Source organism: Brachyistius frenatus, unplaced genomic scaffold (genome assembly GCF_029030835.1).
Source record: "Brachyistius frenatus isolate BFR_SWC_R1_liver_20210118 unplaced genomic scaffold, ASM2903083v1 Contig_100, whole genome shotgun sequence".
Lineage (NCBI taxonomy): Eukaryota > Metazoa > Chordata > Actinopteri > Embiotocidae > Brachyistius > Brachyistius frenatus.
The window spans coordinates 519,076-663,254 of NW_027210699.1; the positions used below are offsets into that span (position 1 = coordinate 519,076).

Genomic DNA, 144,179 nt, shown 5'->3' on the forward strand with positions numbered 1-144,179 from the left:
ATTGGATGGTGGTGATCTTCGGGCCCTCAGGCACCACTGCATTAAAAACACACTATTCTGGAGTGGAAATCACTGCATGGGCTCAGGAACACTTGTGAAAACCATCGTCTGTGAACACAGTTCATCGCTGCGTCCACAAATGATGTTAAAACTCTCCAAAGAAGAAACCAGATAGAAACATGATCCAGAAACACCGCCGCCTTCTCTGGACCGAGATCATTGAAGATGGACTGAGGTGAAGTGGACAACTGTCCTGAGGTCTGATGGATCACAATCTGAGATTCTGTTTGGATAATCATGGACGCTGCATCCTCCAGGTTAAAGAGGAGAGGGACCATCCAGCTTGTTATCAGCTCAGTTCTAAAGCCAGCATCTGTGATGGTACAGGATGCATTAGTGCACATGGCATGGGTAGCTTGAACATCTGGAAGGAAGCATTAATGCTGAATGATATATTCAGGTTTTGGAGCAACACATGCTGCCATCCAGACAACGTCTCTTTCAGGGAAGGTCTTGTTTATTTCAGCAGAACAACGTCCAACCACATTCTGCACGTATTCCAACAGCATGGCTTCAAAACATACAACAAAGGAGACTGTTGATTAGCTGGAATCCTCTACCAGACAAGAATGAGACAACATTTTTACTTTCTAAACTCCAGAAACTGGTCTCCTCAGTTCCTGAACGTTTACAGAGTGTTGTTAAAAGAAGAGCTGATGCAACACAACATGACCCTGTCCCAAGTTTTTTGAGATGTGTTTCTGGAATAAAATTCAAAGCATATATTTTCATTAAACAATACATGATTTTCTGTTTCAAGAATTGATATGTTGTCTTTGGTCTATTTACAATTAAATATAGGTTTATATGATTTGCATTTCCATATTCTAAAATAAATGAGCATTTACAACAGCTCTTAATAGAATTTGATGATAATAAATTAGACCTTGATGAGTTTAAGATCTATAAAACCTATTTTTGCCAACTATAAAACCTAATTTTCAAACTTGTCCTAGACCGTTGGGTCAGTTGTGCCAAAACATGGCCAAAATGATCTTCGTCTTTAACTTCAATCTTACAAAAATGCTCATAAATCAAAATTGGCTTAACCAATTGGAACCAGACTTGGTGCAGGTGTTTGCATGCTCGGTCCGAGCTTTGCTGAGCTGTCCTGACTTGTTTTTCTGCTAGTGGGCGTTACAATTCTGAAAAGTTTATATCTCATAATCGGCTGCATGGATTTGTCTCAGTTGATGCCTAAAATTTGGTAATGATTGATTAAAGTGGGCGTGGCAAATCTAAATGTTGAGCAGTTCAACATTTCAAACTTCCAAAAATGACAACCAATCATCCGAACTTCCTACAGAGCTGAAATGTTTTAAGGACATCCTTTGCATTGTGTCAAAACTTTGGCTCACTGCAACCTATTGTCAAATCAGAAATCCATCACTCTATGTTTTTTAAAATATCCAAAATCAATTAACATCTATAACTTCACCAATCTTTGCTCAAATTGGTACCAAAATTAACACACACATTCATGTAATATTAGATATCACATGTTTTCAAAGGGTTTCTGTTTGGTCAAACAGTGAGTTTGCAATGATTAAAAAAATGTTGCAGCCTTCTTTCAAATTTAGTCATGCGGTACCTATTAATTATACTGCAATGCAAATTAAAAAATCTTCCCTCACTTTGCTCTGTATTTTGCTTTTCCTCCAGCCTCTGCATTAAACAGCGACTATCTGACATCCTCCGTCTCCCTTTCATCTGAAGCAGGCCTGTGGGTGCCGTCACCCATTTCTCCCATTCTATGTGGGTCAGTGGGTCCAGTACACTCACCAGTGAAGTCACTGCAGCACATGTAGGAAGATAATGAGCGGCAATTAACAGAGCTGTCTTATCAGTTGCTTTCTAATAGATGTGCACTCTAACCCACCCTGACAGAGCGAGCCCCGGGGTGCTGCAGTGTTTACCTATACTGCTGTCTGCCTCCCCTATTGAATGCTTGTGTGTCGTCAGTGCTGCACTGTACGTTGCAGCATCATGCGTCGTGCAGTCAGACAGAGCAGGAGGGTTAAACTGAGGTCACAGTGAAGACAGCCGAGTGGAGTCAATATGGTTTGAATGAAAGCCGGGAGAATAGTTTTATACACATCTTTGCCAATAATTTCTATGAGGATTCGTGTCCTGAATGTTTGAACCACACCTGTCTGGCGCTGGTCCACTGCTCTGGGATGTGTGCTTCATTCCTGCTCTGAAGAGCTGCGGATGTGTGTGTGTGTGTGTGTGTGTGTGTGTGTGTGTGTGTGTGTGTGTGTGTGTGTGTGTGTGTGTGTGTGTGTGTGTGTGTGTGTGTGTGTGTGTGTGTGTGTGTGTGTGTGTGTGTGTGTGTGTGTGTGTGTGTGTGTGTGAGAGAGAGAGAGTGTCTTTCATTCATGATGGGTGTCAGATATTTGTTTAATCTTGCTGCCAGAGAGCAATCAGACCAGCAGGACATGACATTAATAATAATACTGCATTAAATTAGACCAGGATAATCTTACAGTTTTAGAGCTATGTTCATTGTGTGATGTTGTAATATGAGTGTATCCATGTTCCATTCACAACTCACATGTATTACATACATATAATACATATATTCATGTCAATACGACAATAAATGAGAGTTGAAGTGAAAGAGACAGCAGAAAGAGAGACCCCGCCCAAGAAACGTCTCCAGCACAAGACTGCTGCAGTAAGACAAAAAACACACAAACTCTCACACATACCCGTGCACACACGTCCACGAACACACACTCATAGAGGAGACAGAGCAGGGAGAGTGGGAGAGGGTCCCCACCCCTGTCTGTCTACATTGCAGCAGTACTGCAGTCAGACAAAGGGGAACAAAGGTTTCATAATAGGGCGGCAGCTGGTGTTACGGCGCCCCCTAGTGGTCCGACATCAAGACTATTGGTTCAGAACAACAACAACGACAGGGAGGAAACATTAGCTCATCATGTGGGTATTTGATTGGATCATAATGATGAGAAGAAACACAATCAAAAAAACAAAGGGCAACATGGGTAATCCGACTGGTGCTGTAGGGAGACCGCGGGGCTCGAAGGGATCCGTTCAATCAAGAAAGACATCCGAAGCAGTCGTGGTATAAACAGATATGTTTAGTGATGCAATAAAAATAAATGTCTTTATTTGATATTTGTATGACAGCAGCCTCTTTAGGAAAAAACATTCTAAAAGACTGACTGATGTTGAGAACTTTTCAAGGACAATACGTTCATAACTGGACCAGAGTGAATACAGACATATTGTGTGCAGTGTATTATATTATTATATTATGTTCCAATAACAGGTTCCCCATTTACAATAACACATTAACATGGTCTGGTCCAGGATTTGAGGAGCCCCATTTGAAAAGATTACACAATGTAACAGCAGCTCTTTGACCAAAACTCTCTGCAAGTGCTCCTCTGACAAAGTAACATGATATGAAAGTTCAATCTTGAAAAAGAAGCCATTTGTGATTGTATTTCCATAATTTTAAAACATGTAAGATTTCTTGTGGAAATGTCAAAACAAAAAAACAATAAAGAGAAAAAAATGTGCTTGTAAAAGCCACAATGAGCATTAAAGATCCATATTTAACAGAATCACCATATTGGATGCTTCAGAAAAATCTCAGGAAACTATCAAGTAACGGTACAAGTGTTAATAAGTAAGTGAGTGGCGGCCACAGACTGGATATAAAACTACAGACTGTTTATAAAATTATTCGTAGCTTCAGGTCTGTAAAATGGTCCTGATGCAGAAGTGTCTTCAGCTGCAATACCAGCGAGTGCCACTAGAGGTCGGCTCCAAAAAGCCTCCGGCTCCATAGACTCCCATTCAACTTCTCTCATCAAATCCAAAGTGAATAAAATGTGTCCATCAGTTATCTCGGTGTTGTTAGCTAAAGTCACTCCTTCTTATTAGTTTTCTGGAGGTCCATCTGAAAATAATCCCTCATTCATTAGAAAAGAAGATTCAAGAAGACCTGTTTTTGGGGGCGTGTCTGTTTGATTGACAGGCCTGCGGTGCAGTCAGGTTACAGCTATCGGTGGGCGGGACGTAGTGTCATCAGGTTTCCGATCAGATCGGTCAGATCCACCGCTGGCTCCTCCCCCAGCTCGTCCAAATATGGTCACTTCCTGCTCCAAACCGCTCCGAACTAGCAAAGATGGTGACGGACAGAATCTGAACTGGAGGATTCATAATGTTCATAAACCAACGATGACATCACTGATGGTTGATGGCATCACTGATGGTTGCTGCTTGGTTTGAACATATTCCCTAATTTCTTCAGAACTGTCACATCCTCTTTCTACCACTGCTGCTAAATTTATTATATCATGCTTGTCTGAGGATGTTTCTGATTGTTTGGACTGTTTTTGTGTGTTTCCAATCCCAGATTGAACACCCCAGTGACCCCAGTGACCCTCCAGCGGTGACCCTGCCCCTCTTTCATGCTGCCATCCAGTCACGCATTTATGTGCACCAGCTAAAGCCTGGTCGCTCCTCCCTCACCAACCCACCACCTCCCTCCACTCCCCTCAGCCCTCAGTCAGACACTTGACCCGGCCAGGACACCCTGTTATGCATATCTGGATAATAAGACACATCAGTCTTTGTTATTCTTCACTCCTCCCTCTGACCAAAGGATGTCAAGTCTTTAACACACACACACACACACACACTTGATCACACAAACACAAGTACACATAAGGAATCCCATGTGTTTGAATGGGACTCCGCCGCTGTTTTAATTTGAAGCATTTGCTTATGGCTCCCAGATCCTAACTCATTGGTGTGTGTGCGTGTGCGTGCGTGTGTGTGTGTGTGTGTGTGTGTGTGTGTGTGTGTGTGTGTGTGTGTGTGTGTGTGTGTGTGTGTGTGTGTGTGTGTGTGTGTGTGTGTGTGTGTTCTCCAAGTTATCTAGCAACATACGATTATTTTAAAACAGCTGCCAAAGAAAAGTTTGGCAACAAACGGTTCATCAAACATCCCCTGATTGGTACCGGGATTAGAACCGGCTGCCGTGTGTGCTCCTGCGTTTCCACCAGAATTTAATCAGCAGATGCTGCACTGAGAAACAATAACTTAACTTAAAAGTAGACACAGATCCACGACAACACTTACTATTAAAAGAAGAATTCATCAGTTTGAAGCATAAATAGTTTACTAGTCTGGGTTAGTGATTCCTCGGCCTGGTAAAACAGAAAACCTCAGTGTTGAGTAAGAAAGACGATGAATGTTCAGCCAGACGGAGGACAGAAGCTCTCAGGTGAACACATGGGAACTATATTAACCACCTATATTAAGGACTAAAAGTTAAATATCTGAGCCTGTAATGATTTCAGCCATTCTTTGTAAAAGGCAGGCATATAATATAGAGTTTGTAGCATGTATTAATTTTTTGGCTGTTAGAGCTCACAGTGCCCTGCACATTATACCTGAAATAATAAAGCATAATAAAGCAAAGCTGTACATCGTGCTGCCGTCCCAGTGGACAGAACTGTAGGTGGTAAAAAGGTAAATCAATGCAATACAGCACATAGAAACACTAAACTGCTCAGTGTAGTTGGAACAAAGATATCTGATGAACAAAGATATCTGAAGAACAAAGATATCTGATGAACAAAGATATCTGATGAACAAAGATATCTGGTGAACAAAGATATCCATGTTCTCATGTGTTTTTAACATTTTACCACCGTGTCATGTGTTCAAACCAAACCGGTCCAGCTAGCCTCCTCTAGGACTGTAAGTGCGTGACTATCCGTGGTGTTACGGTACGGGTGCTCGGAGCGACCAAAAAGGACCAAAAGAGACCCGACTTCACCAAATGGGTCATTTAATAGAACTATAACAAGTAGAAACTACATTATATTACATAGTATATGAAACTATTCTAATTCTATTTTCCCATTGAGGAGGTGGAGTGATATTTCTAGTGATGAACAGGATGTGATGTCATGATGATTTGTTCCAGATGTTCAGTTGACCAATCAGATCTCTGGGTCGGAACTACTTGTTGCAAAATTACAGTATTAATCCCCCAAATTCATATATCATTCTGAAATCAAACCAGTGTTACTCCCTGTGTGGCATCAGGCAGACTCCATGTACATGGAGAACAGAACAGATATCTTTATGAATGCCACAAAGTCTCATTAAACACATATGCTGCTTAGAAACAAATCTTTTTGACATTATACTGTTGATTTGGAGGAAAACTACCAACGTATTATTCAAGTTAGATATTGGGTCATTGTGAAAAGTAGAAAAAGGCTGCAGTGAAACCAAACTGCATCCAAGTATTGTAAATCTTTGAGAAGAATGGATCAGTTATGCTGACCATTTATAAAACAGTGAAGAAGAGTGCTGAACAGGATTGTGTTTGTGTGGATGCAGCTGAAAACAAATGCTACTCTTCCCTTTCATCTGATTCTGCCACATCCACTGTAAAAAAAAAGAAAGAAAAAGAAACCCAAATCTGCAGGGGATTGATAATATTCAGTGTTAGCTTTGAGGTGTTTAATGAGATTAGGTGGCATTAATCACGGAGCCGGTACCTCACTCATCACCCTAATTTAGGAAGATCGTCATTTTGAAAGGATGAACCTTCTGCTCGAGCAGATATATTTTGGCTGCGGGGCTTTGACTTTAAGCTCGTCATGCTGGAACAGCAGAGCCTCGGCGACTGGCACACACTCTTTCAGGGCCTTAATCCACATTACAGTTGGCTCGCGTTCTCCTTTCCACCCCGCATCTCCTGCCTCATGTTCACACTGCATGACCGACACAAACACAGAGAAGAGACTTATGTTCGTCCACGAGTCTTTAAAGTGGAGGAAAGAAAAGAGAGAGGAGTGCTGCTACTTATGGGTTTACAAACAAAATGTTTCTATTCAACATTTATATACATAAAGTAATTTTATTATTTGTATTATTGAGCGGGTAAATTAAATGAAACCTGGACGCATAAAAAGGTTTTAGGGAGCACTACAAAAGACTGACCCAATATTTAGTTACGATACATTTATGACTAAAAATCCTCTCATTAACTTTAAAAAAAGGTATCATGGATCTGTTTTTATTATTTGTGTCCGTGAGCTGTTACAAAGAGAACATTATTTGCTGCATGAATCCTTCAAATACGTGCAAGTTCAATGCATTATATCCAAGCAGCATCCATCAGTGATGTCATCATCCATCAGTGATGTCATCATCCATCAGTGATGTCATCGTTGGTTTGTGAACATTATGAATCCTCCAGTTCAGATTCTGTCCGTCACCATCTTTGCTAGTTCGGAGCGGTTTGGAGCAGGAAGTGACCATATTTGGACGAGCTGGGGGAGGAGCCAGCGGTGGATCTGACCGATCTGATCGGAAACCTGATGATACTACGTCCCGCCCACCGATAGCTGTAACCTGACTGCACCACAGGCCTGTCAATCAAACAGACACGCCCCCAAAAACAGGTCTTCTTGAATCTTCTTTTCTAATGAATGAGGGATTATTTTCAGATGGACCTCCAGAAAACTAAGAAGAAGGAGTGACTTTAGCTAACAACACCGAGATAACTGATGGACACATTTTATTCACTTTGGATTTGATGAGAGAAGTTGAATGGGAGTCTATGGAGCCGGAGGCTTTTTGGAGCCGACCTCTAGTGGCACTCGCTGGTATCGCAGCTTAAGGCGCTTCTGCATCGGTCGACGATTGATACTACTGAACCAAAAGTAGACATCGGCATCGATCAGAGGATCATCTTGCACTCTTGGGACACGGACCAGTTTTGGTTTTCAATGTCAACTTTTCTCTTTCTCCATCGTTCTCTCTTCAAACTAAGTGGCGAACTACGGTAACAAATCCTCAAGTTTCAGCACTTCCACCATTGCTATCTTGTTTTTTTTTGGAGACAGATGTGACCATATTTGGACGAGCTGGAGGAGGAGCCAACAAACCAATCAAACCACACACTCATACTTGTCTGAGACCTTATATCTCATTAATAATATAATTATTTTCAATAAGATTGCCGACAACTAATCAGAAGGAGCAAAATTAATGAATAACACCATTATGACTTGTGCAAAAAATTTACTGACTTTGTATTTCATGACAGAAGTTGAATGGGAGTCAATGGAGCAGAGCTGTTTTTGGAGCCAGCCCCCAGTGGCACTCAGAGGTATTGCACTTTAAAGGCACTTCAGCTGCATCCACTTTTATATGCAGTCTATGTTTTAAACTAATATGTGCTTAACTGTGCAGCCAATTTGTTTTATATTTATATTTATTTAATGTATTTACTCTCTTTGTATTGGCTCATTTCTGTGTTGTTTATGTAATGTATCATATAATTTTATATTTTGTTCGGTCTCACTCTTATACAGTTGTTTTTCATGCTCTAGTTGTTAAATTACAAAAAATGGTGCAGAAAAAGCTTGTTTGCCAACCTGGTTTGGTGTGATAAATCAATCAGTCACAATTCAAAGAGTTAAAATGTGTGTTACCTCAGACCTCCTCCTCCCACTCGGTGTTGTGTCGTTCCTTCAGAAAGCTGTGAAAAGATGAGAGAGTTCACAGCAAGTTCACTGGCACTCGCCTCTGACTCCCTTCAACTCTTTTTCATGTGTTCGCAGTGAGGCGGCTCCAGTAAATGCAGTCTGTTTGAACACGCCGGGCTCCTCTGTCTCTGTAATGAGCTTTTCATGCTGACTTCTCTCGCTGTATTTGAATAAATATTCAATTACAAAAGTCTGAGTGGATGATTAACACATCCAAACACATCCAGTCAGTCTCTCTTTATCAGCCGGTTGTTGCTCAAGCAATGCTGTCGAGTTCTTGACAATAGAGCAATAATGTAGTTTTTCCAAACTTTTCTGATTTTTTTCAATAAATACAAATTGACTCAAAAGGCAAAAATAAATCATTTGCGTGTGTAGACATGGTGAGGTTAGAAAAGTAGTCAACCATGCAGAGTACATGAGCCATAGTAAGCCCTCTGCTGTCCCCTAGTGGTGCTGAGGGGAAGGAACTGTGTTTTACTGTCAGTGAATGCAGATTATTTTTTAATCTGGCTTTCTAATGATGTTTATCATCCTGATTTTGAATTTTGATGATTGTTTTTATATTTGGTGTTTTTCTTTAATTTCCTGAATTATAATTATTGTTTCTTATAACATTGTTTTTATTGTTGCAATTTTTATTTATTAATTTTATTGAACCTATATTTTTATGAGTTTTACGTTATTTCTTATCTTATTGTTCTGTTTTGTGTGCCTGTCGATTTGTTTAGATCTTTGCTTTTTATGTGTGTATGTTGCTCTGATGTGAAGCACTTTGGGCTACAGGTTTGTTTGAAAAGTGCTTTATAAATAAAGTTGAATTTAGATGTTGCACAATGTGCAGAAAAAGTTAACAGTAGATTTCTTCAACTAAAATGAGAGGACTAAAACAATAGAATAAATATCCTAAATAGAAGTTGGTCCACTTTATGGCTCAAACATGTAGCTTTTTCTAAATAAAATTCCCGCAGTGGAAATAAAACATAAAAAAAATTGTACATCTCAGCAGAGGCTGAAGGATTCTTATATTTAGCCCCAGCACAATGTGTCTGCAGAAGACCGTTCGTGTCTTTTAAATTCTGACTATACCTTCAATTTGTTTCTGTAAGAAGTTTTTAACTCCCACAAATAATTTACAGAAACATGGGTTTATTTAACAGTGTACATTTTGTGTAAATATTTGTATTACATTAGTCTGGCAATGTAATGTAATTTAAAATAATAATTAATAATTTCCAGTTATAATCGTCTAACACAAAAAATATTTTTAGTCAAATGAATCACTACATTTATTAATGTTGTCTAAAACATCTGTTATATATTGTCATGTTACAAATAAAATATCACCAGATGGTTGCTCTAAACAGAAGTGAGCTGCACCGTCACCAGATGGAGGAACACAAAGGAGGAGGAACATTTTTTTTGTTGTCATTGATGTTCAGACACTCACGCAGAAACATCATGAAGTGACACAGCTGGTTGACATCACAGACCTAAAAGTGTTCGTAGCTTCTGGCTTTGAAAAATGGTTCAGATGCAGAAGTGTCTTCAGCTGCAATACCAGCGAGTGCCACTAGAGGTCGGCTCCAGAAAGCCTCCGGCTCCATAGACTCCCATTCAACTTCTCTCATCAAATCCAAAGTGAATCAAATGTGTCCATCAGTTATCTCGGTGTTGTTAGCTAAAGTCACTCCTTCTTATTAGTTTTCTGGAGGTCCATCTGAAAATAATCCCTCATTCATTAGAAAAGAAGATTCAAGAAGACCTGTTTTTGGGGGCGTGTCTGTTTGATTGACAGGCCTGTGGTGCAGTCAGGTTACAGCTATCGGTGGGCGGGACGTAGTATCGTCAGGTTTTCAATCAGATCAGTCAGATCCACCTCTCCATGGTTCATTTCCTCACAGCGCTTTGTGATTTATGTTTAAAGGGACATCAATGATCAGGTGGTTAGTTTTCATGTGAACATCACATAATAATATGATAAATCCACAATGACACCGTACATGAAGCTTAGTTTGTTTTTCTTTTCGGTGCTCACCGAAAACAAGGGAATAAATGTCTGTCAAGAAAGTAAATTAACTTCTGGATTAAAATCTCTCCATTACAGATGGATTTTGTTGCACCTACAAACATTACTGTTATGTCTCCAATAAATTATAACTTCAAGTTTTACTCTGCGATGTGAATAATTGTCCTCTTTTGTCTTTAAAAGTATTGTATTCACTTCAGTTTGATAAATTTGCTGCAGTAATATATGCAGACCACACACACTCTCTGCCATCAGAGTTATTAGTCCTTTCAGAAGCTCTCAGCACGGTTTGATGCAGCAGAGCCGGACTGAGTCGGACTTCCCTGCTGTTCTGTGTCTACTGTGTTTGGTTAATTCTTTTACAACCAATTTATCTTCATTTCAGTCGGCCTGCAGCACGGGCCCGACGCCTCCGGCTCGGCGTGGTTGGACTCCGGTCTGGATAACGAAGCCTTCCCAACAAGAGAGCAGCAGAGACTCAGCTGGAGTTACACAATGCAGAACGGTCTCCGCGCTACTGATGTTAGTGTCTGGTAGCGCTAAATAAAACGCATGCATCCCGACGGAGTCTGTGCGAGGGTAAAGTAGCAGCACTCGGTTGGCAACAAATTCCCATGAGCAAGGCACTGAGGGTGCACGTTCATTTTGTACTGTTTCACTCCCTCCACCCACCAGAGGGCCCCGTCTCTGTCTCTCTCTCCATGCCCAGTCTGCCCCCCCCCCAGCCACTCTGCAATCAGCCAGTATATGTCAGTATATATACCCTCAGTCAGCAAAAAATTTCCCCTCGGGGATTAATAAAGTATATACCTACCTACCTATATATACCCCCAGTCAGTATTTATACTCCCACTGTCAGTCAGTATATATACTCCTAGTCAGTATTTATACTTCCAGTATATATACTCCCAGTTAGTATATATACTCCTAGTCAGTCTATATACTCCCAATCAGTATATACTGTATACTCCCGGTCAGTATTTATACATATACTTTATATCATTAGTTGCCGGTTCTTAAAGCCATAGTTGCTCAGATTGTTGACGCAGTTCTATTTTTGTCAACTTTGCACCCTCTTAGACTTTCGACTGTTGTCTTCAACCTTCCTCTGAATCGTTGATTTGGGTCCTTCTTCCCGTTGAGTGACAGCTCGGCTCTCAGCTCCTATCAGAGTCTTCTTCACAGACTGAATCCAGTACAATCCAGATTTTAATGAATTAACATTTTGGATCATATTTACACACGGTTCAGATGGCATCTTCAGTCAGATCAGCAGGAAGTGAGAATCCGCTAGAAATGAGTTTCATTCATTCAGCAGATTAATTACATCATTTCGGTCTTGAGGTTTTGCTAGTGTAGAAAATTGGGGGCTCATTTACAACGTGCGCACAAAACGGGGCTTTTATAAAAACAAACATGACTGGAGAATTTGCGCACCTGTACACAAACTCTGACCACAGACTGGATATGAAAATCCAATACCACCGAGTGCCACTAGAGGTTGGCTCCAAAAAGCCTGAGAAGATCGCCCATGTACCAGCAGGTCCTCCATCCACCGGCTGCGTACTTCCTGCTCGGGGATGGAGGATACCCGTGGCCATCATGACATCATACCGCAAGCCAAACACACACACTTACACCAAATAGTTACTCTGGTGATGTTGAAATACATCATATATTCTCTATGTGAATTTTGATAAACGGGCCAAGTTGAGGCGAAGTACAACAGGCACCATGCGAGGTCTCTGTTCGAAGCCTTCATCAACACGGGTATTGACACAATTACTCAGATGATACTCGTACTTGTCAAAGGTACATTATCTCTATCGGATACTTGGTTCAGCAGAGTACGCATCTCATCCCTGGTAGATATCTCTGCATCGCACTCATCACACCGCCAAGGGAGCCGGTCAGAAGGGCAGTGGAAGCAGATTCAACCAGCCCTGGAGCTGCATCCTGCTTCTGCAGTGAAGGTGATTGCTTGTTGGGCCATTTTGCACAACTTCTGCTTGAAAAACATGGATCCTGTGGAGGAGGCGCTGGGACCTGATGGAGATGGTCAACGTCAGCCAGACCTGCAGGGTGGAGGACAGCTAGTTGGGCTTGTGTCTCAGCACCAACCAGGACTCCTCCGGCTCTTCAAGATCCAACTCCCTGGCCCGAATGGTGTCTGAATCTCTTGCCGGGGCTGCGGTGGTGGAGAGTGTTGTGGTGGCTGCTGGGGTTAGAGAGTCTGTAGTGGTGGCTGCTGGGGTTAGAGAGTCTGTAGTGGTGGCTGCCGGGGTTAGAGAGTCTGTAGTGGTGGCTGCCTGTAGTGGTGGCTGCTGGGGTTAGAGAGAGAGTCTGTAGTGGTGGCTGCCGGGGTTAGAGAGTCTGTAGTGGTGGCTGCTGGGGTTAGAGAGTCTGTAGTGGTGGCTGCTGGTGGCTGTAGTGGTGGCTGCCGGGGTTAGAGAGTCTGTAGTGGTGGCTGCCGGGGTTAGAGAATCTGTAGTGGTGGCTGCTGGGGTTAGAGAGTCTGTAGTGGTGGCTGCTGGGGTTAGAGAGTCTGTAGTGGTGGCTGCTGGGGTTAGAGAGTCTGTAGTGGTGGCTGCCGGGGTTAGAGAGTCTGTAGTGGTGGCTGCCGGGGTTAGAGAGTCTGTAGTGGTGGCTGCTGGGGTTAGAGATCTGAGTGGTGGCTGCTGTAGTGGTGGCTGCCGGGGGGGTTAGAGAGTCTGTAGTGGTGGCTGCCGGGGTTAGAGAGTTTGTAGTGGTGGTTGCTGGGGTTAGAGAGTTTGTAGTGGTGGCTGCTGGGGTTAGAGAGTTTGTAGTGGTGGCTGCTGGGGTTAGAGAGTCTGTAGTGGTGGCTGCTGGGGTTAGAGAGTCTGTAGTGGTGGCTGCCGGGGTTAGAGAGTCTGTAGTGGTGGCTGCTGGGGTTAGAGAGTCTGTAGTGGTGGCTGCTGGGGTTAGAGAGTCTGTAGTGGTGGCTGCCGGGGTTAGAGAGTCTGTAGTGGTGGCTGCCGGGGTTAGAGAGTTTGTAGTGGTGGCTGCTGGGGTTAGAGAGTTTGTAGTGGTGGCTGCTGGGGTTAGAGAGTTTGTAGTGGTGGCTGCTGGGGTTAGAGAGTTTGTAGTGGTGGCTGCTGGGGTTAGAGAGTTTGTAGTGGTGGCTGCTGGGGTTAGAGAGAGTGGTGGCTGCTGGGGTTGTAGTGGTGGCTGCCGGGGTTAGAGAGTTTGTAGTGGTGGCTGCCGGGGTTAGAGAGTCTGTAGTGGTGGCTGCTGGGGTTAGAGAGTTTGTAGTGGTGGTGCTGCTGGGGTTAGAGAGTTTGTAGTGGTGGCGGGTTCCCTCAAACCGTGTCCTGGGAACGGGTGAGCTCCGGTGGGCCTGGCTGGCCCAATAATTGTACCTGCTGATAATCTGGAGACCCGAGTCTGTGGCCGCTGGGTCCATAGCTGGTCGGTCCATTCTGTTATGAGGCGAGGTGTAAACAGACCCAAACGCAGGCACACAGACTCGGGTAACAGTCAAGGTAAAAAACTGTCTTTATTGTTTGTACAGGGGTGGTACCAAAAGTCTCTGTCTTTCCTCCCGAGTCGGGAAGGAAACTCCACCGACTCTCACCGGAGACGAAGCCAGCTTTTGTCGTGGCTTGCGAGCCGGTCATGACAACAATCATCGTTATTTTCATGTTACCTTACGTTGGACATATTTTGTTTGATTTTCAGTAACTTTTAGTATTTTTGTGTTGATAAACGGCATGTGGACTTCAGGATGTGTTTGTTGAAGTGCGTCAGACACGAGCTTCACTCGGCCTCTTTTTGTCCACCTTTACTGTAAATAACAGTTCAAGAACACAACTTGTGCTCAGTGGCCAGAAGAGGGGACTAATCATTTCAAAGTACATTTTCCTTGTGAAAGTGATGTGATTGGAGCTCACAGTGCTGTTTGTAGCTGTTTTTGACCACCCTGGATGTCTAAAATAGAGCGGCAGCATCAAATCGACCGATGGAAATGAGATCGAGTCTGCTGCTCTCACGTCAGCCTCGTCTTGCGTGATCTGAAAGACCTTGTTTCTGTAATATACAGTAATATTGTGTATGTCAACATTAGTACTATCACGGTATTTTTAACTATGGTCCTCGTGTAACGCTGTCAGTATAGATACAAATCAAAATGTCCTTAATTCTGTTGCTAATATTTACTCCATCTAAATTATATTAGTTTTCTGTAACAACAGCCCAGTTCGCTCAAAGAGTTCATTTAATTCGTCCATAATGTGTTTTATTGTTTGTGTACATACATTCATAGATTGTGGGTTTGCGTGCTGTAAGAAGGACAGTGAGTCACTTTCCCAGGTAGTGAGGTAAAAAGTCACAGAAATCCAGACGAGCATGGCTGAAAGCTGCTGTAGGTTTTCAGCTTGGTTTGAGAGTTTAATTGTCGGTTGTGTTGTTTCTCCTCTGTGGGCTTCATGAAGGGAAGCTCTGCTCCCGATCCGTGGAGCTCAACATATACGCAGCAAAAGAGTGGCTCAGGTTCACGATTCGACTTATGTTACGACTGAGAGCTGATCATTAGGGACGAGTGAGTGCACCATTATCTGTATCTGTTAAGCCAACTAAATTATCTGTATCCTTATCCATGCTTGGAGGGGGCGGTGCCTAATCCTGAAGTGGGCGGTACTTCTAACCATAAAATTTACAATAGCGCCTGAAGTTGACATAAAAAATTGCTGTACTAATTATTTATTAGAAAACTATTTACAGAACAGCTGCAGAATTGAGCTTCAGAGCAATGCTTTTATCACAAGAGTAATAGAACTAGTAACATTTTTTTATATCAAAGTTGCTATATTTATTGTTATTGTTATTGCGAGGAAAAATTGTCATATAAAATTAAAAATAATACTTTTCTTTGTATTTTGTTCAGCAAATGATGTGTGTGTGTGTGGGGGGGGTGGAGGTTGGTTGCGTTAGACTGGTTTTTATTATTTTATTAAATAAACTGACAGTGTGAAGCTGGGTGATTTATGCAGACAGTCCACATTGAAATAAGCATTCAGCCTCACACTATATTCTCACTGACAGCGCTCAGCTTATTAAAGATATTTTAACGAGGTCAGAGCGTGCTGAAGGAAAACAAATCGGCAGACTGACGAGCTGTAACTTGCATCTCATCCGGTAAGAACAAATTTAACTAGTAACGAGTAACTCAGCTGATGATATTTCATACAAACTTCGTCACAAGTGCATTATTCGTACCGGATGCTTATTTCAGCTGAGTACTCGTCTCATCTCTACTACTCATGTTTAGTAATATTTATTAATGTCGCAACTCCACCTGAATAAGTCCTGTAAGACACCGTCTGCATATTCAGGTCAATTCAAACAGCTGAGTGAAGCACATAAACTTTAACAGCGTCGAGCTGATAGTGAGAGCAGAACAACAAGCAGCGAGCTAATTTTAATAAAAACAAGCCGTCCTCAGAGCTGAACAGAGAACTCAGGTCTGTTCGTAAAACCAGCTGGAAGTGAAGGAAACTATAAACTGACACACCGAAGAAAAGAAAAATATATAATAACTTGAGCCTTATTCGGTGCAGTGTCACACATTAATGATCTCTTCTTGGTAATAATACAATATTTAGTTTGGAAAAATAGTTATGCATAATTTTAAAGGATTTGTGGGGAGCAAAAAAATATTCAATACCTTCAGTCTTTTCCAGTGTGCTGTCACTAAAATGACTTCACATATCATTGAGCTCCTGTTTTGTTTTTTAATCAAGATTCCTCAAAATTATGCAACAGACGTTTTTTTTTAACTAAGTTGAGGAAAACCAACAGCAGACCATCGATGTGTGAAGTGATGAAAGTTAATGGAGGATAAAAGACCGTTCAGAATGATGAACTGTGATTGACAGCTGATGGATGTATATGGGTCAAACATAAAACTTATTGTCGAATTGCACTAGAATTTTCTGATTTTACTGTACGTGGCTGGTTGTGGATAGATATTTTTTATTCAATAGTTTTGAGTGCACATAATCTGTTAAGGCACATGAGTTAACTTTGACTGAGTTTAGTTGTCTGTGTGCTTGTGTTATACATTATAGTAGAAAACTGAATTGAGCCATTTTTTTAACTTTCTTCACCGACAGGAGGTGCAAGTCGGTGTCCAACTCGTTTGGTGAACACAAACACAGCTCTGGCATGGCCTGGTGAAGTCGAAGGAATTCATATTTACAACACAACCAAATTCCATCATGGCCAATCAAATCAGCTCGAGGACTGACATACTTGTCCGGAAGGTTCAGAGTTATAATCACCAATTTTATGGTACTGAGACCAAACCTACACTCTTGATTTCTGTTACAAATATTTAAAATATATTTGTATGCGCCTCAGAAATGCATTAGTAAATTTTACTTTTATATTGCGTAAATTCTTTTGATTTTGATTTGATTTTATACACTTTATTAATCCCCGAGGGGAAATGTCTTCACTACAGCAGGGGGGCTCTCAGGGGGGAGCTGCTGCAGCAGGCTGCCACTAGCGCGGCGCCAGGTAACCTGACCTGAGGTGCATGTTTTTGGATGATGGGAGGAAGCCGGAGAACCCGGAGAGAACCCACGCAAGCACAGGGAGAACATGCAAACTCCGCACTTGTGTGTGCATTTAGTCATTAAGGTAAAATAAGACTATTAATCCTGTTACAATTAACAGCTTGAGAATACAAGTAGGAAAAGGATAAATACACAGGGAGACAAAATTACAAATATGCATGCAATAAAAAACTATTTATTAAAACATAATAACCAATGTTTAAATATACTAGTTATATACACAAAATAAATAAATACACCTTAAATATGTACAGAGAAATGTAAAGAATAACAATTATTGCATGTAGGTGATAGATTTCCATGATATATTGTAATTGCAGATATTGCGCATCAGTGATATGGATAACTTTATGTAACATGCATAGGGTATATAAATTATGCAGTGTAGTATAAATGTACAGAAAAAGTGTTCGTATAAATTGTATGAGGTATATATTAATATATATACAGTACAGTACAGTACAGTATATATACAGTACCAGTCAAATGTCCAAATTTGAGATTTTTGGTTCCACCCACCGTGTCTTTGAAGACACAGAAAAGCTGAGCGGATGGTTTCTACATGTGGTTCCCACCATGAAGCATGGAGGAGGAGGTGTGATGGTGTGAGGGGGGGGGGGGCTTTACTGGTGACACTGTTGGTGATTTATTCAGAATTCAAGTCATACTTAACCAGCATGGCTCCCACAGCATTCTGCAGCGACATGCCATCCCATCTGGTTTGAGCTTAGTGGGACCAGCATTTGTATTTCAACAGGACAACGACCCCAAACACACCTCCAGGCTGTGGAAGGGCTGTTTGACCAAGAAGGAGAGTGATGAGTGCTGCGTCAGATGACCTGGCCTCCACCATCACCGACCTAAACCCAATGAGACGCTCTGGGATGAGTTGGACCGCAGAGTGAAGGCAAAGCAGCCAACAAGAGCTCAGCACCTCTGGGAACTCCTTCAAGACTGTTGGAAAACCATTCCAGGTGAACACCTCATGGAGCTGATTGAAAGAGTCCCAAGAGTGTGCAAAGCTGTCATCAAAGCAAAAGGTGGCTACTTTGAAGAATATAAAATATAAAACATATTCTGGTTTGTTTAACACTTTTTTTGTTTAACACATAACTCCATGCGTTACTTCACAGTTTGGATGTCTTCAATATTAATCTGCAATGTAAAAAGAAATAAAAATAAAGCAAAACCATTGAATGAGAAGGTGTGTCCAAACTTTTGACTGGTAATGTATATATTAATACGTAGTAAAAATATTCTATTAAATGTGATATAACATATAGTATTATGTGATATAATATATATTATAAATACCTGAATGAGACTGATCTCCCTCCAGACAGAAGAGTCAGCATTGATTCACACTACAGTTGAACCATCAGTGAGCCACGAGAGAGCGCCATAAAGCTGCATCCAACACATCCTGAAATTTAGTGCCTGTTATCACAAACCAGAGGCAGCAGCATTATGCTTTAAAGCCTCACTGATTAATCGCCCCCGTGAAATGATATGCACATATTCGAATGCTCGCTGGTACATTTTATTGATTTGTTTTTAGAAGCAGATGCCTTTGCACAGCTCGACAATAATGCACCCTCCATCGTTTCCTAGCTGTGTTTTTTATTGAGATTGAGGTTCCTCCTTTAAATGCAGCATGTTTACCTCACACATAAAAGATGCATTAGTGGAAAGCTAATGAATATTTATACTTCTTCCCAGAGTGATTCTTCTTTAGACCCGAGTTGAAATTGTTTTCAAGCACACTGTTTTTGTAATTTTTTTTATTTTGAACCTTATTGAAACACGATAACGAAGTGAGCATCTTGCTGTGATATAGTGCTGTCATCGAAATATAAGATAATGTTGGTGGAAAAGCGCTGGACATTATTTTTTAACCCTTCAACCATTGAATGCTTTTAGAAATGTTCACCATAAAAAACAACTCCACAGTTTTAAGGCCAAAATGAAGAACCTGGAGCTCACTGGCTAACAGACGCTCGACAAACATAGCTACTTCTGCCTGTCAAAACTAAACCGGTTCAAATGAGCCTCTTTAAGGCTTTTGTCAGTGCAGTTAACCTGTTTTATAGGACTGAGTGATGAGAAATATGTTCAGATGCAAAATCAAACCTTCCACACTTGCCTGTAAGGAAGCCTGTTTCCGTACCAGAGTCGAGGTCAACAATGCAATCAAAAAGGATTTCCTGATTAGTACTCGGTTTATTTCAGAGTCGAGTGTGCCAACGTACAACATCCGTCCAATCACTTTCTGACACCAACTAATATTTATTGACGGGCTACTGAACCAACATATGAGGGAGGATTAGTGAGTTCAGAGACTGCTCCTGTTGCTTGTGAGCGATGTGCAGCACCGTTACGTCCTGAGGCATCTGAAAAACATTCAGTGCAAATGTAATTTAACCCTCTGCTGCACACATGTTGATGGGAAATGATACAAAAATACTCCACATCATTTCTTTGTTCATTTTGGGACATTTTATTGATAAAACTTGGACCCCCCCATTCCAAAATATTATTTTGTTGTTTAAGGGCAACATTGCACAATAATGGTTCCAAAATCATAAAGAAATTTATGAATTCATAGATCATAATATAATATTCAGAGAATAGGTTGTTGTGACATAGTTAGGTTGTTATGACGTAGACAGGCTGTTGTGACGTAGATAGGTTGTTGTGGCGTAGATAGGTTGTTGTGGCGTAGATAGGTTGTTGTGACGTAGATAGGTTGTTGTGACGTAGATAGGTTGTTGTGACGTAGATAGGTTGTTGTGGCGTAGATAGGTTGTTGTGACGTAGATAGGTTGTTGTGGCATAGATAGGTTGTTGTGGCGTAGATAGGTTGTTGTGGCGTAGATAGGTTGTTGTGGCGTAGATAGGTTGTTGTGGCGTAGATAGGTTGTTGTGGCGTAGATAGGTTGTTGTGGCGTAGATAGGTTGTTGTGACGTAGATAGGTTGTTGTGACGTAGTTAGGTTGTTGTGGCGTAGATAGGTTGTTGTGACGTAGATAGGTTGTTGTGGCGTAGATAGGTTGTTGTGACGTAGATAGGTTGTTGTGGCGTAGATAGGTTAGGTTTTAGCTCCGCCTAAAAAAAACCTGAGCTGAAGACGGGTGAGACACTGTTTAATGGTCCAACTCTACATTTCAGTGAGACAAAGTTTTCTATCTTTGCAGAAGCTTTCAGCGACTCATTTCACACTTATATAATGTACTGAGAAGCAAATCTTGGAATTTGCTTTACAGCATCTTTAATTAAGATTACAAAGGATATACTCTTATCTTCTCCGTGTGCTCCTGTAACCATGTGTCAGAAAAGGAAGTCCCGACCTCGAATGATGCTTCGTCGTGACTCCTACACCGTATTGGAAGATTCTTTAATACTTATTTGACCATTCTGTTGCAATCATTTAAAAAAAAAACAACAAAAAAAAACATGTACTGGACATGGGGCCTAAGAAAACTTTCCATTGCTAAGGGCAACACTGAGCAGTAGAGGGTTAAATCTGAAAAGGTCATTTTACATTTAAAATAATCAGTGGTGGATTGTGATCGTGAAGATCCTCCACATCGTCCACGGCCTCCAGTTCGTGGTCCTCCTCTACGTTTCTTTATGGAGCATATTGGTGAGCTTCACGATGTTTCCAACCAGACCTCTTGCTTCTGTTTCTCCACCTTCAGCTTCTCTTTTTTACATCTCGTGGTCAAACTCTTCACAGACGTCCTCTGTTACGTTGAAGTGCACGAGGTTTTCAGCCTCTGCCTCGTCCCTTAGGTCCCTTTCGTCTTTGGATTTTGCTCTGGGTCCTGGATCTCAAAACGAAGTTCATCCTCTTTTGTTTTTAATCTGAGCTGAGCTGACGGCTCAGTCGAGACCTTCGGCATATCTTTCAGTGTGTTGAAAACAATCTCTGCAGCCTCCTGTTTTTCAGCCTCAGTTTGGACCCTCAATGTTTTCTCTCTCTGGAGAGCTTTGTTGAGATCTTCCAGGTCCCGTTCTGTAACATTGCGCTTGGTGGTAAGCGCCTCCTTCTCAGCCAGGTGCTTCCTGTTTACCTCCTCCAGTTCTTGGAGAAGTTCCTCCACTGTGGTCCATCCCTCATCTGGTGCAACATCAAAGCTCTCTGCAGCTCCGTCTGCAGCTCCTTGATTTCCAGCAGCATAGCCTCTTGTTCATTCCTCTGAGCTCAGACCAGAGCTTCAAAGTGCAGTTTCAGCTCCTGGTTCTCCAGCTGAATGTCTCCGTGATCTTATGGCACAGTAGTGATGTGCGATACCACAGATTTCTGATCCGATCCGATAACAATACTTTTTTACAAAAGATTAATGTGTACAGAAAAAGGAAATAATAAAATATGTATGCAGCCTCTCAAAATACACCGCAGAAGAGGAATTGACAGGTTGTTATGTTGACATGAAACTAAATCTATAAATGCCATAATAAATATATAAATCAGGAAATACATTTTGAAATAATCAATTTTGAAATAAACATCATTGACTGCTCGGGTACATTTAGTCGGTAAGGTTTTTTGCTTATAGAATAAAAAGCAAATTTAATATTAAAATCTACAGAGTTATTGGCAATAAAATAGCTGTTTTAGCAATAGGCTTATTTTTTTAAGTCTCATACCCTTAGCTTTATATACATATATATAGCCTTTTTATTTAATCTACAGTACATACTTCATAACCACATTTATTTATTTAGCTGGCATTTATTTGAACCAGTTTGAATGAAATTGCACCGAATGGTTTTAAGACTGCGGGGAATTCCCGTTATTTGAACAAACCACAGACTGGATATAAAAGTGTTCGTACCTTCTGGGTCTGAAAGATGAGGCAGAAGTGTCTTAAGTTGCAATGCCAGCAGGCCGAGGTTGACATGTTTGGGGTTGTTTTGTTATCGCTTTTTTTTTTTTTTTTTCAATTATTAATATCAAATGTGTTGCGTGTCCAAATCGCACCAAACACGCCACGGCACAATCTCGGGTGCCCACCAACACACACACACAGTTTGAAGCAGATCGGATCAACGGTTCTCAAGTTAGCCAAACAACAAACACTCCTACATAAATACAGAGATGACTTAAATAGTGATAGATACCGAAAGCTACTTCGACCCACCTCCTAAAAATACAAATTTGGGATACATGATTCAAAACAGAACAGTATTATGTGCACACAGTAATCAATATAATAATATTACGAGCACCACACTGAAGGAATAAAGAAATGCATATAAATATTGGCAATAGAAAAAAGGTTGAATCAGTAATATTATACTGTAATTATATAGCAAATCTATACGCTTGCATTGTCAAATATATAATTTATAGTTTGTTTTCATGTATACATGTATTGGCCACATTTCCTCTAAGATCCCACAACAAATATGATGCAGCTGTTCTGTTTTAGAAATTCAGATGGAACAAACAGCCTCAAACTGAGAGAAGCTCTCGTCGTATCACTTTCACCGGGAAAATACACTTTGAAACGATCGGGCTCGTCTCAGAGGGAATGAGCGCAGGTTGTATCGGCACACTGTGTGGTTTACTGTAAAGGTGGTTAATTATCAATGTTAACTGTAAAAGCTGATGTTCTTTTCTCAGGTGAGCACAAAACATGTCATGTGACTGAGATATAAATAGAGGAAATGCAGACTGTGGTGCCAAATACAACAATAAGCAACGTTCACATCATTTACAGCTGATGGGACTCGTGAGCGTGATTGGTTGGACGACCTCTAATTCTCAGCAAGGTCAGAGATGTTAGTGTCTTCAGGTCAGTGCTCAGAGCTGTACAAAGACAGATGTGCTCATTTGTACCGCAGGGCTCAGCTTACATGTGGTCCAGACCGTAACTCTGAGAAAGCATCAAGCAAAGCAAAACTGAATCATGAAGCTGTGACAAATGCAGCTGGAAGTCTCCTTCTTGAAATTCAACGCAGCTTATGTACTGCACTGTTGGTCGCACACAAGACGGGACTGTTTGCAATCACTCACATTAATATTCTTTTTTTTTTTATCAAAGCAGGGAAATCAAAACTTTTTATGGAGCCGAGGGCGATTTTATTGAAAAGAAACATAATGGGGCTGCAAGTTTAGTAAATATTGCTTTTAAAATAAGCTTCTCATATCTGTTATTCCTCTGAAAAGCCTTACGTTAATGCACAAGAGTGGAGTTGACCGAAACAAATGTCTGATGTCTGATAACTTTCAGGAGTTTCTGACTGAAACGAGACTTCTCTGAATCGCGACTTTGAGCTGTTTATGAAACACTGAAACATCAGTGATGTCATCAACCATCAGTGATGTCATCGTTGGTTTGTGAACGTTATGAATCCTCCAGTTCAGATTCTGTCCGTCACCATCTTTGCTAGTTCGGAGCGGTTTGGAGCAGGAAGTGACCATATTTGGACGAGCTGGGGGAGGAGCCAGTGCTGGATCTGACCGATCTGATTGGAAACCTGACGATACTACGTCCCGCCCACCGATAGCTGTAACCTGACTGCACCACAGACCTGTCAATCAAACAGACATGCCCCCAAAAACAGGTCTTCTTGAATCTTCTTTTCTAATGAATGAGGGATTATTTTCAGATGGACCTCCAGAAAACTAATAAGAAGGAGTGAATTCAGCAAATGACATACAGAAAACGTTAAAAAAAAAAAAAGATACGACTGAGAATCTCCTGAGAAAAGTTGAATAGGAGTTTATGGTAAACGGCGCTATTTGAAGTCAACCTCTGGTGGCACTTGGTGGATTTAAAATTTAAGGCACTTTTGCATTGGCCTAATTTTTCGGAGCCAGAAGCTACAAACACTTTTATATCCGGTCTGTGGGCGTGACTTGGTTATGATTAATGTTAGGGAAGGTTTTGGGTAATGATGTCCAAAATGAATGGAAGTGAATGTAATGTTCGAAGAAGGAAAGCAGCAGAAACTTGACTCCTTCGACTCGATGCTTCCAGAGTCTCGGGGGCCCGGCTGGTTTTAGACTGGCTTCTGGAACAAGATAAAAAAAAAAAAAACTAAGTACTAAGAGGTCAAAGACATAGCGAGGAGCCTGGCACGCCATCGGATGTTAAACTCAGCAATAAAACAAAGAGGTCCAACGTAAAACGGTTGAAACAGCGACGTGGCCACAGCTGAGTTCTGGTTAAAAGACCGGCAGTGGACCTGTGGACAGTCTGTAAGTGATAAAACAAGGTGCTGTATCAGTTCTCACTGGGATGTTTAACAACCTTTGTGCTTTCTGTCGCTACTGAATTATTCAAGGTTCTGTCTGAGTTGAACATCCAGGGTTTTTCTATACGATGTGACTGGTCCTCAGGGTGATTAATTGTTCAAAAATACTCCACAGAGTCACGTTATAGAGCCTCCAATTAAATAAGAGACATCTGTTCAGCCTTCGAGGTCCCATTCAGCTCTACGATCTGTCTGTCAGGAGCCAACCAAACATAAGGCTCGTCCCACCGTTAACGTAGGAACAATGACTTCATGTAGAATTATAATGGATCAAAAAAGTGTCAAAATGAATCCAGAGTTTTATTTAGAAAAAGGTTTATTTTAAATTAAGTATCCCATCTTCATGACATTAAAAACAATAAAAACCTCCTCCACAAAACGAACCGTGAGGATGGCTTAACGGTTTTATATCAGAATTTAAAGTTATATCTGATGTGTCTTTGGCACATGTACTGTATGTAGCATGACCTGGTTAACTATTTTAATTATTTTGATTTTCTCTTGAAAATAGAAGAGGCTTTCTGCTGAGTCATTCGATTTTGAAAATGGAAAATGAGAAAGTGGTCAAAGTCTCAAGTCCTTTGTTTTATTTATAATCATATATATTGTTGTTATTGTCATGGCGATGTGGGGTAGTTCATAGATTTCTGTACCTTATGAGTCATTGCTTTGGTGATGCGACAGGAGCTGCATCAAAGATACATGATTTAAAAAACAAAACAAAAAACAGGGTTTCATGTAAAAAAACAACAACAACCTATCTTTTGAAAAAAACTAATTCTAGCATAGTATTTAAGATGTACAGCCTATATAATTAATTTATGAGTATATATTTGATATATAGTAAAATGGCTTACATAATGTAACTCGTTTATAACTTTGGAAGAATTTAATTTAAACAAAATTTAAAATATATATATATGTGTGTGTGTGTGTGTGTCCCTTTAAGCAGTCAGTGCAGGCTGTGATTGGCCTGATGTGTGTGTGTGTGTGTGTGTGTGTGTGTGTGTGTGTGTGTGTGTGTGTGTGTGTGTGTGTGTGTGTGTGTGTGTGTGTGTGTGTGTGTGTGTGTGTGTGTGTGTGTGTGTGTGTGTGTGAGCAGCAGTGTGTCTTCAGATGCTCAGGTAGCTCCAGCTCAGATGCAGCCAGAGTGTGTGTGTGTGTGTGTGTGTGTGTGTGTGTGTGTGTGTGTGTGTGTGTGTGTGTGTGTGTGTGTGTGTGTGTGTGTGTGTGTGTGTGTGTGTGTGTGTGTGTGTGTGTGTGTGTGTGTGTGTGTGTGCGCTCACACGCTGACCTGCACACACACTGATCCTTCACAGAGTCATGCACACACTGTGTGAGCAGAGCCAGCATGAGTACGGTGTCGGATCCTCTGGTGGGGAGCAGCAGGTCGCTGTCTGCAGCCAAGAGGCACAAGAGTGTGAGGAAGACCTCCAGGAGGATTTATTCTGCCTTCCAGGACCACCAGCAGGGGTGAGTCAGCTCCGTCAGCATCCTGCACGTTATACAAGTATTCATTCACTAAATCAAATCATAAGGGAGCTTCCTGTGCTGTTTTACTTCCATCAGGGACGTTCTGTCCTGCTGCTTGTCTGATTTATTTTGTTTGAGCTCATTATTCACACATGCTTGTCAAGGAGTTTCAATAAAGCTAAAAATGAATTGGAAACTTATATATACTTGTTAAACCATTGTTTTTGTTTTGATAACGACTTGCATTGTGATGTATTTTAATTGTGGCATAATAATGACATAAATACAGACACATAAAATCACTGGTGTTTCTTGTTTATTATTTAGACATTAAGACAAAAATATAACCCGTCTTTTTTCCTAACATTCATTTAGATATCCACAAACTAGAAATCCAACCAGCTTTATTTAAAGGTCTCCAAAATGTTTTCCCAAAACTTTATTGTTTACAGTTGAAAATTTAAATACCATTTATTACAAACAAATGTATATTTATGGATGATTTAGTGGAATAATTTCTGTCTGCAGAGGATAACAGTGTTGTCTCTGCATCAGCTGATCAGGTGTGAAATAAATCTATTTTCAAACTCCTTCCTTTGTGCACAACCTCAATCCTGATCCTATAAAATGGGACACGGTGTATTGTTGTACGTATAGTGTACATTTACAGGTACAAGTTTCACATTTTGAAGTCAAATGAGGAAAATATGAAGGAATATATTTAAGATAAGGAGTGATTTCAGAAACAGTGACGATTGTTCAGGTGCATCAACAAGGCTACAAGTAGAACTTATACAGATTAAATTGACATAATGTTAAACCTGATACATACAGTCATGTAGTTCATCTAATTAACGAATTGGTGAAATGAAATGAAACATGTTGGCTGTGTCTAATATCAGATTTCTAAAGGATCAGTAGCACCATCATAATGTTTCATTTAATGTAATTTAATTTGCCTTATTTTTAGAAAGTGAGTAACCCAGATAACTTGAATACATTTCCTATTAATCTTCATGGATTTTCTTATTATTATCTTTTTGTTATTGTATTGGACAGTCATTAGTGAAACAAACAGGAATCATGGGGTGGTGGACTCGAGTACGACGTGCACCACAGCTCATCCCAGAACAGTTGTGTTGTGGTTATGTTTCATATTTAAGTCGGAAGAATCACTGAAGTGCCAATAATGACGTTAAAACACCGTCCAGTGTAACTTTGTGATTATACAACAAGTTATCAACGAAATAAAACGTGTAATTAAATGTGTTCATGTTGTGTAGCAGTTCACTCTCAAAATATACAACTTTTTGTTTGTGTGATCTCTGTTTCCATGGCAACACATGAGGTAGGACTAACAGCTGAAAAACAATCACTAACGTCAGTGGACTCCTGTGTAATGTTTACTACTCCAGAAAGTAGTCGGACCCTTAGCAACCACCTAGCAATAGAGAGGACTTCTAGTCTCCAACTGAATAAATACAGAACATAGAAACACTAAACTGATCAGCTAGTTCAGTCTGGATGGAACAAAGATATCTGATGAACAAAGATATCTGATGAACAAAGATATCTGATGAACACAGATATCTGATGAACACAGATATCTGATGAACACAGATATCTGATGAACAAAGATATCTGATGAACTAAGATATGTGATGAACAAAGATATCTGATGAACAAAGATATCCGATGAACAAAGATATCTGATGAACAAAGATATCTGATGAACAAAGATATCTGATGAACAAAGATATCTGATGAACAAAGATATCTGATGAACAAAGATATCGATGAACAAAGATATCCGATGAAAAGATATCTGATGAACAAAGATATCCGATGAACAAAGATATCTGATGAACAAAGATATGTGATGAACAAAGATATCTGATAAACAAAGATATCTGATGAACAAAGATATCTGATGAACAAAGATATCCGATGAACAAAGATATCTGATGAACTAAGATATCTGATGAACAAAGATATCCGATGAACAAAGATATCTGATGAACAAAGATATGTGATGAACAAAGATATTTGATGAACAAAGATATGTGATGAACAAAGATATCCATGTTCTCATGTGTTTTTAACATTTTAGCTCCGTGTCATGTGTTCAAACCAAACCGGTCCAGTTAGCCTCCTCTAGGACTGTAAGTGCGTGACTATCCGTGGTGTTACGGTACGGGTGCTCAGAGCGACCAAAAAGGACCAAAAGAGACCCGACTTCACCAAATGGGTCATTTAATAGAACTAGAACAAGTAGAAACTACATTATATTACTTATTAGATGAAACTCTATTCTAATTCTATTTTCCCATTGAGGAGGTGGAGTGATATTTGTAGTGATGAGCACGGTGTGATGTCATGATGATTTGTTCCAGATGTTCAGTTGACCAATCAGATCTCTGAGTCTGAACCACTTGTTGTATAATCTGTAAACATTTTGCCACCGAGCTCCACCATTTATTTGTTTTCTTTCTGTGTCTCGTTCTGCAGCTCTTCAGACGATGAAGATAAAGAGGATGAGCGGGTGGACAGCAACGACCCGGAGGAGATGTTTCAGAACATCCAGTACCAGAAGGAGATTATCGCCAACATCCGGACCCGGCCCTGGCCAATGAGACGCAAGCTAAAAGTCCTAAAGTACCCCTCTGTTTGATTGTTACCTTCCTGTGTGTGTTGTTTTTCTTCTTCTCTTAAACACACACATAAACATGCACTCTGTATGTCTGAGACCAGCTAATTATCTATTTGTAAATAAATGCTGCATCATTGAAATACATCCATAGATTTACAAAAAAGTATTTTAATGCAAAAATTGGAATAATAAGAAACTAAGTATTAACCGAAATACTACCTGCCCTGCAGTAATATTTACTATTTAAGTTTTTTGCACCATATCTTCTTTATTTCTGAAACATATTTTAAGCCCTTTGCGTGGTCTATTTCACTGCTTGTGAGATTCAGTCACAAAATGCGGCATTGTGGCAGCAAGCATCAACCATCAGTGATGTCATCACCCAGCAGTGATGTCATCAACCATCAGTGATGTCATCGTTGGTTTGTGAACATTATGAATCCTCCAGTTCAGATTCTGTCCGTCACCATCTTTGCTAGTTCGGAGCGGTTTGGAGCAGGAAGTGACCATATTTGGACGAGCAGGGGGAGGAGCCAGAGGTGGATCTGACCGATCTGATCGGAAACCTGACGATACTACGTCCCGCCCACCGATAGCTGTAACCTGACTGCACCACAGGCCTGTCAATCAAACAGACACGCCCCCAAAAACAGGTCTTCTTGAATCTTCTTTTCTAATGAATGAGGGATTATTTTCAGATGGACCTCCAGAAAACTAATAAGAAGGAGTGACTTTAGCTAACAACACCGAGATAACTGATGGACACATTTGATTCACTTTGGATTTGATGAGAGAAGTTGAATGGGAGTCTATGGAGCCGGAGGCTTTTTGGAGCCGACCTCTAGTGGCACTCGCTGGTATTGCAGCTGAAGACACTTCTGCATCTGAACCATTTTACAGACCTGAAGCTACGAACTTTTTTAAATACCGTCTGTGGGCAGCATTTAGAGTCCAAAATCACTGTTGTAACGCCTGTAACACAAAAGACAACAAGTCTAAAATTACATTTGAGGGCACATTTACTTGCGTATTGCACAAATGACACCAGCTGTTGCATGGCCTGTAGGGACAGCTGGAGTTATTACAATAGGAGTGTATTTGTTCCATTCAAAACACATCTGAATGTATGAATGTTGTACAGAAAGTCAATTCATACATGGTGTGGCGCTGCCATTGTGCCAGGTGTCCCGAGCACCACTAAAGCTTTGACTAAATGTAATTACACTAGAAGATAGAGACCCAGCCGAGCCACCGAGAGCTGGAGGAGATGGAGAGCTTCTAAGATGTGCTGAGTATGTGCCATGGATAACAGGTTTTATATGGACGGTTTGTTATTACCGCGGAGGTTTTATTACCATCATCAAGGACAGGATGCAAGTCTGCGTTTTTACACCCTCTTTAATCTCAGGCTGAATGTCTGCGATTACTCCAACTGCAACGACTGCTTATATTTCACATCACAAATCAGTGATTTTTACCAACATTTCCTGACAAGTTATTCTTCAAATGTGGACTCTGACCCTCGGCTCTGGAAATAAAACTGTTTCTTCCACGGATATTAAGGCTGCGGTCGCTTTCCGGGGTTGATAGTGCGGGAAGTCTGTTCCTCATAGTTAAAACTTGGTTCGCAGCGCCGTGACGGGACGAGCTGGTTTTAACTTTCATCTTACGGACTGTAAAGCAGAAGAATCTCTTCAGAGCATTTATTTAATGGGACGAGCACACCGTGACTGGTTTCAGAAGGATCAGGGGAATAGTACCGGTTTGCGCTTTGATTTAAAAATGTTAAGGGCCATATTGTTCAGCGTGATGACATTATTAGAGAGTACACACTGTGGAGCGCTCAAATTAGGCCCCATAAAACTTTAAACCACAGAACCAACACTCACAAACCCAGTCCAACGATTTACATCCATCATTTTCTACACGCCTGTATCAAATGATAGCATCTATTACATAAAATATTATAGCTGTAAAAACACCTGAATGGTAAGAATACGAGTGCTGCTAAAGCAAGTAAAAAAATAAAAACATAAATGACACGTAGTAAAAAGAGTCGAGGCAGAAATATGACTCTAAAGGTGTTTTAAAGTGGTTTCACGAAAGGAATAATTGGGAGATTTGTTTGTGTTTTTTCTCATGAAAAGATCCAAATTCATTGAATTGATTTGTAACAAATTTGAACTCAAACTTTCATCATATTTTCAAAGTCAGAATAATACTTCTGTACATTTTATTTTGCCCTATGAGATCAGTCTTCTAATCTCAGTCCGATAAAAACAGTCACGTGAAAAAGTGAGTACATCTCATGGAAATTGACGGCTTTTGAATACACAAACATTTGATCCTCTTTGAAGCAGTGGCCACAAGGGAAGTTAGCTTTCCAATTATTTATTCAACAAAAATGTCAATAGAGCTTGTTTTGCATAATTTCCCACAATGACATTTAATTTCCATGAAATGTACTTCATTTTTCTCACGATTTTATTTCTCAAAATATTGAAGTTTAAAAAAAAATGGATGCAGACCTGAGATATGCTTGGTTGGTTATTTTATCTAATTTCAATAAAAGTTGTGTCTTGAGGTATTTCTGTATTTCGTGGTTGGAATATTATCATCCTTTACTTAAGTAAAAATGACAGTAACCAAATAATAAGTACTCCATGACAATTCAATTGTTGTATTTCTACTTTATGAAACGTTTACAGGCAGAAATAGATCCCAACAAAAAATAACAACCTCGTTCACAATGTTTATGTGAGTGTCTTTTGTCTGTTTGTTTGCCAGGCAGGCCAGAGAGATTGTTCTGAAGTACGAAGGCCGACTGACCAGAACCAGAGGCTACCAGACCGCCGGAGCGGATGTACGTACACAACAACTATTCAGCCTCTTTTACACACTGAAGTTTCCTTCAACATGCACACAGTCCCACTTTAAAAATAGACATCGTAACTTTTGCTGTGCAGCAACAACAGCGCCGTCTGTGGACACAGAAATAAGGATTACTGAACGTAACTACAGTTCTATGAGTACGTGTGATGCCCGTTAGAGGGGAAAGTACATATGAATGCATAAATTAATGTTAATCAGCTGAATTAACCCAAAGAGCCAAAACAGCTGAACAGCAGCAGACGCAGTCGTTGGTGGTTTGTGACGTACTAACAGATCAGGAGTGTTAGTGGCGTAAAGTTTTACACACTTTTTGCGTGGTATTGTGTCAGATTTGCAAACGCAATAATTAAAGCAAATTTCAAGCAAACTCCATAATATTTGTGAGATCTTGCAATTCTTTTAAATTCATGCGATTTTTCTGCAAAAAATGTGGTCGTCAGAATCTGTGCTGAAAGTATTAACAATATAAAGTAAATCTTTTCAAACAAAACTCACTTTATTGACAAAATTATCAGACAGGCTGTGCTCCTGTTTACTCATCATCAAATAAAACTCAAGCAGAAAAACAGGAAAGTTGGCTTTCACAATAAAAGTTTAAAATGAAATGTTTGTGATCAAAGGAAGTGATTCCATATCATGATGTGATGTTAAATGAGTTTTCTCCACACGTCCAGTTGTCAGAGACGTCTCTTTGTTTGTTTCATCCAGCAGGTCTATGTGTTGAATGAACATGAATTAAACAGCATCTAAAGCTCTTATTTTGAAAGGCTGATGTAGTCCTTGTTACTATATTCCAGTCACAGACCCTCTGTTCTTTAAAGCTACTGCACTTTCATGATTTTTTTTTTAACTTTTAACCCCATAGTTTTTCAATAAATCAATTTGAATAAATAAATTTAAAAAATATTAGAACTAAAATATGTATGTGATGTGCAGCATGATTATTACCAAAGCAAGTGATTACATATTTATTACTTTATCATGTAGTGCTTCAAAAAAAAAATCCAACTTTTCTTCCTTGACTTGCAATTTGTTAGAAGTTTCAAACAGAAAAAAAAAATCACTTAAAACTCCACAAATTACATCGACATTCACGAGAAAATCTGCCTCAAAATTTTGGATCACAACAATCACAAAAACAGTGCAAGAGACTCCATTAACTCTCGCTGTTATTGGTTTTATTCTATTTTCCAAATGTTCAGCAGCACAGAGACAGTTTGACAATTTAATTTTATAGTGAAATCACAGATCTTCTCCAAAACACTCAAATAAGTATATCAGTGGTGCAGAAAAGTCAAAAGTAAAACAACAAATATCTCTCCGCCGTGGCTTCCTTGAAAACTTTTTTTACCGTATCTGAACTATAAGCTGCCACAACTCCGTTGATTCTGTGTGAATGTATGCTGACCGGAGCGTCTCCATGTTATTCCGCTGCACTGCAGCCGTTTGATGATAAACCAGAATAATAAAACATGCTGGATTTCCTTTTTACAGGCTGCTGAGTTCTGACTTTACGCAGCTCCTCTCCTGCTGAGTGCTGGACACACACATGGATAATCTCCTCTGCTTTATCCGTCTGTGTTACATTCGCACATCTTCAAAGAGGAAGATGGACAGAGAGGAAGATAGCTATGCTGCAGAATCACAGCCGCACGGCTGAATTTATAGCCTGTTGTTATAGCTACGTTTAATTAAAATGTTCCGGCTGCTTCAGACCCATTACAATAAATTGACTTTCAGTGAGCAGTCTGATGATGAGTTATTAATTCTACAGTTCGGCTCCTAGTTAATTGAAAATCACAATCATTGGCCCAGCTGACCTTATTTTGATTAATAATTATCAGCTCAGTTCTGATTTGAACTTTCATCACATCATAAGATGAGATAAGCTGCAGAGTCACATCGCATCAGCGGACAATGTGGATACATGAGCTTCATAATTACATCCTGAATGATGCAAAATCATTTTGTCACAGTTTGTGAGCAATGTAGTAACTGAAATGATATTATTCACCCGGCAGCCGTCGGCTTGGACCCACAGGGCAAACATTTTATTCCTTTTAAAAAAAAAAAACAGAACAAAACATCCATTCTTGAGAATAACATTGTGACAACAGCAAAACCTGTCATATGTTTTTGCATCAACTCGCTAATGTTATGACGCAAATAGATTAATCAGGGTTTTATGGTGGTGTTGTGATGGTGACATGTTGATGAATCTCTCTCGTCCTCGCGCACTCACTCGGTGTGAAGACCAACATGCTTCAGTGTAACCTCGTTTTGATTGGCAAATAAAAACAACTACCACATGACACATCACAAATGACAGGGATGGAAAAATAATAGCATTTCCCAGCATGCCTTCTTCCCTAACTGTTGAAAATAAGCAAGTGATTGATAGATATAATATTTATTTTTACATGCCGTTATAAAGACATATATACATGTCATAGGTGAAGGGAAATGTGATATAATAATAATAATATATATGTATATATGTATATAATAAACCTATAACAGTGACACAAACCTGTTTAACATCAATTGTTTAGATACATCATTGAAATAGTTATAAAACAAAAGGACTTCTGATAGTTCAAACCACACATACTATTGTCTAATATATTATATTGTATATTATCTGTACTTGTGTGTTTGATGGAATTTACGTGCAAAAGTTAGATTATAATTTGATGGACATTTCTTGCCATGCCTACTGTGTCTGCTGGTGCTGTTGCTTTCTAAAGGACTCTTGTGAGCATGCAAATTATATTTCAGAATTCAGGAGGAAATGAAGAAGTACTTGTGCATGTTCTTGTTTCTTTTGACACCTCCTGCAGCTGCTGAAGAAAATGTCCCGTGTGCTGTACAACATCGTGGTTCTGTTCATTCCCTGGGAAGTGAGGATCAAGAAAATTGAAAGTGAGTTGTCTGTTTTCTCTACTTCAAAGACATGCTACTATTAACATGGCCCACAGTGATATTATTTATTTGTTTTATTTATTTTAATGCCTGTAAAGTAATGTCAAATACTGTTTTAAAAACTAGAATTACTCCCGCTGCATCAGTGTGTGTCGGTCGGTCTCAGCCAGATGTTCTCTGCTCCGTCAGGTCACTTCGGGTCGGGTGTGGCCTCCTACTTTATCTTCCTGCGCTGGTTGTTTGGGATCAACATCGTCCTCACCATCATGACTGGAGCCTTCATCGTCCTGCCGGAGGTCAGCAAGTCTATGATACTGTATCCTATTAATACCAATGCTCATGTATAATAATAGTATATATGATACTGCACTTTATATGTAAATAATAAGTTAGTCCTCCAGTTTCTTTGCATTGTTGCGATCAACAATGTTTGATTTTGCAGTGGATTTTCTGAATAGTTGTGATGTAATTTGCAAGGTTTTACTTGATTTTTGCAGAAAATGTTGGGAATTCGAAAAGATTGTAGGTTGAGAAAGAAAAATTTGATTTATTTTAAGCAATACCTGATACATAAATCTGTAATCACTTCCTGTGATAATAATCATGCTGCACATTACAGAAATATTTTAGTTCTGATCTTTTTTTTATGAACTTAGAGAACCGTGGAGACAAAAGCTCCTAAAAGGTCCTAAAAGGTCCTAAAAGCTGCGTATGTCTCCAGAACAGACCGTCTGTGACTGGAATATAGAAACAAGGACGACATCAGCTGTCAAAATAAGAGCTTTAGATGCTGTTTAATTCATGTTCATTCAACACATAGACCTGCTGGATGAAACAAACAGAGAGACGTCTCTGACAACTGGACGTGTGGAGAAAACTCATTTAACATCCAGTAATATGGAATCACTTCCTTTGATCACAAACATTTAATCACATCATTTTAATGTGAAGAACACAATTTCCGCAAACCTCACCACTTCTGATTTTTCTGCTTGTTGGATATTGCGGTGTTTGCTTGAATTTGCGTTAAACCAGAGGGACTGATTAATAAATTATGGCTCGCGATTTGGTGGTTTGTGATATCCTGCAAGACAAATCAGATTTTTTTTTTTTCTTTTTAAATTGATTCAGATTCTACTCGTGTGAACATTTAACTTTGTGAAAAAGCACACCGTTCTCCGACTCGTTAATGTTTCTTTGGATCTCTACGACAGTTTTGTTCACAATTAATAACTAGTAGATTAAATCGTAAAGAATTGAAGATAGTACATATTCATATATAAAATAAATCCTATTATAGCCACTGACTGAAGGAGGAGTTCGAGGCTTTAACATGTCAATTATAACTGAAGAAGCCTTTTGGATGAGATTTACAACGTCGAGCAAGGCCAGTTTCCTTCAGGTCACACTTGGATTAGCTTTAAGGATTAATTTTCTGGTGAATTTCTTCCAGGGTGATACTAAAACCACTTAGGGTTGTATTATATATCCAATTAATGTATTATTTTCTGACTCTGCACTGACACGATTGCTTTGCTGCTATTAACTGTCAAAGATGCCTCATCATTGGCAACTAAATTTTGATACCGAGGCTCATTTTAAAAGCATAAATATAGGAGTCAGTGTCAGTGAGCCACAGCGTGTGTCATACGTAGGCTCTGTTTCATAAAATCACTCAGTTTGAACTTCGACGAGCAAACCGTACCTTCAGACTAATTTTTGCCCACATGCCTCTCTGAGCTGCAGTAACTGCACAACGTGTGATGTGTTCAGGGAACATTGGTCAATTGGATTAGGGGACATCTGTAAATTGCAGCTACAGAAAATAACCTGGGTTACATTCTACCCCTTTAAAACTGCATGAAAATTGTGTAATGTAATTTCTTTCTGTTAAAATTGAATTTTTAAACTTGGTTTTAAAAAAGTATCGCTCAGGGACTGGTACTGATATTTCAACAATACCCGGCCCTCATAAATGTTTTTGTTCAAATGATCAGAACACTTAAGAGGATCCATTACAAACAAGCACAACCTGCAGACAGATATCCTGCAGGATTTATGTTCGTCTCTCACATGCAGACACAAGCAATTTCCCTCGACATGACTTATCCAGTCATTCCTACGGCCGGATCTCATTTCTTCCACATATCTCTCCTCCCCTCCACGGTTTGTTGGGACTGACCTTCCGCTGCCTCCTCTCAGACGTCCTATCTTTATCGCACCTCTGCTTAGTCAGTAATATCATCCACCATCAAACATCATGGATGTTCTGTCACATTTTATGTCTTTGTTTTTACTCGGTGAATTATATGACCAAAGATGGAACGTAGGGTCAGTCCACCTCAGTTATTACTCACTTTAAAAAAAAATATTGTGCAGGGAAACTCTATAGATACATTATCCTCCATGATTTAATCTGTTCATTATGTTGGACACGTTGCAAAATAGGTTTCAGGCCTGGTCACACCAGCTTCTATAATATTTTGCATGACATGCAGTTCATGTGCCTGCAATCACTGTGATTCCTTCGACTTCTAAAACATGTGGGACGTTTTGTGAAATGTAAATAAAAACAGAATTTGAGAATTTGCAAATCATTGTAAACCTACATTTAATTGAAAATAGGACAAAGATAACATATCAAATGTTGAAACTAAGATATTGTATTGTTTTATGAAAAATATTTGATGCCAGCTAAAGTTGGGACAGGGGCAAAAAAAGACTAGTAAAGTTGTGTAATGCTAAAAGAAACACCTGGTGGACCATCTCACAACTAATTAGATTAATTTCCTGATTAATTTTTACTGCCATTATTCCTCCAAAGATCTTAGCACATATTTTTCCTGACGAACCTTCTACCCAAAGTGCAAAAAAACCCAAAAAAACAGAGCCCTGAAACTTACCATGACACTAAGCTTTTTTTGATCAATTTATGAGCCCCACATACCTTGGGATCCCCTTAATGGCTCTCGCCCTAAGCCTCCCGTGAATTCTTTACCCCAAACCCACCCCTTGGTGACTTAACAATCGTTTATTAACCCTTCAAGGCTGATTTATTAATCGCTTCACTCAACAAATATTCCTACCTATTAATTTAAGGGGGCACAAATGAGCCACCCTCTTAACTTCCCTTATACTTTTCCTAATTACCCTTAATATGCTTGGCCTCCTCCCCTATACCTTCACACCTACCACGCAACTTTCCCTTAATATAGCCTTTGCTGTACCCTTATGACTCGCTACCGTTATTATTGGAATACGAAACCAGCCAACACCTGCCCTAGGACACCTTATCCCCGAAGGAACCCCTACACTTCTGATCCCCGTTTTAATTATTATCGAAACAATTAGCCTTTTTATTCGACCCCTCGCCCTTGGATCAGTAACATGATTGAGTACAAAAAGATCATCCCAGAGAGGCAGAGTCTCTCAGCAGTGAAGATGGGGAGAGGTTCACCACTCTGTGAAAGACTTTGGGAAAATAGTTCAACAATCTAAGAATAATGTTCCTCAACGTAAAACTACAAAGAATTAGTGGATTTCATCGTCTACGGTTCATAATATCATTAAAAGATTCAGAGAATCTGGAGAAATCTCTGAACACAAGGGACAAGGCTGGAAACCAATATTGGATGGTGGTGATCTTCAGGCCCTCAGGCAGCACTGCATTAAAAACACACTATTCTGGAGTGGAAATCACTGCATGGGCTCAGGAACACTTGTGAAAACCATCGTCTGCGAACACAGTTCATCGCTGCGTCCACAAATGATGTTAAAACTCTCCAAAGAAGAAACCAGATAGAAACATGATCCAGAAACACCGCCGCCTTCTCTGGACCGAGATCATTGAAGATGGACTGAGGTGAAGTGGACAACTGTCCTGAGGTCTGATGGATCACAATCTGAGATTCTGTTTGGAAATCATGGACGCTGCATCCTCCAGGTTAAAGAGGAGAGGGACCATCCAGCTTGTTATCAGTGCTCAGTTAAAAAGCCAGCATCTGTGATGGCATTATTTGATATGAAAAATACAACAAAGGAGACTCTGAACTGTTGAGGAGCTGAAATCCTCTACCAGGCAAGAGTGGGACCACATTTGACTTTAAAAACTCCAGCTGCTGGTCTCCTCAGTTCCCCAACATTTCCAGAGTGTTGGTAAAAGAAGAGGTGATGCAGCTCAGTGGTGAACATGATCCTGGAACAACTTTATAGAGACGTGTCGCTGCCATCAAATTCAAAATGAGCAGATATTTCTCATAAAACAACAACATTTCTCAGTTTCAATATTTGACATGGTGTCTTTGATAGAATTGCAATTAAATATGGGTTTATGTGATTTATGAATCATCACATTCTGGTTTTATTTACATTTTACACAACGTCCCAACTGTTTTGGAAACAGGGTTTTAAGGTCAATTATCATCAATTGATCCCCTAAAGACAAACCATTGACCATCAGCAAACCATCATGGGTTGACCATGAATTCATGTTGTGAAGGAGTGACAGCTGTTGTTTCCCAACAGTAACCAAGTGATTATTGTTATTGTAACCGTGATGGCAAAAAAAAACATTTACAGAATATGTACTGAGTTTTATTGTGCCTAAATCTAGCAACACTAACCATGACGCATGGACAGAAAATGTATTTGTTGTAATATTGACACTTCTCTGATGCGTTTGTGTGAACTAGCTGCTGGCTGGAGCTCCATTTGGAACAACGAGGAGTAAAACTATCCCAAAGGAGCATCTGGCCTCCGCCCAGGACCTGGACACCATCTGGTCTCTCGGGGCAAGCCTTTCTTTCCTTTTACTGCTCTGTCAACAGCACATTACTTACAGACACAATGGACCATTATTGAAACATTACTTTACTGCCTCCCTGACCTCTACTGCAGTTTAAACATCACTTTCACAAGTTACATAAGTTTAGACTATTGTAAAGACGTTCTTACGTCTCTATATTTCAGAGGCAATAATGAACTATATTCTAGGCGAAGTTGATTTTCTTTATCATGACATCCTCGTCTTGTGTCTCTTTGTGTTTATTGTGAACATGTGTTGTGTTTAACTCTCCACAGGGCTACCTGCAGTACTCTGTGTTATTCTACGGGTACTATGGCAGGGTGAGGAAAATTGGCAGTGCAGGCTACCGACTGCCTCTTGCCTACTTCCTGGTTGGGATGGCTGTCTTTGCCTACAGTTTCATCATTCTGTTACGAAAGTAAATCTTTATGCTCTTTACTACTTATTCTGATATGATTTGATGAATTCCGTTTTAGGTAACTTTTACATATGCGTTTCAATCGTTGACTGAAAGCAGCCCTGTGACTGGTGACCTGTCGAGGGTAAGCTGGGATAGCTTTCACTCAATGCTGCTCTGATATTTTATGGACTCCACAAAAAAGCCATTCAGTGTGGTATCCATAGTTACAAGACAGGAGTCATATGTACCGGTAGCGTGTTCACAGCTAGCATGTGTGTATGCAACACCGTCTGACCACGCGTAAACAGTCTAGATCCACTCTAGTGTCACCTAGAGGCAACGATGTTCATTACATGCCACAACATAGCTAAGAATGATGGGAATTTATTGGGATTCAGAAGTAGTGCATTTGAAGCAGTCACCAAATGAGCCAAAGAGGTTCTGGGTCTCACTTTCGTACCGGCACAAATCTGGTGTTATTACAGATCCAGGCACCTTTTCCTGTTGGTGCAGCACAAGGGGCTTTTTTTCTGTGCTAAGCCACGTTGCAGTTTTCGTGTCGCTAGAGATGCGCTCATTCAGTGGAATTTCGGGGTAAATTTTGAGGTGATGTACGTATTTTATCATACTTACAAAAATAATTCAAACACGATTTTTTTGAATGCAACTTTTTGATTCAGCTAATCATATAATAAGGTAAGATGACTCTTGTCTGTTGAATTCAGTGTGAATCAGACGGTTGTCATCACGCAACAGCCGATCTCGACCATAAAATGGCAAAACCACTTCGGTTAACTACAAATGAATTGCAATTTAAATTACATATTAAGGGTTAACAATTGAGTTATTTTCACCTGCTGATCTGGTTTAATAATCTACCAGCTGATTGACGCTGTGTCATTTACAGACGAAGGATTCGGGTAATTAACGCTCGGAAGCTTCGGTTATTTAAATAATGATTGAAAAGTAAACAATTCACACCGACAGTTCCTGATGCAGTTTATTTATTAACACGACAACATCAGTGATGTTTTTGCCATTTTGAGACATTTCGTTCCTGGACGAGTACATCAGATTCCTCCTGTGTAAAGTTTGGCTGAAACGTAATGCTCCTGCAGGATGGCCAAGAACTCCCGTCTGAGCCTGGCCAGCGCCTCCGATGAGAACTTTACCTTCTGCTGGAGAGTTTTCTGCGCGTGGGATTACCTGATCGGAAACCTGGAGGCCGCCGAGAGCAAAGGAGCCGCCATCGTCAACAACATCAGGGTCAGAGACACACAAGGACACACACACCAGAGACAGAGCTAGTCTGGAATTATATATCCCCAACACTTCAATCATGCTGAATGTTTTTCTGCACAGGAAGCCATTGTTGAGGAGCAGGAAAAGAAGAAGGATACCAGCCTGTAGGTGTCAGTCATCCATGCGTCTTGTTCTTCTATGTTTTCCCTTTTAATGATGCTCAAACCAGCTGATTTACAGCAGCCAGCATGGAAATATTCAACAGTTTCTATACACTGACGTGAACTCATTGTGATATAGAAACTGAGTTTCTATAACACAATGAGTGATTTTAGTAAAGGACATCTCAGAATATACAGGTGGATGTGAGGGTGGAGGCGGGATTTTTAAAAGTTCATTTCAACAATACGCAGCCGCTCCACAAATAAGAAATCGTGATCGCAATAATGAATGTGAATTCAAGCAAATTCTTTTTTTTAATTCACATGATTTTTCCGCAAAAAACGTCATCAACAGAATCTGAGCTGAAAGTAATAAAACATAAAGTAAATATTTTTTAACAAAACTGACTTTATTAACAAAAGTAATTCCTCATTTCCAACCAGAAAGTTTCTGCTCCTGTTTTCTTCACCAAATAAAACTCTGTTCATCGGAGAAAAAACAGGAAGTGACGGGGTTTGTGGGAAATGTGTTCTTCACATTAAAATGATGTGATTAAATGTTTGTGATCAAAGGAAGTGATTCCATATTACTGGATGTTAAATGAGTTTTCTCCACACGTCCAGTTGTCAGAGACGTCTCTTTGTTTGTTTCATCCAGCAGGTCTATGTGTTGAATGAACATGAATTAAACAGCATCTAAAGCTCTTATTTTGAAAGGCTGATGTAGTCCTTGTTTCTATATTCCAGTCACAGACGGTCTGTTCTGAAAACATACGCAGCTTTTAGGACCTTTTAGGACCTTTTAGGAGCTTTTAGGAACTTTTATCTCCACGGTTCTCTCAGTTCAATAAATACATAAATTAGATCAGAACTAAAATATCTCTGATGTGCAGCATGATTATTATCACAGGAAGTGATTACACCTTTATTCTTTTATCAGGTAGTGTTTTAAAAAAATATTTTTTTCTTTCTCGACCTGCAATTTTTTCTAATTTCAAATTTTACGCAAAAAAACTAAATTAAAACTTGACAAATTACATTGAAATTTTTTGGGAAAATTCACCGCAAAATCAAACATTTTGGATCATAGCAATCACAAAAGAAATCCTGGAGGGACTAAGTCGTAGTGGCAGCAACAAAAGAGTGAGGCGGGCTGAGCGCAGATGGAAAGCGTGTGTTGGATGGACTGTATGTTGATGCTCTGAGACACTCTGAACCGTCTCCTGCTGCTCACCGCCGCCGTGTCTTTCTGTTCAGGGCGGTTCTGATCAGTCTGCGTATCCTGGCCAACATCCTGGTGCTGCTGTCGCTCGCCGGCAGCATCTACATCATCTACTTCGTGGTGGACCGCTCTCAGAAACTGGAGCAGGAGAAGCCGGAGCTGACGCTGTGGGAGAAGAACGAGGTAGAGGAGCTGAGCAGACATCATCATCATCATCATCATAAGCAGCATCATTAGTCGGATTAGATTACCCGTCATACAATACAGCTCCAAAGCACCGATGGAGGTGGAGGCTTGAAACAGATACGGTGGAGGACGAGCACTGAGTCAGTCAGTGACAGCTCATGGCTTCAGAGAGACGTAGTCGCCCTGAATCCTCTGTTGACCCACCAGATCCATCAATCCAGGACAACCTCATTCTCAGAGACAGATTTTGGTGCTGTGGAGCTCAACGATAACAACGGTCAACGGGCAGAGGCCGAAATAAACCCTGTGCTCTGAACCGCATACTATTTCCTTTAACTTTCAGTACGAACTGCAGCGTACAGTTTCTACTGTTGCATGTAGTATGTGTACAACTGTAACGTACGACTTTGACTCACAGTCGCGCGACGTTTAATATAAAAAGAAAAAGGATGCAATTTGGAACGACTTCCTTTTAATACCTCTTCTTCTTCTTCCTGTTGTGGGCGGAGCATCAGCGCCACCAACTGTCTCGGCGGCTCAGTCAATGTGACATATCTTCCGCTGCAAAGGATTGTGGGTCAGAACAGCCAGAGTATCATGCTGACCTGCAGACTGCAGATGTAGTAGAACATCCTGGTACTTTGGTATCCTACATTTAACATGCTACGTCTAACATACTACGTCTAAAATACTACGTCGAACATGCTACGTCAAACATACTACGCCTAACATACTACCTCTAACATACTACCTCTAACATACTACGTCTAACAAACTACGCCTAACATGCTACGTCAAACATACTACGTCTAACATACTACGTCTAACATACTAACATACTACGTCTAACATACTACGCCTAACATGCTACGTCAAACATACTACGTCTAACATACTACGTCTAACAAACTACGTCAAACATACTACGCCTAACATGCTACGTCAAACATACTACGTCTAACATACTACGTCTAACATGCTACGTCAAACATACTACCTCTAACATACTACGTCCAACAAACTACGCCTAACATGCTACATCAAACATACCACGTCTAACATACTACGTCTAACATACTACGCCTAACATGCTACCTCTAACATACTACGTCTAACATACTACGTCTAACATACTGCCTCTAACATACTGCCTCTAACATACTACGTCTAACATACTATGTCTAACATACTGCCTCTATCATGCTACCTCTAACATACTACGTCTAACATACTACGTCTAACATACTGCCTCTAACATACTGCCTCTAACATACTGCCTCTAACATGCTACCTCTAACATGCTACCTCTAACATACTACCTCTAACATACTACGTCTAACATAATACGTCTAACATACTGCCTCTAACATACTGCCTCTAACATGCTACCTCTAACATACTACCTCTAACATACTACGTCTAACATGCTACGTCTAACATGCTACGTCTAACATACTGCCTCTAACATACTGCCTCTAACATGCTACCTCTAACATACTACCTCTAACATACTACGTCTAACATACTATGTCTAACATGCTACCTCTAACATACTATGTCAAACATACTGTGTCTAATATACTACGTCTAGCATACTACCTCTAATATACTACGTCTAACATACTATGTAGAACATACAATGTCTAACATGCTATGTCTAACATACTATGTAGAACATACAATGTCTAACATGCTACGTCTAACATACTACATCTAACATACTATGTCTAACATACTACCTCTAGCATACTATGTCTAACATACTACCTCTAACATACTATGTCAAACATACTATGTCTAACATGGTACCTCTAACATACTATGTCAAGCATACTGTGTCTAACATACCACGTCTAGCATACTACCTCTAATATACTACGTCTAACATACTATGTAGAACATACAATGTCTAACATGCTACGTCTAACATACTACCTCTAACATACTATGTCAAACATACTGTGTCTAACATACTACCTCTAACATACTACCTCTAACATACTGCGTCTAACATGCTACGTCTAACATACTGCCTCTAACATACTGCCTCTAACATGCTACCTCTAACATACTACGTCTAACATACTATGTCTAACATGCTACTAACATACTATGTCAAACATACTATGTCTAACATATTACGTCTAACATACTACCTCTAACATACTACATCTAACATACTATGTCTAACATACTGCCTCTAACATACTACCTCTAACATGCTACGTCTAACATACTATGTCTAACATACTGCCTCTAACATACTACCTCTAACATACTACGTCTAACACACTATGGCTAACATGCTACCTCTAACATACTATGTCAAACATACTGTGTCTAACATACTACGTCTAGCATACTACCTCTAATATACTACGTCTAACATACTATGTAGAACATACAATGTCTAACATGCTACGTCTAACATACTACATCTAACATACTACGTCTAACATACTGCCTCTAACATACTGCCTCTAACATGCTACCTCTAACATACTACCTCTAACATACTACGTCTAACATGCTACCTCTAACATACTACCTCTAACATACTACCTCTAACATACTACCTCTAACATACTACGTCTAACATACTATGTCTAACATTCTACCTCGAACATACTATGTCAAACATACTACGTCTAACATACTATGTCTAACATACTGCCTCTAACATACTACCTCTAACATACTACGTCTAACATACTGCCTCTAACATGATACCTCTAACATGCTACCTCTATCATGCTACCTCTAACATACTACGTCTAACATACTGCCTCGAACATGATACCTCTAACATGATACCTCTAACATGATACCTCTAACATGCTACCTCTATCATGCTACCTCTAACATACTATGTCTAACATACTACGTTTAACATACTACATCTAACATGTTACATCTAACATGCTGTGTACTGGGACGTACTAGATCTGTTTCTGGCGTACTTAATAATATGGTTGGTAGTTTGGAAACTGGAACGCACGGAAACTGTCTGCTGCCACTTCCAGCGTAGCCGTGCGTACATCGTTACTATAGTAACCCATGCAGATAGGTCTGTCCTAAAGATCTGAAATAAATCTGACTGACTAAACACAGTTTTAGTCTTAAATTCTCCTTTAAATTCTGTTAAATTTAGAATAGAACAATTTACAATTAATGACAGTATCATATATATATATACATATAAATATATACACACACATATATATATATGCATATATATATATATATAGTATCAAGTTGATGATACTGTTTACGTTCTGCTGTTTATATTCTTGTCAGACAGAGTGAGGAACATATTTCACTTCATCTGATCATCCACATAAAGACTTCCACATATTTCTTGACCAAAGAGAGACAGAAGGAAATGTTTGTTATGTTTTATAATGATGTTCAGTAGAATATTAGTCTTCCCAGTCCGTGACGTGTGTCCGTCCGTGTCCGTCCTCCCTCCAGGTGAGCGTGGTGGTTTCCCTCATCACCATGATCGCCCCGTCGGCCTTCGAGCTGGTGTCTCAGCTGGAGATGTACCACCCGAGGACCTCGCTGCGGTTCCAGCTGGCCCGGTACTCCGTCGCTGCCTCAGCACCGTCACACGTCCCGGGTCGGACCGCACGCTGACGTTTTCATGTTATTGTGTGTTCACAGAGTGCTTGTTTTGTACCTGGGGAATCTCTACAGCCTCATCATCGCCCTGCTGGATAAAGTCAACAGTATGAGCTCTGCTGTGAGTATTAAAGTTAACTTCTCTGTGTCATAAATAACATCATTCACATCATTTGAGTTTTTTTTTAGTTAACTTTCTGACTTTGATTTGTTGTGAGTATGATTTTCTTTCTGCTCGTCAAAAAATAAAAACATTAGAACGTGAAAAATATAACACGTGTGTTAAGAGATAATATCCCAGTTATTCTGTTTCATTGTACAACAAGTAGCTCCGCCCCAGAGGTCTGATTGGAACAAATCATCATGACATCACACCGTGCTCATCACTAGAAATATCACTCCACCTCCTCAGTGGGAAAATAGAATTAGAATAGAGTTTCATATACTATGTAATATAATGTAGTTTCTACTTGTTATAGTTCTATTAAATGACCCATTTGGTGAAGTCGGGTCTCTTTTGGTCCTTTTTGGTCGCTCTGAGCACCCGTACCGTAACACCACGGATAGTCACGCACTTACAGTCCTAGCGGAGGCTAGCTGGACCGGTTTGGTTTGAACACATGACACGGAGCTAAAATGTTAAAAACACATGAGAACATGGATATCTTAGTTCATCAGATATCTTTGTTCATCACATATCTTTGTTCATCAGATATCTTTGTTCATCAGATATCTTTGTTCTTCAGATATCTTTGTTCTTCAGATATCTTTGTTCATCAGATATCTTTGTTCATCAGATATCTTTGTTCTTCAGATATCTTTGTTCATCAGATATCTTTGTTCTTCAGATATATTTGTTCTCCAGATATCTTTGTTCTTCAGATATCTTTGTTCATCAGATATCTTTGTTCTTCAGATATCTTTGTTCTTCAGATATCTTTGTTCATCAGATATCTTTGTTCTTCAGATATCTTTGTTCATCAGATATCTTTGTTCTTCAGATATCTTTGTTCATCAGATATTTTGTTCTTCAGATATCTTTGTTCTTCAGATATCTTTGTTCATCAGATATCTTTGTTCTTCAGATATCTTTGTTCTTCAGATATCTTTGTTCATCAGATATCTTTGTTCTTCAGATATATTTGTTCTCCAGATATCTTTGTTCTTCAGATATCTTTGTTCATCAGATATCTTTGTTCGTCAGATATCTTTGTTCTTCAGATATCTTTGTTCTTCAGATATCTTTGTTCATCAGATATCTTTGTTCTTCAGATATATTTGTTCTCCAGATATCTTTGTTCTTCAGATATCTTTGTTCATCAGATATCTTTGTTCGTCAGATATCTTTGTTCTTCAGATATCTTTGTTCATCAGATATCTTTGTTCTTCAGATATCTTTGTTCATCAGATATCTTTGTTCTTCAGATATCTTTCTTCTTCAGATATCTTTGTTCTTCAGATATCTTTGTTCATCAGATATTTTGTTCTTCAGATATCTTTGTTCTTCAGATATCTTTGTTCATCAGATATCTTTGTTCTTCAGATATCTTTGTTCTTCAGATATCTTTGTTCTTCAGATATCTTTGTTCTTCAAGTTTTGTACTTCGGATATCTTTGTTCTTCAGATATCTTTGTTCTTCGGATATCTTTGTACTTCAGATATCTTTGTTCTTCAGATATCTTTGTTCTTCGGATATCTTTGTACTTCGGATATCTTTGTTCCAACCAGACTGAGCTAGCTGAGCAGTTTAGTGTTTCTGTTCTGTATTTATTCAGTTGGAGTTGGAAAGTTGATTGTTTTCCAGTTGTTAGACACATGGGGTATTGCCATGGAAACAGATCACACATAAAAGTTTTATATTTTGAGTGAATTGCTCCACAATATGAAAACATTTACATTACATATTCTACTTAGTTGGTAACTTGTACAATCACAATGTTACACTGGAGTGTGTTTTAACATCATAATTGGTGCGACAGTGATGCGTTCAGGACCGAGGCGCTCGCCAGTAATGACGTTAAAACATCACCCTCCAGTGTCATATTGCTTCATCATCACACCTGACTGGAAAGAGTTTTTAGAGGAGCTGTTTCTTGGAGAAAGTGTACAGACTTTCTGCACGGCACAATATGAGCATTTGCAAGTCAGAAAATGACCTTTATGTGACCTTTGACCTGTTAATTCAGATCAGGTGGTGATGAAGAAGGGCTGTTGTTGCTAACACTGACACTGATACGTCAGAACATGAAGTGTCCTCAGTTTGTTTTATAGAATTGGACAGTATAGTACATAATAGTACATAAAACTACAAATCACTGAAGCCATTTCACTCATATTATGATGTTTTGATGTATATTATTAAAGCTCAGGCTTGTTTTACAAAACTAAGATAAGGGATACAAAACTTTTTCAAGTGACATGTTTCTCCTAATTGCATGAAAATCTGAGCATTCGAAGGTGCATTTGGCATTGAAACAATATTCTCACGTCTTCATTATTTTCAAATCGCAGGTAAATTAATTACAGATCATGTGTGTGCATTTGTGTGCACACACACACACACACACACACACACACACACACACACACACACACACACACACACACACACACACACACACACACACACACACACACACACACACACACACACACACACACACACACACACAGAGAAAGTGATGTTTGTCATTTTCATGGTGAATAATGAGTAACATTTACTTCCTCTGCTCACTTTTAAGGCATTAATGTGTCCAACTGATAATTAGAGCCATTAACTCCTTGAATTATAAACTGGCCGTGTTGTATTCGTCTCCCAGATCCCAGTGAGTCCCAGTAACTGGACCGATTCCAGCTCCTTCCTGGCCACCATCTCTCAGCCGGAGGCGGACAGTCCCTCCACCCTGGTGTCGGACATCTCCGTCTCCGAGCATCACAACACTACCATAGCAACCATCGCCACGGTGCTGGAGGTGACCAACAGCAGCCGGAGCAGCTCGGTGGCGGCCGTCTTCAACCGGACGGCTCTGTTTGAGAAGAACACGCGCTCTCAGCAGGACCCCTGCTGGGAGACATACGTCGGACAGGTTCTCTCCTCTGATTGGTTCAGACTTCACTTCCAGGGGGCGTATTTCATCTTTCTGCTTCTCCTTTAGTAGGAAGACATCCAAAACTGTTAGAAAAGACAAACAAGTTCAGACTGAGGATGCATTTATGATTCAGGACTGCACCTACTTTTTTGGTGGCTTTGAAGAGATTGATATATAAAATGAAGGGCCATAAATTGGTCATTATTAGAGATATTTAATTACATTAGTTGTCCTAAATCATAATGCAAATTACAGATATTTGCTGATCAGCAGTAGAAGCAAACTGCAGACGAGGATGCTCTTCCTTTAGCCGGTATCTGGAAAATATCAAACTGATCTTTTCAACCTGAATGACTTCTGGGAACCGCCGAAGTTATTATAATTCATCTTGACGTAAACATGAATGTCTTTCCATCATTGCCATTACATTTAATGAACATGTATCTGATAGTTGCCAGAAAAGAATCTTTCTGGACCAAAGTGTCTCTTTCTGTCGATCTGTCACTGACAAAATGAAACGCTGTAACATTTATTCACATGACTGAGCTCCACCAAACCAGCAGAATAAATGTATTTTATGCGATCAGTAACAAATTAATACGAAACACCAACGTATAGTTGGTGAGCCGCCGGTTCGGGACCGCTGTCATAAAGCGTTATTACTCTGTACTATGTTGTTGTTTTGCAGAGATCACTGCTAAAGACATTTCTGACGAGCTCATCTTAATCAGACACAATATGTGTGTGTGTGTGTGTGTGTGTGTGTGTGTGTGTGTGTGTGTGTGTGTGTGTGTGTGTGTGTGTGTGTGTGTGTGTGTGTGTGTGTGTGTGTGTGTGTGTGTGTGTGTGTGTGTGTGTCCAGGAGATGCTGAAGCTGTCCATCATCGACATGATCTTCACGGTGGCCAGCATCCTGCTCATTGACTTCATCAGAGGTCTGGTGGTTCGCTACCTCAGCGACTGCTGCTGTTGGGATCTGGAGAGCAAGTTTGTGAGTTGTTCTCAAGTTTCGTCTTTTAAAACTGGTGAACTGACCTCTGCTGCAACCAGCAAAACATTGCAGCAGGTTTGTGGCCAAGAAATAGTCCAACACGTCAGTCACAAATGGTGAATTTGTGTTGGTGGCGTGAACACATGAGATTTAACATAAACACGAGGCTTTGAGGTGCTGCACAGGGTGAAAGAGCTGCTGGAACACGTTTACCACTTCTTACTGAATATGTATTCACACAGATGCTGTATTATATTAACTTTTATTTGCAGAGATTCAGACTGTCTCTTCCACTCTGATGCATGGAGGGCAATTAACTGTCATTTGTGGTGCTCAATGCAGTGAAAAAACTTTCTCCCCATAAATTATCCCTTTAAATGTGAATCAAATCACTTTCTTTGTGTATAACATCATCAAACAACTCTGTGTCAGCTTCTTCTACTATTTTACTGAAGCTTTATGATGTTTACATTGTGTAAATATTTCAACCGTAACACTCATGAGGCCTCATACAACAATATTCCTATATTCTTATCCTAAAACTAACCTTTTTGTCTTTGTTTGCTCAGATGAGTGTTTCAGCTCAGATTTACTCATCAGCACACATTTCTTCAATGTTTTTTGGGTTGTTTTTTTTCACAAAGCTGAATTAACTTCTCCTTTAACTAAAAATCCACAATCTACTTTTCATTTAAAAAAAAAAGTTTAACACAACATCACATACTTTTTTCTGTCTCTTCTCAGCCTGAATACGGAGAATTCAAAATAGCTGAGAATGTACTGCACCTCATTTATAACCAAGGGATGATCTGGTGAGTCTGAAAAACTATTGATATTATTTTATATTTCCAATAAGATGGGCCCTAACTCAGAGCGGGTAGTGTGGCTGTGGCCGACCGGTCTCCGTGACCCCGTTTTAAGGACTGTAACTCCTCTATAATCTCTCCATCACACCTCTGAGCACGCCGCACCGTATTTTCTCAACTAATTTCAGAAACGTCACCGTGCAGCAATAAACATAATGAAGGGAAACAAAGACTCACCGGTGTAATGCCTTTTATATGGGCTGTGACCCCAGTGGCAGTGTGTATCTGTGTGTGTGTGTATCTGTGTGTGTGTGTGTGTGTGTGTGTGTGTGTGTGTGTGTGTGTGTGTGTGTGTGTGTGTGTGTGTGTGTGTGTGTGTGTGTGTGTGTGTGTGTGTGTGTGTGTGTGTGTGTGTGTGTGTGTGTTACTAAGGTCTCTCTCCGGTTCCTCCAGGATGGGAGCGTTTTTCTCTCCGTGTCTTCCCGCCTTCAACGTGTTGAAGCTGATCGGTCTGATGTACCTGAGGAGCTGGGCCGTCCTCACCTGCAACGTCCCCCATCAGCAGGTGTTCAGGGCCTCCAGGTCCGACACACACGCACACACACACATACACACACGCAGACACACCCACACACACGCGCACACACACACACACACACACACACACACACACACACACACACGCACACACTTGATTCTTACTCTGCAAGCTTTTTTTTTTGCCTTTTATTTAATTTTTCTGATATCAAGAATTACATTATAACATTAAAATATCATTACTATGAGAATGAAAAATGAAGCACACGCTCTGATAATGGTATTAGTCTAAACTTTGACCACAGAAGAATCACAGATATCAATCATTTTTCTCCACACCTACAACTATTTATAGTTCTGGTCCTCAGCTATGATCATATAATTGGTGCGAGTGGATGGAAGTCAGGCGATATATAAACCCGTTTCCAAAAAACTTTGGCCGTTGTGTAAAATGTAAATAAAAACAGAACGTGACGATTTGAAAATAGACCAAAGAAAATATCAAATGTTAAAACTGAGCATTTGTATTGTTTATGAAAAATAGGTGGTTATTTAGAATTTGATGGCAGCAACACGTCTCAAAAAAGTTGTACAAAATGTTTATATGTACAGAAATATCTACAAATACAGATTTTAATGTAAGTAAATGCAAGTTTGTTGTAATATTACAAAATGTTTTGTTTTAATACTTAACCATAGTAAACAGTCGAGAGCATCCTGTCAGCTTTGGTTTTAAATGGAAGAGGTGGATTAAGTATGCTTTAAGTTTCCAATGAACACAATCATGTTTTTAGGATATTATATCTTGCAACACTTATAGTAACTTCATACTCTTAACATTGGGACTTTTGTTTCTCATATTATTACAACTTTGCTCTCTTTTCTTTTTGCTATCAGTGCCTGTGATGTTTTTGTGCCGTACATATAGAAATATAATTCCAGTAGCTTAAAAAGAGATCGATAAATAAAGTTATGTGGACGTATTTCATCTCACGCACACTCAGAACAAAAGGAAACATGGGTTTCTGTGTAGATTTTTGAGCTTTGCAGTTTGATGAAGATGAAACTGCATCATCTCTCTGCTCTTATTACACTCGACCACTAATGAGCTTCCAGCTATCTTTCTCCACCCTTTTCATTTCTCAGCTCTGTTTTGATGGTGACAAACCAGTGTGTAGTCCTACAGTACAGTATATGTACCCTCCCTCCCCCACACACGCACACACAGTTACACACTGTTACACACAGTTACACACAGGGCGGAGGCACTTGTCCCACTGTGATTTATGTAACGAGGCTGTGATTGCCTCTTTCAGTCCTTATCAGTCACTCCCAGATGTGGTGAAAAATCCAAGCAGCAACACACACACACACACACACACACACACACACACACACACACACACACACACACACACACACACACACACACGCACACGCACACACACACACACGCACACACGCACACACGCACACGGAGACAGTCCATTACACACAGATTACCACTCCACAGCTGAGAGAACATTTCATGCGGGAGCCATTAAACTCTGCCGACGGAGCTTCACACTGACATGTGTGCAATAAGAATTTTTTTTTCCTGCTCATAATTATTGAGATCTGAGACACTTGAAATATCGGCAGTATTTCTGTTCGTGATAGTTTGGATTTCTGTCTCTGCATCATTAAGGTAGACTGGCGTTCCCGGCCTCAGACCGTAACTGCTGCAAATATAATGGAAGAATTGTTTAACACACAGTGTGTAATCAAAGCTGAATGCTGTCTTACACGGATGCACCATGACAGGATGGTAACCTTGTTCACAATAAATGTCACCGTTTGAGTAAAGATCACAGGCTAGATATAAAAGAGTTCGTAGCTTCAGGTCTGTAAAATGGTTCTGATCCAGAAGTGTCTTCAGCTGCAATACCAGCGAGTGCCACTAGAGGTCGGCTCCAAAAAGCCTCCGGCTCCATAGACTCCCATTCAACTTCTCTCATCAAATCCAAAGTGAATAAAATGTGTCCATCAGTTATCTCGGTGTTGTTAGCTAAAGTCACTCCTTCTTCTTAGTTTTCTGGAGGTCCATCTGAAAATAATCCCTCATTCATTAGAAAAGAAGATTCAAGAAGACCTGTTTTTGGGGGCGTGTCTGTTTGATTGACAGGCCTGCGGTGCAGTCAGGTTACAGCTATCGGTGGGCGGGACGTAGTATCGTCAGGTTTCCGATCAGATCGGTCAGATCCACCGCTGGCTCCTCCCCCAGTTTGTCCAAATATGGTCACTTCCTGCTCCGCTTTAAATTAATACACATCGTGTTTTTGCACCAGATTTTGCGTCACTCAACAGTGTCAGAGCTCCGATTTTAGTTTTACACTAAAGTAAAACGTTTTGCTGTGAATCCTGGGAACTACCAGTGAAATGTTGGAGTCCCTCTTCCTTCTTCACCTGCTGTAACCATGACAGCGCTGTCAGGAGACATTGTGATCACGGTCGCTGGCTGCTAAAGGAAGCTAACGTGGACTTCTACTGTCTGACATGGTTTTGTTGTTGCAGTCAGTCAATGCAGCAGAGCTGAACTGTTTCACATTCACTTTCATTTCTGCTGCATGTCGCTGAACTGTTCGGCAGATTTCTCTTTTAACACACCCATTTGATCTTCTTTTTTAGATCAAATAACTTCTACCTGGCCATGCTGCTTTTCATGCTGTTTCTGTGTATGCTGCCCACCATCTTCGCCATAGTGAGATACAGACCGTCGCAGCACTGCGGACCGTTCAGGTAAACGCAGTTTCAAACACCTGTACTGGTTTGAGGGAAAACTTCAACCAAATCCTGATTCTGTCTTTTTACTACGAAGAGAATCGAAGACAGATGAGCTTTCTTCTGACTGCAGCGATGGACAAACAAGGAATGTTGCAAAAATACATCTCACCACTTTTATTCCAAATTCCTTCATAATATGTTCTATATGATTAAAAACCTCTGGAGGCACAAGGGATCATGGGTAAAATATGAACACACACCTCTATCATCTCCACTGCTACTGCTCTATACAGAATGTTTTACCTTCTTTTTGAATGTGTTTTTAAACACGATGTATCCTCACGTCATGAGTTGTATGTTGTTTCTGATGCCACCTCTCAGCTTGGCTATGAAAGCATGATATTTGTGTTTGGATTTGACAGTGTGGGTGATGTCCACATGTTGGTGACGAGGATGCCCAGGGACGATGGATGCTGCACTGCTGTGATTGTGTAGTGTTCACATCTGAAGGACGAGCGTTTCTTCCTTCCTTTAATGTGTGGCTGTGTTTCAGTTGCTTGGAAAAGTTAACACCAATAAAAGTGCTTTTCTGTGTGTTTCAGTGGTCAAGAGAAGATTTATGACATCATCTCTGACACGGTGGCCAGCGACTTCCCACTGTGGTTCAGTAAAGTGATGAGTTACGTCACCAGCCCTGTCGTGGTGCTGCCAGCACTGCTGCTGCTGTTGTAAGACTTTACACACTTCACAAATAGATACATGCATACAAAATATGCACACATTTATGTTACCATGTCACCTTGACCTTTGACCTGCCCCTGTGTGTTTCAGCATGCTGATATATTATCTGCAGGCCATCGCCAGATCCCTCAAATTCACCAACAACCAGCTGAGGCTGCAGCTCCAGACTGTGAGTTTCTGAAGGGTCACTCTCAGGGAGGATAAAACAACATCTAGTTTAACATCTATAGTTTGTAATCCAGGACACGAAATACGAAATCCAGGCACAAAATACTAAATCAAGGTCACGAAGTACTGAACAAGGCCACAAAGTATTAAATTGAGGCCACGAAAAACTAAATGAAGTCCATGAAGTACTGAATCAAGGACACAAAATATTAATTGAGGCCATGAAATACTCAATGGAGGCCACGGAAAACTAAATGAAGGCCATGAAGTACTGAGTCAAGGACACAAAAAACTAAATACATTCCTTGAGATACTAAATCCAGCCCGCGAAATATTAAATGGAAGCTATGCAACATTAAATGGAGGCCACGAAATATTAAATGGAGGCCATGAAATACTAAATCCAGCCCATGAAATATAAATATAAATGGAGGCCACAAAATATTAAATGGAGGCCACGAAATACTAAATCAAGCTCACAAAATACTAGATGGAGGTCACGAAGTATGAATTTGTGCGCTAGATACGTTCATATATAAAGAGAGACAACAGAGCACAACAGTCTTTCTCCTCTCAGTGTGAAGTTCACCTGATTCAACTGTCAGTTTCCCAACTATGAAGTCAAAAGCATCCTCAAAGTTAGCATATTTCCAACATATCTCTATTGTCATTTTTGCCTTTTACTAACAATAATCCTTTGCATCACTGGTATTACAGCTGTCCTTAGTTAGAGTTGTTGTTGTTGTTGTTAGCGCAGCCACCACAGCCAGCCTGACTAATTGATGACAGATATGGATGTGATCGGTATTAAATGACAACTGGATTGTAAAAAGTAGTTTTCCTCAGTTCATACATACACTGATCTTTCAGATGATCAGAAGATAGATAATAGTGAGAAAACATCTTTATCAGTAATATCAATGTTGCGAGAAAATGTCTTCTGCTACCGTAATAGCAATCGTTTACTCACTCAGTGTATTTATACATCATATAGTGTCCGTTTTAGCTTTTTTGGTGGCTCTTAATATGTCATCAATTTAGTATTTCGTTGCCTTGATTTAGTATTTTGCTGCCTTGATTTAGTATGTCATGACCTCCATTTATTAATATGTGCACACGATTTAAATTTATTTCTCTCTATGACTCTGTAGTTGCAGCATATTTGGATTTAGCAGCTTAGATGTCCCTTCATGGCAGGAAGAGTATTACAGTGAAGTAAACAGGAAGTATCATCAGTTTAGTCTTCAAGGTTGTGCAAAAACTCCAGAAAGGGCATCTTATCTGCCCTGACAAAAAGATTTAAATAAAAAAAGGATGGCTAATGGTCTTTAGATATTCTCCTAAACTGATCATGACAGATTGATATGCAGTATAATGGTGTCAGTGTGTGTCAAAGTGAAATCTGCCTTCAATCTCTTCAGGAGCGGACTGACGACAAGAAGAAAGTCTTCCAGATGGCTGCAGGTATCGCTGCTGTTTTCTCCGGCCTCCTTGTGTGTGTTGAATTATTTCAGTTGTTCTGACGAACGTTGAATCCTCCTCTAGCGAGACTGCAGGCGCCGGAGGCTGCAGCAGCAGACCAGAACCCCGACCAGCAGGAGAGCGACATCACCAGCCAGGAGGCCTCCGTCCACACCCCGTCCCCCCGACGCAACGGCAGCGTCGCAAACTTCCAGTCTCCTCTTCACCGTGGAAACAGCATCCGCACCATCACCCAGTCGGCGTCCGGCGCCGAGCTGAGCAAAGGAAGCGTGGCCGGATCCGTCAGGAGTCCGGCGGTGACGGTGCTGCCCAGACACCGGCTTGATCACGGACCTGCCAGGTCTCACACGCTCATATTTAACCAATCATGTAGCCATCGTTACACAACCTCTCATATGACGGATATCTATGAAGTATTTGTAGAATTGATCAATGTTAAATATAAAGAGGAATATCTAAATAATCCCATTTTAGACAAGGATACATGTTGTTAATTTTAAATTCCCCGACTGCTGCTGTGTGCAACCCAGGTGCCTTTTAATTGTCCCTCGTATTATTATTTTCAGACTTATTTGGGCTGAGCTATTAGATACAATTATACAACTGTATTTTTGTCACCAATATGCCAAATTGTGATTCAATTCTAGCTGGTATTCTAGATATTATTAAAAAATATATTTTTACATATTCATGCCAATTTGGACAAATGTTGTGTTCCAGATGAAAAACTTCCTTTAGTCCACTAATAGTTCTCCTCCATGTCAGGACTCTGACTGTGTAGAGTTGTGTTGTTTCAAACCACACTGACAGGAAATGACCTCATCATGTCCATCCATCCATCCATCCATTCATCCGTCATCTTCCGCTTATCTGGGCTCGGGTCGCGGTGGCAGCAGGCCAAGCAAGCTGACCCAGACTTCCCTCTCCCCCACAACATTTTCCAGCTCATCCTTGGGGATCCCGAGACGTTCCCAGGCCAGCCGAGAGTTATAATCCCTCCAGTGTGTCCTGGGTCTTCCCCGAGGTCTCCTGCAAGTTGGGCGTGCCCGGGAAACCTCCAGAGGGAGGCGCCCAGGAGGATCCTGATCAGATGCCCGAAACCACCTCAGCTGACTCCTTTCGATGCGAAGGAGTAGCGCCTCAACTCCAAGTTCCCTCCTAATGTCCGAGCTCTTTCCCCGATCTCTAAGGCTGAGCCCGGCCACCTACGGAGGAAACTCATATCGGCCGCTTGTAGCCGTGACCTCGTTCTTTCGGTCGCGACCCAGAGCTCGTGACCATAGGTGAGGATGGTAAACTGAGAGCTTCGCCTTCCGGCTCAGCTCCCTTTTCACCAACATGGTCCGGTGCAGCGCCTGTTGTACTGCTGCAGTAGCACCGATCCGGCGATCGATCTCCCGCTCCATCCTCCACCCTCCATCCTCCACCCTTCATCCTCCGTCCTCCCCTCACTCGTGAACAAGACCCCGATATACTTAAACTCCTTCGCTTGAGGCAGTCACTCTGTCCCCACCTGGAGGGATCAATCCAGCAGAGAAACATGGCCTCAGATTTGGAGGTGCTAACTCTCGTCCCCGCCGCTTCACACTCGGATGCAAAGCGCCCCAGTGAGTGCTGGAGGTCCGAAGAGGCCAACAGGACCACATCATCTGCAAACAGCAGAGATGCGATCCGGAGACCCCCGAACCCGACGTGCTCCTCCCCCTGACTGCTCCTAGATATCCTGTCATGAAGGTCACAAACAGGATCGGTGACAAAGGACAGCTCTGGCGGAGGCCACGCCCACCGGAGGCCACCCCGAACTCCCGCAGCACCCCCCACAAAAACCCCCAGGGGACCCGGTCGAAAGCCTTCTCCAAGTCCACAAAGCACACGTAGACTGGATGGTTAAACTCCCAGGACCCCTCCAGTAGTCTTGTGAGGGTAAAGATCTGGTCCACTGTTCCACGACGAGGACGGAATCCGCACTGCTCCTCTTGAATCTGAGGTTCGACAAACGGTCGGAGTCCTTTCCAGCACCCTGATATAAGCTTTGTCCGGGAGGCTGAGTAGTGTGATACGCCGATAGTTGGAGCAACTCTCCGGTCCCCCGTTTTGAAAATGGGAGCTTTCTGACTACCTCAGAGGCCTCAGCCAGGGATATGGGTGCCACCCCCCCCCTTCTGGCCTGCCGGTACCTCTCAGCTGCTTCCAGAGACCCCCTGAGCCAACCAGGTCTGGAAGGCCTCCTTTTTCAGCTTGACAGCTTCCCTCACCCCCGGTGTCCGCCACCGGGTTCTCGGGTTGCCGCCGTGACAGGCACCGATGACCTGCTAACCACAACTCTTAGCGGCCGCGACCGCAATAGAGGCTTTGAACATGGTCCACTTGGACTCCATGCCCCCAACCCCCCTCGGGATGTGAGAAGCTCTTCCAGAGGTGAGAGTTGAAGACCTCCCGGACAGGTTCCTCGGCCAGACGTTCCCAGTTTACCCTCACTACACGTTTGGGCTTGCCAGGTCTTTCCAGCTGACTCCCATCTGATCCAACTCACCACCAGGTGGTGATCAGTTGACAGCTCTGCTCTTCTCGTCGCCCGAGTGTCCAAGACATACAGGCGCAGATCCGATGATACGACTAAAGTCGATCATTGATCTCCGGCCGAAGGTGTTCTGGTACCAGGTTCACTAATGAACCACCTTATGCTCCAACATGGTGTTTGTTATGGCCAAGCCGTGACTAGCACAGAAGTCCAATAACAAAAACACCACTCAGGTTCAGATCGGGCGGGCTGTTCCTCCCAATCACCCCCCGCCAGGTTTCTCTGTCGTTGCCCACATGAGCGTTGAAGTCTCCCAGGAGAACGATGGAGTCAGCAGGTGGCGCCCTTTCCAGAGGACTCCCCCCACCAACTCCAAGAAGGCCGGATACTCCAAACTGTCGTTTGGTGTATCAAACAACAGTCAGAGTCTTCCTCCCTGCAACCCGGAGGCGCATGGAGGCGACCCTCTCGTTCTCTGGGGAGAACTCCAACACATCGGCGCTCAGCCGGTGTCTCGTGAGTATCCCCAGTCCCGCCCGGCGCCTCTCACCTTGGGCAACTCCAGAAAAGGATAAAGTCCAGCCCCTCTCCAGGAGCTTGGTTCCAGAGCCGGTGCTGTGCGTGGAGGTGAGCCCAACTATATCTAGCTGGTACCGCTCCACCTCCTGCTCCACCTCCTGCACCAGCTCCGGCTCTTTCCCCGCTAGCGAGGTGACGTTCCACGTCCCTAGAGCTAGTCTGTGCTGCCGGCGATCGGCTCGCCCGGACCCCGGCCCGGCCTGCCGCCCGGTATGCAATGCACCCGACCCCGATGCAAAATATTTGCAGCTTTAATTGTTTTACCCAGAAATCAACATGTTTTTGTGGCCTCTGTTTTAACACTCAATAAACACACTGATTCTTCTGTCCAGCAGCAGCAGTGGAAAAGAAACACTTTGTGTTCAGGAACAGCTGCAACTTCCTCACACGCTTTTAATTTGAAAATCATTTACGTCGGTGGCCCCGCCCCCTTCCTCTACGGAGCCAAGATGGCGACCGTTTAGGGTGGAAAGTGTTCAGAGTTTCACACTTCTTGTTCTGGAGCGTTCTGAGTGATTCATCCTGGAACTTGTAGTGTTCTGATGGTTCTGTACTGACAGAGAGAACACACTGATGGACTCAGAGTAGAGAGAGGTGGTACACAAGAACAACATCTGGAATACAAGAACAACATCTGGAACACAAGTACAACACCTGGAAAACAAGTACAACACCTGGAACACAAGTACAACACCTGGAACACAAGTACAACACCTGGAACACAAGTACAACACCTGGAACACAAGTACAACACCTGGAACACAAGTACAACATCTGGAAAACAAGTACAACATCTGAAACACAAGAACAACATCTAGATCACCAGTACAACATCTGAAACACAAGTACAACATCTGGAACACAAGTACAACATCTGGAAAACAAGTCCAACATCTGAAACACAAGTACAACATCTGGAACACAAGTACAATATCTGGAACACAAGAATAACATCTGGGACACAAGTATAACATCTGGAACACAAGAACAACATCTGGAACACAGAAAAAGTTAATTTATTACAGACAGAACCAGCTGGTTTTCAGTTGATAAGTTTAAAACTATTGTGTTGTGTTTTCTGATATTTTATATCCGACATCACCTGAATCTGAAAATATTGTTAATTATGTAACTCCAAGTGAAAATTACAATTGGGATTCTAATTTAAAAAAGATCATTCAGCCCGACTTTGTTGTTAAATCAGCATTAACCTCCTCTTTTTTTTTTTTATTCTGACAAGAATAATATTCTGTGAAAAACACTGAATACTAGTAAATCGTGGGAGCTCAAATTGAACCTGATGCATGTTGGCTGTAAATGTTTGAGACCATTCTTGTAAAAACAGCACACACGTTAACTCACTGTATAAAAGTCAAGGAACAGTTTTAGGACTTTTAAAGTGTTCCCGTTCAGCCATTGATTTCTATTCATGCAAATATTTTAAAGACTGTTTGCAATGATAAAATACCAGCAAAAATATGACATTATGATAATGACATAAGGTAATTATTGTTGTTGTTCTTTCTCATGACAGGCCTCCACCATTTCTTGGTTGTCCTAGTGGCGCCTGCAGGTCCAAGTCCTCCCACCACATGGCATGCAAACCCCCATCTCACTATTCTGACCGCATCCACTCTGACCCCTTGTACAGGAAGACCTTGCGCTCCCTTCATCCTGTGGAGGCCGCCGGGATCATCACGGCTCAGAGCTACGCAGGGCGGCGCGGTCACACCACCCGCTACGTCATCGTCAACGAGCACGAGCCCAGGAAGAAGCTGCTGCGCTCAGCGACGCGGATCCCGCGCCATTACATGATGGAGGAGCCCGCGGAGATCCTGGAGCTGTACTCACGCAACACCCGACGCTACACGCCCCGCCCCGCTCACCATCCGCCACCTCCTCACCGCCCCCACCCATCACAGCAGCACCTGAGCGAGGAGGAGGAGGAGGCAGAGCAGGGGAAGTGCAGGAGGAGGACGCCGCTGGGGAAAGCTCATCGGCCCCGTTCTCTGTCTGACCTCCACCAGACCGCCGCGCACTTCTACATCGGTGACCACGTGGCCAAAGCCAAAACCAGCCTCACAGCTCAAGGGAGATACGGGCCGCAGGAGGAGGACGAGGAGGAGGAAGGTGACGGAGAAATGGACTGGGGAGATTTGGAGTCACGCTGTCGGTCGCAGGCCGGCGTGCGAGCAGACGATCCTGTCCTTGTGCGAACCAGGCGTCGCATCCCTTCCCCGGGAAGACCGTGTCCGTCCCCGGCCAGGACCCGGCACGCCGAGTCCCACGTCAAGCCCAAGATGAGGCCGAAGCTGGAGACCCCGCTGACCGAGTCGGACTCGGCCTCCGTGGCCTCCAGCAGCGACCAGCAGAACAGCAGCACGGACCAGTACATCCAGGTCATCCACAACAAGGAGCGCTATCTCAAGTCGGACGGCAGGCAAGGGAAGACGGCCAAAAAGAAATCCAAAACCAGCTTTGACGTCAACGCTTCTGAGTCCAACGACCTGGTCTGCTCCAACGTCTGACTTATCTGTTCAAATGATGTATTGTGTCAAAGAGCTTCTGGAAATATGACTGATAGATACAATACATTGCATTAATGGCACAAATTATATTATAAATTTGATTTCTTTCTCCTGTCCGTGTGGTCTTGTATAATTTTGAAACAGCTATGACAATTAATTATATGGCTTGTATATTTGTGTATTACAATAAAAGCCAACTTCACTGTCTGGTGTAACATCAGCTACACAAACATTTACAGCTTTGATAATCACACGTTTCATATTCAGGCACAATAAAAGCACTGAATCTTCTGGCCTGTACACTGAATAAATAGCTTGCTATCTGTGAACACTACATTTCCCAGCGTACTTTGCGGCAACAAGCAACAATTCCAGCCACAAGAGCGAGAAGCCGACAGAGTTCAAGAATCAGCGGCCTTCAAAATAAGACACGTAGAAGAATCAAAATGTCCTGCTGTGTTCGAGCCAACAGTACACGGCTTTATTGAAATGTCACAATTCCACTGAAAACATACAGAAAGTGTTCATGTCGTGTAAAGTACGTTCATACACGCGTACGATTTTGAGTAAAGATTTTATTTTGAAAGCCGTAATGGGGATTTATTTTTTTCCTGGATGACGTAATACCTCAGCAAACGATCGTGGCCGTACTTCACGAAATACATTTTTCTGTCTGTGGATTTTAGCGTCTTGGGCCGAGGCAGATGTGGACTGTCGCGCGGCCTGAAGGCAATCCAGATGTTACAGTCGCGTTAGCGGTGTCTGCCAGAGCCGGATGTTGTTTGTGAGAACAACGAGTTCGCCTCCTCTTCGTCAACGATGCGGCTAGCGCCTAGCACGTTTCATTCATTCGGGCTAACGCGAGCTTCGTAGAGTCAGTGCTCACCTGAGCTCGGCCCCTCCACGGCCCGCTCCACCGGCCCCTCCAGCGGCCCCCTCCACCGGCCCCCTCCAGCGGCCCCTCCACCGGCCCGCTCCACCTGCCCGCTCCAGCGGCCCCTCCACCTGCCGCGTCGCATACCTTCATTTTCTGCACTCGGCCTCCGTCCGCGCGCCGGTGGTCTCCCGTCGGCCGAAGGTAACCGTGTCCACCGATTTAGCCGCAGCGACGCCAGGTGGAGCGCGCGCTGACCCGGGTTAACTGTAACCGAGGCCAACGACGATGGACCATGAAGATAAAGCGAAGGGAGCGGCGGACTGCCTGATGAGCTACAGGAGGGACGAGTCCGGCTGGAAAGTCTGCAAGAAGTCGGTAAATGGTTGTTTTCTCCGGTTCGTGCTGCTCTCTGGTGCAGAAGGTAGTTTCTGACGAGCTGTCACTCAACCTGCCTGAACAGCGTTAACAGCTGAGAGGACGTTTAAGGTTAGACTCGTGTGGTTGAGGATCCCCGTTCAGAGCAGGTGTAAGGATCCATCTGCACACGTTACATCACTTCAGTTTGATGTCGGGCCCACTGCAACAGGGAATAACTTCAAAAAGAAAGAAAGATGGGTTTGAAATACAGTCACTGCATCATTACACCACAGACAAAAGACAACAGTGTTTATCTAGCCGGTGGTAAGTAGTGGTTATATACCACAGAAAATATGTCACTGAATGTCTGCTGCTGAAGGTTGGAGAGTCTCCACCTGAAACTACTAACTGGTTTTCCCCATTATATATATATATATATATATATATATATATATATGTTTGTATATTTGTTTAAACCGATAGAGGCATGCAACAATCCCAACTTTACACAGAGGAGCTGTTATAATCTGATATAGATGTCTTATCTATTATATTTCATGTGGTTTGATCCTCGCCGTTCCTTTTGCCTGATAGAACTGTGGTTTTCTCATTTGTTCACAGTAATTATATACATTTTTAATAGCTTTAACTATTCTTACTTGTTCAAAACTCAACTGTTATTTCCTACTTTTTATTTATTACTTTGTCAGAACTCTTATACCCACTTGTGGCCCGTTAATAAACACAGAGTTAACCTGTTTTAAGTGCTGTTACTGAAGATGTGTGTGCAGAAGTCAGTGTTAAATGGTGACTAAGTTCGGCTTGGTGTGACTGATGGTGGCCTTTCTGGTTAATGTGTTCCTCGTAACAGGCTGTAGAAGCATTATTCTTCACCTGTTGTGTTGTCCAGCAGGTAAATGTTACTCACAGTAAATGTCCTGTTTTCTTTGACAGAACGACGTGGTCGTCTCTTGGCGTCCTTCATCCGAGTTCCCTGGGAATGTGTGAGAAATATCAGCTTCTCTTTTTCTTTCTCATCCGTTGTGATTTTTTTATTTTGGACAGTTGAACACAATGATGAAATGGAAACGACTCCGTTTCCAAAAAGAGTTGGGACGCTGTGTAAAATGTAAATAGAAATTGAATGCAGTGAATCGTAAATCACATAAACTCATATTTATTTAAAATAGACCAAAGACAAAATATCAAATGTTGAAACGGAGAAAGTTTCTTGTTTTATGAAACATTTCTGCTCATTTTGAATTTGATGGCAGCAACACGTTTCTAAAACGTTTGGACAGGCTCATGTTTTCATCACTTCTTCTTTTAACAACACTCTGTAAACGTTTGGGAACCGAGGAGACCAGTTTCTGGAGTTTTGAAAGTGAAATGTGGTCCCATTCTTGCCTGATAGAGGATTTCAGCTGCTCAACAGTTCACGGACTCCCGTCTTTGCTGTATTTGCAATTAAATTTGGATTTACATGTTTTGCAAATGATTGCATCCTGTTTTTGTTTACATTTCACACAGCGCCCCAACCTCTTTGGTAACGGGGGTTACAGGTACCTAATTTCAGAAGAACTGTTCGCTGCTGGAAAGAAGGCACTGCGTTTACAAAACGATTATGTACATTGTATTAACAGCAGCGTTCCTCAGTAATAACCTTGTGGCAAAGAAGGTGAGTTTGTAGAGAACTTCCACCAACAAGTGCTGTTAAACCTCTTTTCAAGATAAAGTGAACTGACTGAAGTGAAAGTGTGTGAAGTTACCTCAGACCTCAGACTACGTATATTTTGCTCCGGTGGTGAACAGCGATGATCTCAGATGTAGGATGAGCTCAGGTTGTGTATTAAAGTCACATAAAAAATTTTAAAAAAGCAGGAATTGTGGAACAAGCTGTGATCAGGGCGACCATTAATCTGGAATTACCTTCTTAACGTCCCCCTATATTATAGATACAGACTTGCATTTAGTTATTTATTACTTGATGTAACTCGTCGACTACATTATATTTTCTTTATAATCGAATGGTGAACTTATTATAAAATATAAGTAAAGTGTGGTTATTAGTCAGTGATTAGATTTATTTGAGACCTTTTAATGGCTTGAAACATGAGGTGTCACCTATATGAGTTAAGAGTGTATGAATGTAGTTTACAGTAGTCATGCTGGAATAAGCTCCGCCCCCTCCTGACTGTCCTGTCATCTGATTGGCTTGGCAGTTATAAGGGAGAGGGGATTGTCAACGGCAGTCCTGAGAAAGTGTGGGAGTGTCTGAAGCCCGTCCCCAACGGGCTCCGAGTCAAGTGGGACAACAACGTCAAAAGGTTCGAGCTTCTGGAACAAATCACAGAGGTGTGTTTTTTTTATTATTATTATTGTTATTATTATTATTATACGTCTATCTTCTGACTAGAAGATGCTTTGTCATGATCCGGTGCTTCCCACACATTGACTTTACTTGTTCGGTCTGAACTTTTAGCCCATTTTAGTATTTCAAATGTTTTTTTTTTATCTGGCCGATTAACTAGTGGACAACCCGCCCTCACCTACCTGCTCCTGCTGCTGTAGTGAGACGGTAGTTGAAACCATTGCGACCGTCAACGACGGCAAAACACAGCAGGGACTCAGCTGAGCTGAAATGAAACGAGTGCAAGCAAAATAGGGAAATAAAAGAAATGAGATATTTTTGGTTTTACTGCACCTGCAGGATCAATGAAGCAAATGCCTCACTGAGTGAGGGGAAGTTACAACATGTAGTTTCAAATTAAAAGCCCTCCGATAGACTGCGTATGATGCGTTTAGGGGACGTGGTAAATTGTTGCATCTACTGATAACTCTGCATGTGAGGCGTTCAGGTGACATCTGCAAATTGTAGCTACAGGAAATAACCTGGTTTACACTGCACCCCTTTAAATGACCTCGACATGATCATTGGTCTCAAGATGCTCAATCCGCCACCAGTTAATTCTAATTGTATCAATAAGAACTTTATACCAAAGGGCAAAAAAAGTATATATATATATGTTATTTATATTTCCTATTGTATCCATCCTTTACTTATATCTTGAATTGTTTTATCTGTTAGTATTCCCGAAATATTACATTTGATCAATCAGGATGAATCACATCCATCCATTTAAAAATAAAAACTGCCTAATGCAGCTTTAAATGCTTCCTCGTGATTCCAGAGTCGATATCCATCTTGGTTTTTCTGTGTTGGACGCAGTCTTTGAGTCCACTCTTTTGTCTCCACTCTCACACAGGACATCTCTATCTGCCGAACGGTCACGCCCTCAGCAGCGATGGGTATCATAGCTCCCCGAGACTTTGTAGATGTTATTTTAGTTAAGCAATACGAAGATGGCACCATTTCATCCAATGGTGCGTAATGACTCCTTCTTGTCTCTACTTTTTTGTTTTTGTTTGTTTCTTTTGTACTTTCTAAGGGTCTTTGTGATTCCCGTCGGGCTGGACTGTTTTCACTTGAAGGAGTGCAAAGCTTTCTGAGGTTTTACTCTGCTGAAGATGCACTGCACGTCTGAACAGACCCGACAGCCCATATTTAACGATGCACGGTCTGAAGCGAAGGGCTGCGGTGCTTCCAGGGCCTCTTTCACTGCTTTAAATGAAAGTGAAAAAATGTCCCCTCGGGGATTAATAAAGTAAATACCTACCTACCTAAAGGTGGATCATCTGAGTGCAGAGTGAGGCCCGGGGTTCACAGAGGTTGTATTTGGTCTCTTAGGAAATCACAAATAAATAATCAGTGTTTTCTGCCTTTCACTGTAAAAACCAGGTGTGATGCACTTTGGTGGATTGTGTGCACATTGATCTGAACAATAATTAATCTGCAGTCTAATTTTGTTTTGAACCCTTAGTGTGCTCGTACACTGCTGCATGTCACTGTGGATGTCTATGTAGCTGCATGTCACCGTCTTAATGCGGTGCCTTTAAAATAACAATGAAATTCTGCACCATCTATTGAAGTGCAGGTTTTCGTAGCTCAGTTGCTTTCCATTGCCTCGAGATAGAAATCCACCGGACATTGTGAGACCGACGCTGTTTTTATTCAGAGCAGCCGCTACAACAGCAGAGAGGTCCTGTCGGGCCGGTCGCTCTCACGCTTCACTCTGCTCCTAAAGTTCAGTCCTGCTCCTCACAATCAAACTTTCTTCCTACAATTTGGAAGCAGAAAGCAAGTGAGACGCTGACCCTCTTTATGATTGGTCACTTTTGATGCAATCACAGCCACTCAACCTCCTTGAACCTTGATTGACAGCATGCAGTAGCTGAAGCTGTGTAGGCCTGTAGTGCGTCCTCAGTCTGAACTGTTTGTCAGTGTTTGGTGCCGATGTTATCAAAGATGATGTCAGCTTTTAGTATTATAGACAAACTGCTGACTGTTTCTGTAGCTTAAATGTTTATCATAACCCTGCTGTTATTGGAGTAAATCTGCCCTTTAGTTCCAGTAGTTAGGATGATAATATATATGCATAAAAACTGAGAAAACATAAATTAATTAGTAACATTTGCAAGCCATTAAACTCAGAAAAAAAATGCTGCGTCACCATAAAGTCTGATCATTTTTAACCACTGAAGCACTTTATGGTCTGTTTACTGCAGCTGTAGTTACACCTCTGATGAACTGATGCCGTCCCAGTACAGCATTCACTCTGAAATCTGACTCAGGACGGAGAGTTCATGTAAAATCTGACAATTTATGAATAATAAGACGATGATTGGCTTTTTTTGGAAGAAGAGAATCTGTGTATTTTTTCACTTCCTGGTAGCTTTGGATCATCTGGATAAACTGTTGGCTTGTTTACAACCTGACATTTTGAATGATTCTCAAAAATTAAAACCTGAGTGCCAGATTTACTTTAGATATGCGAGTGTGATCCCAACCATGTGTTTAAGGGCAAAATATTCACTATGGTCAACTGCAGCTTCATTTTGAATTGACACAGAAATATTTTAACAAAACAATGGAGCATGTTTCCTAAAAGATAAACGGTTGAACGTTAATTGAAATAAAAACCTGCAGCCTCTTGGTTTAGTATCTGAGCTCACATGCTTGAGAAGCACACACATCGACAAACTCACAGGATCAAATGTGACGTGGTGAAATATGCGTGTGTTTTGTGTGATGTCGAACAGCCACCAACGTGGGTCACCCGGGCTGCCCGGCCCAGTCGGGCTACGTCAGAGGATTCAACCACTCCTGTGGCTGCATCTGCGTCCCCATCTCCGGGTGAGAGCACCGACACACACCAAACCAGGGCTGTGTGTGTGTGTGTGTGTGTGTGTGTGTGTGTGTGTGTGTGTGTGTGTGTGTGTGTGTGTGTGTGTGTGTGTGTGTGTGTGTGTGTGTGTGTGTGTGTGTGTGTGTGTGTGTGTGTGGAGGACGTGCTTGCTGAAGTTCATCTCTTGTGTTTTTTCTTTTGTTCCCAGAGAGCCCAACAAAACCCAGGTGTTCAGTTTCTTCCAGACGGACCTGGGCGGCTTCCTGCCGCGCTCCGTGGTCGACTCCTTCTTCCCCTCCAGCATGGCCGAGTTCTACAACAACCTGGCCAAGTCGGTGAAGTCCCTCAAGGACCTTTGACACCAAGAGTTTAAAAAAAAGGAAAAAGTCCCCCTTGGATCCTGAGGCCTGCTGACCGGTCAGAGCAAACCTTCATTCCATTATTAAACTGTCCAGTTCAACAGCAATCAAAACGATGATCAACGATCATCGAAGGATGCCAAATATCCGACCCGAATAGATCGAGGCCACGCTTTACGTAACACTCCTTAAATCAACACCCGCATTTAAATAGTCCCGGAACCAGAACGAGGGCTTTGCATTCGACCAACTTAAAGTCCCTTTTACTTTCCCGTCTGTGGGTTCAGTTTATTTCCTCCAACCTAAAGAATAGATGGAACATTTATCTTTGTGATGTGCTGACAGGATAGAAGACTCCACCAGGTGTTCCCTCTTCTAACTGCATACTTCAGTGTGAACAGTAAACATGCATGTTGCATGGACCTTATTTACCCTGCGCTGGTATCAGACCGTCAGTCTGTACTGACTCATACCTCATACTTAGTCGTTTGTGTTGTACTTGAAATACTCATTTCTGCTCACATGTTGAACCACAGATATCTGCCTCGCGTCGGCTACACCAAACACGAAAGCACAGCTGGGACGGCGCGGGTGGCCTTTAAAAAAAACAAACGAAAAGTCGTTTTTTCTTTCTAAAAGAATGCCTTCTGAACGGGACAACGATTTGTGCTGCTCTACTGAGACAGAAAAGCTTCTCCTTGTTTTATGGAAGTGATTTCTCAAGTACATTTCCCTTCTTTTTCTCCACATCTGAAACAACAGCAGGTCTGTTCACAATCAAAGGTGAGATGTAAAATATCTCATATTTATGATTCCAATCTGCTGTGGTGAAAACAGTCACTGCATGTGCAGGGTAATGTGATTTAAAAGGATATTTATGCTGTTATTTTCAGGCTAGTTTAGAAGCTAATGCTACGACAGAAACGTCTCATGAGACTAAACAAGGAATTAACATTTACCACATAAAAGTCAAAGCTGCAGAGCTCCATTAGAGAAAAATACACAGAAATGTAAAAAAAAAATCATCCCAGAACAAACGGTTTGTTTTCACAGTCTGCTTTCGTTTTGCGGAGACGGTGAAGAAGTTGGCAAAAGAACTGAAATGCAAAGTGGTATTTGTGAATTTTCTCTCAGTGAACGTGAAATGATTCAGGAGTCAATGAGCGATATAAATGATCTGATACCGAGAAGAAAAACAAACTCAATAAAACTCCCTTAACAACACACCTTTCCTTCCTTTTCACACATTGTTTACCTTTGATGAGAATTTTAATGAGTCGGATTTAAGAACAAAGTCTAAATGCAGAAGAAAGAAAATCAAACAATATAAAAGTGACAAGAATATTATAGCAATATAATAACAATGATTTTATAATTGAATTAAATTATTTTTCCATTGATATATAATTATCAACAAATGATGATTTCGGTGTGTCATTGAACACAAACAGCAGCTTGATTCTTCTGTAGTTTTGAACAGGTTGTGGTAGTTGTAGTCTCATTGTGTCCATTGATAGTCTGTTGTTTCCACGGCGACCTCACCGCCTGCACGTTGTCGTTTACAACTGATCTGTGTGGAGAAAAAGGGAAATGTGCTTTGGGAATTTGAAATCAGTCTTCACACTTGTCCAGACGAGGGCACGTGTCAGCAGTTTTTAAGTAGAGTGATGACTCAGCATTGGCGTTATTTATATAATGTTATCTAGTTGTTTTTTTTCATGTAAAGACAAATTTTAAGGCCTAAAAAAGAATAGAAAGAAGTCCCTAACGCTAACTCAAATCAAAACTTCGAGCACTTAAAAAAAAAAAATCTCAAATCATGTCTGCGTTAACTTTTAAAGGTTCAGTGTGGAGGATTGAGGGCGTCTGTAAACAGAAATGTAATATATTTTATTCATAATAATGCTTTGATTGGAGTGTAATCATACGGGGAGCGGGTCCTCTTCCACGGAGCCGCCATGTTGGACTGCCACGTTTACAGGAGCCCAGGAGGGACAAACCAAACCGCGGCTCAACAGGAGGGACTTCAGCTCAGTGGGTTGCAGTGTGCGAGCTCACCTCTAGGGGCCGCTAAACTCTACACACTGCTCCTTTAACAGTCTAAAAGTTCATGTTGTAAACTTGATATACTCACATCAGTAATTATAAACAGGAGATATAAATGCAAGTTATTACACAACTGTCAGAATCCTCTTCAGGTGAATAAAGTGCACACTAATGAACATTTCCCTCTTCGTACACCGAGGATCCCTCCGACCGCCTGAACTGGACAAGTCTGCTCACCGTCACCCGATTAATTGGAGTAAATTTATCAGCACTTTATGAGGAGCTCCCTCTCGTGTTAAAACGAGTCAGTGAGGATGAGGATGATGAAGCTGGGTGACTGTTTGCTTCTCCGCAGCCTCCACGTGTATGATAAGCCATAAACAGCAGGGTGAGCTGGTGTTTGTAGGAGAGTCTCCAGATGTTTTTAACCCGTCTTCACCTGGAACATGTTTTTACCTCAGTGTGGTCAGTAATCTCAACGCATTCCTCCGTGTTTCAGGAGGCTGCGACCGCCTGCATGTGGATCTGAAGACGTTTTCATGTGTGTGTTGTTAAAATGGGGCAGCAGGTTGTTTTTTTTATTATTTTATTTTTGTTATGTTAATGTGACGCTGTCTCGATGTTCATGCAGCTGCTAAAGGAGAGAAAACGGTTCCATCAGAAGTGAGTAGATTATTCACATTAAATCAATACTGAATCACCTTTTTGACCTCTTGACCCCGACTCCACCTGCCTGCTCTGTTGCATCATCTCCATCAGGGCTGCAAACACTCTGCAGCCGGTGGCGTCTGTAGCTTTCGAGACTCGAGCCGATCGCGACATTCATGTGTTTCTGTTCAAAGGAGACACGCTGAGGTAGCCTCGAACGTCCCAGCCCCGTTTCCCCGTCTCAACCTCCGCCCTGTCTTCTTGCGTGAGCTTTGAAGCTGCTCCACTTCACATCAAATGTGCGTCAAATGAAGTCATGGTTACACTCTGCTTTTAGCTCCGCCTCCGCACCGAAGTCCCGATCGCTTCGCAACGTTGAAAAACAATAAGCAGATCTGATCCTTTCTGGTTTCACTCGTTACACTCAAAACATTTCTTACTAATGTGGTTTTGAAGTTCTGCTTTCTGTAACATGTAACAAAATGTAACATTTCTGTTTATATTTATATGCGTTTTCAGCGCTGGGATTTTTTTGGGGGCCATTTTAGAAATCGTCATCATCCCGTCTGCCCTCGCTATGATCACGTTAATATTCAGTAAACTGGGTGAACAAACATCTTCCAGTTTGTCTCAGGTGAAGTGAAGTGAAGCAGGATTCAGCTACTCGGTGTAACGTGAGGGTCACATGACTCACTGTTAACGCCGTTACTACTGTGAGAGGCTCGTTGTCATCGTCCCTCATCTGGAGCTCTTTTTATTTCCGGAGTTGAACTATACAGATGTTGTGTGTACTTCTGAGACACCTCCAGATGTGGTTTTGGATAATCTGACTATATTCTATTTTTAATGAGACTTTATTGATTCCCAAACAGGAAATTCAGTCGTTACAGCAGCGGAAGAAAGTTGTGAAGAAGTTATTAAACAACCAGTAGCTCCGCCCCCAGAGATATAATTGGTCAATTGAACATCTGGAACAAATCATCATGACATCACACCCTGCTGATCACTAGAAATATAACCCCGTTTCCTCAATGGGAAAATAGAAACACCACGGATAGTCACACAACTTACAGTCCTAGCGGCGGCTAGCTGGACCGGTTTGGTTTGAACACAGCTAAAATGTTAAAAACACTAGTCCATGATATCTTTGTTCATCAGATATCTTTGTTCTTCAGATATCTTTGTTCTTCAGATATCTTTGTTCATCAGATATCTTTGTTCTTCAGATATCTTTGTTTATCAGCTATCTTTGTTCATCAGATATCTTTGTTCTTCAGATATCTTTGTTCATCAGGTATCTTTGTTCATCAGATATCTCTGTTCATCAGATATCTTTCTTCATCAGATATCTTTGTTCTTCAGATATCTTTGTTCATCAGATATCTTTGTTCTTCAGATATCTTTGTTCATCAGATATCTTTGTTCTTCAGGTATCTTTGTTCATCAGATATCTTTGTTCATCAGATATCTTTGTTCCATCCAGACTGAACTAGCTGATCAGTTTAGTGTTTCTATGTTCTGTATTTATTCAGTTGGAGACTAGAAGTCCTCTCTGTTGCTAGGTGGTTGCTAAGGGTCGGACTACTTCCTGGAGTAGTGAACATTGCATACGTTACATAAGAGTCTACTGATTGTTTTCCAGTTAGTCGTACTCCATGTGTTGCCATGGAAACGGAGATCAACACGAACAAAAAGTTTTACATTTTGAGTGAACTGCTCCACAATATGAAAACATTTAATTACACGTTTTATTTAGATGGTAACTTGTTGTATAATTTTATACTCGGTCCAGACCGCATCGCTGTCGTGGCAATAATGACGTTTATTACATCATCTTCTCGTGTATTGTTGCTCAATTAGAAAAACCTACACAGCATAAATATAAGTTGTAACTGATCTTGAGACTCACCGGCACGTCTTCCACCAGATTTCTCCTCATTTCTAAACACGTTTCCACGTTTTGGCCTCAGAGGAGCCTGAACAACAGAAATCTGCTGCTGGTGAACATGAAGCACACGAGCAGCGTCACGTGATTCAGTATTGATTTACCCTTCGTACGTTCTGACCTCGGTGACCTTTGACCGACAAGTATGTGCTGTACTCAAGAGTGACGCGGAGGTCAAAGGTCACGTGCGGCAGCACCGGTCCCATTCGAACCCTTTAACCCGAGGCCGCTTTGTGACGCCGAGTCCAAAGTTCCCTTATGTACATCGTCATGGCAACCTGCGGCCCAGTAATCAGTTCAGACATCTCAGAGCGACACGTCCCCGGGGGGAGTTTCACGACCGTAACACAGAATATATGTAAAATAATGAGGCGTTCCTCCTGCTGAGAGCAGCTGCTCAGATCTACATGTCTAGTCAGAACACATGAAACTGTTTATCTTGTACTGTTCTGCACCCACTTAGTTTTGTATTTCACCAGCATTAAAATGATTAAAAGGAGCCTCCTGTCCATCACTGGTCTTCTTCTTCAGCAGGACACACACACACACGTTCACTCCGTTTGGACATGTTTTATTAAGTTACTTTGAACTCTTACAACAGGTGGAGCCGACTCCAGAAACATGTTCGATAAGTTGATAGAAAACATTTGTTTTGTGGGTTGAATAGGAGGAAATTCTTCTGCATTATGTTTGTGTCACAATCCTGAGTTCTTATGAGACATTATGAGCCCAAAAATAGACTAAAACCAACATGAAAAGTTACATTTTGTAGGAAAATAATCAGCCTGTTAAGAATAATTGGAGCAAATAAATGTGTTTTTAATTGAATTTAAACGTTTAAAAAGCACGTATTTCACTCTGAGACTCTTCTTCCTCTTGTGGATAATAAACATGTAAATACATCGGGAGACAGACTCATAATTCATGTGCATTAAAAGGAAACTTGCTCGGCACTAAAACGTCCCTCTGCATGTTCAGGACGGAGACAACCAGCTGCAGTAAAACAGGAGGAGCTGCTGAGTCAGCAAAAAGTGCCTAAACAGTGTTGGATCTCTGCTTCCACATACATACAGTTCCTCTGCTGAGAAAAATAGAAATGTATTCTAATATATATATATTTATAATTTTCTTCTTTTACATGTTTTATTGTAAACGAGACATACAGGAACATTAAGATAACACTTTCTGACCACCTGCACTTTAAACTAATGAGTCCAGTTGAGCAGAGCTGCTGCTGTTGTGTCGACGTGTTTCTTTTCTAGTTCTTCACTTCTCCCTCAGACCAGTACAAATCTCTGAATGGACTCATCTGATTGAATCAGCTGTTGTACCGAGGAGGTCAGCTGACATCAGCCCATGTGACTCAGCTGGTGGCTGGGATGTTCACTTCTGGATAAAACTACTTGAATGAATTAATACTTCTGCTATACCACCATGTGTTCAATGAAGCCAAAGAAATATAAAAGCTGTTCTGTCAGGAACAAAAACAATCTGCTGCTGAGTTGTTAATTGATGCATACAAATTGTTTTTGCTCTGAAATGACTTAATTTGCATGCATCAATTAAAAGAGCATATAATTAAACAATGTTATCAATTTAACATTATATGGAAGATATGTCAGATATAATTCAACCATTAATGGGAAGATGTATTTCTATATATCTCCATCTGCAGCAGAAGGAACTGAGGCTCCAGTCAGCTGTTTGAACCCATTCAGTTAATAGGGAGTGCTAACAGGAAGCTAACAGCTGTTTCTATATTCAACGACCTCCAAATTCATTCCTTCATATTAACATCAAGGGCGTCCGATATGTGACATCAGTCCCCCCAATAAAAATGTTTTATTTGCAGTTGTGAGTTATCGGTAATCCAGCCAACATCAGCGAGGCCATCGATGATATGATCCAAATTCGGAGAATACGTGGATGTACTTACAACCCTGTTTCCAAAATAGTTGGGACACTGCGTAAAATGTAAATAAAAAAGGATTGTGATGATTTACAAATCATGCAGACTCATATTTAATTGAAAATAGACCAAAGACAACATATCAAATATTGAAACTGAGAAATGATATTGTTTTATGAAAAATATATTCTGTTCATTTTGAATTTCAAAAGTTGTGACAGGGTCATGTTTACCACTGTGCTGCATCACCTCTTGTTTTAACAACACTGTATATATTTGAGAACTCAGGAGACCAGTTGCTGGAGTTTTGAAAGTCAAATGTGGTCCCATTCTGGCCTGATAAAGGACTTCATCTTTTTCGGAAACGGGTGTGTATGATTTTAGCCTGTTGGCTTGTTGAGCTTCAGAATGAAGGCACAGATTTAGTGATTTCAGTAACAGTTATTTGTGCTCAGATTTTATGAACTGACCTTTTAATAAACGTTCATTTTGTGGTCAGAAATTGGACATAAAAATAAAAGAAATGTATTCAGAAGCTGTCCTCTGAGGCACCGTGTTAAATGTACAACCCAGTTTCCAAAATAGTTGGGACGCTGCGTAAAATGTAAATAAAAAAGGATTGTGATGATTTACAAATCATGTAGACTCATATTTAATTGAAAATAGACCAAAGACAACATGTTAAATGTTGAAACTGAGAAATGTTAATGTTTTATAAAAAATGTGCTCATTTTGAATTTCAAAAGTTGGGACAGGATCATGTTCACCACTGTGTGGCATCACCTCTTGTTTTAACAACACTGTAAACGTTTGGGGACCGAGAAGACCAGTTGCTGCAGTTTTGAAAGTGAAATTTTGTCCCATTCTTGCCTGATATAGGACTTTGTCTTTTTCTGGAACCGGGGTTGAAGTACAAATTTAGTAATTTCTGCAGTTTTTATGAATTTTAGTTAACTGACCCTTTAATAAACATTCATACAGCATGAGGTCAGAAATGAGATATACAAATAAAAGAAATGTATTCAGAAGTCGTCCGTGTTAAATGTAGATGACTGATACCTGATTTCTCTTCCACGGACTTCACGTTGCTGTTTTCTGTCATCGTTTGTTCGTTACTCGTCCTCCCCCCGCCGCCTCCTGATAACCATGGCAACGGGTCCTTCAGGTAAAGCCTTGATCATGCTCCACGCCTCAAACCGAGTCATGTCCTGCAGACTGACGCCCTGAACCTGCAGCAGCTCGCCACCACTCTGCAGGCCGCTCTGCTCCGCTGCTCCGCCTGAAACACAGGAACTCCATTACAACTCTGGATTTTCATTTTTCTTCAAGTGTATTTGATTTGAGTTGATTAGTAAGAACGCATCACTTCTGAATCCCAGTTGTTTTCTTGTAAGTCCTAATGGACGGTATGATGCCAGCTGTACCTTGAAAGATCCTGTTGATGACTAAAGGTTTGTCTCCATGAATGGAGCCTCTTCCTCCCTCCAGAGTGAAGCCGACCCCCCCGGCACCTTTCTGCAGCTCCACGGTCACCGGCGGCTCGTGCTCCTCCGCTGCACCGCATCAAAAACAGCTTTTATTGTAGTGAAAGATCTATTTGACAGTGCTGGTGATTAAAAAAACTGTTGCTGTGGAGAGGCTCCGCCCTCCGACTCACCGCCGGCGTCGGGCTCCTCGCTCCGGCAGCCTCCGGCCTCCCTCCCCTCCTCCCCGGCTCGCTTGCAGACGACCACCACGGCCAGCGTCAGATTGCGGGCCTGACGCACCGCGGCGGTGGCGTCGGTGTGCGTCAGGCCGCGCAGCGTTTGTCCGTTAATGGACAAAACCTCGTCTCCTTTCTGGACGGTTCCCTCCTGAGCCGCCAGGCCGCTGGGAAACACTTTGTGGACCTGAGCAGGAGAGAAGCTCGCGTTTGGTTCATGTGTTGGTGGGAAGTACGAGACTGGATCAATACAACCAGTCAGGTCAATATTACAGGAGTTGCTGTTTCCTGTTCCAAACAACTTTAATGAACAGATCTGTTCCCCAGCGAAGGGCCAGCAACACAGTGTGGAAACACTTCTACGTGATGAATTAAATGTTTTTGTAAAGATTCTCTAATGCTGAAATCTAATTGTTACACAAAGCCAGTAAAGTATTTGTGTGAACATGCAGGCGATCTTTAAAAACACAACATTTAAAAACCTAAAGTAACTTTTGACCGATTCGAAGTGAAGCCAGAAAGTTCTGCTGGCTGTGTGTGAACTTCGACCCCTCAGGTGACAGCAGCAGAAGCAGAATTAAACTATCATTAAAAAGAAAGTTGTTGGAACGAAGTGGTAAACATACTTCTGGTCCAACTTTTTTGTGTTGCAGGAATTAAATTGAACTATTATGTTTGAAAGATTCAAATGAAAACATGAGAAACCTTTTTATTTGCACTTTTTTCAGTTAAATTAAGTTTCAAGGGAAAAAACAAATTGCAGCTTCTTGTCTTTCCGTACCAAATTTCCAAACATCATAACTGACCCATTAAGGAGTGTATTTTCCCATTTAAGCTTTATTTTCGCGTTATTGTTTGCTGATATTGTTGTTGGTCATTTCCAGATGGAGAATGTTGACTTGAGTGACATTTTTACTTTTCAGTATGTATGTTTGTCTCTTTAGAAGGTAAATTGAACTGATATAAAAAGTGGAGCTGAGTACCGAGCAGCTCTGGTTGATCCCACCTGGGTCTGATGGTCGGATTAAACCCAGGTGGATCTGATTCCAGAGACCCTTCCTGATTGGCTGCAGACAGGAAGAGACAGGGTATAAAAGGTGTTGGGTGTTGAGGTGTTTGTTTGTTTGTTTCTGTGTGAAAGTGGAGGAGTGCATCCTCTCGTGATTTTTTTTTTGTGTGTTGTTGTTCTTAATCAATTGAATGTATTTTTGGGGGGAATCATTTGCATTACAACTATGGTCATCCACAACACCATCTTATTCAACATAAATCACACCATTCTTATTCTACAGCTTTTAAAATCCCATTTTTTTATGGAAGTTTCTGTGTCACTGACCACCATAACCTCTTTTGATGACAGTATTTGATGAACTGTGATTTAAATCCAGTGACGCCGTAATAAAACCATGATGCTCCATCAGTTGGAAACAGCCGATCCAGATTAGCTGTGTTCGGTGGATTTTCACAATAACAGGAGCATCCAATCAAAAAGTCCTCCAGGACTTTATTAACAATTGTTTCTGGGAAGAAATGTTGCTTAGAAATATTTTAAATGTCATTTTTAACGCTGCAGGATCCACACATTGTTGTAGGATTTCAATTTGAATGAATAGTTCAGCTTACTGTGGGAGCTTTGCTCTCCAGGTCGCTGCCTCCAGCGATGCTGAACCCGAGTCCGGCTCCCTCCTCTTTGTGCAGAATGACCACGTGGATGTCCACCAGTTGCTGTGGAGAAATAAGTCAGCAATTTATTTTAATTTTACATTATTAGTCACATCACATTTTTAACCTGTTTATAACTATGAAGGACTTTAAGCATTGTTCACACTCACAGATTGTGATTTTCATTTCCGGCTCATGTTTCCAACTGGAACATTTCATATTTTCAAAAGCTTTTCTGATGGTGACGTTTCCTGCTTTATTTTGAAAGTCTCTGTCTGTTTGCATCAGCTCCCCGCGGTTTCCTGCCTGCCACGCCCACCTCACCTGCTCTCTGTTCCCTAATCATCAGGACTCACGCACTCATTTAATAATCTTTTATTTCGAGCCTCTGCGTTTGAGTCCAACCTTCTTCAGAAACTGAACAAAATGAATTCGTTTTTAGAAACAATCCAACCACAGAAACACAAATGTAAACTCTCTGTTCCTCTGAAGGGAAATCCAGGGAATCACATGGATTCCTCGTTTCAGATCTGTGGAGTCGATGAAGTCAATGTTGAGATATTTCCCAGAGGAAATGACAACTTTGCCCTGATGGTGGCGCTAGAGGAGAAGTCATCAGAGTTTCTACCTGTAGACTTTCATCATTCTTTCATTTGATGAAAAAGCAAATATTAAAATGCAGTTCTGGGTTTAAACGCTTCAGGATTTCAGGGCTGAAATACGTTTTTTGGTGATTATTGTCAGGCGAGTGCATCATGAAAAGAGACCAGCGTGAGTTTGAGTATATCACAAAATGTAAATATAAAAGGTCAAAGGTTACTGTTAAGGATTAAAACACAATGTGCAGCAACAAAATGAATGTGTTTACTTTAATCCATAAATCATCTGTTTATGATTGGTGCACTGGTATTGTTCCTCAAAGTCTAAGAAACACCATGAAACATCTTTCTTTTTATTTTGAAAACTTTTTTCCCCAGAAGGCGATATTAAGATGAATATTAATCTTATGTCTGTGGTTTAAGTATAATGATAATCAAGAGATGCTTTTTTATTTTAGTTTTGGAGGGAGACAGACTTTATCAATTTGGTGACGACACCATTAATATTACATAGTTATGTACTTTATTTTGGACAGTATAACCTGATGATGTATTTCCTGTTGTTTTTCTATTCTTCTTAATGAGTAAATTATGTTTCTTTATAATGATGAAAGTATCTGCAGCCTTTTTACTTTAAACTAAAATCCACAAGTTTCAGAACTTGAATTATTGAAAGTGGTTGACATGATTTTTTTTTTTTTTTTAAATTCTACCTTCAGTGTTTCTTGGTCGAAAGCTCTGACTTCCTGGATCATCCTCTGTACTTCCTGCGAGGGGATGGCTGACAGGACGGAGTGAGCAGAAGTGAAGGCCGCCTCGTCGTGAGGCGCCCCCCCGCCTCGCTCAATGGTACACTCCGTCAGGGAGGCCAAGCTGCGTTCACAGACACACAAACACTTTACACACCAGGTTATTAACTGCAGCGTGCGACTGTGGTGAATCGGACATTTTGCTCTGACAATAAAAACGGAAAGCTTCTTCTCTAAGGAAACAGGAAGTGACTCTTTTTAATCTGAAACCACTTCCTGTTGAATATAAAACTGGCTGGATTTAAATATTAAAACAGAACATCGGATCTCTCTGTGGAAGTCTTACCTGAGAGAGAAACTTCTGTCGCTGCTGTCCACACCCAGGTCTGACCTCGGACGGTCGGTACCGTCCGATGTGGGGGGGTCCTGCGGGTCGGGGGAGCGAGGGTTACCATGGCAGCAGAGGGGTGGAGAGCGCATCAACGCTTGTGAAACCTGCAACGAATAGAATTAAACACAAATCATATTATTTTTGAGTCAAAAGCATTTGAGACAATTAGAGTGGAAATAAAAATGTATATTTGAATGTTAAACACGGTAATATTTATAATTTCAATGTTTTAAGGGTAAAATGGAGAATAAACTGATAAAATAATAACATGGATGTACAAATAACAGCAAAACATACTGAGGGAAAGGAAAAAATACAGTAAAATAAAAAATATAGAACATACACAGGCAATAAATTACTAAAGAACCAAAATATGTCCTTGTTTTAAGGGAAAATTAAGTCAAAATTGAGAAAATACAATGATAAAATAACAGCAAAAAATACTGAGGGGAAGACAAAAGTACAGTATTAAAATATACCAGGCAATAAATTACTAAGAAAAACCAAAATATTTCAACAGTAATATGATATATAGATATAACAGCTATGTTTGCTTTATTAAATAAAATAGTTTCTCAGATTACCTGGTTACTGAAGGCGATGATTTTCCCTAAGCTTTCTCCCTCCAGGCCTCTCGGAGTGAGACTCTCTGTGGGCGGAGCCACAGTCTGAGTGGTCCTCAGCCTGCCGTGTCCTCCGTCCCCCTCCGTCCCATCAGAGTTATTGTCCCCTGCGTTCTGATTGGCTCTCAGCGACGCTGCGGGCGGTCGGACTCTGGACTCCGTGGACCCGTTGGGATCCACATGTTCCAGCTCAGACTCCTGGTTGGCCGGTCGGACTGAACGCGAATCATCAGAGGGAGGGGGTCGGGGGGTTCTGGAGGGAGGACGGTTCGGCTTCGGAGGACTCGGATGTAGTTTGAGCTTCGTCAGAGGCAGCGGAGAGGTCGACGTCCCGACCGGATGCAGGCGGGTCGGACTGGACCTCTCGCTGGGATCCGGGTTTGCTCTTCTCAGGATCTCCCTGTGAGGGACGGCAGGGACTCCTGGACTCCTCCACCAGAGGGAGGGAGGAGGAAGGGGCCACGGCCCTCTGGTTGGCCCCCGTCTCCGGACCCTCTGGACTGGAAAAGGTCTCAAAGGAGTGAATCTTTTGTTTGATTGACAGGTTGGCAGCAGATGAGGCAGATCTGACTCCGAAATTTCTGCCGAAGCCCGACGTCGACCTCTGCTCGGAGGGTTTGGGCTGCTTCTTCGGGCCCTGCTCGTCACGGATCTTCCTCAGACTCTGGCGAAACCAGGCCGGCTTGGGGGCCACCGGGGGCCCCGCCTTCGCTGCCGGAGGAGCTTCAGATGTGTTTTCACAAGTCATGTCGGACAGCGGGTCCGAAGTCACGTCGGCGGCGGTGCCATTGAGCTCGGAGGTGTTTTCTTCGTCGCTCATGGCGCCGAGGATGCTGTGGACGCCGACCGGCTGCGAGCTGTCGGCAACGTGTTGGATCTCGGGCAGCTCTTCGGGGGAGCCGTTGGAAAGCCGAACCCAGGGATCCTGAAGCTGCTCCTGGGTGTGGTGTTCGATACGAGCCTGTCTCCTCAGAGCTCCTCTCTTCGGCTGCGAGCAGAGAACGGCTGACGAATCGCCTGAACGCACAAACACGGAGGACAGAAGAGCTGAGTGCGTTTCAAACATGTTCACGTCACAAACACACAGATGTTCCTGCTGCTACTCATCCAGGTCTCCTCCGGTAGAAAGAAGAAGTACGGAGGCACGTCGAGGACAATTCTTTCAAACACAATCAAAAAGTCATTTTAAATTCTATTTGTCAGACTTTGTTTCGATGAAACTTCATCCACCGGAGACTTAAACTGAACCTCATGGTGTCGTTAGAGATCAGGATGTATTTTATGGGAATCGCTGATGTCATTAATATCATGCAACTCGTTTTAAAAGCTGCAATATTTCACAAAAATACTAAAACATGAAGCTTGTGATTGGAGACACTGAAGATGAACAGTCAACCAAAACATGGAAGTCTTTTATTTAGGATTATATTTTTCATCATTTCAGTTTTGCATGCCGGCCGACGTCATGCCTCCAGGACATTATATTTATCGTCTTTTGACGAACTGCAAATATGTTCATACAGATCATATTTAAGCAATATTACACGAGAGGGTGATGCTTTAATGTCATTATTGGCACGACAGTAACCGAAAGCATCACTAAAGTCACACGGCGTAACATGAAATCTAAATGTTTTCATATTGTGGAGTGATTCGCTCTCAAAATATAAAACACGGTGTTAGTGTGATCTCCGTTTCCATGGCAACACTAACAACTGGAAATCAATCAGTAGACTCTTATGGGTCCAAATGGGTCATTTAATAGACCTATAACAAGTAGAAACTACATTATATTACATATTACATGAAACTCTATTCTAATGTTATTTCCCCATTGAGGAGGTGGAGTGATATTTCTAACGATGAGCAGGATGTGATGTCATGATGATTTGTTTCAGATGTTCAGTTGACCAATCAGATCTCCGGGGGGCGGAGCTACTGGTTGTATAATGGTGCTTCCCGTCATGCACAAAATAAATAGCGCTCTTAGACACAGACGTTTTCGACAGATTGTGGTTTAGTTTGATACAGAAACAGACTCGATACACAGCATGCTGATTTATATTTAACCTCCATCTTGGCCTCAGTTACTGGGACTTGCATCATGTATTTTTCTATAGCTTTTCCCCCTAAGTATGGCCTTAATAATGTACATTAATATCATATGATTCACTCCCATATGCATTACACACTGTGTATGGTGTCAGGTTTAGTGGAAATACTACCTTCAAACATGTGGCGTGTCAGCTAATTTCAAGTGAAGTAAAACTCGTCCTAAATATTGACCCCTGACAGCTCGATTGGCTGCTGCAGCCCCAGTTGAGCTCTATCATCACATCCTGACTGGATTAAATCTACTGACACAGAAAAACTCTGCCTCAAACAGGAAATGTGACTTTCCACTGAAATACTGAAAATCACAGCAGCAGGTTGAGTTTGCTGTCACACATGTTGATCATGAAGATGTTCCAAGCAGTGACGCTGCATTCAGGTAAACGGGAGGTAAAATCACTGGTGTCCTACCTGGATGTAGCCGGCCGTCGGTGCACACTGCAGTGAAATCTTCGCTGCTCCCCTCTGACTGCTCTCTTCGTCGCTCTGCTTCCTGCTACACAAACAGGAAGTATTGTATCACGACAACTTCTCTAGCAGCAACCACAGTGAAGTGCAGTGTTGTCGCCTGCTTCCGCTCAGACACTCGTCCACATCACTGCTGCTTCAGTCAGAAACGTATCAGAACCAGCAAGAAGCAGGACGCATATCATCACATGCATGCAGACTAAGTACGTCTGGACATCATGCTCCACCTCAGGATGATCTCAATCACTTTCATCTTGGATGAGTCTGCAGGAATAATAATATTAATAATAATAATAAACTTTATTTGTAAAGCAACTTTCATACAAGAAATGCAGCTCAAAGTGCTTTACAATGACATGCAGTGTTTCACATAAAGGAACATTTGAAAATATAGAAAAGAAATCATTAAACACAAATAGAGTTAAAATATGAAATAAAGCAATACGCATTTTAAAGGCGCGGTAGTTCCCTAATATCTGCAGGTGGTTTGTTCAACAGCTTTGGAGCAGAACTGACAGAAGCTGAACCGCAGGTTTCCTTTCGACTGTTTCTGGGAACCTCCAATAAACCAGCACAGCACAAAATATATGTCCAAGGCCAAAAAGAGGAAGTCGCGTGCCAGTTATGTCGTGAGGTGGTGAGTTAGGAGGTTGTCCTGCAGCTGTAACCTCAACTACAGCAGTTGTCATGCACAGATTGTTGAAAGAATTAACATTAAAAAAAACATCCGAGTGTAATTGTTTATTTCCAAAACTATAGATATTGATCTGTTGCTATAATAGCAACATTACCCGCGTATGGACGGTGGTGTCCACATTTATTTGGCCATCGAGTCAAAAAAGGCAAAAGGAAATCTATTTTTAATGTATATTTTCTTCGAACCTGAAGGCATTCCTTTACAAAAGGTTTTAAGGCTGCAAAAAATGACTTTATTAATGTTATTAAATAACGTTATTGTTAATTTATTCATTGGTTATGAATGAGAACAACTTCTCGGTTGCTTTCCTAAAAACTGCTTCTCTGAGCATGGATCCATTATGTCTGCAGTTGTAAATGTTCACAGGCGGTCTGAATGGATTATAACGGATTTATGAAGCATGAACACAATAAACTACAACTTATAAACACAATAAAGGGATTTGCTTTATCACAAAGTAGTGCCAAAAATATATATAGAAACTTAATGCAATCAACCACGGTCAAATGATGTAAATAAAAAGGATCCCACCGTTCTCTGTACCACCTGACTGAGCCGACAGATTTCTCTTTTCTTAAATGATAGAATAAACAAAGCACACAGCATGCGGTCAAACGGGGAAAGTCTCCTCACATACGTTTCTGAACAGTAACCTCAGGATCTTTTGCAAGGCCTTGTATATGCCGCTGAAGAGCTGCCGGCGGTGAGAGGAGGAGGCGTGTTAGTCCGTTCAGAGGAGGCGTGATTGGTGCAGAGAAGGAAACATGATTAGAAGAAGCAGCGTTGGCACGCTGAGAGAAGGAAGTCAGAGTGAAAGTAAAAAAGATGCCGATGGAGCGTCTTCGCTCTCACACATACTTTCAACTTCCTTATATGGGCATACACATACTCCTCCATATATGAACACGTGAGTCATGTGAAACATATTTTTGTGATCAACAGGTTGCAGAAAAAACACCAGTGTTGTGTTCCAGATGACGTACTTCCTCCAGTACTAACAAATAGAGCTCTTCCATGTCAGGACTCTGACTTGTGGCGCAGGAATTTCTGGAGTCGTGTTGTTTCAAATCTCACACTGCCGTTCTGCACTGACAGGAAATGACCTCATCATTTGACCACATGAGCCTTCAAAATATCTGCAGCTTTAATTATTTTACCCAGAAATCAACGTGTTTTTGTGTCCTCTGTTTAACACTCAATAAACACTGATTCTTCTGTCCAGCAGCAGCAGTGGAAAAGAAACACTTTGTGTTCAGGAACAGCTGCAGCTTCCTCACACGCTTTTACTTTGAAAATCCTTTACGTCGGTGGCCCCGCCCCTTCCTCTACGGAGCCAAGATGGCGACCGTTTAGGGTGGAAAGTGTCCAGAGTTTCACACTTCTTGTTCTGGAGCGTTCTGAGTGATTCATCCTGGTACTTATAGTGTTCTGATGGTTCTGTACTGACAGAGAGAACACACTGATGGACTCAGAGTAGAGAGAGGTAGTACACAAGAACAACATCTGGAACACAAGTACAACATCTGGAACACAAGAACAACATCTGGAACACAAGTACAACATCTGGAACACAAGTACAACACCTGGAACACAAGTACAACATCTGGAACAACATCTGGAACACAAGTACAACATCTGGAACACAAGAACAACATCTGGAACTGGAACACAAGTACAACATCTGGAACACAAGTACAACATCTGGAACACAAGAACAACATCTGGAACTGGAACACAAGTACAACATCTGGAACACAAGAACAACATCTGGAACACAAGTACAACATCTGGAAGATAGCAGCTAAGTATTAAATAGGTTTTAAAGAAATGGTGCACCAAAACAATACTGAAAAAAAAAAAACTTTTACAGCTTCTTCATTCATAACCATTCCCTGTTGTGTGTTTGGAGTTGTGTACCTGACAGCTGGTGTGTGACGATGACTCCAGTCCTTCATCCCTGACTGGGGATCCTCTGCTGGAGCCACTGGAGTCACCGATATACCCGTCCTCACTGGTCCCATCCTGAGGCCAGCAGGGTCGACGGGGACCAGCACACACTCTGCAGGTGGACTACACACACACACACACACACACACACACACACACACACACACACACACACACACACACACACACACACACACACACACACACACACACACACACACACACACACACACAGAAAACAGCAGCGTGTGTTATATGAACATGCGTGAACACTTCCTTTAGCTGCTGTGTGGACACACTGTGCCTCATTTTATACAAGGAGTTCTTCCCCGACTCTGAACTCTCCCTCAGTCTGCAGGGAATTCTACTTCTGTTCATAAACAGAGGACATGCAGACATGGATGGATGGATGGATGGTTGTATGGTGGATGTGGTTGGATGATGGATGGATGGATGGATGGATGGATGGATGGATGGATGGATGGATGGATGGATGGATGGATGGATGGATGATGGATGATGGATGATGATGGATGATGATGGATGATGGATGTGGTACCTTGTGTCCCTGGTGTGATGGATTGATCTGACTGGACACGTTGGCAGCAGACTTGTAGGGGATGTTATAATCTTCATCAGGATACACAGGAACTGACAATCTGTTGTCAGACCAGGTCTCTGTCACAGACTAGAGGACACAAAGAGGACAGGGACACAGAGATGACATATAGAGGACAGAGACACATAGAGGACATATAAAGGACAGGGACACAGAGATGACATATAGAGGACAGGGACTTATAGAGGACATATAAAGGACAGGGACACATAGAGGACATATAGAGGGCAGGGACATATAGAGAACATATAAAAGACAGGGACACATAGAGGACATATAGAGGACAGGGACATATAGAGGACATATAAAGGACAGGGACACAGAGATGACATATAGAGGACATATAGAGGACAAGGACATAGAGGACAAATAGAGGACAGGGACATATAGAGGAAAGGAACATATAGAAGACATATAGAGGACAGGGACATATAGAGGACACATAGAGGACAGGAAGAGATGAAACATGAGACCACACCCTCACAAATCAAATCAAAAATTAGGAAATGTGAGGAAGTTGTAGAAGAAGCAGCGGTTAGTTCTCCCTTGTCACGCTGTTTGACGCCGTCTCCATGGAGACGTGTCGGCGTACCTTGGGCGTGTCCAGGCTGTGGACACGGGCCGACGGGTGGTGCTGTGCGTTGCGGTGGTTGAGGAGGGCGAGGCAGCGGTTGTGCTGGAGGCTGCTGGTGTTGTCACTGCAGGAACGCGTCATCGCCGTCTTCTGCGCCCGCCGAACCGTCAGCTGACTGGAAGTCCTCTCGAGGCAGCGCTCACATCGCTGCCGGCCGTGAGAGCAGGACTCCGGTCGACGCAGTCCTAGGACATGTAATAAATAACATACAATCAATAACATACAATAAATAACATACAATAAATAGCATACAATCAATAACATACAATCAATAACATACAATCAATAACATACAATCAATAGCATACAGTAAATAACATACAATGAATGACATACAATCAATAACATAAAATAAATAGCATACAATAAATAACACAATAAATAACATACAATCAATAACATACAATAAATGACATACAATAAATAGCATACAATAAATAACATACCATAAATAACATGCAATAAATAACACACAATAAATAAACACAATAAATAACACGCAATAAATAACAAGCAATAAATAACAGTAGAGATCAATAGCTACTAAGCTCTTTCACCATCGATCAGTGTTGCGTTTGAAAACGAATGAAATCTGAACTGTTTGCACTAAATAATGTTTAATAGAAGAATACTTTTACAGATGAACATCAGTTTATTTCTCAGCCTGTTAAATCACGTCTTCATGTTCACGTGGAGATTTGTGAAGTCTGAGAAAATATTTATTTATTTAATTTCTTAATCTCTATGGCCGCTCCGGGGCTCCGAATATTTGAGTCCAAACTCCTTCAAACTGACCGTACAAGCCACGTTCTGATAAATCTATTAAGTTACATTATAGGAGGTGCAATATTATAATAATAATAATAATAATAACATTTATTTGTAAAGCACCTTTCATACAAGAAATGCAGCTCAAAGTGCTTCACAACAAGAAAATGACCTGCAGTGTTTCACATACAAAGGAACATCTAAAAATATAGAAAATAAATAAAATACACAAATTGAGTTAATATATAAAATAAAGTAAAATGCATTTTAAAGGTAAAGTAGTTCAAAGTGCAACAGATCTTCAGGAGCAGCGAGTTAAAGGCTAAACTAAGGAGACATGTTTAGAGTCCGATGATGTAGAAGTCACCTCGGTAACATTAAATCTGGGTGTGATGAATAAAAATAGATATGAATAAACGCCTATGATCTGAGATAAACTGGTAAATGAACGGTGATAAAATGTCAGCATTTAACAGAGGAAGACAACATGAGTGGAGATAAATACGTGACAACGTTTCAGACCGACCACGAAAATGAACATTAATAATGTGGACAATGAATAATGAACAAATAAGTGCGTTACCGTCGATGCTCCACTGGCTCTTATCCTTCCTCTGCTTGCTGTTTTCAACGGCCTCAGCAATGGCGTCGTTCAGCTGCTGCTCCGACACCTGCGACACAGAGAGGACGGACATTAACCTCACGGGACAATAATCAATAATCAATAATCAATAATCAATAATCAGACTGAAGTATCGATACTCAGAGAGAAAAATAAACTGTTCACAGGGTGTACAAAGGACGACATACAAGAATAAAGAGTCCCAGGATGTAAAAGTATGCTTTGCGTTCTAGTGGTTAAGTCGTAAAAACACCGTTGCTAGGCAACGGCAATGTGGAGGGCGTCTAGAAGCCACAGAGGTTAAAATTGTATCAAGCTAACAGGAAATGCAAAGACACAGAAGGAAAAGATGAGGTCGTTGGAAAAGAAAGAAAATGATCTAAGTTATGAAGATAAACTCTACATGAATGAAATTACAATATATTATCTGAACATCCAACCAAACATGAACTTCAATGACCTCTGACCTTTCTGGAAACATCAGCAAACTCGAGGCTTATAAAACATTTAGAGTTTCAACATCATGAATACCACAAGAGGTTCTTATGGACTTTCCTCTGTACACGGTGAATACGACAACATTTGAACGCAGCATAATTACAGATTTAGGAATTTAGCGAGATATTTAATTTTTTAAGTAAGACATTAAGTCATTTATGACCCTTTTATCAAGACTTACATTTTTGGTTTTTATGGGACTTATTGAAAATAAGAAGAGGTAGAATGAAGGTTGAACTTTATCTGAGTAGCTTCACATGAACAGAGTAAATAATAAATAAATAAAAACAATGAATCGGAGCCGAAATGGTCCATGTGGTCCTTCAGAGAACAACGAGTCTGGGACATTGTTGTTTGCCTTTCACTTAAAACTCAATCTCAAGTGAAGTGAGGAGAGAAAATAGGAGACATTGTTTCCCCTGAGCTCGTCTTCTCAGGCAGAGTGCCGCACATGAACTGACATTTACCAGAATAAATCTATTTGGTTTATCATTTCTAAAAGTGATTTCTATTGTTCAAAGATCCACTTGGCTGTTGATGATGAAACGGAGGCGCTCCATACTTTGGGGTCGGGGTGTCGGCTGGTGATGATGTGGACCGGACCCGGCCGGCACTGGCTCAGAACCGTGTACACGTCATTCAGCGCCATGTTGTACACCACGGTGTCGTTGATCTCCATGATCTCGTCCCCACACCTGGAAGTTCAGGGACAACTCATCAGAGTCTCAAATATATTGATCCTAAGCGCATCAGTGAAATGTTGACTAACAATATATTTGATTTTTTTCTGCTAAAATATCTGATTATGCAGTAAAATATCCACATAAAGCGACATTAAATTTTGTCATACTGATCTTTCACTGTGTCGCTGACAGGGAAACACTCGGCTGGACTTAAACAGAAAAACTCCACAATGTGTTAATTCAAATGTAACTAAAAATATGATATTTTCCTCATCTTAACTAAAAGGTTAACCAATTTAAATATATGTTTTTGTTGAAAAAAAATACATGAATGTATAATGATGTTTTTTTTATGATGTGCCTGCAGACCAAAGACCTGTTAACTGTTGCATTTTATTGTGAGGCACAAAACATGACAGAAAATAATCAAGGAAAAATGTATTTATTGGAAGTACCTTATGAAACTCTACTACTTACTTACATCATATACATGCAGGAAATTACTGCATCTTCCTTTTTAGGACCTGGATTTGAAATTATTTTCCTGCAGAAGGTATTTCAGTCCTCTTTTGAAACCGTGATGACCGTGATGCTCACTCACCTCAGTCGTCCATCCATGTGAGCCACAGATCCGGGAGACAGGGTGTGGATGTAGATCCCCGGGCAGCCGTCCCCGGACGGGACGCAGCACAGCCCGATCCCCAGACCGACACCAGCCTCTGGGATATCACATATTTAATATGACACTCAGTTTCATCAATTTGATCATGACTTTTAGCATTTACGCCCAAATAAACCAATTTTGGTGAAAAGTGACTTATCTTGGCTTGTAAACCACACAATTAGAAAGCCTGCATTAAAACTGGGGGGTAGAGTTATAAAGATGTGAGTCTTCAGCAGGCAGGAAGAAAAAACACAAAGACAGTCACTGGTTGCATTATGGGAAATTTAGGATTCAACTTTTTTGAGCATAACCCATATCAGGGACAAAAAAATCAGGATTCGCTGAATAAAATGTGAACCTCCGAAGAGAAGCGAGTGGTGAGTGGAGACTTCTGTGATTTTCAATGCGAAGATGAATTAAATGTTAAAATCCAAATGTTGAGTTTCCACTTATGAGGCCGACCTTTCTGCAGGACGATGTCCATCATGATGCGGTCTCGGGGTTTAGCGGGCTGACCCGGGACGTTCAGGGCGTCGCCGCAGCTGTTCAGGTAGTTGTAGTCGCCCATGTCGGCGCTGACCCGGGCCATGCCTGTGGTGGAGCTGAGGGAGCGGGACCGGCACAGCTGGGCCACCTGCGCCTGACCACACAGGGCCCCGACGCGCAGGCTGGTCCGCACCACCAGCGTCAGGAGGCCCTTCTTGATCTGCTGCAAAGACATTTCAGGGGAAACTTCAGATTTCAGATGTGAATGCTTGTATCAGCTGCAACGATCCTTAAAGTGGCCTGGTACATCCAAGCCAATTTAAAATGTAGTCTCACTGAACAGAGGTGAGTTTTTAGTTTTAATGTGTCTGTCTGAGACTGAAGAGGGTTTTTATGACAGGAATAACACCAGAAGGCTGCTGCTGGTTTCATCGTTGGCCTTCACGTGTTGTTTTCCATAAATTGAAAACACTCCAGTCTCATCACGGTCCTCCCGCTTGATGAATTTGACTCCCTGCTACTTCCTTCTTTTCCCAAAAATGTAAAACCGAGAAGGGACGTTGTTTGGACGCCGCGGAGGAGATCCAGTGATGCTCGACACGATGGGACGTCCATGGGATATTTTTGGATGATACAGGAGCTGTTTCAGACCTTTTTGATGCTCCTCTTAATTGGCAAAGAAAAAAAAACTTAATTTTCTAGCAGATAGGTTGGATGTACCATATCGTTTTGTATTATAGATGCAGACAGTTACTTATCTTTGATAATGAGTAAATAAAACAATGGTTATTTTTTTTGTGGCTACACAGTCAACACTTAAAAATGACTTAAGTTTCAGTGAGTTGATGTTTGTTTCCACCTGCACTCCGTTCAGTTCACATGAAAACTGTTCAGATCTGAACGTACTGCAGATGTCTTACTTTGAACTTGTGCAGAGCTTCATCATGAGTCAGACCGTGAAGCGATTCTCCGTTCAGCTCCAGGATCTCATCACCTGCACAGACGAAGAAACAGAAGGTCTGAAAAACGGATGCAATTCATCTTTAATAAGGATGAGAGTGATTATAAACACATTTATTCATAATTACTGTAAACTTCAATGCATTTAACCTTCATACTGCTGAACTGAGTTTTTAACTACTCTCACCTCCTATCACATATTTTGCTACTAACTGACGCTTCAATATCAATATAATATGACATTTCATACAAGATTCACATTGAAGAATTATTGTGACTCTCAAATCTAAATCTAAAGTAAAATATAGAAATATTGATAAAAACAAATATATTGAGGGACCGGCGTGTCTTTAAAATACAGGTCATGAAGAGCCTTTATGACTGTAAATATACCTCATTCAGTGAGAAAATATCTGAAGATCGGTGGGACAGCAGAGTTAAAGCCGCCTGTCGGACGGGTGCAAATATCAACTCATATTAATTATTAACAGAGCAGCAGATTGATACTTTATGTAGAAAACAGTGAGGTTTGTAAGAACTTTAAAATGAATGTATTTCTGGATGAAGTCTGCTGCTGCTGCTGCGTAACATTATTGTGTATTTATTTATTTTTGTGGATATAGTATTTATACATTGATCTTACTTGTTTATACTTTTTCTCTATTTTTTTCTTTTTATCTATCTCATTTTGATTGTATGCGTACTTTTCTTATTGTGTCCTCACCTGTTTCTTCTAACCGTGTCCTTATGCTGCTGTGGGATTAATAAAGTCTTATCTCTTATCTTATTCTGCAGTTTGAGGTCAGCGGTCGGATAGAATAGTTTTAAAATAGAGTTGTGGAGGTCGAGGCCCCGTCGTGAGCAGAAACAACAACACGCATGCCAATTAAAGCTGATTAAAGTCACAAACTTGATCCGAAGTGAATGAAGCAAGTGTGTTTTCTTCTAATAAAAAGTCTGCCTTTTGAAAACAAACCTGTGATTTTACACCTTGTACAAAGGAGATTTTATTATTTCCATCTACAAATGTACCTGAGTGAGTTTCATGTCACTCACCCTCCTGCAGCCGGCCGTCAGCAGCCGCCGCTCCTGCAGGGAAGATGGTCTTGACGTAGATCCCCATCGGTCCGTACAGGCTGTCCCTCCCTCCCACGATACTGAAGCCCAGACCCTGAGCACAGCAGCAGCACAGCAGCACAACAGCAGCACAGCAGCACAACAGCAGCAGCAGCACAGCAGCAGCACAGCAGCAGCACAACAGCAGCAACGCAGCAGCACAGCAGCAGCACAGCAGCACAACAGCAGCACAACAGCAGCAACGCAGCAGCAGCAGCACAGCACGTTTAACAGTCAACAATCATAATCAAAGTCTAAGAAAGTTGATTTATACAGACGAGAAAAGTAAACGGTCAAATTATTGATCACAGTGAGCTCGTTATGCAGCTGAAGTTTGAGTTGACATTATTTAGTCAAACTACAATATTACAAAGCTGCACGAAGTAAAAAATATTAAACTTGTAGCAGGAAAAAACTAGTTAAGTTATAGATTAAGAAATGAAGTGGTTGTATTGTTCCCACCTTTCCGTGGCCCTTCATCAGCACGATGTTACAGATGATGAACGCCTGAACGTTGCTGCAGGAGTGGAGCAGCTGGGCGGAGCTGAGAGAGCGGGAGGGGCGGTGAACAGGCTGTAAACACACACGCACACACACACACACACACACACACACACACACACACACACACACACACACACACACACACACACACACACACACACAACGGCAGGTTATGTTCAATACTTTTTTCTGCCTACACGATCAAATCATTGCATACTGGTGTAAACAAGTCCTCATTCACAAACTGTTTTTCTCCTTCATCATCAGCTTCCTCACTGAACTGTGCAGAATGTTTACCGCCCTCCACCTCCACCTCCACCTAAACGCTTTGAGCATCACAGCTCTTCTTTAATTAGAGAACATCCAGGCTGCTGTCTTCTTGTTTTGCTGGTGTTTTTAATCACCACTGCAACCGATGAGCGAGATCACACTGACTCCTGTTGATTTCCTCCTCCGGTCTTTTCTTAGATTAATCTGCTGCAGGGTCTGAAAGCTGAAATATACGGCTGTTCTCCCAACATTATTATTATTATTATTATTATTATTATTAACATCGTATTCTCTTTGCTCAGTGTGGAGCTGCTGTCTGCTGGAAATCAAACCGGCAGCAGGTTTTCTTTGTGGTGATTTGATTTAAAAAAAAAAAAAAACAGTCTGTTCAAAAAGATGCAGCTAGCAATAAGAAAAGTAAAATCACTCCTCGAGAAGAGAAAATAAAGCGTCACCACCGTAAGGACTCGATCATTCACGTTAAGGTGCTGTTGTAGTTTGCATTTTAAACTTGTTAGCACAAATCAAAGCACACACATTAAACCGGGGGATTTCCTGAGTTTGTCGTCCCGCCTTGTTTTAACCATCAACTTCTGTGAAATGCACTTTTCTGATCACATCCAACAGTCACAGGTGGGGGTGTTAAAAGATGGATGTCAACAGTGTTAAATTATAGATGTACAGCACTGAATGAATCATCTCTTTTCAGTCAGATGTCGGTATAAATAATCAGACTGTACAAGTAATCATTTTTTGTATGATTCAGATATCTGCCTTCATTTGCTGTCACTGTTTTCTTTAGAATCTCTGCAGTAGTAAAATATTTGTTCATCCTTTGGTCACCAGGTGAATTATTCCATTTTTATCCTGCTCCGGCTATCGGGTACATCAGATACCTGTGTGGTGGTGTGAGGAAACTCCAGCTGCTGGGACAGAGACTTCCTGTTTCCGTAGAAACCACCGTTCCCGTGGGGATGACCGGCGTACAGCTCCGGGGTCTTCATAATGATGCTATCTAGATCTCCGATCCAATAAGGATGAACACCTGGTTAAACACATGGTGTCATAAGAACATGAACATCTGGATTAGGGAGCAGTTACATCATTGGGGGACAATAAAACATATGAATCTCAGTTTAATAAATCTGATTGTAAAACAACAACCATGAAATATTTACGACTTTATTTATAATGTTCATTTGGTGTTAAAAAAACAACAACAACTAGCATTAGAATTCTGCTGACTCAGTTATGTTTATGTTAATTTGTTTCATTTATGTTGAGTTTTCTTTCCATTTAATCAGATTAAATTTCTCATTACTTTTTGACAACTTCATGGAGGACAAATATATTAGAAAAAAACGTACAATAAAATAGAGCAACAGCACAAAATATCTCCTGAGAAGTGCTGAGTTGAATCAGCTCCTCTGTGACACACCGCGTGTCCCTGACGTCGATTACACAGTTTGAGTATGTTGTTGAAAAGTTACATAAGGAATGACACTTTTTTTTAGGGTGTTGTCACTTACAAATGAAATAGAGGAGCTGCTCACATTGATGCTCATATGTCTGCTGCTCATATAAAACAGTGCAGATGTCGAGTCGAACTGGAACACAGCAGCTCTAAATGATTTACAAAGTCTTCTACTCAATAGTGACAAAACACACAAAAAGATCTATTCTAAGATTACGAGACTCTTCCTGCAATATAACGAGTGTATACTTAAATAAAGAGAATACAGAGTGAACATATTTACCGTAGAAAAATCTGCAGAAGGAAGTCGGCTTTTAATTTTTGGAAAAACATTTTGTGACATTTTCTTGGGAAAGTTTAATTTATTTTGGCCTTCTGATGTTGCAGAATGATTGACACCCGTTGGTGCATTTATTTATTCAAGTGTTGGACAAATTAAAAATGTGACCATCAAAGTTATTACATAGTTAATCCTGATTCCATTTAAACGGCATCTTGTCCAACACTTGTCATTTCACTCTGATCCAAAACTGTCAGGTGGTGCGACCGGAAATTGAGCTATTTTAATAAGTGAACATTTGGACCTGCTGGTGCGAGAGGAAGAGTCAGAGGATCATCAAAGGGGGTCATATTCATCCTGTGGGGACCATGAATCCCACAGGTGTCAAGATATTTCAGTCTGAGTTAAGGTGGTGCACCAACTGAAAAACCAACCAATGGATCCCCAACACCGACATCCCAATCAAAGTAACTGATAGATATGATTGGATTACAATGCACAGGTCCGTCTGTGTCCCTGATCCCTGACTGTCCAGGTCTTCGACCATCAGCCGTCTGTTTAGTCTCACATCGGTGGAACTGTGAAGCATTTTTTACAATCAACACCACATTTCCCACAAGCGGTGCAGCTTCCTGGTTAGACAAGGATATTATTTCTTTGGCTCGCACCTCCCTGAAGACCGTAAACATATTAGTAACAATTTTCCAATCGCTCCGTCTCTCCTTTCATCTTCTGCTTTCGTCTCATATGCTGAAAGCGTCAGCTGTCTGAACGGAGCAGCAGCCTTTCTCTGCAGTTTCTAAATGGTTTGGTGGGCGACTGTTGGCAACGGCGTCCGTCCTCATAGCGCCAGGCACGTTTCTATACTCGTCAGTTTACTTCAACGCAGTTATGCAACCGAAATAGCAGGTGAAAGTATTGAAGTATGCAATTTTAAAAACAGCCACAGTACTTCATCCTCGCCTCACCTCCTCGTCCACCAAGCTGGTTTTACCAAGTGGTAAAAACTGGTATCACCTTAGGTGGAATTTCATATTCATTTCAACATCTGCTTTACTCTTCTTACAGGGAAGCTTTTTTTTCAGCCTAAATTTTCAGACTCCACCACTTGTATGTCATAATATAAGCCTGAACTCTTTTACAGACCTCTACAGGATTGCATTTCGTACATTATATTTTATACATCACCAATTTTTATCATGCTGCTTTATCTATAATCATAACTCTCACTGCCAAACCGACATTGTTTATTCTATGTGCAATATTCCTTGATAATATAAAAAAAAAAAAAAAGGAACAGCAGCCTCCTCCTGTTTGTGCACTTCTTTACCCCAATTTGATCGTTTTACATCCAAAGTAAAACACGAGCATTGATAGCTGTTTCATGTTGGCAGATGTTGATTGGTTCTGTGACTGTTGAATGAAAACTGTGTTTTACACACTGGTTGAATTGGAGCGCATCCTGTTGTTGGCCGTCTGTCCCGGTGGACTGTCCTCAGGCTTCTCCGTCTCCCAGCATCTGTCCTCATTCACCTCTGGGATGGGTAACTACGAACACACAGAGGAGCACACACAGTCGTGTTCCCATCATTTCACAGGAAACCACGTTGACTCGTGCTCATGTACACGGCTATGTCCGATTCTTATGAATGAAGAAGGAGCAAACGGACGCAACCATCCAAACTTTACGCCGGCGGAATCAGACAGACTCGTCTGGAGGTTCAGGCTCTAATCTCTGAATTTATGGTACTACGAGTCGGCCTCCACGGTCTGATCGCGGGCTCGGGAAGAGGTAACTAATATGTTACCCAGTGTAGACAGCAGTTCAGTCATGGAAGACCAAAACCTGCATCTTATAGACGCCAAACACTGATGTCAAAGGGAACAAAGAACACTCATCCAGGTGGATCAATAAGTTCTGATTCTGCTCATCATGCACGTAAACAGAGCATTGTGATGTGCACGGAGCAGCAGGAAGGTCCAACACTAATGAGTAAATGCTTGATCATCCTCAGTTCCTGAGTTACACTTGTTTTCGTGACCACTGCAGAGCACTCTTCAGGAAGTCTACGGCAATGAAGGAATGAGTTGTACGAGGTGTTTTGAGTGGCATTCACATTTCCGAGGGGCATAATGTTAAAGAAAACTAAAAAGGTGAATCAGGTCAGACCACGAGGTGGGTTTTCTTTCCATTCACGGGCTGCGCAGGGTGGATTAATCCTCCACGGTCAGACGGTCAACATGAGTCCTGCTAGCCGTCACATTCAGTAAACATGACCTGAGCTGTGGCGTGACGGCACTTAAGATCTCCGACACGACAATGTGCCTGTTTACAGCACGTTGAAAATGAGCAAACCTGCTCAAATTTTAGGTGTGTAAAACATCGCAGACGCACCTGGACCAGGTCTCATAAAAGCATGCGTAACTCAGGTGCTGATTTTGCGATGAAACTTGGAGTAATTACTCACGAAGGGTTAATGTTCTCTGTGCACATCAAGATGTTGGACTTTGTTTGCACACATGAGGAGCAGTCTTGGTGCTTATTGATCCTGACTGGGAGGCCGTGGCTCAGATGGTAGAGTGGGTTGAACACTAATTAGAAGGGTGGTGGTTCAATCCCCAGCTCCTCCTGTCCGCATGCCTAAGTGTCCTTGAGCAAGACACCGAACCCTAAGTTGCTCCTGATGGTGTACCATCAGTGTGTGAATGTGCTCCTGATGGCAGCACCTTGCATGGTGATCTGTCTCATTAGTGTGTGAATGGAAAAACCATGTTAAAGAGCTTTGAGACCGAAAGGTGATAAAGCGCTACACAAGTACAGACCATTTAACATTTTATCCACCCTCGTAGTGAAATCAGGTGCAGCAACAATGTTGAGGAGTGAGTACAAGCAAATTATACGCCTTACTAATTTATTAACAACACCGATAAATAGCAATGGGCTCCAAACATCACTGATGTTGTGGTGTTAATAAATAAACTGCATCGGAGCTTTGAGTGTGAATAATTTACTTTCCGATCATTTTTAAATTGACCTAAGCTGCCGTGCATAAATTGCCCTAATCTTTTGTGTGTTAATGATGCAGTGTCACACTCTGTGGTTTTACACAGCTGGCTAGTTTACTAAACCAGATGAGTAAATGAAAAGGCTTTTGAATAGTTACCCCTTTATATGTAATTAAAATGCAATTTATTTGCACTTAACCTGAGTTGGCTTTAACATTTTATGGCTGAGATTGGTTGCTGAGCCAACTGTCTGATTCACATCCAATTCAATAGACAAGAGTCAGATTAATTTTCCATTCAATGAACTGAATCAGTTAAAAAATAACCCTGTTTTAATTATTTATGCAAGTGGGATTAAATAGTTAGAACATTCAGCAAACCTGTCAGTGGGATTTTGGATCGGTCTCTTCACGTGCGCTCGTGGCCACTGAACAACTCTCCGCTGGCCACGCTGGACTCGGACCTGGTCTGAGCCGGATTCGGACCAGGTCTGAGATGGACCTGAGCAAGTTCACCACAAAATTGACACCAAATGTGCGTTGCACCGGCACATCTTCAACGTCAACCAAGCGATGCGTTTGGTGTGTCAAGTCTGAATTTAACCTACAACTACTTGCATAGAACTAATCTTACCCAAACCGTAACATAAACCTAACATGAACCTTAACCTGACAGTAAACCAGGTTTTTACCTTAAAATGGACAAATTTGTATCATGGAGACTTTCTGTTTTACAAGCATTATATCTGTGTGAGATTAGACAGAAAATTGAAAGAAGACATAGTTATAAAATCCACAGAGGGACTAGATACACAAAAGATGAGTTTACCTTGAGATGATTGTTGTTGGCCATAAATTCTTCATCTGTGTATCCAGGCAGTGACAGAGGATCAGGTGGGGAAAACAGAGTCGGATGCTGTGTTCTCGTCGTCAGATTGTGTGAATGGAGACTGTCTTCATATGTGGAAATGTCCTAAAGCACAAAACACATCAGCAAAGACAAACATTACAACTGTGGACCAATAGGAGTCAGTTGGCTGGCCTGATCGGCTGATTAGAGGGAAGCCAATAAAGGACGAGGACAGACTTTCTCTCTCTCTTCTATCAGCAGCAGCAGCAGCCATGTTGCTTGGCAGGAATCTGGAGTCCCTGTATGGTTGTTTTTTGTTGTTTCTGATGGGTTCAGCAGTTTTATTTGTGTGGCTTTTGTTCTGTTAGGTTTAGTTTTTTGCTTCCCTTAGGTTAGAGGGGACACACCGGTTCCGACCACCCAATGTGGGTTGGACTGTTGTTGTTCATTCTGGCTGGCTCATCAGCATTTTGTTTTGTTTGTGGCAGATCAATATTATGTTTGTTGCTATTTTTGGTTGGACATAAACCTTGTTCCTTTTTGGCTGCAACCTGAGTTTTGCTTTTGAATATGTTGGACCTTGGTGGTTGTTACATGATTTGGGGTCTCGTCCGGGATTTGAACCCGGGACCGCTCGCTAATTCTGTTTAATTATTTACTGAGGTTTAAGATGAGACAGGGTAAATATAAATGTGACAGTTTTAGGAAGCTACAGTATAGTGTAACATACTATAGTGTATTATTGAAAATGTTGGTGCTCCATCCTTCTCCAAAACAAGATAATATTTCATCTTGTGTCGGTTTTCTGGCACCTTGCTGTAAACCTCAAGCAAAGAACCCATGTGTTATTTTTGATTATTCTTTTAAGGTAGACCTGCTGATCAAATCTGTTGTTAAAGTCAGATTCTTTCATATAAGAGTCTTCGTAAAGGTCAAGCCCGTGCTGACTATTGAAATTCCTTGTATGTGGACAGACTAATGTCCTGAATGCAGCTGGTTCAGAATGATGCAGCTAGGCTAATGACTGTCAGTGAGCATTTTACCTGTCCTGGCATCCTTTCATTGGTTACCTGCTGAGAATGGGAATCATTTTAAAATCTCATTTTTTACTGGGAGCGATCAAAAAGTTCAGAGACTGCTCTTGTTGCGTGTGAACGGAGCTCAGCACAGAGATATAGATGGAGAAGGGGGAAGCAATAACTTTCATGAGTAGGTACTCCAGTTGAGGTCGCTTCATCAACATCAGTGCCTGTGTTACACGTGTATTTGTGACCACTGGTACGTGTGCTTTTGCAATTTTCACCAAAGAGTGAATACAATTTTGCGTCAGGTGAAGTGTTTTGTATGGTATTCGCGTTACAAGACAAGAAGAGTCACACTGTGAGAGATCGAAGCAGGCGCGTCAGCTCAGGAGCCACCAGGTGGGTTTGACATTTGCAGTGTTGTGCATCGTGAGTTCGTCTCCCCGGGTCGGACTGTCAACACCGAGTTCTCCTGCGACGTTATTAAATGTCTAATGGGAAACATTCGGCTTTGACACAAAACTCACATAAGACAGGTGTTGATGTTGATCAAGAGATGTAACTTGGAATAATGACTCAGGTTCGTGCTTCCCCTGCCCCGTGTTATTACTGTGCTGTGTATGCTTTATGCATAGAACAGTTACAGTGTTATGTACGGTAGTATTGTATATTATAGCAATACAACTACTTTATTGCTAAGATATTAGCATTATAGTAGTTGAATAAACTGTGAGTGTATCAGACTGAAATGAGTCATTCATCTGTTTTAAAAAGACATTAACGAAAACAGAATCAGCTGAGCGGAGTCGTCACATGTTACACATTCTTTCCTACTGCTCTTTTCCTCCATCTTTTTTTCTTCCAGCTGCTGTTCAGGTTTCCACAGCCTCTTAAAAGTGACTCAAATAGACTTGGCAGGATGACAAGTTGTTACACTCAGCAGGAAAAGCTCCCACGGCAACAGAAATACTGAAATCTGTGCAATTCTTTATGTAAGAGCAAGACTCTTTACCACCTCACCATTTTTCTTTTAATAATAATAATACATATAATGATATTTTACAGAGGATCAGATTTCTTGATGTTTCCCTGACTTTCCATCACCACCTGGAGAGATTCCCAGATGGCTCTTTGTTCCTTCTTTGTAGGTGATGTCAGAGCAGATCAAATTCCCTCGCTGCCTCCATCTGGAAGAGACCTTTTCTAATCTCATTGTTATTTCAGAAATCCCTCGCCATGCAGACTAAAAGTTATATTTATCTAACTGAATTTGACTCTTTTTACATTACTTATCTTTACTGACCAGATTTAAATTCTTTAAATTCCTTTATGCAAGCCATTTGTAACTGGACTCCAAAGAGCCTTGTGTTTGAGTGTGTGTGGGAGGGCTGGGAATTTGATTGTTTTTTTGATAAAACTGTCAGACCCACGCTGAAATACTGACTGTTATTTTCAGACCGTGGATGCCCATGTAGATGGCATGGAATTTATTTTATTTCTTTATTTCTATATAAAATATATTTGAATTTAAACAAGCAAATTACACAGATAAGAAGTCAGTATACTAAAACCTTATCATGCTTTTAACTCACCTAATTTTAGCAAAGTGAAGTGAAGGATTTGTCACATACAAATAAACATGCAGAAATAAATACTAGTATTTTTGCTTTATTGGACTGAGACAGTAGGAGAGCGTGTTCGTATCGATAGACCATTTGATGTGTCAGTTGTTGTTACCTTAGTGTAGGCTTGAATGTGAACGCTCCTCATCGCCTCCCCGTCTGTCCAGGCGCTGCTGTTCAGAAACTGCCCGTTGAAGGGAGCCAGCTTGTCCTGACTCAGGAAGCTGCAGTGTCTGAGGAGAAAATGACAAAAACAAGGAACAAACATCTTTAAATACAAAAATGTACGAGATGATTCATTAAAGTAAATGTGCCTCTTCACGGTGAAATTAAAAGTTAAATATAATTTATGTTTTTACGTTGAGTTTTGAGGAATTATTAAAACCCACTGAAGGTCTTTGTTAAAGGTTCCTTGTGGACTTTTTGAGCACCAGCTGCATGATGGAGGAATGTTTTTTTTAATGAGTGGACAAACATGCACATGCTTGCACACGGACGATGTGACGCACATTCCCATGGCAACGCACCGTGACACCACCCATTGTTTGTAAACTGCCGTTTTGAAGCCTCGAGTTCGGCCGTTACCATCTAGTTTTTTTGGAGGCAGAAGTGACCATATTTGGACGAGAGAGTGAAGCTGAAGAGGAAGGACGGGTGCATTTGACTCAGATCTGACTGGGAACCCGAGGACAGTGTGCACACTCCAACATGACTGCACTCAGACATGCCAGACACGGGGCATGACCCGAGACATACCTCGCTTTGAGGACTCATATCTTAATCTGGAAGTGTTTGTAGAAGGACCACCAAAACTACATGAATTTACATGTGCAAAATCTCATGTGATCACATGACACATTATTGTGATTGTGCACATGTGAAACGTGTGGTTTTGGAACATTTTCATGGTGTATGTATGTATGTGTGAAGTCCAAGTGAAAACATGTGTGTCAAACGTGTAATCATGTGTCCGATGTGGAAAACTAGTTTTTTCTGTGAGGGTTTGCTAACGACACCATAATTACTCATGGAAAAAATTAAATGTCTTTTTATAATATTTTTATAAACAGTCTGTGCACACGTTCCTGCCACCACGTTTATGATTGACAGCTGGTGGCGCTTATGAACAATAAAGCCAGTAAACACGTAAACGATGCACAATATAATATGAGGAAGGAAATGCATTAATCAGATTTATTACACAGGTGTATTCATGAACCCTGAAGATAATGCTGAAACCGGCATCCTCTCAGCTATCAACAGCAAACTGACAAACCTATCAGAGGCGTCTGAAATGTTCAGTGTTGAATGAATATGGTTTCATAAAAGGCTCATGCATGCAAACTTTGAAACCACAAACAGCAATTTAATTTGAGCCTAATTGAAAGCAAGCATCTTTTGAACTTTGTGTAACTTTCACTCAATATAAACAGGAAATGTTCATCTTCAATTAATCCTCCCACAAACAAATGTCCAACACAAGAACTCTCAGTCCTGTTGTTTTCCTCTCTTAATCGAGGGAGAACTTTTTTGACTGCTTATAATGTGCATGGAGAGTAATGTGAAAACTCCTGTGACACACTGCTAACAATAATAACAGCTTTGGTTGTTCAATGATTTTCATCATTGCGTAAGAAAACAGAGCTTTGGACTCTAATTCAATACTGAACTGAGGACAGAAGCTGCACTTTAATGTCACTTTCATGTTTTTCAGCCTTATATTTTTTCTGTATATTCCTTCAAGGCAATCAGGGGGCACGTCTATTTTTGCATCTTTCTGTTCTGCACCAAACGACTGCGAGCTGGAAGGAGATATTCTGATGAGGCGGTGCGGTGAAGTTTTAGAGCTCATTTTGTTTGTTTTAAAAACCTGCTCAGACGTCTCTGATCGTCACTGAAGGGCAGATTGCACGGCTTCACCCAGCAGAGGTGTGCGCCTGCTTTCACACTTCCTCTTGAGCCATCCGTTTATGTTTCGCATCATTTTCCTGTTAAAAGTCTCTCTCCTGATGTAACTTCAGCTTTTTGAATTAACTGACTCCAAGCTGCCGAGTCCATGAAGCAGTGAGGAAACACCAAACCAGAAGATTTCCACCTTCATGCTTCACAGTTGGCCTGAGTTCTTCTCTCAAGCAGCTGTATCTCACCAGAATTATAAACATCCACAACTTGTTTTCTGAACACCAACAGCACCCCTTGGATCTAGTTTTGATGACACCACACACTTCAGTACAAGAAGAGCTGCTGACCTGTGATGTCACAGGTCTAAAAAAAAAAGATAGTCTCCACCCATCAGTCCCCAACCAGCTTCTAATCATCATCAACTAATCTGAAAACAGCTGATTAATTTGAAGGTTTGATAAATGTTGGGATTTGCTTACGTTTTCTTTGTGACTGATCAGTTTTTTTAAATATGAAAGTGACAACTAAATCTAGTGTGTGAAATTTAACTGTCGGCTCTGTTTCAGAGAGGATCTAATGTTTGTTTAAATACGTCACAAAAGTCCAGTTTCTCTGGGATCTACTTACTTTTTCACGACTGGATCTTCTGCAGATCAACGTGTGTATTTTATAGTTTTCATTGTGGTGGTTCCAAACAAACATGAATAGAGATGTTGTCTTTGATGAGTGAACCGCCAACAACATCAACTACAAACAAGGTTCGAATCACGCTGAAACACAAACTCTGACACATTTAGATGCAGCTCTAAAATATCTCCCACTTTTGTCATCACGGGTTATAGACTGTTTTTTTCTCTGCAATAATATTCCTGAAATAATGAATAACATTGTTGGAAGTTTAATTTGCTCATCACACCAATTTCTCCAAATTTGTCTCCACTAATAATTACAATGCTGAAACAGAAAACATGACATGTTGGATGTTGATCCCTGATGGACTCTGAGTGTCGTTCACATGAAGAACGTGATTCTTTCTTTTAGCTTGAACTTTTTCTCGTGTTGAAGGACACAACAGGAGCTTAGTGTGAGTGTGTTTTTCTACCTGTGCAGGTTCCCTCCGTTCCTCTCCGCCTCCACGTTAGTAGCTTTGACCTCCGTCTGGACACAGTTATCCGCCATTTGTGGTCCACACACCTCCTCAGCGGTTGCCGTGGCGACACACATTCTCCAGATACTGCTCTCCTACACACACACACACACACACACACACACACACACACACACACACACACACACACAGACAAATATATGCACACAGTGGATTAGTATTTACTCTGAGGTAGAAAACAAGTTTATGAGCACATCATGAACTGATGACAGCGAAGGAAAGAGACAACAGCAGGGAGGCTTTATGGGTGCATGAAGCGAGCCAAATGTTTGGAGGTTAAACTGATGAGGCAAAGTCATGTGACTATCAATGAGAGTGCTCAGAAGTTCAAACGAGTGTGATGAAGATGCTCTTTGGCAAGAAAACGAAAAGCTCAAAAAGAAGGAAGTTGTCCGAGGCAAAAAAAGAAAAGATGATTATTTCTTATTTAAATTCTAAAAACAAGATGCATTTATATATTAAAACAAGACTGGGTTACAACCAATCATCAACCATCAGTGATGTCATCAACCATCAGTGATGTCATCAACCATCAGTGATGCCATCATCCATCAGTGATGTCATCGTTGGTTTGTGAACGTTATGAATCCTCCAGTTCAGATTCTGTCCGTCACCATCTTTACTAGTTCGGAGCGGTTTGGAGCAGGAAGTGACCATATTTGGAGGAGCTGGGGGAGGAGCCAGCGGTGGATCTGACCGATCTGATTGGAAACCTGACGACACTACGTCCCGCCCACCGATAGCTGTAACCTGACTGCACCACAGGCCTGTCAATCAAACAGACACGCCCCCAAAAACACCTTTATTTATGTACATTTGTGCCTTTAAATTGGCACCGAGGGATTTCTTATATCGAGTCTAATTTTAATGAGTCTCTTTCCTCTCAGCTGTACTTTTTGTTTTGCTCTGATAAAAAACTAAATGAATTATAACATGTTAAACTGAGACAGTGATTGCTGTAAACATCTGCATGTACAAAGTACATAAAGTGATTGTGAGATTGTTAATAATATGACAAGGTGGGATCGGCCATTCAGGAAAAAGCCTCCTAAGCTCCTCCCACCAGATGAGCAACAATCACAAAGTTCTCTCCATCTTTAAACCTCTTCATACTGACACATGTTTTCATTGTGTTTATTGTCTTTAGACTCTTTTTGAGAAGTCCATCTTCCTTTGTTGACAGTGGGGGAACAGGAACGTTTTTTGGGGGGGATTATCCAGCATTAAGTCATATTTAAAATCTGAAGCGACGTGCACATATATCTGTGTTTGTAGGACACGCCCTCTCAGACCACTTCAATAACATTATGCTTAAAAGTTCTTTGATCAAATGATGCCAAAAAATACAGATATGAATAAAATGTTTTTACTAATTTAATAAAGGCACTTTCACTACTTTTATTTCATTTTAATGTTTTTACAGATGCTGTGGTATTGCTTTGAATCATGAGGCGTTGTGCTTCGTTTGTCAGAATTTAATTCAGAACGGGACGAAGCACTCGCCCGTATTTGAACCGGTGAGTTTTAAGGGATTCAGGACAAAACATTATTATTAACATTAAACTATAACAAACAGCTTGTGTCACAGATTATTGAGTAAATGTACAATATATAAAGTGTTAATATTTGATACCTCAACACTCCCAACAATGAAGCCACCAAACAGGAGTTAGAAAGTGGTGATCATAACTTCCTCCTCAGGAACAACAGGTGGAGCTTTTCAAAGGAGTTACCATATATAACCTGAATTGTTGACGTTCCCGCTGCATTGTGGGTAATGTAGGCACCAGGTTATGACAGCTCTGCTGCATAAATTTAGATACTTTTCAAAAATGTGAGTTCACATATGAGCGATATTAAATTAGTGTTGTTTTAAGTTGTACACCTATTGTAAAAGGTGAGTTAAATACACATTTATGCAACATGGCCATGCCGTGTCATCGCATGTTCACCTGACTGTAACTGGGGATGGATGCCCTGATCAAGCTTTCATTTCCTTAAAATATTAGGTTCACTGAAACAATGATGCGCACAGGCCCAAAGCTAAATGTTAATATGGGTTCACTTTGAGCACAATAAACACAATAAACAACATAACACAACCACACGGTGGGTTTAAACTCTGATGCAGCATCTTCTTCAGTCCGTTATGGAAAGCAGTGCGATGATGACTGACAGTCTGACCCACTCCACAGAAGAGGAATGTGCTGCGAGGCCGAGCGGTGGAAACAGAACGGCCAACAAACGCCGTCTTTGTCTGAGTGTTTGACATTCAGCTCTTAATCCACTAACACACCAACACGGGGCATGTGATCACCATCCAAACAAGAAACTCTCCCCGCAGCATGTCAGCATGTGGATACCATGTTGTGGTTTAAGACGCAAGCAGGACAAGTTTCAGTCATCAGACAGGAGAGAATCATCTTTTAATTGGACGCTGCAGGAGACACGTGTCCTCCAACATGCCGTTCGTACTGTAAGATGAATATAAAGATTCAGTGAGTCAGAGAGCTGACTGTGGCCGACGGCTTCGACACACTGAGGGCGGACGCCTTGTGACTGTGACGCTGAAAAAAGTTTCTCCATCCATTATCTATACCCACTTTATCCTGAGTGGGGTTGGGGGGGAGGGGGGTTCACCTGGACAGGTTGCCAGTCTATCACAGGGCCAACACATGGAAACAAAGACCATTCACACCTCAGGGACATTTGTAGAACCACCAGTTAACCTGAGGTTCATGTTTCTGGATGGTGGGAGGAAGCTGGAGAACCGAGAGAACCCACACAGGCACACAGAGAACCTGCAGACTCACACAGGAAGGCCTGGATTTGAACCCAGAACCTTTTGACTGTGAAGTGGCAACACTAAACACTGCACCAAAAAAAAGGTTCTGAAAAATACAAATAGAATCTGATCCATTAAAACTATGTGATGGAAAACATCCACGTCACCGTTGTTCTAAATGTTTCTTCTGTGTAATGTACGAGAACAAATTCAACAGAGCTAAACGTTGTCGTCAGAGGAGTGAGTGACGGACTGAGATTGAATTTGAATATAGATAATGCTCAGAGAGAAGACTCGGTGAAGTCGGGCAGGTTTGGTGTGCTCACATCAGCCTGTCGACTGGTAAACAGTGAAGAAGATAAAGGTCCTTGCGTCTATAATGAAGGGAAAGTACAGTAAATCTGGAAATTGTGATTTGAGTCATGTAAATGTTTCGCACGAACAAACACTTTTTACACTACATTTAAATATTTGCATACATTTGTCTCTATTTGTAGAAGAAATATTGTTAAAACAGTTGTGTTATCACAGAAGTTTCTCTCCAAATCTTGAATTCAGCTCTGATTTCAGATAACGAAGGCGAAAAGCTCAATGACAGTCAGAAAAATATATAAAAAAAACAAAAAACAATATCAACCTGCTGGGCAGATTTATCAACTTTGGACTGCAAATGTCAATAAAAAAAATAAACCTTGTAAGTTGTTGTGAGGTTATTTTCCTGTGTTGCAGTGACCCTCTGCCATCCTGCATGGCTCAATAAGATCTACAGCTGAAGGAACAAACAGGCCTTTATATGTTGCTCGGTTTAAAGTCGAGTATGTTGAGTATATATTTCATATGCAGATAATCCAACGCAGTACCTTAATGCTGAAGGACCTCCTGAGGCTCCTCTTGTTCTCCCTGAGTGTGGAGGTCTGATGCTGCCTGTCGGCCTCGCTGCCTCCTCTTGTCTCCTCGGCGGATCGCTGGCTGGTCCTCCACGCTCCGGTCGGTGTATCTCTGAACGCCGCCTGGTTCTCAGCGACCGCCGGTGTTTTCCAGCTCGGACCCGCCGTCCTGCAGCCGTCGGACACCTCGGCACCGTGTCTCTCCTCAGGACAGTCATCGTTGGTCTTAGAGTGACACAGGATCAGGGACCTGGAGGATCAGAGGAGTAGGTTCGGGTCCATATCCATAAAAAAATCCATATTGATGTGTAGATTCATGCTGAATAGCAGAACTGAAATTATGTGCTCAGGTTTAACTCAAAACTTTACATTATCAATTTAAGAAAGTTGCATATTTCTGCCCGTAAGAAGGTGAGTAAACTAACTTCATGTGTCCTGAGCTTGCTGTACATCCCTAGTTGTAAACCTGCCAGTGGTACCGGTACCTGGAGATCATGGCCAGCTTCCTGGAGCGATGGTTGCGGCTGCTGGCCGGGTTGCTGCTGCTGCTGCTGCTCTCCTGGTCCCTGCGTCTCCTCTCCATCCTCCTCGCGGCCGCCGTGCTGGCTTTCCTCCTCTGGTGGGAGTATCTCTGAGGCATGGCCATCAGTGTGTGTGTGTGCGCCGGCAGCTCGGGAACCAACACACTCCTCCCAGCCGGCCCGAAGCCTAATGGAGAGGGACGCTCTGCAGGGCAATTAGAAAATTCAGTTAGAACAGTCTGGCTGCAGAGTGTTCTGCTGAGAAACTGCTGAGGCCGTTGTGGAGGCGGACCGAGATAAAAGCACTTTTCTTTTTCCTACTTGGAAAAAAAAAGAAGGAAAATAAGTCCTCATAATAGCAGCTTAATCACACTGTTGTTGAGAGAAACACACACACACACACACACACCAAAAACTCTGAAATGTGTGTGTGTGGAACATGGAAAACAAATAACCTTAATTCATGTGTTCAATGTACACGCAGTGTGAGAAGAGATAATGATGTTATCTTCTGGTCCCATTAACGGGTGAGTGATAGTCTACACATGCTTCACACTCCAGAGAGCACTATAGGATGACCCTCAGATGCATTATACATGCTCTCTCACATCTGCCTTCAACACTTAGTAAACAATGTGCCGAGGCTCTCTAACTGAAACCCATAAGGCCTTTGGTCTGACATCATTGTTCTTAGTGTTGCTGCCCCGCGTCATTACAGCTATAGAACAGACTGGTGTGTGTGTGTGTGTGTGTGTGTGTGTGTGTGTGTGTGTGTGTGTGTGTGTGTGTGTGTGTGTGTGTGTGTGTGTGTGTGTGTGTGTGTGTGTGTGTGTGTGTGTGTGTGTGTGTGTGTGTGTGTGTGTGTGTGTGTGTCTGAGGGAAATGTGACTGATTATGTCCTTCTGACCACTTCAGAGGAGCCACTCAACATCTTCACGGCTCTGAAAGAAATGCTTTTTATGAATGTGTTTTAAATATGCAGTACTACACTGAAGAGGACCAACATGCAGCCAACACTGAAGAGCTTTAAAGACTTCTGGAGCCCAGAGATCCTTCAGGAACCCTCCGTTGAACAAAGACTCTCTCCCCAAATGGTAAAACCTCTGAGACCAAAACTAAATGTTCAGATCACAGACTGGATATAAAAGAGTTCGTAGCTTCCAGGTCTGTAAAATGGTTCCGATCCAGAAGTGTCTTCAGCTGCAATACCAGCGAGTGCCACTACAAAACATAGAGCCATCTGTCTAAAAGTGGAGGTTGCACCAGAAGTGGACCTTTCAGCAGGCTGATAATCCCAAACACGGTAGAAAATCCACCGAGGGACAGCTGTCGGTGGCAATAAGATTAAATAAAGAGAAACAATAGTCAAAAAATAAAAATCCCACTGACATGTGGTGGAGACTCTACATGCAGAAAGAAAGCGACCTTCCCCACAGTCTGCAGTACAAAAAAGGTAGAGAACCTGTCTGGATCTTTGCAGTAATAGTATTTGGATTGTAAATCTCAGTGGTGTATAAGTGTGTAAGACCTTCAGTCTGAGCTCGGTGAATGAGTTTGTGTATGAAGACCTGAGTACTGAGTGGAGCTGCTGATGTTGAGGTGGCCGCCCGACGCTGACAAATGCCTCTCTGTACTGTGAATATTACAGCGTGCAGGTGGAATATAACAGACCTCTTCAAACTGCAACTGCTTCATATAATGTGCTGACCACAGGGGAAGAAGAGGGGGTGGGGGGCGGGTGGGGGTTCATTAAAACACTAGAATAAGTGAGTTTAATTAGTTACTTCATTGATTGATTAACTACACTTCAAATTATCACCATAAAATAGATTTGATTTTTGATTTAAAAGTAAAGTAAGGACATGAATAAATGAAGGAATGCATTGTTAAATATGGTAAAGAGAAGGAAACCAGGTACATATTGAATTACCAAACAAGTAAATGAATGAATACCCCCCCCCCCCACCCACTCCCCCACAGGTCCCATTGAATGAATGTGGACGAGAGGCTTTCCTTCTCGGTGATTCAGTGGCTCTGACCCTGGAAGTGTGTTTGCAATTATGGAGCATTAGTGTGCTGTTTTGTTGGCCCGATAGACAGGAAGCACAGACATGAATGTCTCTGGTGGAGGCCTGTGAGCTCCACAAACACCCCCCCACACCCTCCCCCCTCTTCAACCCTCTCTAAACACTGTCCAGTTGGATGTGTGCCACCACAGAGGGAACCATTACAGTAGTCGGATGGAAATCAATCTCATCTAGTGTCTCTGAACCAACCGTTCAAATGTCTTTCATTTTCCACCCTGGGTAAATATACGTGAATAAAAAGCAGTATGTCAATGAACTCAGGTGAGATCAGCATTTTAGCAGCTTCTGGTCCTTGAGTTTGGATAAAGACTCTGAAGGTTGAATGTGTTGCACACAACTAGACAACTATAAAAGAGCTGATGTGGTCACAAGTTATCATAAAGATTGGAAGCATGGAAACATTTAACAACTGTAAATGTGACCATAACTATTATACTTGAGTTTTCTCTTTCCAGCCCAGTATCACGGGAAAGCGTGAAATAGACACGCCCGTCCACTACAGCAAAATGTGAGCTAGCCACGCTCGCTGATGTCTAGGTGTGATGTGGCCTGCAGAGTTCTAGGAAAATGAAACCTGCTGCATAGCATAAACAACTGAAGAACAACTTTGTCACCTCCTGGATTTGAATCCCGTTGTCCCGCATGGCGGTCTGCGATTAGTGCCACCAATCCACCCCTCGTAAAAAAAGGTCCTTTAGCTGGTCTCAAGTTTCTGTTACAGCACCATGGTCACATGATCCTTCATCATGTGACATGTATGTGTTTTAAATTTCTCACCTGTAATACACGCTGGCTGACTACAGCAAAACGTGTGACTGTCACACCTAGACATCGCCAAGTGTAGCTATCTCACATTTAGCTTTAGTGGACGGACGTGTCTATTTCACGATTTTGCAGTGATGCTGGGTTTCTGTTTCATACCCATACATTTGATTCTGCAAGTTGAGGTGCACCTGAACCAAACGGCAACCACTCAATCATCAGTGATGTCATCAACCATCAGTGATGTCATCGTTGGTTTGTGAACGTTATGAATCCTCCAGTTCAGATTTTGTCCGTCACCATCTTTGCTAGTTCGGAGCGGTTTGGAGCAGGAAGTGACCATATTTGGACGAGCTGGGGGAGGAGCCAGCGGTGGATCTGACCGATCTGATCGGACACCTGACGATACTACGTCCCGCCCACCGATAACTGTAACCTGACTGCACCGCAGGCCTGTCAATCAAACAGACACGCCCCCAAAAACAGGTCTTCTTGAATCTTCTTTTCTAATGAATGAGGGATTATTTTCAGATGGACCTCCAGAAAACTAATAAGAAGGAGTGACTTTAGCTAACAACACCGAGATAACTGATGGACACATTTGATTCACTTTGGATTTGATGAGAGAAGTTGAATGGGAGTCTATGGAGCCGGAGGCTTTTTGGAGCCGACCTCTAGTGGCACTCGCTGGTATTGCAGCTGAAGACACTTGTGGATCGGAACCATTTTTCAGACCTGGAAGCTACGAACTCTTTTATATTCAGTCTGTGATCTGAACATTTAGTTTTGGTCTCAGAGGTTATACCGTTTGGGGAGAGAGTCTTTGTTCAACGGAGGGTTCCTGAAGGATCTTTGGGCCCGTTGGAGATCCTCAGTTTAACAGTCAGAAGTCTTTAAAGCTCTTCAGTGTAGGCTACGTGTTGGTCAGTAAGTATTGCATATTTAAAACATAGATTCATATAATAAGCATTTCTTTCAGAGCCTCCTCTCACAAATCCAGATTCAGTCAAATTTTCCTCTGACAGACACACCAGTCTATTCTATAGCTGTAATAACAGCAACACTAAGAACAACTTTTAACTGGGTTCATAATCGCGCTGAAAACACGTGTTTACATATTTATACTGTATATATATAAATGTGTGTGTGTGTGTGTGTGTGTGTGTGTGTGTGTGTGTGTGTGTGTGTGTGTGTGTGTGTGTGTGTGTGTGTGTGTGTGTGTGTGTGTGTGTGTGTGTGTGTGTGTGTGTGTGTGTCCTCAACAGAAAACCGTCCTTTGAGCCTGCAGCGTCTAACAGAGGCTGATTCAGAGGAGGCAGAGGGTGGGGTGAATGTGCAGCTGAACAACGTGTGTGTTGTTTTTACTTTTCACCGGGGAGTTTTCCAGTCTGGAGCGACAACAGAGAAACCTGAAGGGAAAAAAACTCTCCTGCAGCCGTAACATGCACAATCACAGAAACTCCTCCTGACTTTGAGCCTGAAAAGGACACATCAGATCATGAATTCCCGTTGCAGCGATGGCTGCGCGGTCCCGTGGGAGGCTCTGCGGTCGGCTGTGTCAGCGTGGAATGACAAGTGCGTGCTGTGCATGGCCATGTGGTCGGACCTGAGTTTAGAGAGCAGACAGACTCACTGGACTGTTTGTGCTCTGAAGGTCGCCTCGGACCGGACGTACACAATGTTACGTAATCTGTTTTCATAAAGGACCTCTGTGTGTAAGTGAGTCTACACACACTTTATGAGGTTATTACACACCCAGCTGCAAAGGCCAACAAGTGCATCATTTCACTTCCCTGCTCTGCAACTCATTTTGATCGTTACACGAGGATCACGAGCCTTGTCTCCTGCTTCCTGCAACATCTTCTCTGAAGTCAGACATGAACTGGACGGAGAGTCTGACTCGTCTCTTCTAAAAAAAAAATCCTTCAGTGTTGGCAGTTGGAAGTTTTACTCACCGTAGTCGATCATGTCGTCTCCGCCGGCATCCACGGCTTCTCTCCGCAGGATGGATCCACTCACACAGACAGCCAGATGTTCAGAGACAACATCTGTACCACAGCACCTTCTCCCTGGGATACATCTGGAGAAAAGTGTCTGCACCTCTTCTCCTCCTCCTCCTGCTCTTCCTCCTCCGTCTGCAGAACACAGAGTGAGTCTCAGTGAGGCACAGCTCCCCAAAATCACTGCCCCTTCCTTTCCGGTGAGCCAGAGAGGAAAACACACTCAGCCGGCCTGAACTCACACCTACTTTACATCACACACTGGTTGGAGTCTTTTACAAGGCTCTCTGTGTGTGTGTGTGTGTGTGTGTGTGTGTGTGTGTGTGTGTGTGTGTGTGTGTGTGTGTGTGTGTGTGTGTGTGTGTGTGTGTGTGTGTGTGTGTGTGTGTGTGTGTGTGTGTGTGTGTGTGTGTGTGTGTGTGTGTGTGTGTGTGTGTGCGTGTGTGTGCATGCAGCAGGGATTGAATAGATTCCTTGTGGCCCGCTCCAGTTTACGGTGTGTGTGTGTGTGTGTGTGTGTGTGTGTGTGTGTGTGTGTGTGTGTGTGTGTGTGTGTGTGTGTGTGTGTGTGTGTGTGTGTGTGTGTGTGTGTGTGAATCCAGTTTTCTGTCAGCTGTTTGAACTCCAGCGCTGAGCAGCAGATCCACAAACACAAACACGGGTTGAGTTTGTCGTCAGCTGGTCGGACAGAAGCATTGAGAGCCGACTGTGTTTCAGACTCTGGTGGAGGTTTGGTATGTGCAGGAGGAGGAACAGTAAATGTGGGCTATTTTCACACTGAGGAAACCAACAAAAAGGGAGGCGTCCAGACGGAGCTGTGTCTAAATATTCTGTGTCACAACAGAGACTTTCAGCCCCTCTCCCCCCTCCCCCACCCACCCACCCACCACCACCCCAAACCACTGCAGACTGGTCACAGTCCCATACGCAGCCAGCCTCTGCCTCCCATGTGCATCAGTGATCCCTGGCAGCCATGACTCTGTTCACCAGTGGTCCACATTCCCAGAACACCCGACAACACGTGTGTTTGTCCAGCCAGGTATCAAAGCGTGAAATAGACACACTTTGATGTTGCCAAAGCGTGGATGTTTCACCTTTTGCTGTGATACTGGGTTGGTTTGTCACAGTTTATCAGGGTGTTGTTATATCTTCTTGTCATATCAGTTTCTTCATGTCCATTTCAGTCTGTTCTCGTTGTTTAGTTTTGTCTCCGTCCTGATTCTTTCATGTTCACTTCCTGTTTTATTTTGACGGCTCACCTTCTTGTCTCACTTCTGTTGTCTTTACTTCCTGTCCTCTTTTTTTCCACCTGTGTCTGATTGTCTTCCCCTCTCTGATTGTTTCCAGCTGTGTAATCATCTCCGGAGCTCCTCTCTATAAAGCCTGCGCGCTCAGTTTGCTTTTGTTGTTGTTGTTGTTTCCTGACTCAGCTTCCAGGAGTCACTTCAACTGTCAGTGGTTTTAATGTTGTGGCTGATCAGATATCTAATCCGATACATGAAAAGGTGTTTGTCTTAATGGATCCATAGAACTACTTCCTAAGGATAAAAACCGTATTTAAAACAGAAATCTTACTCTGTTCATCTCCCAGTCAGTATTTATACTCCCAGTCAGTATAGTATTTACACTCCCAGTCAGTATTTATACTCCCAGTCAGTATAGTATTTATACTCCCAGTCAGTATAGTATTTACACTCCCAGTCAGTATAGTATTTATACTTCCAGTCAGTATTTATACTGCTAGTCAGTATATATCCACGAGGGATCTGAGCTTCTTTCATAGTCCAGGAAAATATAACTTTGTCTTCCTAGTTTCTGGTTTGGATGTCTTTCAGATGGACACCCAGCAGAGGAAGACTTCACCCTGAGAAACAAGTTTTTGAAACTGAGGTGAAAATGTTTCATGAAATGAGTCGGCTATCAGGAGTGAGCTGTCCTCTGCCTCCCTCTAGTGGTTCAACTGTATCACTGCAGTCAGGGGGTTAAACTTCAAGACATTTTTTTAGGTTAGGTAGTTCAAACAAAACACACTCGGGGGGAGCTGCTGTAACAGGCAGCGCGGCGCCATCTTAGCATCCTTTATGGAGGTCTATTAGATTTTGTAAGAACAGGATACCTTCAGGTGTTTATGTACAGTGTGCTGCTATTTTCTATGAAACAGTGGTTAGCACTGTCACCTCACAGCAAAAAGGTTCCGGGTTTGAATCCGGTCCTGGGCCTTTCTGTGCGGAGTTTGCATGTTCTCCCTGTGCTTGCGTGGGTTCTCTCCAGGTTCTCCGGCTTCCTCCCATCATCCAAAAACATGCACCTCAGGTCAGGTTACCTGGCGCCGTGCTAGTGGCAGCCTGCTGCAGCAGCTCCCCCCTGAGAGCCCCCCTGCTGTAGCGAAGACATTTCCCCTCGGGGATTAATAAAGTGTATAGAAAAATAAAATTAAATTAAATTTAAAAAAAAGATATTAAAGGACACAAAGATGTAAATTGTAAATTATTGTGTGTTCCATTTGCATAGACTGTATTTTCTTTTTTTACAAGTTACATGTTTTCCCCCAAATTCTCTTCACAGCAGAAATCAGTGTAGATTAAACTGTAAATTCCTCTTGACACCAAATGGACTCAACTTTCAAAACTCATGGACTTTTTCATCACTCAACCAACAAAACTCAAAGTTTTTGCGGTGATTCCTATTTATTTACAGTCAATTTCGTTTTTGCACTATTTGAAAAGAACTTTTAAATATAAATTTAAAATGTACAACATTAGCAGACTATAAATTACTCTTCTGGTTCTACATCCTTCATTCCTTCTGCCTGTTTCCCTGAACTTTCTGAGCACCCACTCCCACCTCCGCCTCTCTGCCTGCTACATAACCTGAGCTTCATACACTGCAGCATCCCTGATATGTTTTTGTCAGATTATCTTTGCTATTTATTTCTCTGTCTGGTTTGTATGAAGATGTTCAGCCACCGTCTGTCACCGGATCCCTTCATCCACCTGCCTTTCTACATGTAAACTCCAAGTCACTTCACCTGAGGACTCGGTTTTGTGCTTTTGGGTCCATCATGTGAATCATGACAATAAGATTGGAATTTGATAGAATCTGAAAAATGTACAATTAAAAAAGAAAAGAAAAATATAGAATAAATTCCTTTTGGAGGAAAAGTGAGGTGGAATCAAGGGGCCAAACTTCACAAAGATAGACTTTGATTACATCTTAAATCGAACAGTCAGACTTACTTCTGATGTCCACATTAGCCAATTAGCGCTGGTAAACAATGTGCAATGAATTCTGCGTAAATTTACAGTTATCAGGATATTTTACCCAAATAATTTATCTAAGAATGCAACAATATCTGTGGCTTTTCAATGCAGTAAATATGTGTAGATGGTTATTACATTACTACAATTATTTTAGGGCACTTGGAAGATGCCAAATGCCCAAATTGCAGGAAATAAAGCCCTCAAAAAGTAGCTGCAATCTTCAGCTGTCAGATAAACGTTGTGCGTCCAAACTGAGGTGGAGTCGAAGCATGAATTAGTTTAAAATGGAAAGTACTTCTGTACTTTACACCGTTCACTGTGAGTTTGGTTTGTGGAATCATTTTCCTTCTTTTATGCTGGAAAATGAAATATGATTCACGATCTTTTGGTGGTTAACAGTAACTCCAGAAGTTTAAAACGCACCACGTGGCTTGTAAACGTCCCGCTATCCATTATCATGTCCGAGTAAATGTCTTGCTTCTCATGCTGGACGTCTCAGTGGAGAAATGAACTCAGCCGCGGTGATCTAATAGGCCACAGTAGAGTGGGTCTGTGCTGGACTGTGTGAAGGAAACGGACCACACCTCAGAGAGAAGGAGGGCAGAAAACATCCTCCGTAAACAGCCGAGAGCAGGAAGCCCTCCGTGTTCTGTTTGGATCTGACCAGACACTATATTCAAACAATGAACCACTGCCCTCCCTCCTTCGCTCTCATCGGACAGTGGACATCTGTCCAAGAAAGGGATCCAGTCTTTCTATTCCGGCTCTGAGAAATGCTTCTACCGTGTTTTACTTCCAAACGGATGACAGCCTGTTTGTTTCCCGCAGCGCAGCATCCGACTGCAGACTGGATTCTTCCACTGCAGAATAAACCAGAACAAAATCAGTATGAAGAAAAAGCGAAGAATTTCAACATCTTGTCTCTGCAGGTTTGTGTTGGACACGTGTTTTACACCTCTGGTCCTTCCAGGTTTTCACACTTGGACGTTTTTTCGATGCTGACTTCACATTTTTCAGCACAAAGAGGAAAAGAAGTCAGCGTGAACGATTGTTTACTTTTAACTGCTTTGGCACAAAACGCATTTAATGACAATATCTTTCAAAATTCATAACATTTTTGCACGCCCCCCCCCCCACACACACAAAAAAAAAAGTAAAAATCGGGACATACAACATAGAGTATTTATTTTCTTCTTTCATGATTCTATTAAATGCTGTTTTATATCTCTATGATATTACATCTCCTGTCACGTTTCCTTTCACCTCCCTGCTGAGAAAATCTCTCCCTCGCGGAGGTTTAAATTGTGTCGCCACTGGTCACGTGATCAGATGTCCCTCTTGGACACAGTGGACGATGAATGAGTGGACAGACAGTATTACAAGAAGACTGCCAGGAACCAATCAGGCGTGCAGAAAGATTCTTTTCCAGATCAGGTTTATTGCACTCTACGAAATGAGGAAGTGTTGTTTTGTCGGAGGGGACTTTTACTTTATCATCAATAAAAGACTTTTCAAAAGACAATAAGGAAACTTGTTGTGATGCATCCGCGGATATGAGTGACGCCGGTTTTCTTATCAACTGACCCTGAGCTGCTCGTGTTTCAGTTGCATCCGTGTGGATGTTGGATTAACTGTCGTTGCCACCACACTTGAAATGACAAAGTGATGCTTTGATGTGTCTTATTTTTGAACTGCATCCTTTATCCGATGTACGAGTCTGCAGACAAAAAAAGTCAAAGTGGAGCAGTGAGAGCCTCATTAAATATGTCACCGGTGACATGAGGCAAAATGAGGCAAAGTAAAAATCAATTCAACTACCCAATAAAATATGTGTGCCTTGTCTTATAACTGTGATTTTAATGTAATCAATTCAGACGTCCTTGCGTCATGCAGCCACAACTTCTGAAAATCTCTTTACTTTAATAATTTGCTGTCAAGATTTTTCTCATATGTTTTTAATATTTGTCTCTCTCTCTCTCTGAAAAGCCTTGAGATGATATTTATTTCAGTGAATGATTTGTTACAGTTTTTGTATGTGGGAAGCCAACAGGAAGTCAGCTGGACACATATAACATAAGATATATTGGTTTGTCTAAAGGGGAGAAATAACTGGGGGAACATCTTGTGAACCATTTTAACTCACGGTGCCGGTTCTCTTTGCACTCTGCTTCTCTACGTGGTTCTTTTACACATTTCTCAGACTCGTGCCTTGCAGAGTCGTTACTGTAATCACAAAGTGACTTTTTATTCACAATCATTTCTGTGTAAATATCCGCTGAATCAGTCCTGAAAACCAGAACAGCGTCCAGTAATTATGTGAGACTTACCGGAAAGTTCTCTACGTGAGTAACATGAGGAAGAAAGAACGGAGCTCCGCATGACGTCATACCCTCTGAATGTTACTGCTGGTTCACATTAGTGTGTAGACACACACACACACACTGCAGCTCACAATGTGAACCCTCCTCATTGATGTTCATGTTGTGTTTTTAATGCTTGCAATCAATACTTGAGTGAAATGTTCAGCATGTAAACAGTCCAGTGGGGGGCTGGATGGTGGGGGAGGTGTGTGTGTGTGTGTGTGTGTGTGTGGTGGTTTTGGGACTCGTCATGTAACAGTTAAAAGATGTCCGTGCAGAGAATACACTAACGGGCCACATATGATTATTAATATTGGTCAGGTATGTTTACACACAAAGAGTTGTAACTTCTCTCTCAACGTACAAACACAGAAACAGACAAGTATGAAACATAAATAGACATATATACAGTTAAAAAACGGTATATATGTGTACATGTTTTTTAACTGTATAGTTAAAAAAAACATATAGACAGATATACAGTTAAAAAAACATATAGACAGACATACAGTTAAAAACATGTAGACATATATACAGTTAAAAATCATATAGACATATATACAGTTAAAAAACATGTAGACATATATACAGTTAAAAAACATACACATATATACAGTAAAAAAACATACATATATACAGTTAAAAAACATATATACATATATACAGTTAAAAACATATAGACAGATATACAGTTAAAAAACATATACATATATACAGTAAAAAAAACATACATATATACAGTTAAAAAACATATACAGTTAAAAAACATATAGACAGATATACAGTTAAAAAAACATGTAGACATATATACAGTTAAAAAACATATAGACAGATATACAGTTAAAAAACATATATACAGTAAAAAAAACATATATACAGTTAGAAAACATGTAGACATATATACAGTTAAAAAACATATATACATATATACAGTTAAAAAACATATAGACACATACAGTTAAAAAACATATACATATTTACAGTAAAAAAAACATACATATATACAGTTAAAAAACATATATACATATATACAGTTAAAAAACATATAGACAGATATACAGTTAAAAAACATATAGACAGATATACAGTTAAAAAAAACATGTAGACATATATACAGTTAAAAAACATATAGACAGATATACAGTTAAAAAAAACATGTAGACATATATACAGTTAAAAAACATATAGACATATATACAGTAAAAAAACATATATACAGTTAGAAAACATGTAGACATATATACAGTTAAAAAACATATAGACATATATACAGTTAGAAAACATGTATACATATATATAGTTAAAAAAACATATAGACATGTATACAGTTAGAAAACATGTAGACAGATATACAGTTAAAAAACATATATACAGTAAAAAACATATAGACAAATATACAGTTAAAAAACATATAGACATATATACAGTTAAAAAACATGTAGACATATATACAGTTAAAAAAACATATAGACATATATACAGTTAGAAAACATGTAGACATATATACAGTTAAAAAACATATAGACATGTATACAGTTAGAAAACATGTAGACAGATATACAGTTAAAAAACATATATACAGTTAGAAAACATATAGACACATATACAGTTAAAAAACATATAGACATATATACAGTTAAAAAACATGTAGACATATATACAGTTAAAAAACATATAGACAGTTAAACGATGGTGCAGTTAAGTATCGTGCAAACGGTCCAGTGAAAAAACCAAATCACCAAAATGACTGCGTGTGATCGGTACAGCACAGACTGAGACAGAGGCGTGAACAGGCCTTTGATGTTCGGGGCGGCACCATGACATTTTTATTTACAATATCTAACACGTGTTTCTATTCTATGAGTTTGCTCATTGCAATTGAAATTTATATGTAAGAATATTTCATCAAGGCTTTTTCAGGAAGAAGAAACAGAAAAGTTAACTATGTCTCACTCTGATCTTAAAACACTTCATACATCATATCACAGAGCAGATTGTCACTAAAATCACTGGTAACAAGTGCTAGTACAGCACATTATATTTTATACAATTATTATATATTTAGCATAAACCAATATTATAACAAAAGACACTTCTTTATTACCTTGATTCTCCTTGAAACTGTGTTTCTGAGAAATCAGACATAAATGCTTCAAGTGGCTCCATTTCATTTTTGTCATTTTTTTACTTTTCCAAGTACACAAAATACTAAAGTGTGTAATCCAGTCATGCAGTACAGCTCTCTGTACTCCCGCTACATACATGTGCAGTAAAGTTTACTTACAATACAACCGTGTTGTCGTCCACGTCGACATCCACCTGGAATCAGTCTGCAGCTCGTCTCACTACCTGTCAATCATCCGCAGATTCTTTATGTCCAGGCGTCACTGAGACGTCACTGAGACGTCTGGTCATGTGACTGGTGACTTCATACCTTCATGTGAAACAGAAGTCTGCATATTTTCAAAACAACGATACGTAACCATATGATAACATGTTATTGATTCTTGAGGGCCCGATTCCTCCTTTTTAATTTCAGCCGTTAAACTGGTGGTTTCTGCATCCTGAAAGATACGGAGGAGATTTGGAGATGAAGTATTCCTCCAGTGGTCATGTGACTCGATATCTGATCAGCCGTGTGCTTTTTAAAGAAGCTTATAATATTAGTGTCTCTATTGGAACAACTTCACTGTATTTTAAAGTCAATCCATGTTGAAAATATGGTTTAAAGATGAAAGACTATCTCAGCTCTGCTAATTTGCACATCATGTGCAAAATAAAAACACATGAAATGATGATGAGCTTTAAAACATCCATTAACTAATTTATGATTTCTTATTATTCTCTGAGAGAGTTGCTGAAATCCCCGGTGGACACAGTTAGTTGTGTCTCTGATAGAGTAACCCCACCCGGGGTTGTGTTGTTGATGTCAGGAGGAGCTTCAGGTGTTTGCAGGTCGACCATCAGCTGTCAGTTTTGTCCCGTATGGAGAAAATCTTAACGCGGTCTTCTCCTCGGACACTGGGACCGCTGGATGTGTCTCAGAGTGTCTCTTTCAGTCGTCTTGTCTCATCCTGGTTGTCCAACACGTCCTCCAGGATGAGGTGGTGGCTTTTCTTTGTTCCCGGGTGTGTTTGTCTTCTTCGCCCTGTTTGCTGAGTTGTTTCAGTGAGTGAGCACGCACCATAACTCAACCCTCTGGTGTTTAACGAGACTCGTTCATGTTATTATTATTCCACCTGTCATAATGTCTGTGAAAAGGGTCTCTGGTCTTCATCAGTAGGACACGATACTCTGAGGAAGGCCACCAGCAGAAATACAACAACATTAGAATAATGGTCAGACACTCACTGTTCCGATGATGATGAGCTGCCTTCATCTCCTTTGATATCTTCAGATGAACTGTAATAACTTTGGTGATGAAATGTTCAGTTGTCCAGATTGACACACACTAACTGAGCCTCCCAGCAGCCTTTGCAGCAGTTGGTATTTAGTGATAAATTAGCAAAATGCTAACACACCAAACTGAGACGGTTGAGATCATCTTTAGTGTGTTCGCTGTTGTTCAGCTGTAAAATTGGAGCTGCGGCTTCTTGTTTCCACACTGAGAGCAGTGATATCAGCTCGCGTCCACCTGGCTGGAGGACAAGAGGAAGTCAGGATTAAAAAATAACCCTCCACGTCTCCTCCTGGCAGAAACAGGATACGTGAACTGTGCTCGCATCACAGTGACATCACTCATCTGTCCTGTCTGGGACGAGCTGATCTCAGGTCCGCCGGTGACTTCAGGGCTGTAGGGAGGCAAGGCTCCGTGTCATGTTTGCGTTTGGCTGCGAGGACAATGGGAGGCAGGGTGGGGTCGGGACAGGATGTGAAGTGTGTATTGTGAGTGAGGGAGTGGGTTTGTGTTAAACAATGTGCGCACTGTCTGCTCATCAGGAGGAAACTCTCCAACTACTCCGAGTCCAAAAAAAGATCCTGAAGCCCATTGTGGCTCAAAGGTCAGTGCGTGGGCGTGAAGGAGTCCGGCCGACCGTGGCAGGTCCAGAAGGATGAACGGCTTCATCACGGCCGGGGTCAAAGGTGAGTTTTGTGCTGCGGTGGGAGCTGAAGAAGGACTCGGCCTGGAGTTAAATCTGAACTTGAGAGACGGCCAAGTTTCCACGTTCTGCAGCTGAGGGTGTTTTCAGTAAAACAGAGCAGTTCCGTCACCTGCAATAACAGCAGTATCACCTCTCATCTCTGTCGCCACGGTTACAAACTACCCTGCTCACCCATGTTTCAGCATGTATACAAATATTGTGCTTCTGATTATTTATTTTTAAAGAACCCAGTTTAAATGAATAAAATGACATTCAAATATAAAATGGATGAATATTTTTTATTTTTAAAGTTTAACACCATCCGTTCTCAGTGTGTGCACTCGTGGTTTAAAATGTTCCCGTCATCCTTGATTTAGCTGTTTATTGGACTACGATTGGCTTCCAAACTTTGTGATGTCACAGATATCACCTTGTATATTTAAAGAGAGACTCAGAGAGAACCTTTCCTCCTTCAGCGTGTGAAAGGAAGAACAACCTTCTAGTGTCAAACTCTGCACGTAGTGAAGCTCTTTAACTTTACTTCTGTATATTCAGATCTTATAGAGTTTACATAGACATCACTGTAATATCTCACATTTATTTTTGTCTGTAAAGATTACGTATATTTCTCTGTCATGAGACTTTACTTCACTCATGTTACTCATGATTAATAATAATAATTTCAGATTTCTCTGAGAATATTATTATGTATGTAAAAGAGCTCGTAGCTTCAGGTCTGTAAAATGGTTCCGATCCACAAGTGTCTTCAGCTGCAATACCAGCGAGTGCCACTAGAGGTCGGCTCCAAAAAGCCTCCGGCTCCATAGACTCCCATTCAACTTCTCTCATCAAATCCAAAGTGAATCAAATGTGTCCATCAGTTATCTCGGTGTTGTTAGCTAAAGTCACTCCTTCTTCTTAGTTTTCTGGAGGTCCATCTGAAAATAATCCCTCATTCATTAAAAAAGAAGATTCAAGAAGACCTGTTTTTGGGGGCGTGTCTGTTTGATTGACAGGCCTTTGGTGCAGTCAGGTTACAGCTATCGGTGGGCGGGACGTAGTATCGTCAGGTGTCCGATCAGATCGGTCAGATCCACCGCTGGCTCCTCCCCCAGCTCGTCCAAATATGGTCACTTCCTGCCACAGTATGATGTAAAAGCTGGATGTTCAATAAATGAAACCCAGTGTCTCGTCGGTTCACTGTCTGATTCGGAGGACATTTTTTCTTCTTTAAGGTAACTGTTTAATTAATAAACCTTAAAAGTCTTTGAAAACTGATTTGGCTCATCTAAAATGTTAAAGTATGATTAGAGCGGTATAACATGGCCTTCTGTCTTCTTTAGAAGTGTTCATAAGCTCTCTTTGTTAAAGCAGCAGCGCTGACATTTAATCAGCCAAACCCATAAATAATGCAGCCGGGATCAGATTGCTTCTCTCAGGTTACAACAACACACCTGGAAACCCGGTGAGCCGACACCCACAGTGGACCTCCCCCCAGCGTGAAGCACGCTTCCCCCTCCGATGGCAGGGTCTCGTCCCACCGACTCACTGAGCTGCAGAGCAGCCGGGTGTCTTCTCCGCCGCGGGGATCGCAGCTCCCCCGGGGGAGGATAGGCAAGTGTTTCCCTCCTGCGGCAGGAAATGGGCGAAACCTTGCCCGAAATTATGACTCGAGCAGTTTGTCGTGTGAAGGAAGCCACTCCTGATAGCGCAGGCTATAGGTTTCCTGTTGTGGGCCAACAGTTTTGGCTTCACTGAGTGCTTACAGGAGGCGTAAAAAAGGACTGCTGAGAGCATTTCAGCATTAAACTACACCACTCAAAGAATAAAGAATACAATGAATGAAGTTTATAGTTGTTAACTGATTCCATAGTTACGTTTAGGGTTACTTACTGTAACAGTTACTGCAGTATCTTTCAGTTGTACTCCAAACTGTGGGAAAAAAAAATACCTTTTTGTGACTTTTGTTGCAGTTTCATCACAGTTCACTGATTTTTATTTATGTTTTTTTTTTTTTTAATTAACAGAAAAACATCTTCTTTTTAGAAAAAAAAAAAAGAAGCTTTGAAAATAGTCAATGGTTTAAACACGTGAAGATATGAAAAGTGGAAAGTTTTGTTATATTTTTGGGGCAAAACAAGGCTGTATGTTGAAGTGGAAAATAAACTACTACTAAATAAACATACTTCTCCTGAACATGAAAGCTCATTCTTGACCAAAGAAACAGTCATTTAAAATATCTTCTCTTGTGTTTCACTGACAAGCTTTTACAGACTCTTTCAACTAAACAGTCTTCTTCTGTTCAGGATGACAGATTTATTTGGTTTTGTTTATAACAGGAAAGTCTGTAAAGACAGTTTAATGGATGTGTCTTGTTTATTACCTGTATTTCAGTCTGAGTTAACTTCAAATGATTTATGTTATTATTGTTCAGGTCAATGTTGCCCTGTTTTCTCCATCAGCTGCATTTACAGTAATCTACTAGTCTGAATTTAATTCTTGTTTAATACCCAGTGCAACGTGTTTACAACCCCCGATTTGATTGTTTTATGAAAAATATATGCTCATTTTGAATTTGATGGCAGCAACACATTTAAAGAAAAGTTGCGACAGGCCAGTGAACCCTGAGATATATATAAAAAAAAACCCTCCTGAAAACAAAGTTGACTAAAAATGACTGAAGTTGTGCGATCCAGGTTTGTCTGCATATTTAGCCAAGATTAGGATTAGATGAGATCATTCCTTCCACCTACACATTAACACGCAACAGAAATATAAATGTTAAACCTTGATCCCATTTTAATGAGTTAAAGTAAAAATCTAAGGTTTGTTAGTGAGGACTGAAATAATCCGTCCACCTGACAGGTGTTGAAAACAACATGCTGATTAAACAGCAGGATTATTGAACACGTCGTGGACTCGGAAATGTCTTCAATCTTGAAAAACAAAATGACAGCATTTGGCACAATCACGCATCGCGAAATGAACATTTAATTTACGGGCAACATGTTTGGTGGACATTCAGTCAGCATGTGATTTACATGTTCTCTTAAAACACGTGACATCCTGTTGTGTTATAAACTGCACATTTCAGAGGAAGGAAGAAAAACCTGTAGCAATAATAATAATAATAATATAATAATAATAACCTGTTGAAGCAGCATGTTGTCAGGTGGATGGATGTTCTCGGGAACGGTGACTAATGGTGCCAACAAGGAATTGAACAAAGTTGAGAAACAAATTTGAAAGACATAAACTATTTGTTTTCAGGAAAGGAGTCAAATAGGAGTCAAAAACCAAAGTGATGCATTTATATGTGATTTATATATTGTGTGCTTTTACGCCCTCCAGACTGAACTCTTTATATTGTGCTGTGAGCAGGTGAAACGTGCTCAGAGACGACAGCTGGTATAAAACTCTGCTGGCCGACCTGTGAGTTGGAACCATTGCAGGATTTCCCTGCTTGTTTTTTAAGCGTTGACGAGTCGTGTCCCGGCTTACATCTGTGATCCGATGACTCCCTGAAGGCCGATCGCTGTCTGAGCTCATCCTCAGCTCTGAAACTCGCCGCCTCAGGATCTAAGACGGCTGAACTCAGGATCCTCTATTAAATACGTTTTTAAGACTCACTTTTAGAGTCGCAGCTCAGTGTGTGCTCATCATCTCTGCTCCGCTGTTCGTATAAGTTAAATTAGTGAGGTGATAGAATTCGTCACTTCATGAGTAATACACTATTCTAAGATGGCTTTTCAGCAGTTTGACACTCAAAGTTCAGACATGTGTTTCAGTTATTTTCTCAACGTGATGCTGTGAATCATAAAAGGATTGAGCTCAGATCCAACACGGAGCATCTCTACATAATACATGTCTGACGATGACTTCAGTCCAGAGCAGAGTGACCTGAGCCGACCTGAGGAGGGCAGGAGGACTCGGCATGCAGCCGCAGGTCTGCTGGGATGCGAAGACGACACTGCTGACGATGCGTTAACCATCTTGTGATGACAGACGGAGGAGATTCGGGTTTTTACCAAAAGCACTTTGATGCGAGGGTGACAATGACGCGTGAACAAAACAACGCTGGAGACATCAAACTCGGGTTAAATGAATCTCAATGAGACTTGATGATGTGAAGGTTCCACATTCGTTTGCTTTTTCAGGCTTTATTATATTATTTAGTGTGAAGTGGGACTTAAAAATCAGCTTTCGGAAGAACTTTCCTGAAGTGATCTCAACATGAAACTGTAACTACCTCGATGTCCCTGTAAAGAAACGGAGAGGTAAAACTTTTCATGGTAATGTTGCAGCAGGAAAAACACTTCTGCATTTTAACATCACAAGAAATGTGCTGTTTTACTTTCTTTTGTGAAAACGATGTCATCTCAGTCTGTGTGTTAAATAAGTTACGTTTTGAAAAACAGGTGCCAGATGGAGTGAAGCGTTTTCCAGGAGTTAGTCACCAGTAAGTTTATAGAGAAAGGGACCAGAAACCAGAACTAGTTGCTGCACAGCTGCCGGCTGAAATGATAAACAGTTGCTCATCCAGAAACGACATCACATGACCTTTTATGTTGGTGTGTTTATCTGGACTGATCACACCTTCGCTGCAGAACCTCCAACACACAGACGAGGAGAATTTATCTTCTCATCTCTCCAAAGGAAAGAAAACATATCTGGAAATGTTGAGCTACATCTTTAGCAAAGATTGCATTACATTCATTAGAACCTGTTGAAGGACAAGTTTGACTGGTTCTGTTAAATCAAACATCTCGTTGGGACGTTGTGCCAGTGAGTCAGCAGATTATCTGTCATCCATTATTTACACCTGATGTGTCAGTGTAAACAGACGTCCTGTCAGCGTAGCAACACTTCATATTCAGTGAAGGTTAAAACTAACAGACAGATGAGCTGATGCCCCCCCGGGAGGTCAAAGGTCAAGCCGACTGCGTATCGATGCTCAGTGTTGCTCAACAGCATTTCTGTGTTTGCCGACGCGAGTTCAGGTCAAACTGAAGCATGAACTCTAATATAGAGCAGAGCAGCGACTCATGCTTATTCTTTATTACACTTTACTGCTAATGTTTATTGTTTTTATGAATGAACCAATTGTTTATAGTCTCAGAAATAGTAAAAAAAAAAAATAATAATAATAAAGAAACGCATGTTACTGTGTCACAGAGGCCAAAGGACAGAAATTAAATCCCAAAGATATTCACTTCACTGTGATATAAAAATGGGAAGAATTTACGTTTGACTGTTTATAATTAACCAACAGTTATAATGGCTGAACTCATAAATTAATCAAACACTTGTTTCATTCTTGTCAAGTGATTAAAAAAGTAACAAACATAAATATGTTCTCTCTTAATATGTAAATACTGTTGTAGTAATAAATGTGGCCTTTCAACAGCAGATTAGCCCGACACCAGCACATCAGAAACAACATTTTTAATAGTTGAAATAAATACTCCATTACATGCAAGGTCAAAAACGCTTGAAAATACTATGGGAAGTCTGGTAAATAGTGTAAAACCTATGGCACACACTCACAGCAGCTTTTTACCAATCAAGAATTCACACATGTTGAAAACAAAACAAAAAACGAGACGCTCGGATCACTTTCTCCAATCTCACGAAGCACACGTACTCGACCGGCCATAGGTTCCCACAGCGAGGCTACATCCATCATCGAGGCTGGAAACTGAGGTAAACTTTTCAGGCGGGAAGGCCGCCGTGGGGTCGGCGAAGGCGGGCCGTCGGCCGAGCCCCGCCGCCCCGACCCGGACGGTCAGGCGGTCCGTTTCTAACGAGGTCCGAGTCGCATCCAGCGCAACAGCGAACCCTGCGGCGCTTCGACCGCGCGGCCTTCTGCTGATGTTACTCCGAACCTGCTGACCGGGCAGAACCCGGGCGAGTCTCTTTGGTAGGTCACTGGTGACGGAGGCGACCGCAGCCCGCGTTACCGCTTCCTAAACTAATTCACAGAATGAGAGTTGACTGGCGGCAGCGTCCGTGGGGAGGAGCGCTCTCGGAGGGCCTGAGTGAGCAGCGTGCAGCCGTCCGACACGGCGCAGGCCGAGTTGCGCAGACGCTCCCGGTAGTCGGCCATCTTGGAGCTGCTCTCGGGATGCTGGGCGACGTCTCGGAGGCCCTGAGTGAGGAGGACGCAGGCGGACACCACGCTCATGGCCCCCCCCAGCACCGCGGTCTGCACCCCCTTCCCTTCGGCCGAGACGCTCGCAGCTCTTCCCAGGAACTGGGGCTCGGTGGCGAACCCGACCAGCGCGCCGACGGCCTGGACCAGAGCGGCGCTGAAGAGGACGCAGCGGTTCCGGGTCAGCTCGCTGGGCTGCGTTTTCACCTCCTTCACGCACGCCAGGAAGGCGGTGCCGCTCGTGCTCATGCTCTTCACGCTCAACTTGAACTGCTCCTTGGCGAAGCGATCTCTGGACCTCTCGCTGGCCAGCGACGAGATGTCGGTCAGAGTCTTGAGGTTGGTGGAGATGTTCTGGGAGAGCTCGAGGAGGAGCCGGGGGGTGAGGTCCGGCAGCGGCGTGACCCGGAGGACGCCGCAGCTCTGCTCCACCTCGTGTCGGCAGCGCGTCACCTTGTAGCGGTCCACCAGGCCGGGCAGGCAGGGCTGGGAGCCGGGGGTCTCCACGGCCGCCAGGTAGGCGGCGTGGGCCGAGCACTCGGTCAGAGAGACCACCAGGTTGGCCATCTCCAGCAGCCGGTCGCCCACCTCGGTGAAGCGGCCCATGTTGAGCTGACTCTGGATGTCGTGGGTGAGGATGGAGAGCTCTTTGGTCCTGGCGATGACGGTGTCGCGGCACTGGTCGAAGGTGTCGGCCACCGCCACGCCCTCCGAGGTCATGACGGGCCGCGTCTCGCTGGACAGCAGCAGGAGGTCGGCCACCAGCTGCATCTTGCCCTTACACGTGTCACAGATGGAGGAGAGACGCTTCCTCTGCTGCAGGCTGCCGCCGGGTGCGCTGGCTGATCCCTCACTAGCTGACTTGCCCGAGCCACCACTAGCCATAATAATGAGGGGAGTCAGGTGGGGGGTGGGGGGGGGGTAGGGGAGGGGTGGGATGGAGGTGGGGGGGGGTCAAACTGCACTTCTGGAGGGGTTCACTTATTTATAGACTTCTGCTGCTGCACACTGCATCCTAATGTTTAAGACATCTCCACAACACGTCTCCGATCGCTGCTTTTTTTTTTTTTTTTTTTTAACAAACTCTTAAATAACAACTGGCCAAACAGTCTTCCTTAAATTCCTTCAGAGTAGGTCTTCAGCTGTGCACCATGTTAACACACACACGTACATGTGTTCTCCATGTAAACAAACTGCATTTTACTTACTACACCTCCATGCGTTCACTAATGTGTCTATAATGAGAATAAAACTCTGTCTGGCACGTTTCCCGGAGTTACCTGCCTGGATTATTACTAAATTATACAACAGTCGAGATAAATCCGAGTTATCAGTGTAACTTGAAAAATTAATTTAAATGCCCTGAACAACACAAACAACAAGTCATCACTGTAAATTGTAGTCCCGGGTTTGTTTGTTTGTTTTTTTGTGGAACAGAAGAATTCACAGGTTTGCTGAATTAAAGAAGAAAAAGAAACCAGAAATCACACGAACTGCAGTGCCACCAAAGGTGCCTTCAAAAACGGCAAAGTGCAGACTGGGACTAACACGAACCACGTCACGAGCTCCTGTATCACCTGAAGAGGGGCACCTCCGCGCGACAGCCCTGCTCTGGTTTGGGGTCTTTTAATGACTTTCGCCGAGAACAGCTCACCTCAGCATGAAGTCTTTGTTTGGTCCTTTCTTTCTCTCCACGACAATCAACACGATATCATTTTGTGTCCACTCCCGTCAGAGCAAGTAGCCTGAAACAGCACCGAGACCTCGTCCGACTTGTTCCCGCTGAGTGTGACCTGCCTGGCGGACTCACACTGGACAGAGACGGGGCACCACCCGGGCAGCTCTTCTGGACAGCGGGGAGATCCGTGCGTCCCTCCGGCACCATCATTTCATGAGTCCTCCTCCAAGTAAAACAAAAATCCACCAAAAACAGAACGAAGGAAAAGGCGACTGTCCCACAACACGAGCCCTTCAGTCCTCTTTCAAGCGCTTCTTCTTCAGACAGAGCCCCGGGTCGGACGCTAGCAGCTGCTCCGGGCGCTGCGGCTCCATATGCATCGTCCGTCGGTCCGCCCTCCGCCGCCTCCTCCGCGTCTCAACACGGGACTCGAAAGTGTGCGGACCCGCATATTCCCTGCGGGGACTCGCTCCTCAGATCCATACCAGCCCGGCGGGGTCGTTTTGTCGGAACATGTAACCCTCGCTTGTTTTCGGCAGGTTCCGGGATCACGAATGCCGTGAACGGAGGTCCGAGACGTGGCCGTTATTCCCGGAGATTCAAAGTGGTGCTGCGCGCTCCCGCTGCTGTACTATGAGGAAGCGGGGAGGGTGTGGTCCCGGGCTCGGAGGCTGCTCGGACCGAGCGGAGCGGAGCGAAGCGGCGGCGGCGACGGAACAACGTGAGCGACCCTCCTCTGGAAGTCAGCGCTCCGCCATAAGTTTGATCCGCTCGGTGTCTCACGTTCACCAAGTCGCGAGGCGAGTCCGTCGGTATACGGTGGCCGAAGAGCTCCGGGGAGCTTCACCACCGCTTTTACTTTCGGGACTGGCGGCTGCCGCTCTGCCGTGAGACATCAGCGACGGCGAGCGGCGCGCTAACGACGCCGGAAGCTGCTGCTTTTCAAAAATAAAAGCAGAGCTTTCACGCAGAAGCGTACAGACGGAGCCAGCGGGCCTGGAGGAGAATTTAGATTGGACAAGTAATAACGGTTCAATGTGCCTTTAGTAGAGAGGATGTCACATAAAGTGGTGCGTTTGGTAGATACAGGCTGATTCCAGAGGTGTAAACTTTCGCTCTCCATAAAACACATCACTTTTAGGTCTATCAATGAACAATTCAATAACCCCCCCCCCCCAAAAAAATATATATATTTTTGTCTGATCTAAATGTCCAATCTAAATGTCTTAATATAAAATAATTGCCTTTATTGAATGGTTAGAACATAATTAGCATATTTCTATGGATGGGTAACAGTGTAGAAAACGAGCCGGGGACAGTGAAGAGGATGATCCTTGTTTAAGGACGTGAAGATGATGTGAAAGCATCTGTTACTGTCTGTATTGTGTGACATGTTGGAGTCGTGAGACAGAAATATGCGACCTCATCTCAATGGACTACTGTATATATGATAAAGACAATATATTTAGTTCTTAGACTTGGAACAGAGAAGTTTTCACACGCTGTGCGTGAATGTGGGAGCTGCTGGACTGTCGGTGGGGCTTGCAGCTGCTCGGGGCACGGTGCCATTGGGTGGAGTCGGTCCGACAGGAAGCAGCTCTGCAGTTTGTGTTAGCGAGGCTGATCTCTGATCTCTGATCTCCGATCTCCGATCTCTCTCCGATCTCAGATCTCCGCTGCTGGAGCTACATGCTCAGTGAAAGAAAATAGTGGTTTATTAAACCAAATCAATAAAAACATGAATATAAGAAAGGAAATGGCAAAAGAAAACAAAGCATTTTCTTTAAACATATTGTTTTATGAATTATGTAATGGGTTTGGTGGCTACAAGCCGCAGGGAGGTCAGAAAGGGTTGAGGCTTTTTCATCCCTCCTGTTTATGACACCGTCCAACAATATATTGATCTGCACTTTATGAACGATGGTTGACTTTTTAACGGCAGCCTTGACAAAGATTAGGATGTGCTGTTTGACTAAAGTGATGGGAATGTGTTAGCCAACATAAAACAATCCCAACAATAATGTAGATGAGCTAGTTAATTAGTTACATTTATTGATTTTGAATTAAAACCTAATATGAATGAATAACATCACACAACAGTTAACAGACAATTAGCCACCTTGTTTTTTTAGGGTTTTTTTTAAGCACACATTCATTGTGCTCAAAGTATCTCTTGCTCCAACTAATGTGCTGAATGAGTGAACTTAGTGCAAATAGTTTCAAAACCTTATTTAGAGTCTCACGAAGCATATATACTCTATCTCATATTAATATACCTACTCTTTGAATCACAAGTATTCGGGGTTGATTTACGCTTTATTCAGAATATCAGAGCAGTGAATTCTCACCAGTAGTTTGCACAATCAAACTTTAAAATGTTTTCATCAATTCATAATCAATACCCAACAACTTGAACAACTCGGATTTTATTTTGAAAGTCTCTTCTTCTTCTGCCGCCGGTCGGCTCGGACACGCCCCTCTCCGTCTCGTGACCGGCAGACTTCCCGGCCAATCAGAGCGCACCATCTGTAAACATGGCGTCTGACTTCAGGTTGAGATGCGTCGTGCTCCTGCTCTGCTCGTGTTTGCTTTGTGTTTTAGCGACTGACAGCAAAGATAAAGCCAAGAAAAAGAAGGACATCCGAGACTACAACGATGCAGACATGGCGCGGCTCCTGGAGCAGTGGGAGGTGCGTGGACGTGGTGGTTTTCAGTCAGCCGCTAGCCGCTAGCCGCTAGCTCCGTGTGTTTAACTGCATTATGTCTCGTGTAACACGTGAGTCCTGAACGGGATGAGTGGGACATGTTCGTGTTTCAGAGCAGTCCTCTGGACCTGTCGTCGTGTCTTGACAAACAACATATACTGTCGTGAAGTGTCGAAAGTAAAATGAGCATTTAAGACCAGGAGCATCCAGTGATCCCTTTATTTAAGCTGTGCAAACATTTGTATGCTGTTTTAAAAACCTGTTAAAAGGTTTAAACTACATATGCGTGAATATAATTGCTCATGGGTAACATTATCAAACCATAATCAGTATCAAAAGGAAGGATTACATTTCGCTTTGGTTTCTGCAGCAAGTCCAACATCCCGTTGGTTCCCAGCTGTTCTTCTGACGTCACGTTCACGTGCATGAAGCTGCTGGGTGCAGCAGCGCATTCAGATGTGACATCATCTGTTTTACTGCGTTATTTGAAGACGTTTTGGGAATGAACTGTAAAAAGTCAACACCAACAAGGAAGGACGATATTAAATATAACTCAATACAAAGCGCAATAATTGTGTTTATGACGTGACTTAGAAATATAAAATAGTATAAGTAGTGTGAGAGAGAAGCGTCCAACCAGTTTCTATCATCGCACAGTGTTTAATCCGTCTGCTGATTGTTTGACAGGAGGATGATGACATTGAGGAAGGCGACCTCCCCGAGCACAAACGGTCTCCTCCTCCCATCGATTTCTCCAAAGTGGACGCCTCCAAGCCCGAGGAGCTTCTCAAGATGTCCAAGAAAGGCCGGACTCTGATGGTGTTCGCGACAGTGTCGGGAGACCCGAGCGAGAAAGAGACGGAGGAGGTGACGGGCCTGTGGCAGGGCAGCCTCTTCAACGCCAACTTCGATATCCAGAGGTAGTTTCCCACCGAACGTCTGCAGCTGCTTTTACAGAAGAGAGATTTACTTCTCATCCATTTGACCTGAAGTTAATGATTGTACAAGTTTTTCTCAGGTGGAATATCTCATCATTCAACTGTTTATTACATTATTATCCACCATTAGAAATGTAATGGGCAGTTACACATGAACAAAGATGGATTACTCTTCAGATCCTTCTTTCTGTTTGTGCTGATCAAAAGTAATTGAAGCTCCAGATCAGTGAACATCAGTGACATCTGGTGGCTGATATGAACAGTGAGCAGCTGTTGATGACTGGAGTCCAAGCTCCAGGTTCAACCCATAAACATCTGTCCACTTCCTATTTTTTTCTCCAGCACTTTGTTTGAAAAGTAACTGATTTGATGGACTGCCTTTATTATTCTTTAATCTGTCCTAATCAAATTTTAGGTGTAAAATTATGAATACATGTAAAACCCTACAAATGTTCAATCCTCCAAAAACACACAAAAATCCTCAAACATCATCCTCTCTTTCATTTCAGGAAACTCAACTTCTTACAATTAATTTGATGATTTTCAAATATTTGTATTTACATACAAGATACAACTCATAGAGTGAAACAGTGAAAGGATTTGTCTTCTGCACCATTCGACCAACCATGGAAGTGTTTTCTCGTTGATTATCATGAAGTTTGGTCCAATGATCGCTGCTTGAACCTCACCAGCCGGTATCATGTTGAAATGTTCCCGTAACTTTCATTATTTCCTTTGTCATTAAGCCTCGTTGTTACTCACACGTAGTTCTTCTTTATGGTTTACAGTAATAACCGTCCACTCAGTGATGCCTGGTTTCCTCCTGCAGGTTCGTGGTCGGCTCCAACAGGGTGATCTTCATGCTGCGGGACGGCAGTTTTGCCTGGGAGGTGAAAGACTTCCTCGTGGCCCAAGATCGCTGCGCCGAAGTTACCGTCGAGGGGCAGGTGTTCCCGGGGAAAGCTGCCAAGAAGGATGACGCCAAAAACAAGCAGCAGAATGACGTCGACAAGAAGAAGAAGAAGAAGAGCAAGAAGAAGACGGAGAGCCAGAAGCCCGACCTGGAGGGAAACAGCGCCGGCAGTCTGAAACAGGAGCTGTGATGGAGATAAACAGGAAGGAAGTCAGCGGTCCTTCTCACGGCCAATCAGTGAGCAGTGAACTGGTGAACGTGGCTCCGGGGCCACGTGAGGCGTCGGTGGTATCAGTGAACGGCTGGATCCTCTTGCATACATTGACCTTGACTGGAGTCGTGAATCGTCACTCACTGATTTGTTGTCTTTTCCAGATTCTTCCTCACTGAAACGGGCTGAGTCTTTATCACGCTGGTGACAAACTCTTCAACGCTGTCTTTAGATGATCACCAAATGAAAACCAATCCATGTTAATATTGTTTAAAAGCTACTCAAGGTAACCATTATCCACTTTGATTGTTTTCGTGCCAGGACCCATGTTTGGTAGTTTTCAGGTGCAGACATGGAGTCGTTATTCAGACCGTCCAGTCCTGGTCTGTGTTGGATTTTGTTCTCTTACAGCAGCACATAAAGTTTGATTAAAAAAAAAAAATGTAAAAAAAAAGTAGCACCAATGTTTTCTGTTAGATTTTTCACTGAATATGAAAATAAAACAATTTTTTACGATCAGTTTCATATTTTTTATTACTGTGCAATGTTTCCCTCTGGGATGGAGGTGAGGTGAGAAAAAACTTAACACGCATGTAAAAAAAGGTTTTTATACACTCAAAATTTGCGACATTTATAAAACAAAAATATATATAAACAACCACCCATGTACAGTAAAATCTGACAATTCACATGATTTCACTGAGTTTTATGTTTGACCCAAATCACCCACTTCTTCTTAACTGTCCTTTTTCCAGCGTGAACTTTCATCACTTCACACATCACGCGTGTTTATCCTGTTGGTTATTCTACAACTGATACTGAGGATTTTTTTTGGAAAGAGATCACTGATATGTGAAGTTATTTTAGGGACAACACACTGAAGTTATTTAATGTTTTAAAAATAAAATATCCTATGAGGTTTAAGGGTGTTACTCGAGTTTCCAATGAGAGGATGTAACATGTCCTGTCTTGGTCATCAGTGGGGAGTGAAGGCAAAACCCTAATCAATCATCATAACGCACTTAATTCATGAGCTGCTGCCCAGCCTACATTACAGCAACTGATGAAAAACACATTGCGTTGTAATCTGAGGTTTGACCAGCAGAGGGCAGAGGAGCATTTTGGATATTTGCAGTTGACGTGACAAACCAAACATGTAACTACAGTGTTTTTTATCCCGGGGATTTGGGAGAATAACCAGAACCATAAAAGTGATCTTGATTTTAATAATGATGGTCGTTTGATACCCTATGAATTTTCTCAATGAATAAATAAAACCTACATTAGTATTCAGAGAGTTTAACAATCAATTTATCAGAGTAACTTTTTGATAGCCTGGATTAGCGGTTGGTGTTAAAACCTACTTTTAAAATCTTCAGACATTTAGGACCCCTCTGCTTTGAGCTTTTTCTGTCCACTTTCTTATTCACAGTTTCATATTTTTTTGCATGTTTTTCTGTATGTGATTTGTCTGTGCTATGAAAAAAGGGCCGTGGTTGAATAATGCCACACTGACACACTGAGAGGTTTCTGTGACTGAAATGATACCACAATGTGCAGCATTTTCCTGAAGACACACTCTTTTTCTAAGCAGGGACACAGTGACATTCAAACTGTTCATCATTCTTTATTTCTGTACAAAAATCCTCAAAGAAATTCAAAGTTATGGAGTTTCATCACTTTACAAGCCCAAGCCACATATACAACACATCCATCTGGTGTACAGTTAAAACAACCCGACTACACCGAGAGTCATGGATGCAGCAAGTGCCTGGTACAAAGCTTTTCAAATGGAGCTATAATGGTTTCTGATTGTTACATACAGTATACATACAGGACAGGAATAACATTACAACTCAAACGATGTCCCTTGAAGATCTGGATCAACTGTGTCTGTACAATAAATAAGTATAAAATATATCTCTTAGCAATCTGTGGATTTTTAAAAACACATTAAACATACAAAACACTAAATTACTGCTACAACCTCCGAAAAAAGACCAGCTATTTCGGCAAAGGGAGGGGAAATTATTTTTCTCGCCAGATTGGAACAAAGATCTCCATCATTTTGGAAAGGGGGAAATTGCACATTTAAAAACTCCCTGATTAAACATTCAGTGGGCAGTTTGATCGAAATCTTTTAGATCTTTATGGGCATCTTGCCGGTTCATCCCAAAGCACAGACGGATGGATCACAAACACGGGAGGAAAACGTCACAATATCAAGTGAGCGAGTGCTCGGAATGAAACAAAGCAAGTGAACCGCTGGTCGGGACCCAAAACAAGGAATGTTTCTGTCGTTTTTTATCTTTTCTTTTCTTTTCTTTTCTGTTTTTAAACAGTTCAAAGTAAGTGGGACAGTAAAATCACTTGACGTCTACATCTGTCACAGATCACAGACACCTGCATGGGACGGACGCTCCGTGATGTACGTACATTACACGCGTTTATAGCTGGCTTCCATGGCCTTAGTGTTGACTCCCTCTGCTGATATAGGCATTGCATTTGTTTCATAAATTGTCCAGCAACCATGGCTGACATCGTGGAGGTCTGCCGGACAATCGGCCAGTAGTTAGTGATATATAAATATCAGTGAACCAGGCTTGGAAAAGAGATTCTTAGAAATAAATGTTGTTAAATGTTAGTGAAGAAATTAATATCTCAGTTTTCTTTTAATCCCCAAATGTCAGCAAACCGGCCGACCCAGTCTCCTTGGAGTTATAATCATACACTTTTATACACTATTACAACTCCTTGTAATAGCAAATTACATTTATTTCCTGGGTTCCATGCCAATGCAGAGAAAAGTGTGAGAAAACAGACAACATACTGTGGTGCATTGGCCTGTTTAGACTGTTTAGGCAGGTGTGAAAGCTTTTAAATGAACTTTAACTCAGAATAAACTGGAGTGAAACTGCTTGAAAAGGTGAGTTTCCATCAAACCTTCTATCCTTTTTCACTTAAAAGACTGAAAACTTAAAACCTGTCTGTTGTGATAAAGAATAATAATTCATCATTCTTCACGACTTATGAGATTCCTGGGCACAAACACGTCGAAGCGCTCCTGAATAGGAATAACATCGTGCAGGTGAAGCAGAATTGTCGGACACAGCTCAGTCCTCTGTTTAAACTCTTTTCTGGTCAGTCCACATCGTTTTGTGGCTGTTTGATTGGCTTAAATCAAATTTAAATTAAAGAAAGCCCCCACTGACCCTCCATCTGGCCAGTTCACTGATCCATCCATGACCACGATACTCCACTTTCGTTCACAGAAGGTAATTGAATAGTTTTGTGCCTAATCTGTCTTTAGCATGTGCATAGAAGAACTATCGCACCGAAAAGCATTAGCTATTGTTCAGATTTGGTAATAACAACTTCATCCGGATGCTATTATTTCAACAACGTCCTCCCACTGAGATGTTTTTACATTTCATCTGACTTAGTATCTGAAAGCCCGGCAAAAACTTCTTCACCAACTGGATGTCCTTTGCTCTCCATGGCGACCATGAACACTGTCCCAATTTTATGACGCATCGAAGCAGTGTGAGCCTTCTTGTAACTATTTGACAAGCTAATGTACCAAACTACTGTACATACGCTCATGAAGTGGGAGGAAGAAGCCGTCAGCTACTCGACCCACATGTGCAGACCAAGAACTAGTTTCCCAGCCACCGAGCTGGCAATGTGCCGGAAACTTCCACACAATGGCAACCCTACATTGTCATATCTGCTGAGCAAGGATCATTCCCAGTTTCCCTATCCCAGATGAAACTGTTCCCTCTGTTATGGGCTGGTCCATTGGGGGTTTGTGAAAGGGGTCAACACCTGACTAGCACCGTCATCTGTGGAGTCGGTGTGTAGCAGACAACCTGCTTATTGAAGGTGTGAACTCTTTTTACAGCACCAGGACTTGAAGAGTGAGTTATCATCCGCACTGACGTGATCATCCCACCTCGCCCTTCTCAACCAGGCCGGGCCTTTCAACCCACCTTTAAGGCCTTTCAACCCACCTTTAAGGCCTTTCAACCCACCTTTAAGGCCTTTCAACCCACCTTTAAGGCCTTTCAACCCACCTTTAAGTGTGGCTTGTATGGACGAAGGACAGCTCAACCTCAACCGATTTTTTTTAGCTGTAGATGTGCAGCAGCAAACCAACAGAGACGACCGTTAGAGGACAGACTGAATACAAAATATTAAAAGTTGAACACTGTTTTTTTGTATCCTGGCGTTACCAGTCCCAAATCCACTGTGTGAATTTATGGGTCTTTCCAGTCTCAATGGAGAATTGTTGCATCCGACTGGGCGAAGACCTCGCGTCAATTTTGAAGCTAAAGCAGCCTTTAAAAAAAATCTACGCTGACCACCACATGCACCAAAACTCAACCACCACTGCAACTGCATTTAGAAATAAAAGCCTGACTTCACTGTCAGCACACTGAGCCTCCCAGGCTGGTCACTGATAGGTCCTGAGCCTCCCAGGCTGGTCACTGATTGGTCCGTCCTTCAGTCTCTGTGAACATGTTAATGTCAACAGGGTTTCCAGACTATAAGAAAATCACAAGGAAGAAAAGTGAAGCAGTATGCTGCTAACGCCAGGTTTCTACTCTGCAGCTCTATGAGGTGTAGCCACAAAAAGAGTCAATGAATATTTTTGGATGTACCAAATAATGCAGAAAACAAGCCAATGTTAATGATTACAAGAAAAGTTCATGTTCATGTGCACAGAGCAGAAGTTTTCACAGCACAACAGCAATGGTTTGTGACCAAAGCCACTCGTTACTTTAGCTGATAAGCGAACATTATGTAAACGTAATGATGGCGTTGTGCGATGGCAGTGTTCTGTCAGAAACAGAATAAAAGCAATAAAGTCCATCTTTATCTATTTATAAAGTCTGTGGAGACACCACCGGCTGTTCGGAGCCGCTCGAACCGAAGAGCTGAGGGCCGTAAATACGGCCGGCAGAGAGTGTTGTCACCTTCAAGCCCTCGACTGATGCTGGGGATCTTACAGGTGCAGTTCATGGTGGGTGATGCTGGCTCCCGGGGTGGGGGTGAGGGGGGGGGGGGGTCTCCTTTTCAACATATCAAACCACATCACTTCCTCTCACCACCGAACCTAAAATAAACACCACTTGATCCTGAACCGATGGCTCGGAGCCACTGAGTCCGCAGTGCGAGTGCATGTGCGTTGTCTGGGGGGGTATGCATGTCGGTGTCTGGGGGGGTATGCATGTCGGTGTCTGGGGGGTATGCATGTCGGTGTCTGGGGGGGTATGCATGTCGGTGTCTGGGGGTATGCATGTCGGTGTCTGGGGGGTATGCATGTCGGTGTCTGGGGGGTATGCATGTCGGTGTCTGGGGGGTATGCATGTCGGTGTCTGGGGGTGTCTGGGGGGTATGCATGTCGGTGTCTGGGGGTATGCATGTCGGTGTCTGGGGGGTATGCATGTCGGTGGTGTCGGTGTGGGGGGTATGCATGTCGGTGTCTGGGGGGTATGCATGTCGGTGTCTGGGGGGTATGCATGTCGGTGTCTGGGGGGTATGCATGTCGGTGTCTGGGGGGTATGCATGTCGGTGTCTGGGGGGTATGCATGTCGGTGTCTGGGGGGGTATGCATGTCGGTGTCTGGGGGGGTATGCATGTCGGTGTCTGGGGGGTATGCATGTCGGTGTCTGGGGGGTATGCATGTCGGTGTCTGGGGGGTATGCATGTCGGTGTCTGGGGGGTATGCATGTCGGTGTCTGGGGGTATGCATGTCGGTGTCTGGGGGGTATGCATGTCGGTGTCTGGGGGGTATGCATGTCGGTGTCTGGGGGTATGCATGTCGGTGTCTGGGGGGTATGCATGTCGGTGTCTGGGGGGTATGCATGTCGGTGTCTGGGGGGTATGCATGTCGGTGTCTGGGGGGTATGCATGTCGGTGTCTGGGGGGTATGCATGTCGGTGTCTGGGGGGGTATGCATGTCGGTGTCTGGGGGGGTATGCATGTCGGTGTCTGGGGGGTATGCATGTCGGTGTCTGGGGGCTGCATAGTCACTCAGCTGCCCTCCCAGCTCTTCCTGCCATTCATAGCTTCATCTTGTGGACCACCGGGACGGGCAGGACCTGATGGATCTTGGCTCGGTCGCCGTCCACCACCAGATGGACCCAGTCCGGGTGGAAGGAGCCCTTGAAGCCCACAAATGCCACTTTATCTGCAGAGAAGCCAAATGATGCAAAAGTCAGAGAATTAATTTGAATATTAGAGTGTTTTCCAGCTTTGCCTCGTTTGCCTTGTTTGACACCACACAAGTCATAAAGGCTCATTACTGCAAACTTGCCAATCATTTTTTAAATGAACATTTTCTGTCACACTCTCATACAGAGTCCATTTTGATTTAATATCATCACCAGGCTACGTATTCCACTGGTGGCGCCTACTGGACAAGTTTAAAGTGCAGTGTCTTACTCAAAGGACAGAAGAGCATTAGTCATTCTCCCTCATGGCAGGTGATGTCGTCTCAACCAGAGGTTGTTGCCATACATTTTTCTAACACACTTTTAAAGAAGAAATATCTGAGATGCATTTTCATGTGTCTCCAAATACAGGCAGATAATGTCAAAACTATCTTTATACTTGTATATCTTACTGGTAAGAATTCATAAAACACAGTGAAATAAACCTTTAAATTGATCTACTCGTGTTTGGTAGATGTTTCTTTTTAGTTTAGTTTATATTGGTGTCCATTTCCTGTATTTGAGCTTTTTTGTTCTACGTTGTTTTCTATTCTTTTACTTTTGGTTTTTCCAATTTGAATAACGACTGCTTGCAAACACTTCATTAGAAGCAGCTTCGGCTGCCACGTTGGCTGTTTTTACAGTTGTTGAAATGACACAGTTTTTTTTATTAATGTCCAAAATAAAGAATTTTGTGATCAGTGACCCACTTTACAAGGAAAAAATATACATTTTCTCCATTGAAAATGAATGAATTTCTACAAAATGATACATAATGTGACACTGGAACATTTAACAGAATAGACTGTTGGTCTCTAGAGTTGTTCTTGTGAAATCTTTCATTAGTGGTAATCATTT

General features: G+C 41.9%; 6 protein-coding genes across 10 annotated transcripts in view; 3 read left to right on the plus strand and 3 right to left on the minus strand.

The window, feature by feature from the left end:
- Nucleotides 1-25,694: 25,694 nt before the first annotated feature.
- LOC138628437 (transmembrane channel-like protein 3) lies at nt 25,695-62,667 on the plus strand. The gene is made up of 22 exons (XM_069711486.1): nt 25,695-25,976; nt 28,485-28,631; nt 31,414-31,489; nt 34,359-34,440; nt 34,630-34,736; nt 39,132-39,230; nt 39,520-39,662; nt 40,763-40,910; nt 41,007-41,050; nt 42,305-42,452; nt 45,927-46,036; nt 46,119-46,197; nt 48,897-49,163; nt 50,029-50,157; nt 50,902-50,969; nt 51,417-51,545; nt 54,168-54,278; nt 54,866-54,991; nt 55,095-55,173; nt 56,594-56,636; nt 56,718-56,994; nt 61,289-62,667. The coding sequence occupies exons 1-22, from the start codon at nt 25,855-25,857 to the stop codon at nt 62,280-62,282; spliced, it is 3,528 nt and encodes a 1,175-aa protein (XP_069567587.1). The 5' UTR covers nt 25,695-25,854; the 3' UTR covers nt 62,283-62,667.
- A 240-nt stretch (nt 62,668-62,907) lies between these two features.
- On the plus strand, nt 62,908-72,922 carry stard5 (StAR related lipid transfer domain containing 5). Its single transcript, XM_069711485.1, has 6 exons — nt 62,908-63,534; nt 64,471-64,520; nt 65,739-65,871; nt 66,783-66,900; nt 68,677-68,770; nt 68,971-72,922. The coding sequence occupies exons 1-6, from the start codon at nt 63,445-63,447 to the stop codon at nt 69,119-69,121; spliced, it is 636 nt and encodes a 211-aa protein (XP_069567586.1). The 5' UTR covers nt 62,908-63,444; the 3' UTR covers nt 69,122-72,922.
- Nucleotides 72,923-74,899: 1,977 nt separating this feature from the next.
- Nucleotides 74,900-115,040, minus strand: il16 (interleukin 16). The gene is given in 28 exon segments (XM_069711452.1): nt 74,900-76,948; nt 77,094-77,222; nt 77,327-77,558; nt 78,995-79,096; nt 80,346-80,505; nt 80,728-80,876; nt 81,357-81,636; nt 81,638-82,412; nt 83,919-84,003; nt 85,310-85,366; nt 86,590-86,742; nt 87,179-87,307; nt 87,831-88,057; nt 89,224-89,311; nt 90,323-90,455; nt 91,045-91,162; nt 91,570-91,816; nt 92,514-92,587; nt 93,610-93,724; nt 94,132-94,242; nt 95,340-95,488; nt 97,640-97,745; nt 100,032-100,175; nt 102,812-102,929; nt 105,701-105,840; nt 109,412-109,688; nt 109,924-110,164; nt 114,764-115,040. Coding segments are annotated over 28 exon segments (4,719 nt in total). The 5' UTR covers nt 114,777-115,040; the 3' UTR covers nt 74,900-76,781.
- A 14,900-nt stretch (nt 115,041-129,940) lies between these two features.
- tlnrd1 (talin rod domain containing 1) lies at nt 129,941-131,717 on the minus strand. The gene has a single exon (XM_069711462.1). It carries the CDS (start codon nt 131,544-131,546, stop codon nt 130,482-130,484), a length of 1,065 nt encoding a protein of 354 aa, XP_069567563.1. The 5' UTR covers nt 131,547-131,717; the 3' UTR covers nt 129,941-130,481.
- Nucleotides 131,718-134,865: 3,148 nt separating this feature from the next.
- mesd (mesoderm development LRP chaperone) lies at nt 134,866-137,179 on the plus strand. Its single transcript, XM_069711453.1, has 3 exons — nt 134,866-135,029; nt 135,732-135,964; nt 136,812-137,179. Exons 1-3 carry the CDS (start codon nt 134,874-134,876, stop codon nt 137,083-137,085), a joined length of 663 nt encoding a protein of 220 aa, XP_069567554.1. The 5' UTR covers nt 134,866-134,873; the 3' UTR covers nt 137,086-137,179.
- A 5,881-nt stretch (nt 137,180-143,060) lies between these two features.
- The window catches only part of LOC138628405 (cell migration-inducing and hyaluronan-binding protein-like), a 157,480-nt gene continuing 156,361 nt past the window's right edge, over nt 143,061-144,179 (minus strand). For all 5 annotated transcript variants that reach the window (XM_069711436.1, XM_069711438.1, XM_069711437.1 and 2 more), the window contains exon 29: nt 143,061-143,299. In XM_069711436.1, coding sequence (XP_069567537.1) covers nt 143,172-143,299 — 128 coding nt within the window. In that variant the 3' untranslated portion in view covers nt 143,061-143,171. The remainder of the gene's footprint in view (nt 143,300-144,179) is intronic.

Excerpts from the sequence above, each read along its gene's own strand:
- LOC138628437 (XM_069711486.1), top strand. The coding sequence starts at position 25,855 with ATGAGTACGGTGTCGGATCCTCTGGTGGGGAGCAGCAGGTCGCTGTCT. Across the intron at positions 34,441-34,629 it reads GAGGATCAAGAAAATTGAAA|GTCACTTCGGGTCGGGTGTG; the intron begins GTGAGTTGTCTG and ends CTGCTCCGTCAG. Across the intron at positions 50,158-50,901 it reads GGGATCTGGAGAGCAAGTTT|CCTGAATACGGAGAATTCAA; the intron begins GTGAGTTGTTCT and ends GTCTCTTCTCAG.
- stard5 (XM_069711485.1), top strand. The coding sequence starts at position 63,445 with ATGGACCATGAAGATAAAGCGAAGGGAGCGGCGGACTGCCTGATGAGC. Across the intron at positions 63,535-64,470 it reads GGAAAGTCTGCAAGAAGTCG|AACGACGTGGTCGTCTCTTG; the intron begins GTAAATGGTTGT and ends TTTCTTTGACAG. Across the intron at positions 65,872-66,782 it reads TTCTGGAACAAATCACAGAG|GACATCTCTATCTGCCGAAC; the intron begins GTGTGTTTTTTT and ends ACTCTCACACAG.
- tlnrd1 (XM_069711462.1), bottom strand. The coding sequence starts at position 131,546 with ATGGCTAGTGGTGGCTCGGGCAAGTCAGCTAGTGAGGGATCAGCCAGC.
- mesd (XM_069711453.1), top strand. The coding sequence starts at position 134,874 with ATGGCGTCTGACTTCAGGTTGAGATGCGTCGTGCTCCTGCTCTGCTCG. Across the intron at positions 135,030-135,731 it reads GGCTCCTGGAGCAGTGGGAG|GAGGATGATGACATTGAGGA; the intron begins GTGCGTGGACGT and ends ATTGTTTGACAG. Across the intron at positions 135,965-136,811 it reads GCCAACTTCGATATCCAGAG|GTTCGTGGTCGGCTCCAACA; the intron begins GTAGTTTCCCAC and ends TTCCTCCTGCAG.